Consider the following 144,179-nt stretch of genomic DNA (forward strand, 5'->3'; position numbering starts at 1 on the left):
TCGAAACTCTTGGCCTGCCATCGAAGAAAGAGGGCCGCCGCATCGCGCGCTTTCAGATGCGCTTCTGCTACCGTCTGGAACGCTCTTGCTTCCGATGTTACGAAGCCATTGGAGCTATGCACCTGGTAAGCAGGTGGTTCGTGGGTTCGATCCCGACCCTGGCGCCTGCTGTAATATTTGGAGTTTGCATGTCTCTCTCCCCCATGGTCGCGTGGATTTGTCTCCGGGTCCTCCGGTTTCCCCCCCCTCCACATTATAATCAACATCACGCGTTTTAGCGGTTTTTTGCTGCTGTAAATATCCACACGACGAGGATGATATAAGCCACTTCGTTGACCTATTATTTGTGGTGAGGTCCCTTCTGAAAAATAGCTACGTTTATCTGAGTGGGCCTTAACCTGGCAAAATAAAAAATAAAGTTTTGGTTTCGTTCCCCTCTCCCGCTCCATCGATCGAGGCAGAACACACTCACACAGAGGCGCGCGCTCCTATGAAACTCCTCTCCCACGCCTTGTTTTTTTCTGCCACAATGTCACGATGCATCAGCCGTCTCTAAAATCGTGTTGCGTCTGCCGCTTGCCTCTTGCCACGCTCTTGTTATCGGTCTGCTCTCACCACCCCAGTTCTTTGCCGTGGCAGTAAACGCCCGTTTAATGGCGTCCACGCTCTTCTAATCTGCCCCACCGCGCCGTTTGAGATGCTCTTTTGTGTAAAGATTAGGGGTGGGATCTGGGTGAACCGGGAACTGACTCATCTGGCTACGCTCGCCTCCGCACACGTTCAGCTCGTAGTCAACCTACCGCTGGATGAGGGCGTTTCCGCACGCCACGTCGCCCACGAGGGTTCGGGTTGATCACACGCCGCCACGCTGGTCAGCGCAGGCTGACTTAGGGTGGGAGGGGGCAGGTCCGGATATCGCTCGCCACTGACAACCGTGGCCAAGAATCGACCTCAGGTCGCTGGGTTCGTTCCGTAGAGTGCAGTGCGCTAACCACTGCTCCACCGATCAACTATCCGAAAAAATGTAAATACGCACACACGTGTGTGCGTGACATTGCATCGATGCTTTGTGTTGCGGGCCGAATAACAGCACAGGTGATTGCGTCCCAATGTCTGTGTATTTCGACATTAATAATAATAATACGAATCCTTGTAATACGCGCAGAAATGTTATAAGAGCGGCAATGTTCGAGACAAATCTCACGCAGCGTGACTCGACCGAGGCGCAGGGCGAGTGGAGGGGGGGGGACCCCACAGGCGTGGAGCTGAAGCCACTCCCTGGGCGGTCTCAGCCCTCTCGCCACTCGAAGACTTCGCCCAGGTTGACGATCGTACCCCGCCCGAGCACCTCAATAGCCAGTTCGCAATGCCCCCTTCCTTCTCCCCCCTCCCCTCTTCCCCCCATACCACCCCCGTGTTCTCACCTTTGTGAGAAAACTGTGTAACACAAAAAAATAATTGTTTCTGAGTTATAAGTGTTATTTTAGAATTGCTTATGCCTCAAAAGTAGAGACAATGGCTATTATTCCCCACGAACTTTTGCCTTTGTGACCAGGACAGTGACATTTTGAAATGCACCTATTTCAGATGAGAAAACGTGGTGTGCGTTTGTGTCATTCCTTCACGTAAAGTCCTGGTCACAAGAGCAAAGTTTGTGGGGAATAACAGCCATTTCGTGTTCCTATTCTCACGCGACGCATACGTTGAGCCGGGCACGCAGTGGGATGCGATTATTGATCAGCGGTCGGGAATTACCGCGACCCATGCGTTATTTAGTTAATTATTATTTGGCTGCTGTACATTTCGGCGTGACAAGCCACTTCGTTGAGCTATCGATTATGGCCAGGTCGCTTCTGAAGAAAAAAAGCGAATAGCTCAGTCGGCGTTACCTGGTCTAATAAAAAACAGTTTACTTTTAATTTAAAGCTTTCGTGACTGCAGTGATTCATATGCTTGCTTCTTTCGGTAAAGTCACATAGAAGGGAAATAATCAAATAATACAAATCAAACTTAATAAAATACAATTCACACGACGTTTCGGCCACAACGCAAGCAGCCGTCCACAGGTGAAGAACAGGTCTGTCAGACGCTGTCTTTCCGACGCTGTCTTTCCGACAGCTCTGTTCTTCACCCGAGGACGGCTACTTGCGTTGTGGCCGAAATGTCGTGAGAATGTTATTGTTTTATTTTTATTATTTTATTATTTCCCTTCTACGTGACTTTACCGAAAGAACGAAGAATATAGTTTACTTTTACTTGTACTTTTTATGATTTGCTAACCTTACCTATACTTTGCACTTCTATCGTGGCTTTGTATTTTTGTTTGTTTGTTTTTGTAACTTTCTGACCCCGTGCCCCGACTGGACAACAATGAAAAAAAAAACTTAATAAGCTTAATCGGATTTCTCCGGTATACAATACGTATTGTGATTATGTTTCTTCTGAATGAGAGGCGCCTTGTCGATTAACATCGTCATTGCATCTGGCCGTTCGCCATCATTGATTCAAGCAAGCCTGTCCTTGCTGATGAGGAACTCCATGTCGAGAGCGGTCTACAGTTTTCTTGCATTGAACCAATGCTGCTGAAATTAGATTCACTCTCAGAAGACAGCGTGGCCGATTGGATGCGTAAGAAAATACCTCCATTTGTTTACGCGGATAGACGGATCTACGGAAGAGGCGCACATTCTGATAATGATCGATGTTGTCAGGATGTATGATGGGCGCAGAGCGACAGACAAACACCTCGCCACTCTCTTGCAACTGCACATATATCTTCACCAGCCCTCACGGAGCAGCCTGGCAAAGGTGGCTAGAAGATGTTAACTACCTTGCCCGGTATACAGAAGGTCGTGGGTTCAATCCCGAGCCTGACGCCTGCTATACAATTGGAGTTTGCGTGTCTCTCTCATCATCATCATCACCGTGGCGAGGAAATGACAACATCCCTCGCCTGGTATACAGGAGGTCGTGTGTTCAATCCCGACCCTGACGCCTGCTGTACATTTGGAGTTTGCATGTCTCTCTCTCCCCGTGGTCGTGTGGATTTTTCTCTGGGTCCTCCGCATTCAGAGTCAACACGCATGTAGAGTATTTGGCGACTGCTATTAATGTCCACGTGATAAGAAGCCTCTCAATTGGGCTATTATTTGTGGCCAGGTCGCTTTCGAAAAATAACTCTCTAACTCAGTCGCCATCACCTAGGGAAATAATACTAAAAACAAAAAATTTAGTTTCAAATATGGCCGAGCGAACCACAACCCGCCACATACAAGCATTGAGATTGGGGAGGCCCTCATCCAGCAGTGGACTGTGCATGCGCGCGCACTCATAGCGCCAGGTTACGGGGCTGCGCAACGCGAAATGAGTGAGTCGGGCATGCCGAGTGGCCAAAGCGCGGCACAATTAGAGACGTATTTCAGACAACAGGTGCTCGCTAACAGCACTTGCCCCAACAGTATGTTCAGGCTACACGGGGGATCTTTGTCTTTGTTGCGTGCGGCCGTCGGTAGTTGTAGCGGTCAGCGCGCTGCGCTACGAACCCGGCGACCCGAGGTTCGATTCCCGCTCACGGCCAACACCGGTGACGATTATCTGAACCGGTCCCTTAGATTGACTCAGTCTCAAATTGGCGTGAGGGGAGGCGGGGGGTGTGTGATGAGGCTTACACTCCCTCTCCGGTGGCCTGTTGTTTCAACGAATACGAGGGATAAACAGCGGCTCATCCCAAGTCCTTCCCCTCCTCCCCTCCCACTACCGCGAGGCTCCCTCCACCCTCCCTCCCCCAGTCAAACCCTCCACTTCTCCACCCTCTAATCCAGCGCCACCACCACCACCACCGCCGCCGCCTAATGGGGCGCTAATTGCGAACGGGCAGTGGGGTGGGGATTATTACCGAGGAGCGCCCATCTCTTCCACCCCCTCCGCGCAGCCACAGGCGACGGGGATGTGTGGGACGCTAGTTGACACCAACCGTGGCACGTTGCTGGAGCATGCGGGCGCCTCTCCAAGCGCAGTTGTCGTTTGTCACTCGTGACAACATAGCAGTGGGTTAACGTGTGGGTGTGTGTGGGTGTGTGTATGTGTGTGGGGGGTGTGTGTGGGTGTGTGTGTCTGTGTGTGTGTATGTGTGGGTGTCTGTGTGTGGCCGTCGGTAGTTGTAGTGGTCAGCGCGCTGCAATACGAACCTGGCGACCAGAGTTCGATTCCCGCTCACGACCACCACCGGTGACCATTATCTGCAACGATCCTTGGCCTCCCCTCGGTCGACTCAGCCTCAAATAAGTACCTGGTCCGGTGTGTAAACATCGCCACTGAGGATACAAAGGCGGACGGGGGTGGTTTCTGGCCACCTACCCCGCGTGTGCCGTTCCGACCTTCATAGGTGCTCGCTAACCGCACTTGCTCCAACAGTCTGTGACAGGCTATACGGGGGATCTTTGCCTTTGTGGGTGTGTGACCGTCGTGGGGAGAGGTGGTGCAGTCGTCAGCGCGCGGCACCACGAACCCGGCCACCCGAGTTCGATTCCCGCTCAAGGCCACCAACAGCAGTGACGATTTTCTGAGTTAAATGGAAATGTAACCTTTTCCCACGCCTTTTCCGTCACAGTAGTTGTCGACTATTTGACCATACTTCACCACGCTGGTCAGCGAGAGTTTGACCACGAATGTTAGTCAGGGCGAGCAATCGAGTTCAGGTCGCCGGGTTCATAGCACGCGCCCGCTAACCACTGCTGTGCACCCCAAATGTATCATCAGCTGGCTGGTTTTGTGTTTGTTTTACACTGGTAAAAAAAAATAACAACCCTCGTTGAAAAAACTGTATTGTAGTGAATGCGTAAACACGGGCATTGTCAACTGCACGGGCGGTGATTGCAGCAACAATGCAATGTCCGGGGCAGGACACACGTGGATTGCAAGCAACGATCATCTCCGAATCACGTGACACAGGTGACGTCATCGATCATCTTCGAATCATGTGACGCAGGTGACAACGTCGTCGTGCCGGGTGACGCGTCACGTGACGTTGCGTCACTGTGGCTCAAGTGGCGCGTACCGCGTGGCCGCCACGATTGACAGGAGCCGCCGCTTGGTTTGGCGTAGATGTTGACTACCTCGCCTGGTATACAGGAGGTCGTGGATTCAATCCCGAGCCTGAAGCCTGCTGCTGGATATTTGGAGTTTGTGTGTCTCGCTCTCATCATCATCACCACGGTGGCTAGGATATGTCGACTACCTCGCCTGGTATACAGGAGGTCGTGGATTCAATCCCGAGCCTGAAGCCTGCTGCTGGATATTTGGAGTTTGTGTGTCTCGCTCTCATCATCATCACCACGGTGGCTAGGAGATGTTGACTACCTCGCCTGGTATACAGGAGGTCGTGGGTTCGATCCCGAGCCTGATGCCTGCTGCTGGATATTTGGAGTTTGTGTGTCTCGCTCTCATCATCATCACCACGCTGGCTAGGAGATGTTGACTACCTCGCCTGGTATACAGGAGGTCGTGGGTTCGATCCCGAGCCTGACGCCTGCTGCTGGATATTTGGAGTTTGTGTGTCTCGCTCTCATCATCATCACCACGGTGGCTAGAAGATGTTGACTACCTCGCCTGGTATACAGGAGGTCGTGGGTTCAATCCCTAGCCTGACGCCTGCTGCTGGATATTTGGAGTTTGCGTGTCTCTTTCTCTCCCCCCGGTGATCGCGTGGATTTTCATCCGAGTCCTCTGGTTCCCCCCCCCACCACCCCCTCCTCCGCGTTAAGAATCAACGTCACGCGTTCAGAGTATTTGGCTGCTATGCACTTCCACATGATCAGCCGCGTCGTTGGGTCATCACTTGTGATAGCCAGGTTCTTAGTTTATGGACAGCCAGAGGCGTAGCTAGGGGGGGGGGCAGGGGGGTACATATGTCCCCGGGCGTCAAGGTAAAGGGGCGCCAAAATGAGGCTTACAACGTTACATTATAACTTATTGCGGCGGGCGCGGCAGCCTGAAACTACTGCACAAATCTACACCTCAACCTAAAAGTTTATATATCCCGCCACACACAGCCTACATGTCATGTAATTACATTTTGGTACGCGTGCCTATTAAGAACTTACATGGAAGAACGTCCAAAACAACAGACAGGCGCAGTCTTTCAGCCTTAGTCACTGGCCTGTTTTTTGGTGGCAGAAACTACGACGGCCTGAAACACGCTGGAGTGCACGATCAGAAGCTGTTAAAGCTATCTATGAAGGACTGGATGAACTAGTAGGGCTGCTAGACAAATTATCGGATAATATAACTATGACGCCTGAAACCAGAAGTGATGCAGAACAGTTACAGGCATGCATATTAAATTTCAACTTCATAGTTTTATTACATTTCTGGAATGTCATTCTTGGAAAAATTGATCGTGTTCAGAAGCGCTTACAGGATCCTACTATGAATTTCAAGGAAGCAGCAACTGATCTTACATCTTTGGAGCATGAATTTGTCAAGCTTCGTGATGATTTGAGCCAAGTTGCTGTAGAAAACTCAAAAACAAGATGCACAGCCTGGGGGATCGATGTGGACAGAAGAATTAGGCGACGTCGGAAGATGCCAGGAGAACTGGCAAGAAATGCAGGACTTTCAGCAGAAGAAGAAATTGTGCGCGTTATGAAGAGCGTATTTTATCGACTTCAACAGGAGATGTCAACACGGTTTTTACGACTAAAAAACCTGAACACAAAATTTGGATTTTTGCTGGACGTCAAAACTCTTCTATCCGACACAGATGTCGATGTAATTCGTCGAAATTGCACAGATTTTGGAAATTTCCATGACACCGACATCAATGGCCACGAACTTTTCACAGAAATTGGTGATTGCAAAATGCTGCTCAGTAACCGGAATGAAGTTCTACCAGAAACTCCTTTGGATCTTCTTAGTTTTATTGTGTTTTATGGAGACGACATATTTCCGAATTTGCGAATTTCACTGCAAATTTTTATTAACAATAACATAATCAACGTTTTTTGGGTTTAGATCGCGTTATTTATAAATGTGTCGTAACCCTCCACCACCCGACACGGCCAATCAGTAAAAAAGTGTCACGTTGACAAAAGACAAATTAGTTCACTGCTTTAGCCCACCGGTGTGTTGAAGCGCGAAACCACAACATTTACAATTTGAGTACGACGTTTCGCTGGTAATTGCATCCAGCATCATCGGGCAATTCGCCAGAATGGTGAGGCTCTGCTGTGTCTCCCGATGATGCTGGATGCAATTACCAGCGAAACGTCGTACTCAAATTGTAAATGTTGTGGTTTCGCGCTTCAACACACTGGTGGGCTAAAGCAGTGAACTAATTTGTCTTTTGTCAACGTGACACTTTTTTACTGATTGGCCGTGTCGGGTGGTGGAGGGTTACGACACATTTATAAATAACGCGATCTAAACCCAAAAAAACGTTGATTATGAATAATATTGGTCGCGAAAGCCTACGTGTTAAACTTAACAATAACAGTTTCAATTGCAAGCTATGAGCGGTCGTTCAGCAAATTGAAACTTATTTTGTCGTATTTGCGTGCTTCAATGGGACAAGATCGTCTCAGCGATCTTGCTCTTCTTAGCGTTGAAAGATAAACATTGGAAAAAACACATTTTGAGTACGTGATTGACCAGTTTGCGACAGTGAAATCAAGAAAAATGAATCTTTTGTAGACTATGTCAACCAGTCTACGACAGTGACTGAGTGAGCCATGTAATATAATTCATATAAATTTGCTTCTTTAAATACAATGTTTCATTACAATTTAAATTGTTATTCCTTATTCGATGTAATAGGAAAATGTGATTAAAGGGGGGGGGGGGGGGGCGCCAATTTTATAGTTCGTCCCCGGGCGCAAAATATCCTAGCTACGCCTCTGTGGACAGCACGAGTTCTCGTCGTGGGGAGCGCGATGTGAAGCTGCCTTCGATCGTGCAGCAGCAGCAATCGTGGTGGCGGCAGCGAGGGTTGGTGGTTCACCCACAGATGCTGTTGTGGAACTCCCCCTTCCCCCGGTGCCGTACCCTGGCCTTGCCAGGAGAATGCGGCACGGCAACAAAAACAAATGCCGACTCCATCCTGTTACATGTGTACGGGGCAGAGTTCGCGGTGTTTCCTCTGTGCGCTCCGTGTGCCTCCCACACGTAAACACCCATTGAATGACCGAGAACACCGTTGTATATAGAGGACCGCAGAGCTTTGGGGTAGGGGGGATATGGTGCCGGCTCACACCACGTGGTCGCTGCACTGGTTCCTCCCCGCGCCTCCGAGTCGTCCTCTCTTTTCGAGAGTGATCAGATAATGTGCGCCGGATCGTTAAAAGGTGACATTATTAATGTTACTTCTACCACTTTAATAATTAAAGTAAGAATGAACTCGACTTATAACGCGCACGGCATCTGCGCAGCGAGAGTCCGAGTTCTATTGCCGGCCGCGGATAGCAACAGCGGTGCTCTCTGGGTTCCCCAACTCCTTCACGAAACCACGCGGGGAGGCCTTCGTAGCAGCGGTGGATAGACTTCGGGTTGTGCTATTCTTTTATTTCAGCAGCGCGGCTCCACGTGTGTGCGTGTGTGCGCGTAGACTCGGGCAGTGGGGAGCGGTGGTGTAGCGGTTAGCGCGCTGCGCTATGAACCCGGCGACACGGGTTCGATTCCCGCTCACTGCCAACACCCAGTGACGATTATCTGAACGGGTCCTGGGCCTCCCTTAGGTCGACTCAGCCTCAAATTAATACCCGGTGCGGTGTGTAAGCATCGCCGCTGGCCACCCACCACCTCGTGTGCCGTTCCGGTCTTCATAGGTGCTCGCTAACAGCACTTGCCCCTACAGTCTATTAAGGCTACACGGGGGATCATTGTCTTTGTCGACTCGGGCAGAAAGATGCGTGCGTGACGATGCAGGGGCGAGAGTGAACGTCACTCGCTGTCACCGGGCGCATGCACTGACACTGCCCGTGATCGCCGTGCCAGCCACGCGCAGCTTGTTAGAGCGTCTCAAGCCACGGGCGGGATACACTTGCTCCGTGTTATGCAAAAGGGCAGCTATTGACGTCAACAGGGCAGTCGTTTCTTATTTTTACTGTCTATTGTTGACTCGTTTTAACGCCGTTTCAGTCGGCCTTGGCACTGCACACTGGGTGCTTCGTTTCAGCATAAGCGATACTCTCTGTTCCTGGAATAATTTTGCCACTTCATGTCAATAAAATATATATTTGTTTATTTTGTTTAAAAAAAACTTGTGCATGTGCATGTAACTATCGAGATAGAGGGCAGTGGTTCTTAACCTTAAAAAAAATCGTATTTTTTATGTTAAAAAATATATAGGTTTTATGAAGCTAATTAGTTGAACTTAAGTGCCCCGTGCTTAATTTGTGTTTTCCATGATTTACGTTCTACAAAAATCTGCCCATGTGTCCCGCACCCCCAGAAAGGGCATCTCGCGATGATTGGGCCCAAAGAGCCACTGATGTAACGTGTGTTATTAGGACAGCCGTGCCTTGTACGCTCCTGGTATTAGTCGTTGCCTTGGGCCCAATCATCGCTAACTCAAAGCCAGCCGAGCAGAACTTCGGGAAAACATCGACAGTAAGCAATGAATCCTCTAGTATGGCAGCAGCCCGCAGATCGTTACAATGTTAGTAAGTTGCGTGTTAAACAACCCCGATCCGTGCCTGTAAGTACGGTATAGCAAACACACGAATGCACTCAGACGCATGGAATTGAATGAAGTCTACGCATTATTAATCTTGATTTGAAGCTTTCGTGACTGCAGGAACCCACACTCTTTGGTTCTTTCGGTAAAGTCACATAGGTAGATATATTTAATAGATATTATATATTTATATATATTATTTTTATTTAATTGTATTTTTCTACGTATGTGACTTTACCGAAAGAACCAAAGAATATCTACGCATTATTGTTCACTCCCCCCCCATCCCTCTATTTAAACAATGTTTACATGCAGCGCTACATTACGGTCAGGTTAACTCCACGCCTAATTATCTCGGTGGTGGAGCAGCTATAAACACCTGCGGGATACCTGAACCCACCCTGTGCCTTGCCCCCCTTAGAGTCACTAACACGCCACACGCCAGCTTGGTGAAGTATGCCCAAGCAACCCCCACTACCCCCACTACCCACAGTGGTGAAGCTTTCATGCAACAGTGGGTTGCCAATGTGCCGTAAGTTGCTTAGGGGGCCGTCCATAAATGACGGCACGCGATTTTGGATGATTTTTGACCCCCCCGCCTCGTCACACGGCGTCACAAAAAGTCAGACCCCCCCTTAAATATGTTACAAAGCTCTGCCCCCCCCAAAATAAAACACGCTTCAAATCGCTTTAAACTATTGTCATTGTAGTGCGTATTTAATGTGGAGCTGCACTCTGATGTTGTAGGAGAAACATTTATTAAAAAGTCAATTCAATTAAGCAGAACGTGTTGTCTATATTTATTTAAAGTTGCGCATTTTGATGTGACGTCACATTTCTCACCCCCCCCCCCCCCGTCACAAATGTCTGACCCCCCCACCCCTAGGTGCGTGACGTCATTTATGGACGGCCCCCTACAACATATTCCAGCAGACCTAATGCACTGTATGTGGATTTTCTATGTTGTACATGCTCGCATGCCACTGTCATTTGCCCATAAGTAGGGTTCGATCCCGAGCCTGACGCCTGCTGTATATTTGGACTTTGCGTGTCTCTCTCTCTCTCTCCCTGTGGTCGCGTGGAATTTCTTTCCCGGGTCCGCCAGTTTTTCCCTCCACATTTCGAAACATGCGTTTGGAGTATCTGCCTGCTATACATTTGCACGTGATAAGCCACTTCGTTGAGCTATCATTTGTGGCCAGGTCGCTTCTGAAAATAAGGGCTACGTAGCTCCGGCCTGTACTCTCACTAAGCATGAGAATCAAATAGAAAGAAACACACAGCGCATTGAGTTGCTAAACAAATTCTCATATCCTCACAAATGCATCTTGCCCTGCAGAAATGTAGTTGCGTAAGCTATTGTCATCATTGAGCAACACGTTCGCCGTCTAGAAAAATGAGTGCAGTTCATTGGAACAAAGGTTACCTTTTTTTCTCACATCAACAGGATGGATAAAACGGGGACAGTACTTCCTTGCAAAGACTTGCGAGCAGAGTGAAACAAATGTGCATCTCATATTGGGGGAAGGAACTGCGATTTGGACTTCGGTGAATAAGCTGCAGGTCAGTCGCACACGATAAGTGTCACCCAGTGGGTGTCAAATTATATAAAAACCTTGCCTGTACTTGGCACTCCTATCGTGTTTATTTTGTATTGTTTGTTGTTATAACGCTCTGAACCGGCCCTCGACTGTACGTCTGTAGAAAAAAAGCGCTTTAGAAATCATCGGATTCCTTCAGTATAAAGAAATATTCTGATTCTGATATAATACGAAAAAAACAACAACCACCCCAAACGATGTTAGAGAGGAACCGATCACACATTGGGGATGAGTGAAAGTTCCTCCGCTTGTTCTGGTTCATTTATTGCGTAGTTATCATTGTGAACACTCGCCCGAGTTTAACCAAATACACCTCCCTGTTAACCACCTCGTGAAAGCGAACCGAATCCTTACCGAGATTAAAAACGGTCAACTCTCATGGCATACGCACGACGTCTCAATTCCGAAACGTAGTAATCGTTTGACCAAACCCAGGGGGTCGGAAAACCAAAAAAAAAGAAGAGCTATTTTTTTATTCGATATAAAAAAAATGCACGTGGCGACTACGAGACGATGATGGGTCCTTAACAAACAACGGCCAGGAAGCAGTCCTCAAAGAGCCACACGCGGCTCAGGAGCCGCAGGCTGCCGACCCCCCCCCCACCCCCTGGTACTAAGCACACAGCGTTATCTCGCTCGCCTGACGATAAGCACATCGCCGCTATCGTCGTATCGCGCGCGCCCAATATCGCCGTGACATCGCGGCTCACCCGGTGGTGGGCGGACCCCGACGCAGGCACCTCCCCGCACGGCCTCGCTACTAAAACCCCGCGGGCGAGACGCGAACCCGGCAACCAACATGCGGGCTCTACGCGCGCGACTACTCGCCGGCCTCTCCCCGCCGCTCTCCCCCAGGGGCTAGAGGTAGCTTCGCCTCCTCAATAAGCGTCTGGCACGCCGCGTATTACAACCACCCTCCCACCCGCCGCCCCATCGCCACCGCTCCTGCTGCCGAGGCCACTTCGTTCCGTGCGCGAAGTTCCGTCGATTGCTACGCCGCGAAGTTTCTCACGCGGCCGCGGTGCTGTTCTCCTCCCTCCTGCTCCTCCTCCTCCTGCCGCCGCCTCCCGCGTGAGTCGGGGGGGCCGAGCGCTCCTCTCGGCGTTGGCGTCCGGGCGGGGTGGGGGTGGAGGAGGAGGCGGAACGCGCTGTGGCCACGCGCGTCCCGGGGAAGAGCGACGCCGGGATGGGAGCGTGGAGGAGACCCCGAGGAGGAGCCGCCGCCGCTCCATCGCTCGCGTCGCTGCCGCTCGTGGCGCTCCTCGTCATCGCCACGTGCAGGAGCGCCTCGTGTCGGGAGATGTTGTGCCAGGAGATCACGGTGCCCATGTGCCGGGGCATCGGCTACAACCACACGTACATGCCCAACGACTTCAACCACGACTCGCAGGACGAGGCGGGCCTCGAGGTGCACCAGTTCTGGCCTCTCGTCGAGATCAAGTGCTCGCCGGACCTGCGCTTCTTCCTGTGCAGCATGTACACTCCGATCTGCCTGGAGGACTACAAGCAGCCGCTGCCCCCGTGCCGCTCGGTGTGCGAGAGGGCCCGCGCCGGCTGCGCGCCGCTCATGCGCCAGTACGGATTCGCGTGGCCCGACCGCATGCGCTGCGACCGCCTGCCCGTGCTGGGCGACCAGAGCCGCCTGTGCATGGACGACAACAAGAGTGACACCACCCCGCAACCGCCCGAGGTGAAGCCCACGGCGCCGGTCAGGTCCTTCAACCCGAGCAAGAACAGGGCGACCACCAGGGTTGGTGGCGGCGGTGGGAGCGGAGAGGCCTGTGAGTCCGGCTGCGCGTGTAGGGCCCCCATGGTGGCCATCGGCAGCGACAGGCACCCGCTGTACAACCGCGTGCGCACCGGCTCCGTGCTGAACTGCGCCATGCCCTGCCACGACCCTTACTTCACGCAGGACGAACGCACCTTCGCCTCCTTCTGGATCGGCCTGTGGTCCATCCTGTGCTTCGTGTCCACCTTCACCACGGTGGTGACCTTCCTCATCGACATGGAGCGCTTCAAGTACCCGGAGCGGCCCATTATCTTCCTGTCGGCGTGCTACGCCTTCGTGTCGATGGGCTACATCGTGAGGTTGGTGGTGGGTCACGACGGGGTGGTCTGCAACCAGGAGCACCGTCACGTGCACTACGAGACCACGGGCCCCGCGCTATGCACCGTCGTCTTCCTCCTCACATACTTCTTCGGCATGGCCAGCTCCATCTGGTGGGTCATCCTTTCCCTCACCTGGTTCATGGCGGCCGGCATGAAGTGGAGCAGCGAGGCCATCGCGGGCTACTCGCAGTACTATCACCTGGCCGCGTGGCTGCTGCCCAGCGTGCAGTCGGTGGCCGTGCTGGCCACGAGCTCCGTGGACGCCGACCCGCTGGGCGGCATCTGCTCGGTGGGCGCCCAGAGCCTCGAGAATCTGCGCGGCTTCGTCCTCGTGCCGCTCACCGTCTACCTGTGCGTGGGCGCCGTCTTCCTGCTGGCCGGGTTCACATCGCTCGTGCGGATACGCAACGCCATCAAGCAGCAGGGAGGCACCAAGACGGACAAGCTGGAGAAGCTCATGGTGCGAATCGGCATCTTCAGCATGCTGTACACGGTGCCCGCGATCGCCGTGGTCGCCTGCTACTTCTACGAGGAGCGCTCGCGCGAGGGATGGGCCAGGGCCCTCATCTGCCCCTCGTGCCAAGGGGACGAGGAGTCGAGCTCGCAGCAGCAGCCGCGGCCCGACTACGGAATCTTCATGCTCAAGTATTTCATGTGCCTCGTAGTGGGCATCACCTCGGGCGTGTGGATATGGTCGGGCAAGACCGTGGACACGTGGAAGAGGCTCTGCTGCCGGTGCTGCGGCCGGGGTGGCAAATCGTCGGGAGCCGCGGTCTACAGCGAGGTGCACGGCGGCAGTGGAGGAGGAGGAGGAGGGGGAGGAGGAGGTCACCACCACCATCACCACCACCATCATCACCTGGGCACGGCGAGTGGTGGTCCCGGGACGACTGGGGCGGCGCGGGCTGCCAGCAGCGTCGCGAGCTCCGTGTCCTGCCACAAGCCGGCTCCTCTGTCGCTCGTCTGAGAACCGTCGCTTGTTGCCAGCGACACCAACTCGCTCCGGTCGCTGCTGTTGTTGTTGTTGCTGCTGCTGCTGTTGCTGCCCTGGGTCTTCCACCACGTGGGTTTTAAATTTCAAGTGCAACTCATCATCACCGCCACCGCCACGCACGGCACGCAGGCTCTGTGTGTGTGTGCGTGACGCCGACCAACCCCTGAACCACCAGCAACCAGCATCAACCACCAGCCTGTTGTTAAATTGCGATCGCAAAGCTGTACGTGTCTTGTGTCGAGTTTTTTTTAAAGGAAAACAATTTGACTTTTGTTCTTTTAGAAAGGCGACACGAAGTGTGGGAAATTGATGCGCTCCGGGATGCGTTGTGCACTCAAACGTTTACCAGCAACTAGTAACTGCTTCGTCAAGTTAACTGGTTGCTCGAGCTCGTGGTGCGCCTTCGTGAAGCGACAAACGGAGAGGGTGGCGGACGGACGGCGGGTGTCGTTGGTGCAGGAAGAGGAGGAGGGGTTCTGTGCGCAACCACGCCGCGTCGCTGCCTCGTTCCTGCTGCAGCCGGAGCTGTCAACGCCGAGTTGCCTGTAACAACCAGCACAAGCACGCCACACGTCGTCTCGCGTGTGTCTGTATGTGTGTGTAACATACATACACACACGTGTGTCTGTGTGACATACATATACACACGTGTGTGTGTGTCTTGGGGAGCGGTATTGTAGCGGTTAGCGCTGCGCTACGAACCCGGCGACACCGGGTTCGATTCCCGCTCACGGTCAACACCAGCAGTGACGATTATCTGAGCCGGTCCGGGCTTGCCCTAGGTCGACTCGGCCTCAAATGAGTACCTGGTGCGGTGTGTAAACATCGCCACTGGGGAGACAAAGGCGGCCGGGCGTGGTGCTGGATACCCACCCCCTCGTGTGCCGTGCCGGCCTTCATAGGTGCTCGCTAACTGCACTTGCCCCGACTGTCTGTTAAGGCTATACGGGGGGTGGGAATCATTGTCTTTGTCCAACTCTAGTGAAGTCCTCAAGTGCTTTTACCCCGGCCGCAAGACGTACATGGAAAGTGACAATCGCGTAACGTTATTTTGTTTGTAATTCTCAGTATTTAACAGTCCGCATACGTTCTGATAAGCTTGATACATTGACCGAATAGCCAGACTTCCAATTCACGGCGATGTTTTTTTCTCTGCAGGGCGATCTCTAACACCCCCCCGCCGCCCCACACACACTATTTGAACGCCACAACTTCCCCAAGATGTATTTATTTTATTTTAACACCGCAAATTACGGCTCCCGTGATAATCATGCTTTCCTCTGGAGCAGTCGATCTTCACCTGGGGTGCATCGAGATGGCCCTTCCTTGCCGGGGTGTGCGAGGCATGGACAGATTAATGTTTTCGAAGGTGATTAATCGCAAAGAAATTCAGCACGGGCACGTCAGTACACCGTACTTTTCGATTTAAAGCTTTCGTGACTGCAGGGATTCATATTCTTGGTTCTTTCGGTGAAGTCACGTCGAAGGGAAATAATAAAATAATAAAAATAAAACAATCAAATTCTCACTGAGAAATTTACTCACTGAGAATTTTATTGTTTTATTTTTATTATTTTATTATTTCCCTCCTACGTGACTTTACCGAAAGAACCAAGAACATGAACACCTTACTTTGTTTCATCAAACCTATGTATTTATTAACATTAATACTTTATTTACGATTACGAACCACTGCTCAAGACCCCCCCCCTCTCTCTCCTCCACCACGTGTTCGCAGAGCCACGCACACCAGCGGCAGTCGTCTTTAAGATAAGTTAATGACAGTACAGTACTGTAATGAACTACACGTACGGTATATATATAGACGTGGCATGTGTAATTATTTGTACAGGTAGTTTATATGTATATACCGTTCAACGATCAAATGACCCGCTGAGCATAATTGTACATTAAAGGGCTGTGCGTGCAACTCTATATATTTTTTTTGACGAGAGTTCGAATATTTTTAAAAAAACGAGATGCAAATAAACTTTTGGAGAAAACAAAACCGCTCCCTTTGTTTGTTGCTGCTGTTGTTGTTGTTTTACGCGTCTCGAATTTCCCAACGGCGTGAAACTCCAATTGAGAGAGGCTAACGCAAATGTTGTCCTAGGCAATGGAACGACGCTGAAGTTTCGCGAGCAGCGTTTGGGAGGGCGGGAGGTTGGGTTGTAGGAGGCATTCATTGCAAACCCAGCAGCCACGTACGCACGCCAAGTCTCTCGGAGACGTTCCAACTCTTTGTACTTCACTCACTCGCCATCGGGCCGGTTGTTGTTTGCGCGCTCCGTCGGCTGCGGCGTTTTCCGATCGGCCGGCAACGGCGAACGACGCAGCGCCTCTTCGAGCGTAACGCGAACGGACACCAATCACAACAATGATGAGGACGGGCAGGGGGAGGAGGAGGAGCAGGCCGCGTGCTCGGAAGCGGCGCCCCAGGCTAACGAGTTGTCAAACAGAACTATTTTCTAAAGCCCTGTCACATCTTATTATCGCGCGTGATGAGAGGGGGGTGGGTGGGTGGGCGCCGCGTAACGACGTTTTTTGGGTACTTTTATGATGAGCAATACACACAGACATCACTCTTACCTTACGTTAGTGCCGAGAGTTTACGGGGTCTTGCTGGTTTTTTGTTGTTGCAGAAGGTTTGCCTGTCCGCACGCGATATCTTATTTACTAAAGTGAACTTCTTTCGCGCCGTGCGTAGCCAACCGTGCTAATCGGAGATGCGGCGGCGGGGTAAGGGGACAACAAACTCAACACGAAAAGCAGTTGTGATGAAATTAGTTCTCAATTGAGATGTAAACGTGCGTAGCTCCAGTGGCTTCCTAACGACGGAAGGAAAAACGTTCCAGACGGCCGCAGAAGCGCATCTGTATGCGCGCGACGTGGTGACCGTCTTTGTTCGATGGGCGGCCAAAAGCAGCTGCTGCGAGGATGACCAGCGTTGGCGTGATGGTGGTTTATGCCCCTTGACGAGATCAGCGAGGTATCCGTGGTTCAATTGTGACATGTGGAAACATGTTTGCAGTATAGCGCGGATGGCAGCCGTGGGGCTGCATGTTGTTGATGCACTGCGCTGAACCAGGCGATCTGAGTTTGATCCACGGACACGGATACTGACATCGGGAGCGAGTGGTATCCACCCCACTCTTTTTCACCAACCTGTGTTGACCAGCGTGGTGAAGCATGGTCAACTAACCACCTCAATACCGACGCAATATGGGGAGGCCTTCGTCCAACAGTGGAATGACATTTAACTTGTCTATCAATATGATAATTACTTCACTCGTGTGTGCTTCATTTCAAAGTCATGCACGCGAGACGGAGACTGCACGCGCCTGTTGTATTGATGTCTGGCAGCAACACAGGAAATGTTTGCATTATTGAATTATAGTATAACCTAGGTAGGGTTTACATTTGGACCAGAGAACTGGCAAAACACAATAGTCAAAGCCATTCAGTTTTGAGTGCCGTAGGGATTTTTGGAAACTCTGGGAATTCCCCACGCGAATCGCTGCGTTAATGCTGAAATTGCGCTGTCATCCCATTGAAAATTGGTCCATTGATGAACGAGCCGACTGTTGGATTACCAGCTGCTTAGCTTTCAGCCACCTCGCAATGCATCCATTATTTCACGCCTCGATTAACGCGACTTGTGTAATCTCCGAATGACCTTTTGTTTACAACCTCACTGTGAATAATGGACCGCATCACACCGATCATATATTCCTCTCCAATGTCGCGGTCCGTTATTAGAAGGGTTAGTCATTGTGTATTCATTTGTCAATTGCTACGTGCGGACAAATATCTCCCCGTGTTTTTGCCCCTTTGTCTATCGTGTCCAGCAGCAATTCCATAGTCGACCATCAGCCAAAACAACCTCTTCATTGAGTGAGCCTTAGTGCGGGACCCCGGGGTCCCGAATAAACGGAAGTCTAAATCGTAATTCATTAATTTTTGGCGACTCCGTCCCACCGCGCACATGAACGCCAATACCCACGTGGCACTGATCATTCTGTTGTCATGTCGTGTCCAAGCGCAGCAGCGAGGACGAATGCGCAGAAGAGCTGAACAAGCAAATGCACTCCATGCTCGGGTATTGGCAGGATCATAAGTCTCATCCAAAGCTGCTCAAACTGCCTCCACGGCTTAAGTCCTTTATTTGTCATAACGGTATGCATCATACAGTGAAACTGCTCTCTTCATTATTATTTGTGAACGACCAATGTCTATAGCCAGGATCGATCGATGCCAATCCTATTACCTGCAGATATTTAGCAGATGAAATGCGTTGCACCTATAATTCCTCCTGTTTGATAATACTTCTCTTGTCCGTATGCATCTGTGCAGATATTTTTTTTTGCGGTTAAGCCATAGTCCCCACATACCACTCTTATCAATGCTGATAAGAGGAGCGGCGACCCACTACTCTGTAGAGTAACATTGGTATAACCGCTGGTTACAATATGAATAGCGTATTGAAAACGCATACTATTTTACGTACTGTCTACAAAGTGTGTTCACAAATCCACAATAAGAAAACGATGATTGACAGAGGGGTGTAAATTATGTTTTCGACAGTGTATTTAAATAGAGGTACTTCAGGTAAGTAGTTTTCACTTTTAAAGGCATAGTTTAACAATACAACAATTACATTTTTATTTAAAGCTTTCGTGACTGCAGGGATTGATATTCACCTGATTATGATTGCTTGTGTTGCAGTCGAAACGTCGTGAGAATGTTTATTGTTTAATATTTGTATTATTTTATTATTTCCCTTCTACGTGACTTTACCGAAAGAACCAAGAAGACAACACTTGCCACCATCCTTCAAACCCATTGGTGAAAAAGAGCAACGTTTTTTTGTTTACATTATAATATGATGTTTATGCGAGAGCCGGGGGCTTATGGGACCCCGGGGTCCCGCCATAAGGTTCAATTGTCTAATTGCTTACGGTTATGGACACGCATCGCCCGTGACATCGCATTAGCCCAGCAGCCACTGTTGATCCATCGATACGTTCATGCCTCCCTATTATTTTACCATTTGTCTGTTTGCCATTTAAGTCATTGCCATCACATCATTGGCACCTTCAAGTGCAGATGGTGACCGGTCTCTATTCCGTGAATAACGACGATACAAGTCTTCCCCTGTGCTGCGATCGCTGTTTATGCAACAATGCATCAATTAATCGACTCAAATTGATGTTCACACTCACAATACATGCACGGCAATGCACGAGCGATAATTCATGTTTTATTTATTTATGCAAATCATGTTTTTTGAGTGACGTTTAGCACCACGGAGCGATCGAAACAGTGCAAATTAAATCCAAAATACAACACTGACAAGTTAGGCAAAAACGGGTGGACATGTGGCTCAGAGTTCTGATTGCTTAGCTGACACGGCACAGACCCTGGGTTTGATATCTCGTCAAATCGCCAAGCATCAAACCGGCTTCTCAAGCCTCGAGTGAGTTGATAATCTCACCAATGACTGCACACACACACACCAAAAAAAAACCTCGTCACATTAACAATGGACGAGCACTTAATTGAGTTAAGTATCAGTTTGACGGCGACGGACATCAACACTCTTGTATGCAGGGCAGGTGGGAAGGCATCCTTCTGCTGCATGGCCCAAGAGGTTACTCGAAGGGATTTCAGAGGGATTGCTGCGTTCTCCGCTTCCCTAGGTCGCTTTTCAGCACAACAGAATGGACTGCCGTGTGAGACATCGTAATTGATATTCATCTCGTGACGATGATGCCAATAGCGCACACTCAGGATTCATTTGAAGGGAAATGACAGAGACAAAGAAATATCGATTCTTCAATCGTGACCCTCAATGGTGACGACTCTTTAGACTGCCGATCGTTCAATTACCAGTTACTGCGGCTCTCCGTCGCCTCCGATGAGCACAGTTGGCTACGTACGGTGGGAATAAGTTCAACATACACACGTGCAATAAATAACTCCCAGTTCGTCGTGCCTCCCCTATTGTACACCATCTTGAAATGAACTTGTCCGCGTGCAGTTCACTCGACGACGCAAAGCAGCAAAACTGCAGTGTATTTGTTTTTATCCACTGCCAAGCGAAGGCACCTGCAACACTGACATTGGGGAAAGGCGATACCTCAACAACTCCATCTAATCTCCCCCGTGGCCGCTCTCCGCCTTGTATGTATGCGTGTGTATGTTGAACTTCTTTCTTACCGTACGTAGCCAACCGTGCTGATCGACGGCGGCTCCTTGCCTACCATGTTCCCCATCCTCTGTTCCCTCTTCTTCAATTTCACAAACGACCCTTCGTCCTTCGACTCCTCCAGTGTTCGACCTTTCTCCACCTTCCCTTCATATTCCTTCCGATATAAGGAAGCCGCTGGTAGCTTACGCGCGTTTAAACCATTTCAAACGAAAACTCATTTCTTTAGAACTGCCTTTTTCAACGGTTGTTGTGTTTGTCGTGGTCAAATCTTGTAATCAAAAGTTAGTCTACTTCACGTTGTCCAATCAATTACACATTTTGCACACGTACTCAGATCCGGTGACAATGCATGCCTGTATCAAAATCGGCATCAATTAATCAATTAATTCGCTACTTTAAAGCAATTTACATTTTGTATGTAGTTACCCCGTTGTGGTCTAGTTAACCTGTTGTACATTTACGTTGTTACCCTGTTGGGGTGTGAGAATAAACATGTTGCCTCCAAGTTCAAGTGTGTGCCTCCGTGGAACCCACGACACCTGCACCATCGGCTGCAGCTCCGAGATCGACTTCCTCTCAGACGCGTTCCATCCAGTGCCGGATTATCCTCGTAGCAAAAGTAGCTGCACATGTAGCTACACATGTAGTAGCTACACATGTAGTAGCTACACATGTAGTAGCTACACATGTAGTAGCTACACATGTAGTAGCTACACATGTAGTAGCTACACATGTAGTAGCTACAAATGTAGTAGCTACACATGTAGTAGCTACACATGTAGCAGCTACGGGCCCTGCACTTTCAAGGGCCCTGCGCTAAATGATTTCAAGCTATCAATTCCCGTTCAGTGATTCTGCACTTTCTCTATTACTATAGTACTATACTGCCTTCAACTTTATGAACGACTGGGTGTTTAAGGTTAGCGATTTGTCGTATTACCTGGCTGTATAGCAATTTAAAACATACAATTACTTTACTATGCAAGTAAAAAATTTGTGTTTTAATATTAACGTTTTTATTTATTTAGGGCCCGTTTATAACGTACGCTACAGGCCCCGCACTTGCTTAATCTGGCACTGCTTCCATCCTTTAGCTGCCAACTCCGTTATTGCTCTTGACCTTTGTCCATCCCTTCTTGGGGACGCATCCTGCCCAAATCCGAGCTCACCGTGCCTTTCGCCCGTTCATTCTCTCAGTGTTCATTTCGAAGAAGCGCAAGGTGGTGGTGTTTATCTCTCTGGCCGGGCCACGGTCAGCGATAGGCATTCCACGCTGCTGTCGGGAGGGCTCTGTCAGTGTGTGGGGCACAACTGTTGACTTCTCACGGAACGACGATAACTCGTTAATCGACCCCTCCCCCCCATCGCCTAAGGGGGGGGGGGGGGTCACATTATTAGTCAACACCTTATCGGGATTTGAACTCGCGTGGCTTTTTTTTTAGTGGACATTGCAACTGACTTGCCATTAACTCCTATTACTGGTAGGAACCTCCTGGTTACACCAGCCCACAGGGGATTATTGTATCCATCCGTCCGTCGTGCAAAGAGGGGCTGAGTGGGGAGGGGAGGGTGGGGAGGGGCTGGGTGGGGAGGGTGGGGCTGGGTGGGGAGGGAAGGGTGGGCAGGGTGGGGAGGGGCTGGGTGGGGAGGGGCTGGGTGGCGAGGGTGGGGCTGGATGGGGGGTGGGAGGGGTGGGGCTGGGTGGGGAGGGGCTGGTCACCCCGTAGTGCCCTTATAAAACTCAACGTTTAACCTACTCACGCCGGCTTGTGCCCGCCCTCACAGTCGGGTCATATTTGCGGAATACACCACGTCGCCGTTGACCCTGGCCATTGACCGAGCAACCCAACGTTCCTACCAGTTCCCTCCGCAGGAATGTATTGTGTGCATCTAATGAAACAGCACCATTGCATGATAAAACTTTATAAAGGAATAAACCACGAACTTCGCTTACGAATCCACGAGATAATCTCATTAAACACCCATCGACCACTGCCTCGTTATTTCGACATTATTATTATTATAATAAATAAATAATGCACCTCTCATGAAAACAAATAAACTGTGACGCGTGCTCATGAGTGTGTCAGAGTTCCACACACATTAAACACAAGGTACAAAGATGTTGCCTGTCCACATTAGTAACCTGGACAACGTGCTTCGGTTTTGAAAATACAGTCCACGCGACGATGCCCATTGGGAAAGAGGCTAAATGAAGTGGGGACATTATACGACTAACATCTGATGCAATAAAAGAAGCGAGGCAATGCATGTATGAACGTGCCAGTGTCAACACGAGATATGTTTATGACACAATCCACACAGTGCATGCCTGCCAAACGAATACATTGTAAGGGTCGCATTCATTACGCACAAAGTGCTTGCCACGAACGGATCGCAATACTTTGCTGATTTCTCGTCAGCAAGGCATCAAGAAAACTCCGGTCACCATCGAACTAAACGGTCACCAGCATCGCGCGCTTTCAGATGCGCTTCTGCGGCCGTCTGGAACGCTCTTCCTTCCGATATTAGGAAGTCATTGAAACTATGCACTTTTAAATCATCAATATTGAAAACTCATTTATTCATAGCTGCTTTTTGTGTTTAGTTTGTTGTCCTTCCACCGCACCTCCGATTAGCACGCTTGGCTACGCACGGCGCGAAAGAAGTTCAACACACAATACGTACGTACCGCCTGTGCTTTTACCCTAAACTGTTGGTGTACGCCCACGGATGGGTGGATCACCACGCGCATTCACGAAGCTCCCTCTGTCTGTGGGCATTCACATTGCCATCTCCTGGTTTAGCAGGGTAAGGCAGTACAGCAAATCTTAACGTGAAACACATTGTTCGGTGATGCTGCTGCTGCTACGTTGACAGTGGCGCACAAGCATAACTAACGACACAAACTTAAATGTACGTATGTTGAACTTCTTTCGCACCGTACGTGGACAACCGTGCTAATCGGAGGTGCGCGGGGGGAAGGAGAACAAACTAAACGCAAAAAGGAGTTCTAAGTGAATTACTTTTCAATCGATATTAAAAAGTGCCTAGCTCCAGTGGCTTCCTAATACCGGAAGCAAGAGCGTTCCAGACGGCCGTAGAAGCGCATCTAAAAGCGCGCGATGCGGTGACCGTCTTTGTTTGATGGCCAGCCAAAAGCCGCTGCTACGAGGAAGATCTCTGTATTGAATGTTTTAACCGTTTATTTTTTGCTGTATAATTGTTTACCGTTTCTATAGCTTGTGTATTACTGTGTTGCTGTAATTAGTAAAGCACCTCGTTGTAATGTGTACTGCGAAGGGCGCTATACCCAACACAGAATGAGTTAAAACTCATTTCCCAGAAATGAGGCTAGTTTTCCCCCGACGTTATGCACATTGTGCTGACGGATTGCGTAGTATCAACGACGTTCACCGTGCACGCTTACAACTACAACTGCACACCGCCGTGAAAGGCATACTCCGTATCCTTCCTTACATTGAATTCCTTGTTAAGTCTGACCGACGTTAGCTACAGCCAACTGGTAAGTTGCCACATTCTGCGCTGGTCAAGCCGGTGTTTTAAACTGCACAGCCGCGAGAAACATTTCCCACGTGCCACGGGGGAGTGTGCCAGGAACTGAGTGAGTGTTTTTAGAAAAGCCTAATGTAGCTTGTGGCAGTCGCTGTCAGATCGTGAGTCCGTTAATCCCCACGGCGCTCCGCTGTGGAAAATCACGTTTGCAAAACACTTGGATTTGGCATTCACGTTTGCAGCATGAAGATGTAGATGGGTTGCAGGAGTTAATTAAAAACATGCTTATTACATGTACGGCACTGTATGTCTTTCAAAAGTAATCAGATTTAAATAGTATATATTTATTTTCTTCTGGATGTATGTCAACTGGGCAGCCATAGGGACACATTCATGAATTAATATTCGGCAGCGTCAAGCACAGGGGCTGCAAAGACGTAAATACAAAGTAACGTGTATCCACTCTGTTACGTGGGGTACATGTAACCGAGTGGCTATGCAGGTGGCCGCGGTGGCCTGATGTTAACTACCTCGCCTGGTATGCAGGAAGTCGTTGGTTCGATCCTCGACCCTGACGCCTGCTGTATATTTGGAGTTTATGGTGTCTCCGTGGTCGCGTGGATTTTTCTCCGGGTCCTCCGGTTTTTTCCCTCCACATTGAGAAACACGCCTTTCGAGTCTGAGGCTGGTCATAAATGTCCACGTGATAAGCCACTTCGTTGAACGGCCAGGTCGCTTCTGAAAAAGAGCTATATAGCTGTGGGCCTTACCTGGTGAAATCACAAATAATTTAGTTTAGTATAATATGCGACGAAAGCCAATGTGGAAAAGTGTACATTCCATCGGATTTGTGTTTATTTTGCAAGGAACTGCGTGTAGGAAGCAACAACCAACGCATTATATGCGTGGTTGATATGATATATTGCACACGTCTGTTTACAACCCATTGCTATTGCGACTCATGAAGTTGAATTATAATTCTCTAGCAAGCAGTTAACGATTTAAGCAACATTCTGCAAAGGGTTTATTTGGCATCTAATAAATACGTCTAGGGAGGGCAGTGTGACATGGAGCATGGCTTTCTCCACTCGCTCATTTCCTTGAGGCCACATTGACACTTCTGACCGGAATATACGACTGGCAACGGTGCACACGCCCAACATCTGCTGATGTCATACGCAACGAGGGCCATTGTTTCGCAGTATTTGGCAGGGCAATGCGGTTTTGTGTAGGAGGTCCCTCTATAATGAACTTAGCAGGACGTCAATTCTGCCCAGAGCCACCAGCTGCCCAGCTCCAACACTCAGCCACATGAAACCTTCGCTCTAATGATTAACCCGCAGAGAGGAACTTCAATCGGAACCGCGACACATCGTTTCAAGGGCCGCTGTGTAGGTACTCTGATTAAAAAAATATGTAAAAAAAAAAACTTTTTTTTAAGGAATCAAACAACATCACCGCTTCGCTGGTGTATAAAAAAAAACCCCTCCGCCACACACACTTTTGCAAGGCTGCGATTGAATGAATGGAACTGCCATCGCGGTTCCCACGAAAGGTGGGGGTTGAAGAGCCGTCATGCTGGTGGGCCCGGCATTTAACCTCGACCATGCTGGAGAGTCCTCGGCTCTTTCAGCGGCATTATTATCTAAAATCACAAAACGCGCCTCGCCCGCCCTAATTAGTGCGGCAAATGGGAGGAGGGAGGGAGGTGGGAGGGTGGGGGGTGGTGGTTTGGTGGTGGACGTGGGGCGCACGTTGAGAGGAGAGGCGGATTCTGGGGTTTTGTGGCCGCCAACACAATGCGCGTGCAGGCGCCGCGTAAATTGGTCGAGTTTATGGAGGAGGAAGGAGGAGGGGGGAGGGGGGAAGGGGGGGTGATGAGGTTACCTCCACTCGCCTTGTGCTCGCGGTTGAACGCACGACGGTTGGAAGCCAGCAGAACTGCCGGGATGTATTTGTGCATGGATGTTGAACTTCTTTCGCACCGTACATTGGAAAACCGTGGTGATCGAAGGAGCGGGGAAAGGACGACAAACTTAGGACAAAAAGCGGTTAAAAAGAAACGACTTTACAATCTACAGCGTGCTCCAGATGTCTTGTGACCCACAAGTATGAATATTCATTTGCTTTAAATAAACCTTCCTGAAAAATGAGGTTTAGAGCATTAAACCGGGGTCACGGGACATCTGGGCCAGCCTGTTGATTTAAAAGTTCATATTTACAGCGGGGGGAGGGGGGGCGTCCCAGACGCCTCCAGAAGCGCACGTGATAGTGCGGTTCGCCGAGGATGACCGAAGTTGTTGTTGATGGTTTATTGCTTCTTGACGAGATCAGCGAGGTATCGTGGTTCATTCGTGTCGAGCACTTTGTGCGGAATGAGTTCGACCCTTTACTCGGGCAGACAGTCACACGCGGGCAACATGTTTATTTTTGCTGTTGCACGAAACCCTGACGAGTGGACAGATTGGACGCGTTTCATATCTGCATGCAGAGAGAAGCCCCGGGTGTTGGTCGTTGCTGTGCTTATGCGTGGATAGATAACAGCACATTCAACACATTCGTCAGAAGCGACCTGGCCCCAAAGGATAGCTCATCTCAGTGGCTTAGGGGCCGTCCATAAATGACGTCACGCACCTTGGGGGGGGGGGGGGGTCAGACATTTGTGACGATGTGTGACGGGTTTGAGATGTGTGACGTCACATCAAAATGCGCAACTTTAAATATAGACAACACGTTCTACTTAATTAAATAGACTTTTTAATAAATGTTTTCTCCTACGACATCAGAGTGCAGCGCCACATTAAATACGCACTACAATGACAATAGTTTAAAGCGATTTGAAGCATGTTTTATTTTCAAAATGAAAACATGGTTTTGGGGGGTGGGGGCAGAGCTTTGTGACGTCATATTCGAGGGGGGGGGGTCTCACTTTTTGTGACGCCGTGTGACGTGGGGGGGGGGGGTCAAAAATTGTCCAAAATCGCGTGACGTCATTTATGGACGGCCCCTCATGTGGAAATTTAGAGCAGCCAACTACTCCAAACGCATGTTTCTAAATGTGGAGGGGAAAAAACCGGAGGACCCGGAGAAAAATCTAAAAGACCGCAGAAAGAGAGACATGCAGACTCCAAATATACAGCAGGCATCAGGGTCAAGATCGAACCCATAACCTCCTGCATACCAGGCGATGTCGTTAACATCTCGCGACGTTTCGAGCACTGGCCATTATTCGTAGCGCTTCGACACGTTGGACGCGCCGCTGATGCAGAAATTCCCAGTCAACACTCAATGTTGGTTCAACGTCGAGTCGAAGATGCGGAGTCACGCAAATGGGGCCCACTTACCCGCGTGTGCAAAGTAGATTCGGACAGGTGACGTCTCGAGAAGAATGTCCAGCGATACCTTGACTTTCGTCGCTTCGCTCTTTCGGCCGTTTTCAATGATTACATTTCAAATTTCGTTCGATTTCATCCCAAACCTCTTCCACGATGTCCGCGCCATTTTTTTCGTTCAGTCTTTGAATCGAAGTCGTTCGGTGAGCATCTCTGATATTTGTGTTTATTCATAGATCACTAAGACTGCACTTATTTCTGTGATTAATGGTAAATAATTCATAGTTATTTTTGTGATAACAGTTAAATACTAGTGTTCATAGTTATTTTCGTGATTAAAAAAACACGTGTACTGTATTCATACTCCATTGGAACCTCATTTGCCAGAAGAAAAAATATGATAATTGTTTTTTTACCCTTTTATCTGGCAACAAAACTCACACCTTTTTTACAAGGAGTCAAGTTTGCATAGACCACGATACCTGCAGTCGTAATGAAAAAAAAGGAAAGCTGTCTCGGGTGTGGACCAATCAACTTCGAGGACAGTGCATATATTATCAGAGTTATGTTTTTGTTTGCATTACGACTGCATGTATTGTGGTCTATACAAACATGACTCCTTGTAAAAAAGGTGTCAGTTTTGTTGCCAGATAAAAAGGGTAAAAAAACAATTATAGTATTCCTACTGTGCACATTTCTGTGATTACATTTCCTGCCGTTACTTGCGCGCACCTTTTTCGCCGGCGCCAAAATAAATGTGCAAGCCAAATAAAGTCTCTGCTTTGACATTAGTCCGTTTTTGACATTCGTCCACGCTCTGGTCCCCAACCAGACGAAAGTGCGAGGTGTTCCTGTATGTACATTGAACTTCTTTCGCACCGTACGCAGCCAGCCGTGCTAGTCGGAGGCAACCAAGGAGATGGCGCCGATTCAGTCGGTTCATGCGCTAGCGCTGTGCGGATTGTTGCATCCGAAGATCACCAGCGATGGCGACGGCTCGGCAGAGGTCGTTCAACCCACAGTGGTGCTGTTTGTAAATATCAGCACTGGGGAGACAAAGGCCACCCACCTGCATCGTGTGCCCTTCCCGCTTTCATCGGTGCTCGCTAGCAGCACTTGCCCCAAACGCGTGTTGTGGCTATTCGGGGGATCTTTGTGTATGTTGCGGTTAGCGCGCTGTGCTACGAACCCGGCCATCCCAGTTCAATACCCCCCACGACCAACACCAGTGACGATTAAATGAACCGGTTCTGGGCCTCCCCTAGGTCGACTCGGCCTTCAATAAGTACTTGGTGCCGTGTAAACATCAGTACTGGGGAGACAAAGGCGCTGCTGCTGCTGCTCGCCAACAGCACTTGCCCCAACAGTCTTGTCAAGGCTCAATGGGGGGGATCTTTGCCGTTGTTATTTTAACTGCGTGACGGGCTTCCCATTTCAATCCTGTTGCTCTACGCGCCTGTGCCGTTGCCGTTCTGCTGAAAAGTGCACGGATGCCCACTTTATTGAGGGCGATATTGGCACATACGATATTGATCGATTGGACTGCGTCATTGTACAAGGGTCCCTGTTCTACAGAGTGAATGCAACCACAGGTGGCGCCACGTCAGTGTTTCCCACTCGAAGGAGCCCCACGGCCCTTTACATGGATGGTAAACACCATCTCCCTTAGCCCGGATTCACGTTGAACTTCTTTCGCACCGTACGTAGAGCCAGCCGTGCTAATCGGAGGTACGGGGGTGGGATATCAACCGTAAGAGGCGTTCTCCTCTCCTCACCAAACCTATCACCATTCACACCCACTCATCTCTGCTCCTTTTACCTAATTTAATATTCACGTTACCCATTACGAAGTTGTAATGGTTTATTTGTTTATTTTTCCCGCTCAGAAGTTGGGTCACATTGTCGACTTCGTTACACCGGCTTGTTGCCGAGGCATATGTTAGAATAATCTTGAACTTTGCAGTGTGCATTTAAATGATGAACAACTAATGAGAATGGATGAAGTATTTTACCGAGTTCGTTTGCATGGCGATGTGGGTAGCTGACACTTAGGACATCTTAACGTTTCAATGGAGGCAGCCACGACTGGACAAGCGGCGGTAAAACAAAAAAAACCTTGGCTTGAGAACCAATCCCCCCCGTACTGGCTGGCATGGGATCGGCCTCCACATTAAAACATTCATCTGGCTGGCAGCACGACCGATGCATTCCTGCACGCCTCGCATTACGGAAATCCGCGAGTTGAAAAATTCCTGGTCAAGTGGCACGCATGGCTGAGTCAACAATTCCTCGCAACATTTCCACCCCGCAGTGTGACAACGCTGCTGCCCACTTGCCGACGATCGTCCTGGGCTGTAGTCGTAATTGTAAAAGAATTTCATAGCTCCAATGGGGCCTCATCGGCTGACCGTCATAAAGTCCGAGCGTGACAACAGGTGCCCGCTCTGTGGCAAGCCGACGGTGGTTGCTGTAGAATCAGAAATTACGATCTACAGGAATAACTCAAGACTAGGGGAAGAGGGGGCATTGCAACATTCTTATTTAATAATGCTAACAACTTGATGGAATTTCAATGACATGTCTGTTCTCTATGCTTGTTTGAAAAACCAGCCGTAAAAAAAAAAACCTGTGCTGGAACAATCGTCAAAGCAGCAGCAGACGTAAAATACACGCTTACAATCACGTAAAAATATATAATACAGAAAAACATCTAATTAAGTTAATTAAATACTCCAACAATGAGCAATTATCTGGAGATGTTCCATGCAAATGCTACGATCGATTGTACGTGCAATAGAAAGCAATAACCATGTTGAAACATTGGTTTTTATTAAACACGATAATAAAAGATTTGCTAAAAGACAGCAAGTACAACAAGCCAAATGAAAACATCGCTTTTCTTCAACACGTCATCGGTATTGAAACCGTGTAGTATATACTCGAGGGGTAGTACAAACATCATCATTGCAATGACATTCGGGTTGCTATATCTGTATATTACAATATAAAAATAGACGTTTAAAATTATCTAAAAAAAACAACAGGCTGTCTGTACATTGTAGTGTATAAAGAAGAGAACAGACACGATGGCAATTATTTCGCACCATTGCAAGGTGACCCAGATGTTTACAACCATCAATATCAAATAAAGTTAACATCAGTTTATTGCTGAAAAGCATGGAAGTAATTCGATTTATTAGTCAGTTTATTAAGCAAGGTTTCCCACTCTTGTTCACCACAACAACAATCATATGCTGACAGGTATTGCCGTATGTTCACCAGCCTAAGTATAAGTTCATCCAATACCTGCACCTACACATTTTGCGTTCATTGGCTGGGCAACATACGTTTTTGGATCAGCCGAAGTGATATCATGACTAAAAATGGTTCGGGCTTTTTGATTTTGCCATGTACTATAAGATGAACACTACACATACTATTTTTTTGCACATTATTACACCTTGTATAATAGAGAACAGATGAAATAAATTACTAAATATAATACGAGAACGGTTTGCAAAAAGAAAAGGAGTCACCACCGGCTGGTCGTGGAGGTGGTTACTGCTTCAGGCCACGTGACCACCAGCGTGGTTCGTCCCAAACCCACCATGTTGAGCCTTGTATCATTGTGACCGTTTATCATATTCGTATTATTATTATCCCTAATTAAACTAAAACACGAGTGGGACTTTTGAAAGGAGATTCAAATGAATAAAAAAATATACCCACAATCAGATGAGACAGATTTAAAAAAAAATTTCACTCGTGTGGCAATTACGTTCGCAAATTTCACATCGTTTCATCAACCTCGACGTGCACTTTAAAACATTGCAATATACGACGGCGACTCATATTTTGCTGATAAAAATAATGACGGTGGGAACGTCGTGTGACGCCATGGTAAAACATCGAATCAGCGGGCAATTTCATCACGGCAAATACTTGTCTCAATACACAAGACGACTTGCACTCCAGAAACGAAACTTTCTTTTTCTCATTTCTATGGGCACCATTGTCTACCTTATTTCAATCCTCCTATATATAACATGTGAATGTTCCATCCATTCCTAGAACCACGGGGGGGGGGGGGGGAACTGCACATTGTTGTCCAAGGCATTGTCATTAGACCACAAAGCAATGCACGGGTGCAAAGTAAGGACTCGTTACTGGCAATGCCGCAAACACACACGAGTCGGATAGTTTTAACGTAAAGGAGGGGAAACCCCAGCACCTAGTCGTGTGCACAACGTTGAACGGTGGATAACCTTCACCGAGCGATCACAATGGGAACTCATGGAAGATGTTTAAGAGGCGCAACACGTGTGTCAGGATGAAATCTAAGTTAAGCTGAGCAAATAACTCTGTGCAGATTAAAAAAAAAATGTACAACACTATCAAGTGTAATGTTATACTTGTAAAGTAAACAATGTCAGGAGCCAAACAAAATATGTAAATATGAAACGTCTTTAGAGCGTCGGTGTTATATCCCCATCAATAATGGATGGTGAATACTGTGGCAGATAATAAGGTACTCTTTCCAGGTATATTTAACATTGTAGTACGAGTCATAACTTGAAAATAAAACAATGCACCTATCACGTGACTCGGTCAGAAGGAACCATTACACAATGGGGGGAGGGGGGGGGCCTTGTAAAGTCACGGCAACGTGGACGTGACGCATCACAACCGTGACTTGTCTCAGCCAGGGGGCGGGGGTGTAAATTATTGCTAGTCAATAAAGAATAATAATTTCCACAAACTATTTCTGGAAAAAAAATCTTATACGAATGAATGGGTATATGTTGGGATGACATTTTTTTAAAAGAACTTATAAAGGATAAATAAACAGATGGTAAACCTCACCAAAGCATACACGACACAAAAATGCTTACAACTCACTAAGTTGTGCGCATTTTCTAAAGTAATTTCCCAGCAAAATAGGCACAATTTTAAATAATTCTGTCCACAGACCTCCCAATAATGTTTTGTATGCGTTATAAATTCTGAACTGGCTTGAAGACATTGCAAGAGGAGTCAAATACTGCCACGTAACTTTCAGATAAGTAAAAGTTCAAATTAATTTATGTTCGAACACCAAATACTCCTTTCCACGTCTGTAATACTGATGCAATCAACACATTGCGCAAACATCCCAAGTGTAAACAAACTAATAAACAGTTCCTAGTACTCATTGTTTATATAGTACGTAGTGTATTAAACTACGTAACTTGTTTTTTTATATTTTAATGCATGAACAATTATCAAACAAAATTTAAGCGACAACACCCATGCAACGCTATTGCGTTCAACGCTAACTTATGAGCCAACATATGAACTTTGTCACGTGGTGCATTTAAGGTCACCGCACGCAAAACTGTCTCTTATCTCGACTTATTCACATCGACCATAACCAAGTTATTGTTTTTGTTAAAAATGGTTATAGGAAACGACCTTGTTATTGTTGTTGTTTATATGACCTTCCACATGCACTCACACTGCACATTATCACAGCAACGTTACGAGAGGATTCGATACGATTTGAGTTACTCTAATTGTGCAACGCGAAGGAAGTGGACTACACGTGTGGATGAGCTTCATCAATTTAAAAAAAATGACGAGCACATCGACAGCATATAAACATCAAGGATGGTTTCACCAGGGGTATTACAGCCGAACGTTAAACGAAATATGCTTTCAGAGTAGTTGTTTTTTTGGTGCAATGACGTTTGCATATATTAAATGCTTAGTTTAAGTGCATTTGTTTAGACTAATGCCAATGCTTTTTTAAAACCCCAGCATGCTATGGAATTCAGACAATGCCAAATAAACAACATTTCGACATTTCAATACTGAATGCATTTTGTACAATGCGTACGTACCCTACTCTTAAAACTGAAAAGGGAGATTCATATATAATATGGGAAAGTCCACATGCCTTCGAATGTACTGTCTCATCGAAATTATCTGCTCACGATTTTAGACGTCTTTAATACACTGGCTTATATTGATATACTATTAATAAACAAAATGTTTAAGCCTACATTTATACTGACCTACTGGCCGGCCAAAGGCAGGGCAGATTATTAAATTCTGACGGACAGTAGACACATGATCTTTTTGCAGACGAATATTAAACATGTAATGTTCCTGTATGCATATTAAACAGTTTATATTTAAAACGGGGAGTGCTAAATCAACTTAAATGTTTGCTTAGGGAAACGATTTATTTGATGCCCAACTGACCAAAACACACACCATGATGAACATGGGTCAAAGTCACACAGCAGAGTCTGTGGTCTTCATTTAGCTTGTTTCTCAATTAGCAAAGAGAACACGAATGTTGACATATACAGATATACATCGAGAGGGAGAAATTAAAAGTAACATCAGTTGTCATCGTTTCATTCTACCACAATTGGCTAACACCCCTTAATTTCACGTCTATGAAATTGCTTCCAGTAAAGCCGGTGGATTACTGTATGGAGTTGCTTTTTTTTATTCGCATACAAACTCACTCAACGTCAGTCGTTTAAAACAAAAACTATTGGCGCGCACGCGTGCCGTATCATCAGCACCGTATTTCACGAACATATTTACATACATGGTCGGGCCAACAGTCCTGACTCAGTCGAACGCCCCTATAAGTAGAGGTGATTCAATGAAAATGTTTATCGGGGGGGGGAGGCGTGAGAGAGCATTGCCACACTGCTTACGGCTTCCCATACATTAAAATGCAGTTGCTTACTCTCATTTTAGAGGAAAAGGGGAAGGTGGGGGGGGGGAGAAAGCGGGTGCAGCAGGATGCAGCGACCCTTCCTCAGCTGGACTGTCTACCGGTATGAATGACGCTCACGACTACAATGCTTACGCGCTGCGATGAAGGGTATAATTGCAGAGCTATTCAGGTGAAGAATCAGCATAACAGCGGCTGACATGTTCGTGCTGTGTCTACACAAGACAACGAACGTCTTATCAATGATCTAATTTTGCACTTCTGAAAGGAAAATAGATTATTTCAGAACGCAACTAACAAGCACCTTGGTATATGTATAAAATACTATATACTCAGAGACGAAATGGCCTAAACCTCATCCAACGATAATATATAAACTATTGATTCATCAATGACCACATGCACACCCCGAGAGCAGGTCAAGAAACAAGATATCCCTCCAAATTGAGAAGTCACAACGATAGGAAAACAACTTCTAAATCCATTCATATTGAGTTTTCCAAACACTCATTCACCACGGCCACCAGAAAAAAAAGTTACGGTGAGAGAAGAACCAATAAAGAACCACGACTATAGTCACATGGCTCTGATGAAACTCTTATCGGAGGTGACTAAAGGCAAGGAGACTCCTACCATTATTCAGAACAAGAGCACTTCATCAGTATGAGTAAAGGGAAACTTTTAATGACATTGATATTAAAATTTGATATGATAAAAAACCATCATAAAAACCATGATACACCTTACTGTTGGAAGAAGATCTCCCCCAAGCTATCGCCATGTCTCATGTGTTTGCAATGCACCAATCCATCTGGTTCCTGTACAAGAGCAGTTTTCATTGCTCCATCTCCACAGTGGATGTAATTGGGCGCATTCCATCCTTTGGCTCCCACTCCACGGTTAGTCTCGAGAACTTGTCATAATCCCTTCGAATGAGATGTCCTGTCCAACCAAGCCCACTTACTTTTCTTAACAGTCAACGTCTGCAACTTGTGTACAAAGTTAAATTCTGCTATAATATCCCTCATATGAACATACCTTTCAGAATAGCATGTTTTGTAGAAACCCACAGCAGATTTATCGCGTGAATAACATTTAAACACGTTTCTGACAAACGTACCTACAATAAACGTGCAAAGTTGCGGCAGTTATCTCTACTCGCCACCGCGACGTAAATTCGACCTACGTAGTACCAGCATGGCGATGCAGCCAATGGAATTACGGTTGTTCAGTGATCGTCGACGGCAACGTCGTGGAAACCGACTCGGTGCTCCGTTGCAGCAGGCAACAAGGCTGCGCTACAACACAGCCGCCACCTGCTGGTAAACGGCGCGGAGTAACACGCACTGTGACGTGCGCTGTGACGTGGGGCTGTGACGCGGGCTGTGACGCGAAACTGTGACGCGGGCTGTGACGCGAAACTGACTAGGGCTGGTTTTGCCGACGCAGCTTGGACGGCGTTTTTTTCGGGAGGTCGGCCAAGGGTGGCTGATGCATTCGCATTGACATCTCAAATGAATGTGATTGCATGAAAATATGTCAAACTAAGTAATGCATGATGATTTAGCCTATCGAGAAGGCAGTGTGCTCAGATAAGTATCGAAGTCTTAGAAGTAAGGCTCTCCTCAGATCAATGACTTATACTCTACGTAGTTTATTTATTTATTGGTATTCCTTATTGGTTGGAAGGCCAGCAAGAATGGCAGGCTGCAGTAGGGATGTGCTTTGTTTGTGGGTAGCACGGTGCAGTTCAACAAAATCCATTGCTGAACTCTAGGTCGATGCGCCCACGTCTATTCTCCCTGCCGACACCAACCCACACTGACCGGCGTGGTAAAGTATGGGCAAATAACTCCCACAAGCACGGCATTGGGACGCCCTTATCCACCGTGAAATAACTGAAAAGAGGAACACGTGACAACCACCGTGAGCGACAGGCAAATTGCAACTTTTTTTTGCTGTTGTTCATTTTGCTGTTTTTTGTTGCATAATTTTCTTTTAATTTAACTTGTCATTCCAGATTACATTGCATTTGTCATTCCATATTACATTACAAAAGAGAATACAAGGTTTCCACACGTGTTTTAATCAGATGTCACTGTACTGTCTAATGTAGTTGTTCCACTCCCAAATTGAACATATCAATCCTCCTCTGACAGATGTTCAATTTGTTTATTGAACTTGTTGCACGTGACTTGTGTATCGCTCATTTATCAAGCCCCACAATTTTCCACTGAGTTATTAAATAATATTCTATTAACCATTCTCACTCATTGTTATAACGACACTGTCAGAAGAAAACCCCGAGGGTTAATGTTCTCTTCATTCATGTTTAAACCAATATTATCTCCATTAGAATTTTTGAAAAATATATTCAAATGCTGCTTTGAATAATAATGTAGATTGAAGGCAAGTCTCCTTGTCAGAGTTCCTTTCTGATATTAATTTTGTTACCCTTTTCAAGCAAACTTCATGCAGCTGGTTTATTTTAGGGAAAAAAAATCATAACTTCAAGAAAATTAGCAGAAGGGTTTACTAAATATTTATCTAAAAATAAATATCTAAATCATGGAACAATGCCTCAAATCTTCTTCTAATCATGGTCTTAAAGCTAACTCTAATTATTACAGACCCATTAGACTATAATCACGTGCATATAATTTGCTCACAAAGATCTATGGGAACAGAATAAATACATACCACGTGACAAAGTCCAGTTTAAGAAAGGTTTCTCTACGATTGACACGTGTACCATCCATTATATTCTGGTATAGACAAACTAAGATCAAGAACCATTATGGCTAGCCTTTGTAGATTATAAAAAAGCACCTAACCTAGTGGAAGCTAAAATTATTATAATATATTTAGAGATGTTTACATAACATGCTATCCATATCGACTGAAATGAAGCTAAATGATCAAATACTTAAATGAACCAATAGTTGGCTTTTAAGATTACGGGAACAAAAGGTGAAATGTAATGAGCCCATTGCTTCTCACGGTTGAGGGGATAAACAAACAACAATTTGTGTATTGAATAATTGCTGTTTAAATTGCAAAAAACTAATGATAGAGGACTGACGAGTCCTTGATGAAGAGCAAAATGTGTGGTCCTCTTTGTGTACACGTATGCATAAATGCCCGTCAGCCAGAACAAACCAAAAATGATCACCGACAGATGATTTAGTATAACATTTAAATATGCAACATGTCAAAGCAGGCATGGGACAATGCATTGCTTAACATTCTTTAATCTCACAATCCACACTTCTAATCGTGTATGTGAGCACCAATTATTTGTGACTTATGCAAGTAATATTGTTATACTTATGCTGATAAATGATTGTGGCATGGCCAAAAGTGATGTGGTAGGGATGGTGGTGGTAGAGGTGATGATGGGTGAATTGCAGGTCAGTGAAGTGATGATGAAAATTATGTATGTGGTCATGGCAGTGGCAATTGTGATGACATTGGTGGTCTGTCATCATAGTGGTGGTGATGGAACGAGTTAAATGACTGTGCGCTAATGCATGACTGTGATGGTGTGGTATTGACAGTGATGATTGTTTGTGGTGGTTAATAGTAAAGTTCATGGTGATTAAAATTATAACGTGGGTGTTATGATGCAGTGGTAAAGTCAATGGTCGTGGTGAAGATGGCAATGGTTATGACAGTAACATGATATTCAGGTGGAGATTCAGAGAATGGTCCATCTGTAAGGGCATAATATGGGTTTTAGTGGCAAAGAAATTAAGCCTTGGAAACGGAGTATAGTGTATATTGGTAGCTCATTTATAAAACACCACATTACACATCACCGCATTAGTCATTTGAGAGCCCCAAAAGCAATATCTTCCTGTACTCTAGGCTAGTGACGTAACTGCTTTGGTTTCAATAACTTTGCGATTGTGCTTTCGAAATTTGCATGCGTTTGTTTTCACCAACACGAGGCATGGTTGTGCATACACAACCATGCCTTTCATGTGTATTTCTGTGCATCTGCAAAAAAAAACGTCGGATGTTCCGTACACGTGTTTGTGCATGCACACGTGTGTCTGTACATGGCAATAATCTGGCTTCATTAGTTTATTGGTGTGTATCCATTGGCCCATGTATCCAAATGTACGTGTCTGTACGTGTACATCTGACATCCTCAATCCTCTCTTCCGTCTCTTACTAATATTGCTACCTCCACCATTTACATGTATTACACACAAAGTGCTTTCCACAAATGAACCACAATATCTTGCTGATCTCATCAAGGAGCATCACAAAACTCCGGTCATCCTCGCAGCGGCTTTTGGCTAAAACAAAGACGGCCACTGCATCGCACACCTTCAGATGAGCTTCTGTGGCCGTTTGGAACACTCTTACTTCTGATATTTGGAAGCCACTGGAGCTTTGCACTTTTAAATTTAAATTGAAAATAATTTCTTTAGAAATGCTTTTTGTATTTAATTTGTTGTCCTTCCCCCGCACCTCCGATGAGCACGGTTGGCTACGTACGGTGCAAAATAAATTCACTATACATACATTTAACTACTCCATATACACTCTATGCGAACATCTGTGGAGTTAAATTGGAACATGTTCACATATAATACCGACTACAATGTCGATACACTGGTTATGTATTTGGAAAATAATCATAATCAACTAAAATAGTAATTATACGACTTCAGCTAGCCGGACTGAAAGGGGAAAGCACTAGTCCAGACATCTGCTCCTACAACAATGGGAACATTTGTGATATAGGTATTGCTGGTTACGTACGGTGCGAAAGAAGTTTAAAATACATACAGAACTACCCGATAAATTACACCTAACATGAAAAGTGCAACAAAAATCCACACGGAATGTTGTACGCATTTATTCTACACTAAATGCCTCAAAAGGTGGCAAAAGAATGATCACAAAAAGTGTATATTTTGTTGTGATGACTGTGCACTGTGGGTGTAGTTATGTATAGTACAGGGCAGACTTCGCTTAGCGCGATCCCATAGAACGCGGATTCGTTATAGCGCTAAATTGTCCTGGAATGCTTTTGTTTTCACCAAAACAAAATGAAATCAAAACTTCTGTAAAGCGCTTACGAGCGAGAACATGCAGCAGCAGCGTCGGCCGAGGAAACCTACCCGCCCCCCCCCATCATTCGCTCAGCCAATTAGAGCGACGCATGCTCTCAGCCAACCAGATCCCCACCGATTTGATTATCACGATTCGTGGTCACGATTACATTGGCAATAAATAGGTGCGAACTCAAGAGACCAGGTGTCTCAGGATACACCTCACAGAAACCTCACCAGAGATTTAGACTGAGGGCATCACCAAGACCTCGCCTCCCACCGCTGCCGTGTAGGAGTACGGTAGAATATCACTCGTGAATATAGATCATAATACTTATTGACGTTATGTATATTTCATTCATAAAATGTTTACAATCTGTATTATTAGTGTCATTACCGATGCCCCAGATGAAGCCCACATTTGCTCATACGAACGGAATAATTATGCCGGGAACTCATCCCCATAACCAGGCACACCTCTTATAGCGCTCAGGATGCGTTCTTGGTAAATGGCGCGCTATATAAAACAGCGCTATTGGAGGCCATTATAACAATGGAGATGCGTTACCGACACTTTTTTACCTATGAGAGATATACGAGGGCTTCCTTGGGGTATCGGTGATAGCCTTAATAATTATACAGTACACAGTGTTTAACAAAAAACTTTTAATGGCATTTGTGGTCGGAGCTTATGTAATTAACCACCATCTGACGTAAACACGTCCCGTGGGAAGCTATACTAACCAATGGGATTACTCGATCCATGGATCGCCAATGAATCACTGCAGTAATTAACCCTCGATGAAACGATGCTCTTAACGTGGCTGTCGGATCGACTACGCTCAGAATCGATACAATAGACACCTCGATTCAGGTTCAACAAAATCATATATGGGCAAAGACACGCCCCTATGGCCAACGCCACGCCTACTTTATTCAGTATACGGGGGGCTGACCCGCAAAGGAATTTTTCTCCAGGACAAACACCATGATAAGAAAACAGCGTTATACGAGGCAGCGTTGTAAGAGGTATGCCTGTGTATACAATGTTATGACGACCCCATTTTAGTGCCCGTTTGAATTAGTGCTTATTTCTCCAGGAACACACGTTGAGTGCTAAGCGAGGTCTGCCTGTACTCAACAGTGCAGTGCGATTGTTGCTCTCTCAGTCACAAATCACGCGGGTTATCCTCGACAAAATATTTAATGTAAATGTGTAACAAAAACTGCAGAGCAGTTAGAGTGAAAAACAAATGAGCTTGAAATTCTACCATTAACACAGGATTCTAAACACACGCAAGCAAGCACAGGGTGGAGGGGAGGGGCATGGAGGGGTGGCGACTGCTCCCAATGGTTGAGTTATGACGATCCAACCGCATGATTTTGGACAATGTCTTAGCCATTTAAATGAGAGCATGATTCAATGATACCTCTCGGTATGTCAAGGCACACGTGCATGCATGCACACATTTAGGATTTCCTCGGTATATTGCACTCTACACATACGTATCCACACACGTACGTTCATGCACTGCACCTCCGATTAGCACGGTTGGCTACGTATGGTGCGAAATAACTTCACCATCCATACTGCATATACATCACAGTATATACTGTATACACAATCATATATAGCATATCCTTGCATGCATCCACATGCATATGCACACCGTGCATGCACACTTCTGTATACACCGATTATTGTAGCGTATGAATGCATACGCAACAATAATACGTAAACACCATGTCAAAGTGTGTACGCAACATATATATAAATTGCACATGCATTTATACTTTTGCACACATACAAGTGCAAAGGTGAATAAATATACCGGTATATGGGTCACTATACCATGAACATTTCACGTAAATTGACAGCCAAGATTAATACCAGGTGTTACCGAAAGTGGGACAATTCCTTGTGAAATGCCCGGTTAAATAAACCCCAGTGAAGCTCCAACAATAATTATCATTATTCATCTGGAGTGGCACCGATCCAACTAATTTCGGTTATTATTGTTGTTGAGCAGGGTGCCAAAGTTATCGGAGGTGCTAAAGTCGAGCTCATTGATGGGTTGCAATCTTCGTGATGAATGTATAACGGTAGTGTGGCACCTACTGCCAAGCTGCACACACATTATTTGGTAGTCTGGCCAAAGGAAAGTTATAACCTTGCTGATATCCTTAGTGGAGACCAAAAAAAGTAGAATATTCAATGTACGCTTCAACCGACAAACATTACTTTTTGTTATTGAGCTAACTCCTTGGTTTACCTATCATCGGGAAAAAAAGTGCTCAGTCAGAAAAGGAACAGCAAAGCCTCATCTATTTTCACAGCCACTATCTGCATAAAGAACAGTCATCTGGACCGAGTTCTCCAGCAACATGAGAACTGAGCAAAACGGACAATTTCCTCACTTCATACAATCTCGACATGTCCATCGTCAACGCTCCGTCTTGCTGAAACTGTGCAAAGACTTCGCAGCGCCACATTTCCTTTGAACAGAAACCAGGTAACTTCCTGGCTATGGATGCAACATCCGGGAACTTTTCTAGAATTCTACATTCATAGTCTCACTTTCAACACTAAATCAACAAGAATGTTGTTAAGCCGTAATCCAGCTCCATACTCATGTGTAATCCATGAAAATCTCTGAGTCGAACATCTCACAAATCACCATGACCCATATAACCATCACCACTGCCATCATCACTCACCTGCACCACATTATTTATTTCTATTTCAAGGCCATTTCCTAAATTTTCTTCAGCTGGACAAGCCACGCTTGTTGGCTTTTTTTTTCTAGAGCCACCACAGCTTTCTAGGCGAGAGCTTCCTGGAAATTGATGACAGCATTATTTAGGGGAACACCATCCTGGAGGCGATCCTCCATCTGCTACCACCTCGAGTCTCATCTGCCACAAGGTTCCACTGGTTACAAGCATTTGCCACAAAGGCCCTCACACTCATATCCACCCAATTCCAAGAGGCCTACCTACAGCTTACAGTCCCTCGTGAAAACCCAGCACCAAGAGCTCACACGGTGTCCATTCTTATTTTCTTTTTCATTACCCAGACTGTTAATTTAGTAATTTACGATTGAAAATATTTAGCTATGTTCTCGTACACGATGCCAGGAGTAAACGAAGGAAATATGCACCCACTAAAATCATCCTGCTCCTGATTGGCGTCTAGTTTCATCTCTGCAGTATATGAAACGTGCAGAACAATGCATATTGCGGACAAGAAAAATGACAAGAGTTGACACCGTCGATACAAAACAATGATTTACTTGAGCATGAACAATCTCAAGTCACTGAACGGAACACGTAAGACAGGCAGTCTCAAGTCTTAACGTGATTATTGATGAATAAGAATTGACACACCATTGTATGTACAATACCCTGCAGACCAGATGGTAGCAGCTACAAACCGTTCCCTTCATTAAAGCACCATGACCATGGGATTAGGTATTTTAATCCATTCCCCAAACACAGCATGCTAAAAGCACAGTTCCTCGTCCCCAATGGCTTGGGATCAACCAATGATAAGGTTGAAAAATCTAAAAACACGCGACTTGCAGGCAAAGTGGTGCAGTCGATAGTTCTGTTGATGAAAACTTTCTTGCTGACGGAACTCAGCCCAATGGGCTAAATGGGTGCATCTCGTAATACGCCAAAAGGCGTCATCTGGTCCAACACCATGTGAGACTAGACTATAAGAAAAGCTGTCTCGGGTGTGGACCAATCAATTTCAAGGACAGTGCATACATGATCAGAGTTGTGTTTTTTGTTTGTATTCCGACCGCAGGTTTTGTGGTCAATGCAAACATGACTCCTTGTAAAAAAAAGGTGTCAGTTTTGTCGCCAGATTAAAGGGTAAAAAATACAATTATCATATTTTGCTACTGGCAAAGGAGGTTCCAATGGTGGGTGCAACTCATTCAGGTGGGCAACAATACGAGAAGGTGCCTCAACGCCAACAGTGGCATAAGCACATGGAGCGCCTTCCTAGTTTGGAGTAGCTCGGGCACAGCCACCACGAGACCACACTTTTCTCGGGTAAGTTGAGTGCCCCTGAACAGGTGCCAAGTCTGCCGGACTCGATACCATCTATAGGAAGGGAAGCTGCAGGTGAAGTAACCCCATTGGCAATGATGAATGAGGTGTTAGAAGAAAAAAGAAAAAGATGTTATCTCAAAGACTCGCCGGTGAATCGGCGTCAAGCGATCAGCTTCCATGTGTAATGCGGGCGTAAACGACCTTCCGGATGTGACGTCACGGGGGGGAGGAGTTACGTCACGTGGGAGAAGGGTTCGGGTCTTTAAGGGGAGAAACCGGAAGAGGAAGGGAGGTTGTTGGAGACTGGACTAGGGTGAGGCCACGCAGGGCGAAGGCTGGGATGAGTGGCGAGATCGCCACACACACTCGGAGAGAGGATTGGCACCGTCGGCCAGCGGTGACCAACCCAGGGAGCAGCGGCGAGGCTGCAGCGAGAGCAGCCAGCGAGGCTGCACGAAGAGGCAGCAGTGGGACTGCTCGGAGAGGGAGAGCAGTGGTGGAGCTGCAGCGAGGGCAGCCGGAGAGGCTGCGTGAGGAGATCAGCAGCGAGGCTGCTAGAGGCTACGGGAGCGACGCGAGGAGATCAGCAGCGAGGCTGTTAGCGGCGACGGGAGCGACAGCAGCGTCGGCGCCGAGCGGAGGGTCTCAGAGGGAGAAAGCCGTGTGGGAAGAGTAGACGAACCCGAATAAAGGACACCAAGCCAGATACCGTGGTCGAGTCTTTTATTACACTGGTGTTGGAAGTGTAACGGCATGTCGAAGCAAGTAAGAAAAAAGAATATTCCGACGCCAGGATCTGCTTCTTCATCCGACGACGACGACCTTCCTCCAACGATGGATTCAGCTGCGGTGGTGGAGGAGAGCCCTGCTGAAGCGAGTGCGGGAACGGGAGTTGAAGATGTCGCCGCGGTGGCGGGTCCGTCAGCACCAACGGACGTGGATTTCCGATGGCAATAGATGGCGGAGCAACTTGAGACTCTCAAGGACGTCCTGGCGCAGCTATGTCACCTCGTCACGCCGAGGACGGCGATGGGGAGAGCCGAGGGTGGTCCACAGGCCGCCGCCTTGCCTTCGCTGTCGACGCCATCAGCCACGCGACACGAAGCCGCCATCTTGACCACGCCGCGGTTCGACGCCATTTTGAACCTACCACCGGATGAACTATCGCTTGAGGACGGCGTGCTGAGGAGTCGCAGTCGGCATCTTACTACGGTCAAGGAATTCTCCATCGGGGGCGATTGGAGTGCTTTCGCCTGCAGATTTTTGGCAGCGGTACGTTCTGCTAGGTGGACCGACGCTGAGGCTTTGGAAGTTTTGCCGACTCTTCTTGATGACGAGTCGGTCAGATTCTTTCGTTCCATAACGGCCGAAAGGAAGAGAACATTACGTGGAGTTTTTGACGAAATGGCGGACGCTTATGAGCCACCTGATGATGCTCATCGCCGATTTGCTCAACGACAGCGAGCGCCCGAGGAATCGCCGGTGGCATATAGGGGTGCGGTGCTGGAATTGGCTATGGCCGCATATCCGGAGACGAAGCCTGACCTGCTCAAGCCTCTCATCTTAGGTAAGATGCTCGAGCAGTCTCGGGATCTGGGGATTCCCATGTCTGTGTGTGGGCACGAGAAGCTCACTTCCCGGGCGGCAGCAAAATGTTTAGATGCACAGTTTAACCTCCGACGGTGGAAGCAAGTCGCGGCGTGGACGGGGGGGCCCATCGTCGAGGGAGGCGCCTTGGGTTGGGACCCTAAGAAGGCGGTCTACGTGCCGGATGGGGGGGGCCCTCAGGAGCTGACGGCCGCCTCTGGTCCATGGTCGGGCCGCGGTGGGCCGGCCCCGCGCGCTGCACCACCGGTACGGGCCCGGCGGGACGCAGGGCCTGCGCTACGGCGCAACGACGTTGACTGCTTCCGCTGCGGGCGTAAGGGCCACTACGCCAGGGACTGCTGGGCCCGCGTCCCGGGTCAGCCCCAGCAGGAGGCCTCGTCAACGGACGTGCCAAGGAAGGAACCTCCGAGACAGACAGACCGGCCGTGACACCGCAGGTGACGGGGGGCCCTGCTCGGGGGGTGCCTGCCAGGACTGCGGGAATTCCGAGCCCTGCAGCCCTTCCGACCCCGGTGCGGGCACAATCGCGGGACACCTCCGGGGCTGAGCCCTCGGGGACACGGGACGTTGGTGGGCCTCCAACAGCGACAGGAGGATTGTGGTCTGTCACTCTTAAAACCCCATCACGCTCCCGCTCTGCGGGTGGGCCGCCGACCGTCCGGGACGGGCCGGCGACCCGCACACGTTCTAAATCTCTTACGTTTCGTTGATTATTATGTTGTGTTGTTGTTTTACTGTTATAATTATTGCATGCTTCGTGTCCTTTAGTGTGTCAGGGTCGGTTTCGCCCGCATTACTGTTGGAGTTTTGTTCAGCCGAGGTCGGCTGGGTTTTCTCTACGGGGGAGGGTGGTGTAATGCGGGCGTAAACGACCTTCCGGATGTGACGTCACGGGGGGGAGGAGTTACGTCACGTGGGAGAAGGGTTCGGGTCTTTAAGGGGAGAAACCGGAAGAGGAAGGGAGGTTGTTGGAGACTGGACTAGGGTGAGGCCACGCAGGGCGAAGGCTGGGAGGAGTGGCGAGATCGCCACACACACTCGGAAAGAGGATTGGCACCGTCGGCCAGCGGTGACCAACCCAGGGAGCAGCGGCGAGGCTGCAGCGAGAGCAGCCAGCGAGGCTGCACGAAGAGGCAGCAGTGGGACTGCTCGGAGAGGGAGAGCAGTGGTGGAACTGCAGCGAGGGCAGCCGGAGAGGCTGCGTGAGGAGATCAGCAGCGAGGCTGCTAGAGGCTACGGGAGCGACACGAGGAGATCAGCAGCGAGGCTGTTAGCGGCTACGGGAGCGACAGCAGCGTCGGCGCCGAGCGGAGGGTCTCAGAGGGAGAGAGCCGTGTGGGAAGAGTAGACGAACCCGAATAAAGGACACCAAGCCAGATACCGTGGTCGAGTCTTTTATTACACATGTAGATCGTGCAGCATCAATCGTACTTGGGACGTTGGCAATACCTCTGGCATACTCGACTGCAGAGTACTGTGCTTCTAAAGCTCAGTCTTGCAGCTAAATCATAAGTCGCGGATAGCTATACACCTACTCTTTCTTCCGAATCCGTTCCGATGATGTACACGAAAGGGTTAATCGTGTTGATTTAAAGCACTCCATGTACACATATGTCATCAGAACAAAATCAGAAGAAAAACCGATAAAATTACTTTATCGGTACCGAGGCTCCCACACGGCCATGTGGGAGCTATTACAGAGTACGGTCGTGTCGGTACAGTTATCTGTGGTGAGTAAAATGTCTTTAAAACCCATGGCGCGGTGCCCCTCTAAATGAAATGTATGCTTGAACTGCTTGCACGTTGTGAGATTCAGCGTTGAACAGGACACTCACCCTGCAACTTGCAGTCTTCTCGGAACGGGAGAGGGTTAACAGCCTTGCCACCCTGCCCAGGACTACACCGGCCCTGTTCTAACCAATCTGCTTGAGGAATGTAGTATGCAAGGTAGAATGCATTCAAGGAGCATTGCACCTTAACAAAAGAAAACCGTGATGTCGTTTTATACTACAAGAATTGGGCCCATCATCGTTATACATAACGACTTCTACGTAAAAATAAAAAGTGAGCACAAAGGTGAACATATCATTTAGGGCCGAGAAATTCAATGGAGGCTCAACAATAAATTTGTAATTTACTCACTTAGATGCACTTTAGTAGCAGAATTCTTTACAATCATAACACAATACTATTCTGTAATCTCATTCCAAGATTCACATACAATTTTTACACTAAATGTTAAAAGCTTTTTTCCTATAATTTGCTATGGAACTGTAACCTGTGGAATTTGGGCAAAACATTTAAAGAAATAATAAAAATTGGAATGTTTGCTATCTAGGGCCTATGTGCCCAGTGCAGATAAAAAAAACAATTTCGAAGGAACGTAAAAAAAAATAACCAGAGTAACATTTGTCAAAGCAAAACTCCGACAAGGAAAAATGCCAATCAACACACACGTACAACTTTACTCAACCATTACATAATATAAGTACGTGAGAGCACATCTCAATACGTTTGACTGTCATGACAAAGACAAATACATGAAAATAGCCAGTATGGAACCGACTATTCTCAAATTAGTGTTAAAGAGAAACCTTAAATCGGGCCACCGTTACTAGGACTGTTTACCCAGGGGAAGCCACACTAAGAGTCCAATGACTCTTTTTCATGATGGTCCCTGCATTGTATGTCTTCATATTAAGCTATTTTCAGCTGTGTAATGAATGTTTTACGCACGTGGGCTGCAACCGCAGCATCAATGCCATACGGACAGGACAGACGATATTAGTCCACACTGGCTCTACCGCTTTTAAACTAAACGAAACTACAGTAAAACCTTGGATTGCGAGCATAATTCGTTCCGGAAACGTGTTTGTAATCGTATATCAAAGCACTCGTATATCAGTTGTGATCACGTGACGCTCGGCAGACAAAGCGTATACGTACTACTCGTATTGCAAGACCTCGCTTGTTTATCAAATTCATATTTATTTAAACTTTTTGCTCGTCTTGCAAAACACTCGCAGACCAAGTTACTCGCAATCCAAGGTTTTACTGTATATATTTTTTTACAGGTTAAGGCCCAGTGAGCCCAAGAGCTCTTTTTTAAGAAGCGACTTGGCCACAAAATTATAGCTCAATGAAGCGGTTTTTCACGTGGAAATGTAAAGCAGTCAAATGCCATCAACGCACGTTTCTAAATGTGCAGGGAAAAAAAACGAAGGACCCAGAGAAATCTCCACGCGACCACAGGGAGAGAGAGACACGCAAACTCCAAATATACAGGCATCGTCAGGGTTGGGATCGAACCCATGAACCTCCCGTATACCGGGCGACGTAGTAAACATCTATGCCACTGTGGCGCCAGTCAGGGTGATAGCAACCCGGCACCCTACGGGGGGGAAGAGTCGCAAAACATTTGTGTGATCCACCAATGCTCCCTGCCTCCACAGTGCTGGCTTGCCGGCATGGGACACCACTACTGCCTGGCAAAGATTCCCTTGTAGTTGTGAAGCATTACTCTCATCAGGGGACACTTGTATGTAAAGGTTTTCCCTTTTTTCCCGTCGGGTTTCTTCATAGCAATTACCAGTGTCATACTCAGAATGCAAGCACAATTATGGTAATACTTAATTTTTGATAGGTAATGGCATTTTTTGGTGTTACGTTTCATAACAGTTCTTGCCAAACATAAAATGTGTACCTATTTATTGTACTTCTACAAATTATTAATTACATATCCCTTTCACTATTCCCAGGTATAAGTGTAACCTTTTAACGTCCCCATTAAAAAAAAAACGCGAGTGCCAATGTTACACTGGTTTAAATAACTTTACAAGCTTCGCTTTCTTTCCACCCCCCCCGCCCCCGTTGGACCACCACTTCACAACGCCCACTCGAATACGGCAATACATCTTCGGCGCGCAATCCGGAACAGGGTCGCGCGCGTTACGTGCGCGGCGGCCCCCACAGATAGTTACTACAGCAAGAAATAACAGTTCATCATCATCATCATCAACACCGTAAAGGGTGCATTGTTACGTACACAATTTCAACAATACCAAGTATCGTTGAATATAAGATTATCATGTGTCAATCAAGGCAAACACAAAGGAGTATATATGGCATGCTATGAACGCATAATTTAACAATGGTAAATGGATGCTACATTTTCTATGCTTTTGTATAATCCCAAGCATCCCAATACTGCAATATGTTATTTTGTTATTTTACCAAAGTTTTGCGTTGAAGTAACGATAAGGAATCATATCCATCTTTAGCACCGCACTCTACACGAGGTGAATGAGAAAATATCCCACATCGATCACATGCTAGCATCCATTCATGTTCCGCACGGAAGATAATAAAATGATATCATATTCCTGCCAAATGAGCACGTGTATTTTCTTTTTTCGTAAAATGTACATTTTCAAAAACTATCTACAATACGCTTAAAAAAAAAAAGTATTCACTTGTTATTTGTATTCATGTGCAGAAATGCTACTTTAAAGTCGATGTATTATAAGCCACGGATGCTGCACACAGAAAACAACTCAAGTGGATCGAAAGTGCAGTCTTTTGTTCATTCACGTGAAGTTGATATTTAAATAAGTCTGCAACCAAATCATCATCTGCTGGAAATTACGACAAATTGAAACACCTGCTGCAAAAGTGGACATTGTTGACCGCGTTACACTGGCAGAAGCAGCCCATTATACGTGCAGGTGTCAAAGCTAAAATCTGAAAATTATGTGCAATTAAATCGGGTAACATAAATGTCTCACCATGAATTTCATTAGCCAGGTGCCCTCTATACAATGTGATAATGAGCATCAATTAACTCTGAGCTAATTAAAGGAAATTAGTAAAGTAAAATAAAACTTACTCGTCATTATATAAGCTGTATTAAGAAACCAAATTATTTTCTGCTAATAAAAATGTACGTTCAGGAAGAGTAATGCAGTATTACTTTTAAACATTTATATGTAAGCCGCAGACATTAAGAAAATAAACAACATCTCGGCATAAACAAATCAGACGGATATCCTCACAAAAAGAGACGGTAAACAAAGAATACCGCTGCAAATGAAAAAAATATATACGGCGGGAAAAAAATATCACAAACCGTGCAAAGTAAAAGACAAGTAAATAAGGCAAAAAAAAAAAGTGGAGAGAAAAAAAAAATTCCAACTACAATAACACGGTCTTGATTTCCATTTTCTTTGTTTGCTAGAATGTTCCCTGCCGTCATCCCACACAAGAAACCCCACAGGCCCGCTAGTTACTCCAGCCACTCCTACAGCTCCCGTTACAATGACCCCGATACAGCAACGCACAATGCCACTAAAAGGATTCTGGAATCCCGGAGCGAGGCGGTCTCTTGGGGCTTCAGGCAGCTCACTTTCTCTTTCCATCATTTCTATCCAAGCTGGATAGCCCTGCTTTAAAAAAGAAAATACAGCTTGGCCAAGCCAATTCATTAAAAGGGTCCTCTGCATTATTCACATTATTGGTTGTTGCGCTTAGTGTTGTGTGTGTGCGCGCGCACAAGCGCATGCAAGTGCACGACGCACATCTTAGGGTTCACACTGGAGTAAACATAAGGCACACGGATAGTGCACGCACGCGATATTCACACAATTCACATTCTGCAGAATTAAGAATTTAAACAATAGGCCCCTCCTGATTTTTTTTGACGGAAAAAAACCCAACGCATTTCATTCGACTCATTGGATTCTAGCTCCAGGTCCGATCTTCTGCAGACTCTGGATACGGAGTGTTGAATAACACTGTGACTGGTTTGTCCATTGTATTAAATGTTTTCTGCACCCATAAAACCATACACACAGAGGAGCTGTTTATAAAAAGTATACCCTTTTCGATAGTTCTATTTGAAAAGAGACTCCAACCACGCTTCCTATACCACCCCCATCCGCAAACGACTCAAGAGATTTGTCCAATGCTTCCTTTTCCATATGACAGACCGTCTTAAATCACTGACAATTAAAATGTATACATGAGGTCTACAGAAGTACTTGCATTACCATTTAGAAAACTTCTGAATGCTTCACCATTCATGCTAGGCTGTGCTTATTCAAAAACCAGCACGTACCATAAGTATAACATCGACTGCACAGCTACAAGTGCTGAAGATGCAAACATTATCACAATGCAGCTAAGCTCTCAGCTCTCCCCATGCCTCCTTCCCCAACTGAGCTCATAACAGTTTTGCAGTTATAGCTCCACTGCCGCTTGCCAAACTTTCCATTGCAAAATGCCTTTCGTCAGCCATTATTTTCTGTCACTTGGGATGTCTGGTGATGACTCATTCATTACCGTAATTTTCAAAAATGTTTACGCTATTGGCAAGAATTAAGGTTCTACTTTGGGAGCACATGAAACTACTTTCACTTAGAAAAAAAGCGAGTTAAAGAAATGTGTTTTAAGACATTTAAGCCCTTAATATATGGTGCAATATACTTTAGCAAAATCATAACTTTTAAGCGATCGCCTTTTTTGCGTGTGCGCGTTTCTATATTTCCAAATTTGTCATGTAAAACGGAAGGATGTCAAAAGGGCTGGCAATGCACAGAATCGCACCGCATACTTTACCTTGCAAAAAATATTTCCACAGCCTCAATGTACGTTGAATTAATTGAAGTTCTCGGATGCGCTCGTTCACAGCCACTACGGCAGAATGGCTGCGAATGTCCGTTTTTCGATTAAATTGTCAGCGCTGACGGACTTTCGCAGAGAAGTCTTCGATAAATCTCTGTATTTGTTTTCACAGAGACGGGAGATGGCCTGGAAAGGGAATTTTTTTTCTCAAGTTAACGTCAACAGATCCGAAACATTTGTAACGAGCTGCCATCCTTTTTTTTGTCAAGTTTATATGTGCATCAAAACGCCTCGTTTAAAATAGATTAATGCTGAAGTCATACTTTACGATAACAATGCCAGGCATCAATACCAAACAAGACACTACAATGACACAGGTTTAAATGTCGTGAACAAGGCAGCCGAATAAACCTATACAATTCTCCTGCTAATTTGATATTTATTTGGATCTCTTAAGCCTCAGACACCACTAAATGGCACTTCATCATCTTAAGTTAATCAAGACTGCATATGGAAACTGCATACCCATAACATCTGGGATGATAATGAGCCCGTGAGCCAAGTCCAAAGCTTAAATGGTGCAAGACAAAACAGGAATGTGTGCAGCCTGGGTTTACCTAGAACGGATCAGCAGGTGCATGCACATACCCGAGTTCATTTCACACAGTTCATTTAAAGCCCAGGGACGTACTTTTTTTAAATTACGATTTTAAAACGTTATCAATTCTAAACTTTGGCAGTTCTAACAAAAAATGCACGTGCTCATATTATCCAAGGTTATATCAGAAGGCCCCTAAGGTTGCAGAGAGTCCATGATGGTACGCACTTTGTAGATACGGATTTGCATTTACAGGGAGTTTAAATGCCTCAGCTACTCAAATCACTTGCTTGGTATCACGTCATCTTAACCATTGTAATGGCCTGCGGCAGGTCTGGCCTAGGCAGCTGCCCCTGTGCGGCACAAGGTTTACACAGCATCAGCCTTCAACTGGGCATTCATGTGTCAGTAGGGGGGGCAATATTGCTACGTGATTTTTCCAATGAAATAATTCTGCTGTAAATTTACCAAAAATATATATATACACATGTCCAAGACAAAATAACAGTAATTATCACCCTGTCAGGAAACTAAATGTGTTTAACACGTTTGGCTGTATCGTAATGCGCGCAAGAGAATGCACGCATCCTCACCTCCAGTCTCTGGGCCCTTTCCTTGCAGAGGGGCTCCAGAGGGAAGCTCAAATTGTTGCAGTCGGCCAGCGAACGGAGGTCAAAGTAATACTTGGCATAAACACTTGCTGGGACGTTGATGTTAAACTGCAGCAGCTCTAGAAACTGCCTCTCCAGTTCATTCCTGTGGGGGGGGGGGGGAAATTACCCCAATGAGCACAAATCATCACGCAGCAGCTCAAGTATGTGTTTGACGGGCACGACGCCAACCCGGTAAGGGGCCCTCCGATATGGAGGCATCTACGTTGAGGCGCCCCTCGCTCTGCGAAAGGTGAAACAAAATAAATGATTAAACTTTAGCAACTGTTACGTTGTCAATACACGAAAGGACATGGTCAAACGTATGGTTTTCTCTTGAGTATCTTATTATTGTGTATATAAATAAGCACATCCAATCGAATGCTTATAACAGGCAATTAATCTGCTTATGTGTAAATTAACCAAGTTTGGTAGCAAATCAGATAATTAAAAGACTATTCTCAGAAGCAGAATCTTCATTCAGACTGAAGGAATCCGATGAGTTATGAAACTCTTTCACAGATGTCCAGTATTCTAAGTAGGGGAGGGATGCTGCATGGGGAGGAGACGTTGACATCGCACGTAATGATGACATCATTGGCAAGGGACAGGAGGCGCATGCGTGTATGTATGTTGTTGAACTTCTTTTGCACAATACATATCCAACCGCGCAAATCGGAGGTGTGGGCAAAGGACAACAAACTAAACACAAAAAGCAGTTCCAAAGAAATTAGTTTTCAATCTAGATTTGAAAGTGCATAGCTCCGGTGGCTTCCTAATAACAGGAAGCATGAACTAACACATTAGTCAGTAACTCTGCCATGAAAGGCCCAACTTCATAGCACATAGGTGGAATAACACTGCATCTCTATTATGTTGAAAACAATTCTGAATTGTAATTTTTTCATATGCAACTGGATTGGTTACTTGGTCAATATGAAAGTGCTTTTGGACTATTCCATACATAGCGTAACTGTATCTTATTGAAACTCAAGTAGAGTTTTGTGATGTTGTTCCACTGTTAACATGCATCCTCTATTGCTTTGTGTTCCAGGTCTCCCTTGCAAAAGAGAGACGTTTAAATTCAACAGGTTATTCACCTGCTTTAAATTGTTTATTTATATATAAAAAAAAACAATTCTTAAGATAACACTTTACACATCCGTTATCAAAAATGTAAATATACCTTTTGATTAAAGCACCATTTCCTTTACTCCAACAAAGATCACTTGTATAATATTCAGTGTCAATACAATGTGTATGTACTTTAAGTTTGCATGAAAACTTGGCCACTGAGAGATCTATAAGGAAGCAAAGGGTACGATGAACGAAACAATTTTTTTTATTTTACCAGGTAAGGCCCACTGAGCTAAGTAGCTCTTTTTTAGAAGCGACCTGGCCACAAATGATAGCTCAACAAAGTGGCTTATCACGTGGAAATGTATAGCAGCAAAATGCTCTCAACGCATGTTCCTAAATGTGGAGAGAAAAATCCACACGACCACGGGGAGAGCATGCAGACTCCAAATATACAGCAGGCGTCAGGATCGTGATCGAACCCACGACCTCCTGTATACCAGGGCGAGGTCGTTAACATATCCTAGCCACCGTGGCGCCCACAATACACGAGGGCACAGCAGAGAGAGACAGCTGTGGAGGCACGCACACGTCATCGACAGCGATGTCCTTGAGGATCTGGCAGTAGTCCACATTCCACACAGCTTGGTCATCCCACACCTTGGAGGACAGCAGGATGGCTCCCAACAGTATCCGCTTCCAGTTGCTGGGGCAGATGTCGATCTCGCCGTAAGTCATCAGCCTTTCAACGTACACCTGCAGGGAGAGTGTCCACAGAAAGCACAAGTTTCAATTTAGAAATTTTGGCATTACTAGTGTCTTTTCACCGAAATCCACAGAAGGTAACAGCACAGTCTTGTTCACAGGCACTTCCGTAAAGAAGTCCTCGTCTGACAGACGGCATGAGTGGAGTAAAGCGTAATGCGATGATGTAAAGGAACAAGTTCATGACAATTAACAAATTATAGGATTAATTTGACTAATGGTAACGGGTAGGTGGTCTAGGCATGCCTTCTTACCAGAGTGATAATGGCACATTCAGCTGTGAGTTGGGCTGCGCTGAAAAGGTTCCTCAGGAAGCGGTAGATGTGCCTGTGCTCCGGGTCGTTAACACTGTAGTCCACTGGCACTTCCACTTTCTGGAACAAGGAGTGCACGTTAGGTTCTTTTTCATGTTTTTTAATTACAGCTCAACGCGAGCCCGGCACAAAATGCCGATTGCAGCACGGATGGGGTGGGGGGGGGGCAGAAACCCCCGCGAACGGCAGCTCGATTTCGGCGTGACAGGTGCCCAACGAAGGGGGGGGGGGGGATTGTGCTCGCTGTCCCACCCAGGTGGGGGACCACGTGCAGGAGGCTTGAAGGCTTACATGGGGAGGGGAAAGGGAGTAAGATAAATAACATATTGGGGGAAGGAAAGGGACAGCGGGAGGGGGGGTGGAATGGGAACGGCACATTAGGTTCTTTGTCAACATAAGAGGTGTCAATTCACGTAACCTGTACAGCTAAGAGAAGCATTGTTTACATTAGCAAGTATGCAAGTTACGTACATCCAGTCCTGTCGAAAATCTATGATTGTTATGGAATAAATACATTTCCTTTGGCTTTGCAGCGCACTACCACTGACAGGAAGTGCACAATTACTACCCAGTCATGTAGATATATGTTTATGTAGGCTGACCTCATTTCACTACACTCATGCCAACAAACACTCATGCCATGCAAAATCTCAAGCATAACTACAAAAGCTGCGAGGATGAGTGTGTTTGCCAATAGATCATCCCAAAGGACCGATCCCCTGAAAATGGATTAAATTACAATGGTGAAATAAACCTTCTTCAAGCTATGCTTCTGCACATTCTTCAATAAAATGTGCACAAGGAGCTAACATACTCGCATTTAACATGTTATAGGTTAATTAGCATCTTATAGTAATAGGTTTTTACCCTTTCAAATGGTACAAAAACGGACACCTTTATAAAAGGGATCATGTTTGCAATAACCACAACACAAGCAGTCAAAATGCAAACAAAAAGAAACAACTCTGATAATGATATGCACTGTCCTTGAAGTTGATTGGTCCACACCCGAGACAGCTTTTCTTAGAGCCTAGTCTCCATTGGTGTTGGACCAGATGTTTCATTTTGTTTGCATTTTGACTGCTTGTGTTGTGGTTATTGCAAACATGATCCCTTGTATAAAGGTGTCAGTTTTTGTACCAGTTGAAAGGGTAAAAACCTATTACTATATTTTGCCACTGGTAAAGGAGGTCTCATAGGGTAATTAGCTTCTTGTTAACAAGCCAACATTGGACCTTATGCCTCAGTGCATCTTTGTCTGTTGACTCCTAGACAAAAACCTCCTCACAACAACTCAGTTATGGCAGTTGTTTGACCATAATTCACCACGGCGGTCAGAGCGGGTTGGTGATGGGGGCGGCTAGGACTTGTTCAGACAGCATTCACCACTGATATTAATTGTGGACGGGATTCAAACTTAGGCCGCAAGACTGGTGCGTGAAGAGCAGGGTGCGAAACACCGCAGCACCGCTTTACTTCGTAATCGCCTGTGAAGTGCGGTACCCAGCACATCTGGTAGAAGGGTCTACAGTGTCTTATAATGTAACGAGGTATAAATGCCAGCTGAATAACACTGCAATGACTTATAACTGGAGATAAACCGGGATACACAAGGCAACGAGTGCATTTTTATAATTGTACAGAAGCTCATTGTGCGCTGGTTTACTGATCGTAAAACGAGTGTGTTTATTCAGGTAGAAATAAGATAACGTTAGTCCATGAGTGTATGGGCTTCTTGGAGCAATGCTTTCAATCAACACTTGATTAATAGGCAAAAAGTCTGGACTGCATTCGACTTTCCAAGTCTCAAGAGCAGTGTGAGGAAGGCAAGAGCCATCCACACAACGCAGCAGGGCCTGTTCAACACAAAACACTACAATTGTGTCACGTTTCGTGTGTATGTTTCGACACAATTAATTACCTTTAAGCCTACAAGACAGTGGTCAACGCATTTCGAGCAATTTTCCTGTTTTGAAAATCCAGTGGTCCCTCCATCAGTGTGGTGATTATGCTACCGTGTCTAATTCAAAGGATGATTTACCCTCAACTATAACTACTTTGCCTGGGGTTTAACAGCTTTCGTATCATACTCTTCAACAAAGTACACAAGACACTGAATTAGTGAACATATTATCTCTATATATATAAAATGGAAATTTGTGACTATGTGTGTCTGTTCAAAATGTTTAGCGTACTTCCCGACATGCAACAAACTTGAAATTTGCCATGTGGGTACTTTCCAGACTGTACACCATGCAAAAATTATAAAAATATACTTTTGTATTTTTTTGGGTGGGGGGGGGGCTCAATAATGCATATTTTTTTGCACAGCAAGTGAGCTGTGACGTCACATCTGTCATGTGACCCGCGCATGCGTAGTGCTTAGCGCGCTGCGCTACGAACCCGGCGACCCGAGTTCGATTCCCGCTCACGGCCACCACCGGTGACGATTATTTGAACCGGTCCTGGGCCTCCCCTAGGTCGACTCAACCTCAAACGAGTAATTAGTGTGGTGTGTGAACATCGCCACTGGGGAGACAAAGGCGGCCGGGCGTGGTGAATTCAAGTACAGGACTGAGCTGGGTAGTAAAGCTAGTATACTATATAGATTAATCATATATAACAATCTCATTATACCCCTTGCTGAATACCTAGGTTTAAACATAACAAAGTAGTACATTTTATATTTTCAGATTTTAGATGTTTTTGTTGCATTAAGCACCCTAGAAAATCTCCAAATACTTTATTTCTCAACTAATTCTAACTGTAAATATATACAATTTTAGCTTATTTAGCCCTTCTGGAACATAATCATAATTTACACCATCCGAATCAGTCGCTTATTCTCTTACGACAAAGGCGGCCGGGCGTGGTGAATCCAAGTACAGGACTGAGCCGGGTAGTATACAGGTTAGATAATTAAAATCTATTGAACAACAATGTAGTTTAAATTAAAACAAGTGTTGGCTTCAACTTAATATAATTATGAATCATAATTCAGTGAAGAATAAAATGTACTCCATCTACTTTACTCACCGTTAAAGGATGACGTTTCTCATCAAATATGTCAAGAGTTCGAATAGTAGTATCCCTGTGAATGACAAACAATTAAATTTAAAAAATATCGACAGAAATACAATTTTATGAGGACATTTTATTGAAGACAAAAAGATGCAACCATTAGATAAAGTGAAAGGGTTACAAAAAATGACCTCATCTGGGCATCGGTATTCTGCAGGATATCGAAGCTACACCAGCACAACACCACGTGGCTTTAGTGTTGCCACAAAAGCTTCATGCTCATGCTTCGCCGTTTCAGGTGCATCACTGAAACGTTTCATATTTACAGTGCCCCTAAACATTGTCCAAATATAAAATGAAAAGCTAATGTACAGCAACTACGCTATGGTAACCAGGGACAAATTTTGGGATGGTAATATGGCCCCCATCATTTGTAACATTTTCACGAATGGTTCAGGGACAAAAATGGAGATGACCACCACCCAATGGAAACTCGTTGACTTGAATTCTTAATACCAAAAAAACCCCTTCGCTCCACTTGACTTCATATTACATTGGTGTTAATTACGCAGGGTGATACAATGGGGTAAGATAATCATAATGCGATAAAACCTAAGTGTTTTCTTACATTATCAGTTACTTTTCGGTGCCGCTTAGTAGCTGGAACATTGAAATGGCAAGTGCTAACCATATATATAAAACCACTAAACCATTTTTCAGTATAACACAATTCTCACAGACATTCACCAATCCTTGTGAAAACGTACCAGCGTTACACTGGCAGCTGTAATGTACTGTGTACATGCATCAATGTCTTAATATCAACTTAAAAAAAAAATATCCACAACTAAATCATGCATACTATGAATCGATGGTTAAACAGGTGAATCTCATAAAAAAAATGAATCTCAATGGTTGTATCATATGGTTATTGTCCTGCGTTTTGAGAATAACAGAATATGCCTTGAATATATGTAAATCTGCTCTTACCTGTTTTTAATGTGGTAGTATATTGCAAGTGCCACGCTGCAATTAAAAGACAACATTATTTGAAAGTATTTTCTTACATAATTTAAATTTAAGTCAACATGCACAGAGGCATGAATATGTTTTGACATTTGAAGATACCTACGGTAAATTAATTACAACAATAATTTAAGCAGCTTCGTATAATTTGGAGAGAATGTTTTTTCATACAATAAAAGTTATATACATTCAATTGCAAAATGATTTACGTTCACAATGAACTAGTCACACGATGCCAACAGACATACATGTCTGGTTTTAAATCGGGTCATCGCCAGTACATGTACACAGCCCACCAAATGAGTACATTAGAAGCTCAGTGGGTGGGTAAGTTCAAATTACCTAAAACTTCAGGTTGAATTCCAATTACTTGTCCTAATTTCCTGCTGACTTCATTGTCTCAAGAATTACAGTGCCATATATTCCACGATGTTTTAACTTTTACAAAGTGTGCACCGACTTTTAGGTTGCGTCATTGAAAATAGAAGCCAACAAAATCTTGTGAAGTCAGTGAACAACACGAATAGCATTTCTACATCATGGCACGCGATGTTTCGCTGAACAGGCAGACAATCTTAAATGGTGACCGATATATTAATTACTTCACCAACACAATTGTACATCATCAAAATAATTATCATTGAGTAATCCAAACCTTTTTATAACCACACAGGCAAAAAAATTAAGATAAAGCGAGTCAATGCCCCTTAATAGTTTAAATTTAAAGAACCTGGGGTAAGGCAGCAAAAGTGTGTGCAGGCAGAATTGCTGAGGATGTTACAGGAAGGTGGTTAAGAGACGTGCTGGAGGAAATGCATTAAATAATCAAAGACAAATGAGCAGGGAAAGGTTGTCAAAGGACTGGGGAAACAACTCCAATATCGTACCATGATATACGAATATAAAAGAGTGTGCGAGTTCTACACGGATGCGTTTAATAAGCATTCCAGGAAAGATGTTCGTGAGAATTATTCTGCGGAGCATCTAAAATCACGTCAAACTGTGCTTAAAAAAAACACACACGATTGAGGATTCGAGCAGGGAGGCCGTTATGTAGCAATGAAAGATTTTACTGCCAGGCAAATAACAAGAGTAGAGCTGAAAAGTGAAGAGGATGTTTGGATTTGTTCTGCAGCTTGTAAGCAAGCAGTATTATTCTGTTTGGACAGAAGGTACAGGGGAACTTCTGGGATATTATGGCATTCCCATAAAGAAAAGCTGTCTACTTAAAAATGTGTAAGGGATTTAAGATGTTACATCTGAGATGTGTACACCAATAAATACACAAGAGTGTGGCTGATGATGAGGACCACTGTCTGGAAGAGGTGAATTTATCAACCAATTTGTTCAGCACTGAACAGAACGTGGCAAGACGTTTTATTGTCGGAATCAGGATTTTAAAAAAGGTTGCAATGGGTATATATGCAAGGGAGGAAGGAAGGCCGGTGACACAACCAGACTACGGAGTGGACACCCGTAGTGCAGCATTTTACGGACCTAGAAAGAAGATGGTGCATTACTGTAAGAGCCGACCCTTGCAGGATGATTGTGATATGTGGTGGCATTAACAGCTTTGGCATTGATGACCTCTTTACTTTCAAGGAAAGGGACATGCAATACAATAAAACCTTCTCTATCCGCGAGGGTTATGTTCTTGAAAACACTCGCGGATGCAGAATTCGCGAATGCAGAATTCGCGAATGCAGGAACCTTGTTCCAATGGGAAAAATGTATGTTACGTTCCCGGCACAAGTGAACATCGGGGGGGGGGGGAGGGGGTGGAATGGTAAATGTTTAAATCAAATAATAAATTATAAGGAACAATTTATTTTTGTAATTATCTTTGATGATGATTTGATGATGATGGAGGTGGTGGTGATGGTGAGGAATTCAGGAGGATGACTCCTCAGGAGATGCAGGTGTTTGATAACAACATCGCTAACCGCAACACTGTCCCTCGGTTGCATTCACATTCTTTTTACCGAACCTCACAGTCCACTCGTTTATACCAAAACGTATCAACGAGTCGAAGGTAAGGACGTATGAAGTAAAAATGCACTACAGCGAGTTCAGAGTGGGATAATAACTGCGAGGACGACACGGGCAGCCGAGGTGGCGTGGCCTAACCTTCGCAGACAGTTTCAAATGTAAAAGTCTGCACGCACCTCCCCAGTGTCGGTGGCCTGGCACGACGCACACCCGCGATTACTGGAGTCTGGCGGGTCGCGAATAGGGAATTAGTATGCATTTAGTAACTCACGAATAAGCGAAACTGGTTTACAGCATTTTAAAACCTTGCAGGAGGGTTGTTTTTTTGCATCCCCTGTTGCTTCTGTCAAAACGAGTCCTGGGACACTCGACAGAAACTCGTGTTTACCCAGGACACGGAGCCCTGCACCACAGCAACAAAGTGGCATGGAGGCGCTGTGAGGAATTCTGTGTGCAAGTGCCAAGCCATCACATGTACAACAGCGACCATGGCGACAGATGCCCAAAGGGGGAGTATTGCCTTTACTTTGATGAGATTTACATGGTGTCTGGTGGCAAGGCTACTCATCAAATTGGCAGAAGAGAACCGGGACAGGCGGTGAAGTGGTTTGAGGGCCAGGAGAGATGGCAGGGTCATAATATACGGTTACACGGAATCACATTTTATTCACTCAATTTTATTTGCTTATGTTTATGGTGCCAATTTCATCAAAGCCTGATAGAGTAAAGTCATTCTACATTTATTATAGCTGGATTGATGACCAAATCCAGTTTCATACACAGAGCCCACCGTTTTTATGCATGTCAGAAAGACGAATAATTACAAGATAAAACAGGATTTAGACAAGATACCTTCCTAGAACTAACTATTTAAAACTATTTTCATTTTACCAGTTAGGACTCACTGAGCTATACAGCTCTTTTTCAGAAACGACCTGGCCACAAATGATAACTCAAAAAAGTGGTGTATCATGCGGAAATGTATAGCAGCCATAAGGCACGTTTCTAAATGTGGAGGGAAAAACCAGAGGACCCGGAGAAAAATCCATGTGACAACGGGGAGATCATGCAAAATATACAGGCAGGGTTGTGGTTGAACCCACGACCTCCTGTATACCAGGCAAGATAGTTAACATCTCGCCACCATGGCGCACAGAAGGAATGGGCATGGACTAAACTGGTGACATGTCAAGCAAAGAAAGGTATATTAATGGACAATGACCAATTGGAATTGGAAGAAATAACTTGCATAATAGTATTTGGAGGCTAATCAAATCGTAACCTAAAAGCAATCAGGTCTCAGGCTTGGGAATTCTAATAAAACCCCCACTTTTACAATATAAAATGCCATATATGGGTTATTTGATTAATAAAACAATTCAGCTATCTTTATCAATCTTTTTAAAGTATGCGATGCAGTTAACAATCATATCCTAAATTCTAGAGTAATAGCCTGAGGGCTTTAACATTGGTGTGCTACAATGCAACAATTGGTTACGATGATGCGTTTTGATGATGTGTTTTAATGCTGTATTCTTCAGAGCCTCAGGTCTCCCTCAAAATAAACACTCAGTTCCAATGAGCGCTCACCTAGTTTTCAATAAAGATCATCTAAATCTCAACATTTTGGTGGTAATGTAGATCGTGAATGCGCGTGGTCTATAAAGAGAACTGTGTAAAGTTCATATTACGGTTACATTCTAAATTACGAACATGAACTCGAGCTGCACATTACTTTTTTTACTACCTCACAAAACTGCAGAGGACACCGTGGCCATTTATAACACTGGCTCCGTGGACACGAGCAAAGTTCCGCCAGGGCTGATACTGTTTGTCACATGATCCCCTATACCACCACACACAATCAACGTTGTGGAGTGCCACGGCCCACCGACGGGGAGAAGCGGCGGTGTCAGTGTGACCGCCGCCAGCTGACTATTGCACAGAGACAAAGCACGGGATGCAGGGCGCCCGGGCAAGCAGATATTTACGAGAGCAGGTCTGAGAGGAATACAGAGGGCATTCTGACCTTATAAATGTGAGTCTTAATACATTTGAGCCTTTACTCTTGTGCGACGTGATATTCTCGTTTAATAAAAGCTAAAGTAACCATGACTGTTATAATTTAACCTATAAAAAAGGCATTACAGTAATCACACGTGAGAACCTTCAGAACTAACTTTGCAGGAAAAAACACAACTGAATATACCAATAAAAATTTTTTTAACATATGTCAAATAAAACGTTACATTGTCTCCAAGTTATTTAGAAGAGGGACCTATGTTTGAACGAACAGACAAATCTTAAATGAAACTGAAGTTCCTGGACAAAACCGATGCGAATGCAGGGCAATACTAAAACTGTGCAGAGATGTATCAGCAAGCCACTTGTTCTACTGCTAATCACTTAGAGCAGCGATGGGCAACCCAGACGAGTTGGTGGGTTACATGAGCTGCCCTCTTTCACCTCAGTGGGCCGCAACCTTGACATCGTGGTTGTGCGCCGATCATGACCCCACGCATCAACCTAGAACAGGGGTCAAGCAACCTGCTGCTCCAGAGCCGCATGCGGCTATTTAATACCTACGTGACTTTACCGAAACAACCTAAGAGTATGAATCCTTGCAGTCACGAAAGCTTCAAATCTAGAATTATTTAATGACTGTTTCGTGACATTATTCATTGAGGGCCACCGTCTCGTATTCACATGCATTGCGCATCTTGACATAACGAGTTTTTTTTTACTTAATAAAAAAATGGCTCTTCTTGTTATTTTGGTTGCAGCCCCCTGCTCGAGACACATTTGAGACCAGGCCACCGCAAGAGGCTCCGCGGGACGCATGCAGCCTGCAGGCCGCAGGTTGCCCCACCACTTCTGTAGAAGCTCTCAGAGTCGGGAAGAACATGCAGATAATGAAATCTGAGTAATCCACCAACGACGCCCCTTCCAAATTGTTTGATTACACCACACGCATAATCAAACTAAAGCATCTAATGTTGATTTGAATAAATTCAGCATGCAGTTGCGGGATGTTCATTTTCACATGTTTAAAATGTTTACATATTGTTCGCGTGTTACAATTCGCCACTGCAAATCAAATGTGCGTGGATCTGATTTGACTACTGTTGTCATGTAAGCCGTCAGAATTCGACACGACACGTAGCCTCAAGGTGCACCTAGCTTGGCACAAGCACCACAACCCGGTACAAATTCCAGGCACCAGTGCAAGAACTGCATGCTGATATTTAGCACTCGGCACGACGTCATCAAGTTTAAATTAAAATTGCAAACAAGTCAAAAAAGTTTCACTGAACAATGTAATCTAAGTCAAGTGTTTTTGTGGGTTAGATCGCGTAAATATATAAATGTGTCGTTAAAACCCGCCACCACCCGACGCAGCCTACTAGTAAGGGTTGTCACGTAAACAGAACGTGGCAATTCGTCACTACTACAGCACACTGGTGTGTTGGAGAGCCAAGCCACAACATTTACAATCTGAGTACGACGTTTCGCCAGTAATTACAACTAGCTTCATCAGGCGACAGCCAGATTTGTGGAGAAGTCTCTTACTGTTTCGTCCCTTATATAGAGGCGTAGATGTGTTGACCACCCTTCTGCGCTCTTGCACAATGATGGGGGGGGGGCGGGATTACTGAGGCAATGTACATTATGCATGTGCATTATGCGAGCCCTTTGAACTTGTCCTTCCTGTCTATTGTGTTTATTAAAATAGCCCTTCCAACGGCAATCCCTATTGAAGTACGCTGCCCTTTGTAGGCATGCATTTAAATAATTTATTATTTGATGATTCGCTTCCACGCAGCACTAAGATGGTAGCTATCCGAACGGATAAAGTTATTTTGATTTCTTTCAATTTCGATAGATTCTCTAATTAGTGTTGGCCAGTAGTTGCTAGTTTAGCACGAAACTTCAACATTATCTAAATCAATTGAGCGTCCTTGTTGGCACGCGTGTTCTGCTACTGCTGACAGTTGCATTTGGGAGAATTAAAAATTTCTCTGACGTTCTTTTAGTCTCGTGCTGATCATTCGTCCTGTTTGCCCAACATAACATTTACCACACGTGCAGTTAATCCTGTACACACCTTCTGTTGATAACTTCGGTGATACATCTTTTGTACCAAATATTAAATTCCCTATTTTATGTACCGTGCCAAATCTGACTCGGATGGTGGTGGGTTTTAACGACACATTTATAAGTTTATATGCGATCTAACCCAAAAACCTATATTATGGATGATCAGTTTAACACGTAGGCTTTCGCGACCAATATTGTTCATAATCAACGATTTTTGGGTTTAGATCGCGTTATTTATAAATGTGTCGTAACCCTCCACCACCCGACACGGCCAATCAGTAAAAAAAAAGTGTCACGTTGACAAAAGACAAATAGTTCACTGCTTTAGCCCACCGGTGTGTTGAAGCGTGGAACCACAACATTTACAATTTGAGTACGATGTTTCGCTGGTAATTGCATCCAGCATCATCGGGCAATTCGCTAGAATGGTGAGGCTCTGCTGTGTCTCCCGTTCTTATATAGAGCAGCAGCAGGGTGACGTCATCATTAACTCATTAACTCATCAGGTGCAAAGATTTGAGGGGGGGGTTATTGTAATTATATACTTGATTAGTAATAAGGCTATTGTTACGATGCGAGTTGTAGATTAGTAATCATTTGGAATGTGTTCTATTGTGATTATGCTACATTAAACAAAGGGAGGGAGCAGCAATGGGCTCTCCTTTATCTCCTGCTATAGCAAATTTGTACATGGAAAACTTTGAAACCAGAGCACTTGCCTCGAGCACATTAAAACCATCCTTTTGGTTTAGATATGTGGATGACACTTTGGTTGTCTGGCCACATGGTAAAGATACACTTAACGATTTTCTAAATCATCTCAATGCACAAAACCCGGCCATTCAGTTCACCATGGAAATGGAGGTGAATAACACACTCCCGTTCCTGGATATTTTACTTGGGCATGGCCTAAATGGTAAAATAACACACAGCGTTTACAGAAAGCAAACGCACACTGATGCCTATCTGAATGCGAAATCGCATCATCACCCAGCTCAGAAATCCTCTCTAATCAAGACGCTCATACATCGGGCTAAAACAGTGTCAGATGATGAAAGTCTAGTGAGAGAGATTAAACATGTTAAAGAAGCACTAAGACAGAATGGCTACAATAATGCTCAAATTAACAGAGCACTAAATGCCAAATCACGATCGCAAAGCAACACTGCTGAAAGCGATCAGATTATTAAAACAATAAAAATACCATTTATCTCAGGAGTAACTGACAAATTAGCCCGTGTTTTGCAAAAGCAAAACATTACAGTAAGATTTGGTACAGTACACAAAATTCAACAACTAGTAACGTGCACTAAAGACGAATTGCCTAAATTATCAACAGAAGGTGTATATCGGATTAATTGTGTATGTGGCAGATGCTATATTGGACAGACAGGGCGTAACGTTAGTGTAAGACTAAAAGAACACCAGAGAAATATTAAACTATCGCAAACACAACTGTCGGCAGTGGCAGAACATGCTTGCCAACAGGGACACTCAATTGATTTTGACAACGTTGAAGTGTTGTGTAAAACTAGTTACTACTGGCAAAGACTAATTAGAGAATCCATTGAGATTGAGAGAAACAGAAATAACTTTAATCGCTCAGACAGCTACAGGCTTAGTGCGGCCTGGAAGCGTATTATTAAATAAGATGCATTACAATTCCTTATAAGGGAGACAAGCACTAACTGATTATTAATGTAGCATAATCACAATAGAACACATTCCAAATGATTACTAATCTACAACTCGCATCGTAACAATAGCCTTATTACTAATCAAGTATATAATTACAATAACCCCCCCCTCAAATCTTTGCACCTGATGAGTTAATGAGTTAATGATGACGTCACCCTGCTGCTGCTCTATATAAGAACGGGAGACACAGCAGAGCCTCACCATTCTGGCGAATTGCCCGATGATGCTGGATGCAATTACCAGCGAAACGTCGTACTCAAATTGTAAATGTTGTGGTTCCACGCTTCAACACACCGGTGGGCTAAAGCAGTGAACTATTTGTCTTTTGTCAACGTGACACTTTTTTTACTGATTGGCCGTGTCGGGTGGTGGAGGGTTACGACACATTTATAAATAACGCGATCTAAACCCAAAAATCGTTGATTATGATTATGGATGATATTGGTCGCGAAAGCGTACGTGTTAATCTGTTTGTGTGTTTAGTTTGCTGTCGTTCTCCTGCACATCCGATTAGCATGGTTGGCTATGTACGGTGCAAAAGAAGTTCAATAAAACATGCATAAAAGTTTGCATTTTTTTAAAGAAAGAATTTCTCTCTGTTTCGTAACGTGTCTGTGCTTCAATTGGTGGCATCATGTTCTGTCAACCGCAGATTAAGTGCGTCCACTTCCCTGACTCACCATTTAATAGTGTATTTAAGGTTGGGCTGGCTCACTGTGCTGTCATCAAGAAATATGGTTGAGCAGGAGCTGTACTTCTTCGAAATTTGGGCAGGAGATACCTACAAGGCACAATCCATAAAAGTGGTGTAAATTATCACTCACGCAGCACACAAAAGTTACAACAATAAATCATATTTTTTTCTAAAACAAATTAAATACTCCCTGATGAATCACAGTTACACACAGCTGTAAAGGTATTGGAGCTTGTTACGCAAAGGGTTTCCAAAAAGCCGAAAGGTTTAAGCAAATAAAAAAACATTTTCTTCTCTGACATTTATGCTGGCTCCGTTCTAAGAAATTATTTCTTTCCCAGTATATTCCCTTCGATTAGTGAATACCGGTGGAAACAGGTAGGCAACAACAACAACGTGGAGGCAGTGACATGGTACTCACCGTGACGCTCACATTATTTGAATAATTACTCTTTCTCTTCTCTCTCACTGTAAAAACATATTTGGAAATTGTGGGAAACACACATGTCCTTGTTCACACACGTACAAGCAAATGGGTATGTCATCATGTTGACACGGCAAATAAACAGCTATTTAAAAAGTGAGGTTTTAATGAACATTACCATGCACGGCCCTTTTGCCAATCCAACGATGGATGAAAGCCTCCACATACCAAGTGGGCTTGGGTGGTTACTTTACCATATTTCACCAGACTGGTTAGTACGGTTTGGTGAAGTATGCATCAACGTTGGAACGTAGTATGGTATAACGATGTATTTTGCTGCACTGATCTGGAGCCAATAGGGTAACCTCACAATATCAATGTCTAATAACAAAAATATATATACAATAATCGTATACATTTCATACGTTTTTATTTCCTAGAACAGTACATGAAGGCATTAGATAGATAACTTAGAGTACAGTAATTAAATACATCCTCCAGAGTCCAAATATAAGTATGACTTTGTGATAAGTCATCAGCGGTTACCCTATAGAAAGACTTGCCCCTGCCACAGAAATGTGGAAATGTTCATCACTGCCTCAAGCAACCTTCAAAACACGCCGACTTCAATTAGCGGGAAATGGGTACGAAATAACTGTCCCAACATAAAGATGAGTTGAGATGTTAAAACATTTACCCTCCAATTTTTAATCCGAGGAAATGTTGACCAGTGAAAAAGCAGCCTTTCATTGGACACAACCACCGATACCAAAAGCATGACCCTCCAAGCAGGCCCGCCTATATTGAGATATCTTTGTCAGGACAAATGAAAGGCTCAGTGAAAGCAAGCCCCACACGAGTATATTGTGCCAGCAGCCAGCTGAAGCACAAGGTCACGTCAGGGCAAGACGAACAAAACAAATTCGTTCCGCTCCAGCGGCGGTGGGGAGGGGGGGAGATTGAAAGAGCAGCAGAACTCGGCAGTGACAGCCACGTTGCTTGTGGACATCACTCCACAGCACGTAAAACCATTTTTTTTCAATGTAATAATTATTAAATGTCTTGAATATTTATCGCTGACATTGACATAATCACACACGAGAGACTGTCCTTTTCAGAGGTGCAGACAATGAAACGATTAACTCCTGATAATAGCATTAAAAAAATGTTGGCAAAAAAGGGATTACAATAAAATTGTACAACAACGAAAAGACAATGAATACTGCACGTGACAGTGTAACATTATTCTGGGCACAATCCACTCGTAAACGTTTGTTGTGCTAACACGACAGACATCACACACACACAGCTTAATCGCATTCACCTCACGAGAGTCACAAAAAAATCAGAAACTTAATTTGCTGTGCAAATTAAAAGGCACCTATTTTAGGGTCGACTTAAAGATTGTTCACGGCAGTGTGAATCAAAATCAGAGGAATCCGATGAGCTATGAAACTCTTTTGCACGGATGTCCAGTAGGGGTGGGTTAGCAAAAAGCCCGATAGGAGTGCAAAATAGAAAAGGCCGTAATATAAGTACAAATGCCATAAGTAAATAAATTCCTGCCGATGTTTCAACACTAAATGCAAGCTAGGGCAAGGCGGCAAAACAACATTAACAGTCCCAAACCACATCAGTGTCAGACTACTCTGAGCCATAAGCAGAGGGGACGAAGGTTGGGGCTAGGCTAAGACATTCAAGTGAAGATCCAAGCACTTATGCAGGTATTTGTTGGAAATGTGTGGAACATTTCAATGTAATGGGTTAATATGTAAACTGATGGCAATGTGGACTGAGTGAGACTGTTTGCATGTTCAATGGAGGTGTGTTCCTCTTGCGAGTAGCTTTCTCATTTTTTTTTTAATTTTGCCTTTTAGTACAGCAGCCAAGAAACATTGCACTTTGTAAGTTGTGGACTGAAATGAAGAAATTGTCTGGCAAAAAAATAAATCACAGCCATTTTGTCAATCCACTGCTGAATGAAGGCCTCCACACTCTGTGTCAGTTGCTATTCTCACGGTTAAATTCTAGAGATAATAGTGATTTGCCTTATCCTGTGTTGGTTTGCCACAGTGGATAATTTGAAGTTTTAAGTGGTATCGAGAGAATGTGGGAGTGTGGGTCCCTACTAATCGGACCTGTCATCTGACGGGAAGGACAACGCTAACATTTTGTCATCACATTCAGCTGGGACTAGGGTATGAAGCATATAGCCACGTGCTCTGAATCGTAAGTATGCTGAACTTCTTTCGCACTGTACATAGCCAACCGTGCTAATTGGAGGTGCGGGGGAAGAACAACAAACAAAACACAAAAAGCAGTTCGAAAGGAATGCATAGCTCCAGTGGCTTAACAATATCTTAAGGAAATTTAAGAACAAGTAAAAAGGCCAGCCTCTGCATAAATGTTGGGTATGCACATTAACACGAGCAATCGATTAAGTGGCTACACTAAAACATCGCCATGTACGAGGCCTGTACTAGTGCTTTAGCCCGAGGTGTGGTGCGTCGAGGAGGCCCATGACAGGCCACAGGCCTCAACTACAAACTTGAGCCCTGTCCAAAATGGGGAAATTAAGACTTATGGACAGCCCTGGTACTGGAAAACAGCAATGATCACCTGGCATGTGGGATGATGGAGAATACTATGACCTTGTGCTAAAGGTCAACATCTAAAAGACCACCCGGGGACGCCATGAGCACTGATCGGAGTCATGGTCTGCAAGGCTGGATAAGTTACGAAGCCTGGAATTGCCGAGCTGTAACTGCCAGTGATGTGCATGACCGATCCAGAAAGTCTGAGGCTGTGTTTACAGAATCAGTCAGGTGCTGCTGTGGTAAATTATAAAATGATAGAAAAAAATGTATGCTCCAAAGGATAACAGCTACAGGGAATTGAAAGCCCTTTTCTATTTTTCAAAAATAATACAGCATAGGATTGCCTGGCTATTCACGAACTTGCTATCCGCGATTTCGGCTATCCTCGGATCGCACCTGGAACTCTGTATCGAGAGAGAAAGCGATGAGATAAAGTGATGAAAATGTGATTCGACAAAGTGATGAGAAAAAGTGATGAGAGATAAAGTGATGCAAGGCAGAGTTATGAGATAAAGACACGAGAGAGATACACAATTTTCACGTATTTAATATCTTATTTATGTATTATCATTATCCGCGAAATTTGCTATTCACGACCATCTCTGTAACGTATCCCTCACGAAGTTACGAGGAGATTCCTTGTATGGTGCCAGGCAATATGGACAAGGTGTGGGCCACTAACAGTGGCACTGGGTGGTAGTGCAATGCCACCTAGTGGCCAATACTTTGTCTGAAATGTTTTCCGATGAAAATGCATTGAATATCACGAGGATTATTATCGGTCATGCTGAAATAGAAAATACCCGAAACAAGGAAGAGCACGCCCATTCTAACAGCACCGTTTTAACAGGAATAGCATTCACTTTAATACGTAACTGGCTGAATTAGATATGCGCTAAGTGCAGTAACTAAACACATACCAAAATCAGAACACTCCATATTTATCACGAATCGAATGCGGTTAGGCGGCACCCAGCTCGTATATCTTTGCCCACTCACCGTCAGGTTGTGATTTACTGAGGAATATGGTGTTGGCCCGAGGGTGGTCCGATGGGTTTGGCTCCAAATCGTTATCTGAAATGCATATTCAAAACAAGCATATAGATGGCATGTGGGTGTTTAAAAACAGGTGCAGTACATTAAATGTGTATTAGTTCACAGGCTGGAAAAATTACAGAAATATGGAGATGTGCTTTACAGTTTTGGCAAACTGATTAAACATGTGGTTGCTTTTAACACGTGATTAATAATTCTCAACAGTTTGCTATTCTACAGAGTGCAGCAGTGATTAAGTGGTTTGCACATTGTGCTATGAACCCAAGATACCAGAGTTTTAACGGGCACCATGGTGGCGAGATGTTAACTACCTTGCCAGGTACACAGGAGGTCGTGGGTTCGATCCCAACCCTGATGCCTATATATTTGGAGTTTGCATGTTCTCCACGTGGTCACATGGAATTTTTCTCCAGGTACTGTGGTTTTCCCTCCACATTTAGAAACATGCGTTTAAGAGTATTTGGCTGCTATAAATGTCCACATGGTAAGCTATCATTTGTGGCCAGGACACTTCTGAAAAAGAGCTATACAGCTCAGTGGGCCTTACCCAGTAAAATGAAAACTGTTTAGTATCATAGATTCACGACCACGGCTAACATCAGTGGCGAGTGATATCTGAGTGCCCTTTAATAATGCGCACTGACCAGTATGGTGAGGTTCGGTGGCTTACCCTCGGCCTCTTTATGTAGCAAGTTACTGATAAACATTTCCACAGGCCACCATTTATTTGAATGAGGGCTTGTAACCATGTGCACATACATGTACATAAGCAGATACTGTACTCGCTTTCAAATGGACAGGGGCACACAGACCCATTCATGGAAACATGAAGTCAACAAACATGAATGATATGTTCAAAATGTAGCCTTGCATGAGACGGCATACGATTAAAATGCACACAGGCATGTACAAACAGTACATTAAGTGCACAACAACTTCTGCAAAGTGGTCGCTGAAAGCCCTTCCAGCAATATATGAAAAAGTAGGGCATGGGCAAAGTTTGTCCTATTGTCTACAATTACCCGGTTTCACATGGCCATGGCTATGCTGAACTTGACACTGGCTTATCTATGGAATCAAAATTAAAATATACAGCCTTTTGAAAATCCACTGCTGGATGAAGGTCTCCCCATGCTGAATTGGACTAGTCGGTTGTGTGAACATATTGCTCAATGCTGCGAGTGAAGGGAGGTCCCCAGGATCGGATGAATTATCAGGTTAAAATATTATTTTGTTTAACCAGGTGAGAACTCAAGAGACCAGGATAGACTATATGTCCAGAGTGACTTGGATCACCAAAAGAACGAAAGCAAAAGAAATACAAGTACAGCAATGAAGTAAACAGAAATCAAAGCAAAAACACTATCACCTTTGGCTGAGAATCCAATTAAGGTAGCAGGATTCATAATGTAGTGTGCTAACTACCAATGCTACCCCCTAAAGAAAACAACATAACATGAAAACAGACAAAAAATCCCATTACAAAGGAAAACTGGGAATCCGTCACAATCGGTTTACATTATTGAGTCGATATTTATATACACATCACTTGGTATAGACAACAAATATCAGGAACGTATACAGTATAGTATTGCATAACTCATGAGCCCCCTTACATGGGGAATTAAAAAATAGAAATAATTCCAAAAATCCATGCATGTGGCATAATGTCCAGAAGCTGCTTTGCACCAGCAGGCAGCGGTCTAGCAGAGGGATTGTGGTGCAATGATGGGTTTGATTTTTGGTCTCTTCAATCTGATTTTTGCAAAGGGGTCATATGGGATGACCAAATCCATCATGCAAGCATTGAATTGTGACCCAATTAAGATCAGCTCACATCCTGATCGGCTGATTGGACCATCTCTGAAGAGCCGATTGATAGAAGCCACTTACCTTAATTTGAACCTGATAATGATTATGTATATAGAAAATACATTATCATTGGTCTCTTGAACTCAGGGCCTGTATTTTAGGTTTAACATATTAAAGTATACCACCAGTGAGCCTCATTGGAAACACAAAACCTAGCTTGGGCATAAATATCAGTCTTTGATTTGATACTTACAAAATATAACTTGGTATTGCAATTTATTTTTGACACATAATAACCACTGTTTAATAAACATGGAATATATGGCCCCGAAGCTTGCCATAACGTAAGGGACCGTGGTGATGTACAGCCAACGTCAGTTGAGCGTGGACAATTAGACCAAAGCCGAAACAGAACATATACAAAAAAATTTAATATATGTTTTTTTATGATAGAATATGGTATTGTCATCAGTATGCCATGAGTATACCAAGTTTGCAGTCGATACCACATTGGGAAGTGGGTAAAAATTTAGTTACCAGATTTGAGGATACATCCACGACGCCAACAACAACAGACAGAGTGAGTTAAATAAAAGCGTGTAAAAATAGACTAATTTCCCCAAGGCAGGTACTGAACCTGTAAATTTCACATGCCAATTGAAGGAGCTGGTGTCCTACCCCTCAGCTACAGCTTCTTGCTTGAGACGCTGCTTTTAACACACTTGTTGAAACACGGAGTTGTCACTTTTCTCAGAATTCACGGTAAATATTTGCCTTATAGTTCCGTGTAACATATTGTTACCTTTAATTCAAATCTGATCGTGATAAGCCCATTCATATTGAAATTTGCCACCAAGCTTCTTCTTCTGTATGGCTGATGTAAATGCAGAGCAACAACTCGGATTTCACATTCAGGTGGTCAAGCCAAATAACCGCATCAGGAGTCGTGGAGTGTATCGCTGTGATGTCCGCTTCGTATTTGTGGATCGGGAATTGCGGCGTTATACGTTGTACGGCCTGTTCTGGATGACCACAGTCGCACACTGGAGTTTTTTTTTTAATTTTACATTTGTGCATCAGGTATCTGTCACGAAGCTGGTATGTAATGAATCTGCTTATGCCAGGCTACATGTGACTTCCCCATACTAATCAATATATGAACGTGCAGACCTTGTCAACACACTGTTCGATGAAGCCTGTCCCATACTGCGTCAATTATGGGGCTTACCAAATTAATTCATAAATACTCTTTCTGAAGCTATATAAAATCTTGCAGAAAACTAAAGCGAATGAATAGCGGGTGGTCTCGGTAGTGTGGAGTACTGGAGGTAATCTGATGTCTTCGAAAACAATGTGTGAACCCAGGCACGGCAAATCAACCAGCTTTAAAAATTCCATTGGCTTTAAATAAAACTGCAGTTCTGAAAACTGCAGTTATGTCGTAAATTATAGGCGTAACACAGAATGGTCTGAATAACCACGCGTTATCTTGTCATCTCAGTGGTATCGCTTAGTAAAATAATATAAGGCAGGCATAAATGTGATCTCGCAAAAGATCACCATGGATACCAATGGCGAGTTTGAGGCCAAAATGTGAACTAATCTCTGTGAAAACACACTTTAGCGGCAAACAAACAATGAATAAATAAAGACAGCTTGCATATATACAATTGTAACATTAATAAATACTACGTTCACACCATTCTTAGATAAAATAACTGCTTTACCTACGTAAAAATATGACCGTCAGAAAAATTAAGAATTGTCGAAAAATGCAAGTTTTGTTAAAGCACATTCCTCAACTCTGGACAAATCACACCAAGGAAAATTATCAAAAACATGAGAAACATGCATGCATGCCAGAAGCAGAAGACACCATAACACAGGCAACATGTTACTATTCAGAATGCCATCGCGGCCAAATTCACCCATCACTCATAGTTAAAGGCATGGCTTTAAGCATTTAAAAAAATAAAACCACAGCCTCCACCAGTAATAAAGTAGAATTTAGTCAACCTCAAATCAACACATTTTAACAAATTATTTACAAAAATCATCCCTTAAAGCTGATAAACTACCTAGAAGCTTAATTTATAACATGCAAGCATGAATAATACATCTACAATCTGTCTGATCATGGAATCCACCCAGATAATGCTTGTGCCTTGCCACAATAGGTTTTATGATGCATTATCAATTAAAAGAGACATGCTTTTGGATAAACAGAGACCACATTGAAAAAAATTAACTTTAGTACTCGAAACTTCATACTGCTAAACATGAGAAAATTCAACTCAACAACGCAATAGCATGGCTCTCTCAAGCATCATTATGGATATTTTAATTACAATAATCTCATAGGATAATCATTATAAATGTATAGCCCTTTGCCAATCCACTGTTGGATGAAGGCCTCCCCACACCGTGTCAGTTAGGACTGTTATGGGGGGGGCAGGGGGAGAGGGGGGTCCATTTTATACGTAAACTTGCCACTAACGTTAGCCCTGACCAGAAATCACACAGTGTAACTCTTCTTCCCATGCTAATATTTTGAAATAACTTTTTAAAACTAAACTATTTTTTTTTACCAGGTAAGACCCACTGAGCTATTTAGCTATTTTCAGAAGCGACCTGGCTACAAATGATAGCTCAATAAAGTGGCTTATCATGTGGAAATTAATAGCAGCCAAATACTCTTAACGCATATTTCCAAATGTGGAGGGAAAAACTGGAGGACCCGGAGAAAAATCCACGCGACCACAGTGAGAACATGCAAACTCCAAATATACAATAGGCGTCAGGGTCGGGATCGAACCCAAGACCTCCTGTATACCAGGTGAGGTAGTTAATATCTTGCCACTGTGCCGCCCATGAAAAGAGCAGTGAGTGGGGCAACCACACAAACTTTATATCAGACTCAAGCATTCATTAAAATATTTAAATTAAATTACTTCGGGCAAATTCCCTCATGAAAAATACTTGTATTTGAATCAACAACTTGTGAAGGTAGAGCACAATCAACTCAGTCATGCAGGGGTATAAACAAGTACAACCATATTCGAAGCATTGCAAATGTTAAGTGGCTGCATATGCTACATAAAGACACAATTCAAACAATTATTTCAGTGGATGAGCAGAGGTGGTTATGCAACTCTCTACAATTGCTAAGGTTTGAGTAAATGTTATTCTCGTGCTCAATATATATTGCCTAAAATAAATCCATTAAATTCGACTGAGTACGTGTATGGGGGCCAACAAATGTTTAGTTTCATTAGAGCACAACACTGATTCACAGTCGAGAAGGGAAGATGGCATAAGGCACCAAATACTGATTTACGAGTTTAATTTATGCACCCACTGTTCTGCTGAAATCTCATTTATTTAAACACACAGTCTCATTCAGTGCAAAAGTGTGTGTGGCTATACAAACATACGCATCAACTAAACACACGTTTACAACTTACATGATCGGCTCTATTTATAACTGGGTATATCATTCCACTAAATTACATTACAATCATCCAATCGAGCTGACATTTTCCACACAGACTCGTTGTGCGAGACAATTAATGTTCGTGAAAAAAAATTCCCAAAATTTTACACTGTTTAGGGAAAACTAATTAAATATTTAATTACAAATTGCTTAATACTGGCAGACAATCATCTGACCCATAGGTGGCAGCCATCTCAAGCCAGAGGACGAGAAGACTCTAGCCGCCACGCATATAAAGGATTTATAGTGAAAAACTTTGTTTTTACGGGTTTACTTGTCCTTTTTGTGGACTCTATGATGGTCACTGAGGTGTATGAGCTGCTTCGTGGGGGTAATGCTTGAATCAAAAGACTGAGATACTAAGTTTGAATCTGGAATGCCACCAGTGAATAAAGCAGCACACTAAAGGGCAGCAGGTTTGATTTTTCCATCTCATTCACTAATGAGTGTACCGAAATAAAATCCATGAAAAACAAGATTTGCACTAAACATACCTTTCTTTTCCAACTATGAAAGCTTATTTGGCACAGTAACAGAATGAACACCGTCTACTTGTCTGCAGAGTAGTTGGAGTAAGACAAGATCAACTGAAGGACACGAGGTTATGGCTCTAGGGAGTTTCACAAAAAGGCGTCACTAAAAGGTCTGCACCTACCACGTGTTAAGTGTTTTGTTCATTTGTGCAGCACGCTTCAAATGCCCTGCAGGTTGCGCTGTATTCCATCTCCTCCACATCCACCTTTTGCTCTGCACCATGTACACGTGTGCACCGTGTGCGCAAATGTACTCCGTGTTGACTGTACCTCACCCAGACCGCTTCTTTGTTTTGCCCATGTTACTATATTCCGTGAAGGTTGTTAATTCTTCGTTAGATATTAAACGCCCGTGTACTTTTCCTGATAACCATGTGCAGTAAATCAGAGGGTGAAACGTGTTTGCTTTTTTACTGTGCCCATCTGTTCACTCAGCATGCTTCCATCTCACCAGCATGCTCTGTATGTTCTGTATTCTATGCATGTACTCTATGCGTTGTGTATGCCGTGTGTAATATCCTGTACGCGCTTTCAGGGGCATATGCATGCTTTCACACACTAAGTTATAGATTAACTTTTACTGACATTTTTTAAAAAAAGTGGGCTTGGACAACACATGCCACTGGAAGAGATTATGGATTGTAAATGCTGTGCAACCGTTTTTAAAGAGCTTGCTGAGCACAGCCCCAAAGGCCCAAAACTCTAAGCAGCCATCAACGACAACAGCATTCTCAAAGTTGTGAACGCGAATCTTGAACTGCGTAACGAACATGGGGAAAAGAGAGATGAGAGGGAATTCCCAAGTCGTAGAGTGTGGGGTAAGACACAGAAACGAGTGCTCTGGTCTGTAATAATGGTGCATGTTCTCCCTGTGGTAGCGTGGTCTTTTTTAAATCCTTTATATTAAGTTTACTTTCTTGCTTGCTTGCGCACTTACGACCGTGCAAATCTTTCGGTCGTTTTTTAACCCACTTCCCGTGATCCAATCGAGCTGACATTTTGCACACAGATTCGTTGTGCGTGACAATTTATTTTCGTGAAAATTTTTTCCCTAAATTTTACACTTTTTAGGATTTTTTTTTTAATATTTAATTACCAATTGCTTAATGGTGGCAGGCAATCATCTGACCCATAGGTGGCAGCCATCTCAAGCCAGAGGACGAGAGGACTCTAGCCGCCACGCATATAAAGGATTTATAGTGAAAAACTTTGTTTTTACGGGTTAATTTTTTGTCCAGGTCCTCCTGCTATAAATTTTCACACAAGCCACTTTGTTGAGCTATCATTTGCGGGCCAGGTCACTTATGAAAAATAGCCACATAGTTCAGTGCGACTTACCTGGTGAAATAAAAAAAATAGTTTCTAGTTTAGTCTCGACGACTCCACAATGGTGGAATAATTAACGAGGGAACTTTATTGGACTGCCTTAAGTTGAATTCTATCAAGTGCAGCAAGGCAGACACAGGGTGCACCAGCACCACTTCGGCCAATTTAGGGCTTTGTATAGTCATAGTAAGTATTTCGGAGCTAAAGAAGGCCTGTGCACGCAAAATAAAATCAGCTTCTTCAATGCATCCTTAGCCAGATTATTAGTAAGTAGTAACATTGCCATGCCATGACGTATCGAATGAGATTCTGGAAAACAGATTGTGTTCATGCCAATTCGTCACGAGTACAGCACAACAGTGTAATCCCCCCCCCCACACTTTGCGCAAGAGCGCAGAAGCGTGGTCACCACATCTACGCCTCTATATAAGGAACGAAACAGACTTCTCTATAAATCTGGCTGTCGCCTGATGAAGCTAGTTGTAATTACTGGCGAAACATCGTACTCAGATTGTAAATGTTGTGGCTTGGCTCTCCATCACACCGGTGTGCTGTACTAGTATACTACACTATATACTACACTATACACTACACACTAGTGCTGTACTAGTGACGAATTGGCATGTTCTGTTTACGTGACAACCCTTACTAGTTGGCTGTGTCGGGATTTAACGACATATGTATATATTTACGCGATCCAACCCAAAAAACCTCTATTATGGCCAGATTGTGATCTCTGTACAAGCAGTTACCCCGTGCGTGCCGTCTTCCACAGGTGTTCAATTATAATCAGCATTTATTGTGCTCTTGTTGGTCCGGGTTGCGTATATTCTGTATGTCTTGTGTAAATGACGTGTGTTAATCTTGCGTAGACAGTCTCCCTGACGCCAACACGCGGCGTTTATACATTATGCATGTGAAGCACATGCCCTAAGTGGTGTTTCTGTACCGCAATCTCACCCAGCGCCACCTCTGTCTAGTGCTATATTTATGTCACATACGTGTTGTGTGAATCTTACGCGTGCGTGTGTATACAGAGTACTGTATTAACAGCCGGGTGCCCACTCCCTGTCCCTGATTTGCTGCAGGGTAAATATTGAACAATACCCTTATGCCCGTCCAAGGACGGGTGTATTGCAGTTAATCTGAAACTTGCAAGTGAAAAGCAGAGCGCGACGTGATATATTCATTGCATTAATGTGTGTGCAATTTGTAAGGGCGCGTTGACACAGATCTATTTCATTTTAAGGTTATAATCTGTTGTTCATCATGACGTCCTTTTTACTTTGATGTCTCAACAGCGTTACGGAGATCACGTGACGCGAGGGTTCTGCCTTTGTCGTGAGCGTTGTGAGTTGACGCCGAGGAGGGGGGAGGAGGCGCCTCGGCCCCCCCATGTGGAGTGACGTCACCTGCTAATTATTATGAATGGGGGGGGGGGGTGTCCATTTGGAGGACGTCAGCTGTTAATGATTATTAATGAGGGGGCTGTTCATTGTGGAGTTACATCACCTGCTCACGATTATTAATGAGGGGGGGGGGTTCATGTGGTGGATGTAACCTGTTCATGATTATTAATGAGGGGGGCTGGTCGACGTGGAGTGACGTCACGAGCGATGCACACAGGCATTCTTGGCTCACTATAGTAGGTAGTAATGGGGGGGGGGCATTTGGAGGACGTCACCTGGCCATGACTATTAATGAGGGGGGCTGTTCGATGTGGAGTGACGTCACTTGCTCATTATTATTAGTGACGGGGGGGAGTGCTCCATATTGAGTGACGTCACCCGCTCGGAATGTGCCCGATCTCCTTAAATCTCGGAAGCTAAGTCGGGTCGAGCCTGGATAGTGTTTTGATGAGCGATCATCATCCATAAACGTGTTAACGGCTGCTGTGCAACTACGCTGTCAGCAGAGGCCAGTTGCAGCAAAATCTATAGTTGTACTGTACTATGCTCACATATACCCCCCATCCACATCCGGCTCGACTTCACAAACACACACACTGACCAGCGTGAAGTAGGGTCAAATAACCCCCACGACCCGCACGGTGTAGGGAAGGCCTCATTCAGCAGTGAATTGGCGTGCATGATCTCGATTTCACGCGCCCGATGGCGTTTTATGAAGGATTGAATGTACGTGTTATAATTTTAATGCGACCACCGCTGCTACCGGGGCCCCGTCTGTGCTGCAGGGAGTGCGTGGTGCTTTATGATTCTCCTGAAAGTGATTTTCTGCTAAAATCTGAGCATCGACGCAGTGCTCTCATCTCCAGGTCTCAAGTTTAAAGTCCTGAGATAGTCGTGGGAATTCCGCGTTGCTGTGGCGGGCGATTCTCTCCATTGGGAAACCACTGTCGACTTCCCCACAATGTGGTACACACGGACACCAGTGCACAACGTGATATACGATCTATATATGCACAGAACAGTAGTACTCCGATTAGCACGCTTGGCTACTAACGGTGCGAAAGAGGTTCAACATTCTTACGGTAGTAATGTACCGTAACCGCTGTTGGCCTTAATGTTCAGTATACGCTGCACCATGCATGACAGTGTTACAGGCAGTATATAACCTAAACTATTTAAACTATTTTTTTTTCACCAGGTAAGGCTCAATGAGCGTTCTAGCTCTTTTTCAGAATCGACCTGGCCATAAATGGATAAGGTCAACGAAGTGACTTATCACGTGCAAATGTACAGCAGCCAAAAACTCTAAATGCATGTTCCTTAATTGGGGAGGGAAAACCCAGAGGACCCGGAGAAAAATCATCACGACCACGGGGAAAGAGACATGCAAACTCCAAATAAACGGGTGTCGGGATCGAACCCACGACCTCCTACATACCAGGCGAGGTAGTTAACATCTCCTAGCCACCGTGGCACCATATAATACTGTAGTGTCAAATAATTCAGCAGCTGCAGCATCCAAATAAGTAGCATCTGCAGCATCCAGAAATCCACTTTTGGATGAAGGTCTCCCCCAAATCTGCATCCACCCCTGCTCCATACGACCCTGCGATGCAGCAATAAGTCCATGCAGCACCTCTTCTTGGTTCTTTCGGTAAAGTCACGTAGAAGGGAAGTAATAAAATAATACAAATAAAACACAATAAAATAATTCTCACGACGTTTCGGCCACAACGCAAGCAGCCGTCCTCAGGTGAAAACCAGGTCCGTCGAGGCGATAGAGTCTGAATCTGTCGCCTCGACGGACCTGGTTTTCACCTGAGGACGGCTGCTTGCGTTATGGCCGAAACGTCGTGAGAATTATTTCATTGTGTTTTATTTTTATTATTTTATTACTTCCCTTCTACGTGACTTTACCGAAAGAACCAAGAAGAGGAATCCCTGCAGTCACGAAAGCTTTAAATCAGGCAGCACCTGTACAGTGCAACTGACTGTGCGGTCACCAGCATCTTTATTGCGACTGCAGGAGAAAATCCGATGAGCTATGAAGCTCTTTTTTTCCACAGACGTCCAGTATGGGGTGGGTCAGCAAGTTACAACAGCAAACAAGAGAACAAAAACCGATAGGAGTGCAACATAAAAGAAAATGGTAAGAAAGTCACTAAATATGAAGAGGTAATAAATGCATTCATGATATACGTCAAATTTATCCAGATTTGGCAAGGCAGAAGCAGAAAAAACCCAACAGTTCGAGTAGATCACGCCAAGATAACAGGCCAGTAAGTGCAGGGTTTTTTCCTCGTGTTCAAGAGAGGGGTGCCACTTTGGCCGATAAGACATCGCCAGCTGTGTGTGAGGCACCGCCAGACATTTGACACCATTGGGGGTTTGACAGCAGCACGATATGACTTGATTCTCCAACACACCGGTGTGCTGTACTAGTGACGAATTGCCACGTTCCGTTTACGTGACAACCCTTACTAGTTGGCTGTGTCGGGTGGTGGCGTGTTTTAACGACACATTTATATATTTATGCAATCAAACCCAAAAAAAACTCTAATGGACGATGATCATGATGATGATGGAAGGGGGGAATGGGGTGGGGGCGTTGTTTTCGCGTTAGTTCGTGTATCACCACACTAAAGGCCACCAGGGGCCACACTAAAGGCCACAGAGGGGCCGCACTAAAGGCCACAAAGGGGCCGCACTAAAGGCCACAGAGGGGTCACACTAAAAGCCACCAGGGGCTGCACTTAAGGCCACCAGGGGTCGTACTAAAGGCCACCAAGGGTCGTACTAAAGGCCACCAAGGGTCGTACTAAAGGCCACCAGGGGTCACACTAAAGGCCACCAGGGGCCGCACTAAAGGCCACCAGGGGCCTCACTAAAGTACACCAGGGGGCATACTAAAGGCCACCAGGGGCCGCACTAAAGGCCACCAGGGGCCGCACTAAAGGCCACAGAGGGGTCACACTAAAAGCCACCAGGGGCTACACTAAAGGCCACAGAGGGGAGGCACTTAAGGCCACCAGGGGTCGTACTAAAGGCCACCAGGGGTCGTACTAAAGGCCACCAGGGGTCACACTAAAGGCCACCAGGGGCCACACTAAAGGCCACCAGGGGCCTCGCTAAAAGCCACCAGGGACCGCACTAGAGGCCACCAGGGGTCACACTAAAGGCCACAGAGGGGTCACACTAAAGGCCACCAGGGGCCGCCAGTGGCCTTCCAATGAAGAACACCGCCAGTAGCCCCCCCCCCGCCTCAACAAAACGGCACATTCACATCGAACTATCGATAACACAGGTGATGATCAAGAGTCACCCGCTCTGGCGGTCGCTTCGTCTGCGTTGTTCGTAGCAGCACCCGCGGTCAGTGTGGCATCGATCAGCTGTCGTGTAAGAATCTGAATATTGATCCTGGACGAATCCGATGAGCTTCGAAGCCAATTTTGTTTTGCGTTTCTCCCCCACACCCCATCAAACCCACAGACGTCCAAATCGACTCCGTATCTACCCCAAGACGCACTTACCGCTGCCCGCCTCGCGGTCTCTGATGTGCTGCAGGGAGGCCGCGCCACCGCCACCGCCGCCGCTGTCTTCGCTGCGCGTCTCGGCGTCGAAGATGCGAACGCGGTCCAAGCTGCGGGCACCAGGGCCCTCACGAGGGCTGTCGGGCACGCAGCACGACGCCACGTTCCCCATGCCTACGCCATGCGTCTTGCTCCCGCGCTCTGTGGCGGTAGCGGCTTGTTGTTGTTTGTTTGGTTATTGTTGTTGTTGTCGATATCTCGGCGGTGTTTGTTGAAACTGCTGCTTGTTTTGCGAGAGCCGGGCCCCGGATTCACGCTTTAGACCTGCGCGCGCATTGGCTCGGCGTCTGTCACGTGGAGGCGACGGAGACACGCCCACGCCGCGTGGACACGCCCCTTCATCTCCAGCCCCGCCCCCCCATACAGGCACTCCTCTACTTGCGAACATTCGACTTACGAACATTCAGAGATACGAACCAAACCTAAGAGTATGAATCCTTGCAGTCACGAAAGCTTCAAATCTAGAAGAAACCTGTCCCTATGTCCAGTTGCTCGTTTGGTCTGAAAGTCGTAAGTTCAACCGCCGCGCAATAGATGGCGGTGGTGCAGAACATGAAGAACCAGTAGCATCTACAACTGCAGAACGTGAAGAACCAGTGGCATCTACATCTGCAGAACATTAAGAAACAGTGGCATCTACATGTGCAGAACGTGAAAAACCAGTGGCATCTTCATCTACAGGAGATTGCATGCCTTTTGAAGCCATTCCCCATGTTTAGTGTACATGCCGTACAACGTGTTTGGAATCGACAGGAGTAAAGTTGGACTTACGAACAAATCCACTTACGAACAGACCTCTTGAACCCTTTTCGTAAGTAGAGGCTGTACATCAAAACATGGCCCGTCAATCAGAATCTTTATTTAGACTGGAGGAGGAATCCGATGAGCTGTGGAGCTCTTTTTCGTCACAGATGTCCAGTAAGGGGTGGGTCAGAAAGTTACACCAACAGACAATGCAAAAAAAACCACGATAGGAGTGCAAATTATAGGAAAGGTAAGCGAATCACAAAAAATACAAATAACCATTTTTTTCCCAGGTAATGCCCACTGAGCTATGAGCTTCTTTTTGAAGAAACGACCTGGGCACAAATGATAGCCCAACGAAGTGGCTTATCATGTGGATATTTATAGCAGCCACATATTCTGAGGACCCGGAGAAAAATCCATGCGGCCACGGGGAGAATATGCAAACTCCAAATATACAGGCGTCAGGTTCAGGATCGCACCCACGACCTCCTGTGTACCAGGCGAGGTAGTTAACATCTTGCCACCGCCGTGCCGCCCCCGTGTCCCCCACTACCAGCACACCCTCTCCTCCCTAACTCTTCAACGTGGACAGTGTGGCTTGTAACACATGCAAGGTTGAGCCAATGTTGGCATGTGGTTGGACCCGTTGGACCAACGTTGGCACAACGTTCCACGTTTTGTTCGTGTTTTAAGGCGTTTTCAGATTCAGCGGCATGTATGTACCTAATGTATGCAATTCCCGATCAACGTGCAAAGCTAAAAGTGCACACGTTTCATTGTCAGGGGAGTACTGTATAGCGGAATTTCAATAACACAAAGTAAAAGGTCCACCATATAGCAAACACTGGCTGTTGGAGCAAGCGTTCTTAGCAAGCACTTATGAAGGCTACCGTGGCACGCAAGGGGGTCGGTCAGTCGTGTGGTCAGAACCACCCCCAGCCACCTTTGTCTCCCAAGTCCCGATGTTTAAGCACCGCACCAGGTTGCGATTTAAGGCTATGTCGACCCGTAGGAGGCCCTGGATCAGTGCAATTATTCGCTACTGATGTTAGCCGTAAGTGGGAATCGACACTGATTGCCACTGCACTGCAGCTCCCCAATGCAACAACAAAGACAAAAAGACACATCCACACACAGTGTTGGAAAATTCCAAATTTAACTCGTCCACTTCTCCCTGGCAAGTCATAATTAAAATTATGGCAAGCAGAGTTGACAGCGACGCTGAGTGTTAGAAGATACATTTAAAAAAATATATCTGCTAACTCACTGGATGCTGAACTGGGTGGGTGGGTGGGGGTCAAGATAACGCACCACAATCAGCCTCTCCCCTCCAGGCAAGGCAGCATTCTGATTGCCCATGCCAACGCATGGACCGCATTCCCACCCTCGCTCACAGCGTCCACGCAATGCACGCACGCTTGCCTCTGCGTCCCAATGCATGTCCACGCACGAGACCGAGGAACCGTTCAAGCGCAGTCGCGTATCAGGAATAGCGTTTACAGGGAAGCAACAGATACGCTGAATAATCCTGACACTACGTGCAGGCAAATTAGGTTACGTGAAGGCTGCTGCTGCCGAAAGATAAAATAGAAAGTTTAAATTCATATTCTTTGGGTCTTTCGGTAAAGTCACGTAGATGGTTCAAAGAAAATAACAAAAAAACTCCGACGTTTCGATAAGAACACAAGCGATCGTCATCAACTGTTTTGCTTTAATTACACAAAAAAATACGTGTTTACTTGCATATGTTCTCTCAATGTATTTCCAAGCATTCATCTCCCCATGCTTCGTTGCACATGCTTCTGTTCCATTTAATTTATGAATGTCCCCATTTCTGATCTGTGTCATTCCAGTTGCTATGTACCGATTCATATTTTTCCGGTTAAGACTAAAGTGAGAACCGGTGTGTATTGCAGAATATATATATTCACTTAGTTTTCCATTTTGTATTACCAGGGCTCTCTTGCAGTAGAAATAATCACAATGTGCTCTTCCATGGGAAAATACAGACTACTCGAAAAGGTGAAGGTGCAGCCCTGCAATTGTTAGCTCGTGCCACTGCTGACGTAAGAACCTCCAATAGAGGGAGCTCTAGGTAGTCACTCCAGTTGAGCGTTTCTCAAACTGTATTGGCCTAATTCTAGATTTTAAGCTTTCGTTACTGCAATGATTCATACTCTTCGGTTTTTACGGTAAAGTCACGTAGGTAAAAAATTAATCATACAAATAAATAATAAAAATAATTGAAGAAATAATAGAAATAAAATAATAAATCACGACGTTTCGGAGGCAACACAAGCTTCCGTCTTCAGGTGGAACCGTCACAGCACAATTGCTGTATCAAGTAAAGAGAAATCCCAAGAGACCCGACCTTATATATACTGATTGAGGGGGGAGGAGCCAGGATGGGCCGCGGGAGAGGAGTTGTTGTGCGATGGTTAGATGGCATCTACATAACAAAGGCTCAGTCCCAGCAGCAGCAGCCGCAGCCGTACTAACCATCTCACAACTCCTATCCCGCGGCCCATCCTGGCTCCTCCCCCCTCAACCAGTATATATAAGGTCGGGTCTCTTGGGATTTCTCTTTACTGTATTGGCCTGCAAACCACTCAGCCGATGCAAACACTTCCGCGGACTACCCAGCACCCACCCCAAGTGACAAAACGCAAACAATTCTCACTAAATGCCACTCATACATGATTCATTTAACCAGAACATACAAAAAAATTGACACAGCTATACGTTTTTTTAAGGGGGACATTTAGATCTAAGGGTTAGGATGGTTTCAGCAGGATTATTTACCTAACTTAATTTTAAATTAAATATAGTGAGTAAAATATTAATTTACGTCCGTAATTATTTCCGAATCAACCTGCGTTTGCAGAACAGCCCCGCGGACGTGACCTAGAGGACCGTCGCGGATCACTGGTGGTCTGGGGATCACACTGAGAACCACTGCTCTCAAGGTATTCTGATCCACTGTTCAACACTGAAGAGGTGAAAAATATCCAGACTTGACTTGAAGCGTTCGTGCTGGCAGGAATCCATACTCTTTGGTTCTTTCGGTAAAGTCACGTGGGTATAAAATAAATCGCTTTCCCACCTGATGGACGCTTGTGTTGCGCCCGAAACGTCGTGATTTATTTTATACCTACGTGACTTTACCGAAAGAACCAAAGAGTATAATATCCAGACTGTACTCGACCAAACATGACCTGCGGATTGTTAACTCAGAGGTGTGGTAGGATTAAAACAAAAATGTGCCCATTATTTCAACTGCCACGCCAGGAGATCGAACTGGCGTCATCTAGATTGTAAGTCAAGTGTGCTCATCGTTACACCATAACAGCGTTCATTTGGAAAAGAATACTGATTAGTTATGAATTAATTAGAACAAATTGCGCACCAACCACTGCCCCACAGACCTTCAGGGCATGCTACCACCCCCATATGAAAGACGCCGTGCCACCCAATTATGTACACATTCCTGCAGAGGGAGCTGGTAGGAACGTTGGGTTGCGCGGTCAATGTCCAGGGTCAACGGCGGCGTGGTGTATTCCGCAAATATGCCCGACTGTGAGAGGCGGGCACAAGCCGGCGTGAGTAGGTTAAACGTTGAGTTTTATAAGGGCACCACGGGGTGACCAGCCCCTCCTCACCCTCCCCATCCAGCCCCTCCCCACCCTCCCATCTCCACCCAGCCCGACCCCTCCCATTTTTGGATGCACGACGGACGGACACAATAATCCCCTGTGGGCTGGTGGAACCAGGAGGTTCCTACCAGTATAAGCTCCCTTCTTCTTCACTCTGCTGGCCTGGTTTGGGAACTGTCTCCCTAAACAGATTGTCGGCGAATTCACCGATTCTGGTCTTTCAGCCTTCAAATGCCGAGCACACACATGGACATCTCCGAATTTCACCACACGCCTTGTATGACCGATTCTTTGAGCTGTAGTGAACCAATAATAATGTCCATTAGATGTAATCATGCCTGATATGGCTGTTGTTCACAATTGCATCCAATATATATAAAAAAAGGAAACAACCGATTATTTTACTTTGGTATTCTCAACGTGTGTAATGGAACACAATTACGGCAGTCACAGAATTGTAGATGCTTAACACGGCGTGAAATAAAAATGAAATCACAAAGCACAGCAGCAATTACAACGGACTGATGTAACACAAGAATAAGAAACTATGAAAGGGAAACATTAACAAGGCTAACATTGAAACCCTATATTTGTTTTAAAAAATACGTTTAACTTCCTGAGTAGTTGAAGACGCTTCTCTCTTCTCTATAAATCTGCACGCAACTTCATTTGGAAAAGTCTTGGCTGTGTATGTTTACGCAAAAGGAAATGCAAACACACATTTCTCATTTGTAAAAATAGTTTTTTCAAGCCTATATTCCCTCTTAAACACCAAATCAAAGTGTTCATTAATGCGAGTAGAAAAGCACTGTTTAGTATGCATGAATGTTCATGGACGAAATATGTCCAAACGTGAAAACATCTAAAGAAATTGCTGTACTATGCTTAGTTCGGGTCTCTAACAAGCCACTGGTGAGTTGCGTTTACTAGCAGCACCGTACGCAAACATTATGCTATCAGACAATGTTAGCTCATGTAACTTAAGGTCAATTAATAGACAGTTCTGCATATGTATATTCCTCGTAAAAATAAATGTGGAACATTCACTGTGCACTAAGTTCTAGGATAAACATTTGTTTTTAGATAATTGGTGGTATTGACAGTTTCAGTGCTATTCATCTACGCAATGAGTACTAAACACAAACTTCTACTCGGGGCCTGTGTGCACGCATAGTAACATTTACAACCAGTACCAAACGTCTCCAAAGTAATAACACACCACGTGGAAATGCTGGCTTTTCACAGAAACGTCACCAGTATCATCACAATTAAACAATTCTGTTCACAATGTCCTCCGAAATGAAAATTATTTCGTATTCTGATTGTTTAACTTTAAAACGTGTACAGATTAATGAAATGAGAGCTCGGCACAAATTGTTTCCATGGATTATTATTAAGAGTACTCGGCTACCATGTACTGTATTTAATCCAGGTATGCGCAGTTGGCAAATATTCTTGATATACTATATCGGGTAGGTTGAGGCAAAAGGTCTACAAGGGGTAATATGCCTTTCTTTTTAAATCCTTTATATTAAGTTCACTTGCTTGCTTGCTTGTGCGCTTACGACCGTGCAAATCTTTCGGTCGTTTTTTAACCCACTTCCCCTGATCCAATCGAGCTGACATTTTGCACACAGGCTCGTTGTGCGTGACAATTTATTTTAGTGAATTTTTTTCCCCAAAATTTTCAACATTTTAGGAATTTTTTTAAAATATTTAATTACCAATTGCTTAATGGTGGCAGGCAATCATCTGACCCATAGGTGGCAGCCATCTCAAGCCAGAGGACGAGAGGACTCTAGCCGCCACGCATATAAAGGATTTATAGTGAAAAACTTTGTTTTTACGGGTTAATTTTTTCCCTGGTGCAAACATAAATATCATTGGCCGTAATCAGTTTGAGGTGCAGATTGGCATCCTCTTCTCTCGGCACCTGCCGATCGTGTTTGCAGTTCAACACCCCACATGTTAGCACCAGGAAGAATAGGCCTTTCACCCTTACCCCGCCTGACTATACACTACACAATATTCACAAGACTTGTAACTTTGAGGGTTACAAGAAATTTACGTCAAATTCGAATGTTTATTTAAACAATGTGTGAATTAAATATTTGGCCAAATTGTGCAAACCTGCTCGTGTAATAAATCCTTTGACTTCCCTCCCCCGCCCCATCAAATGAAGGGCAGTGACTTCCAAAGATGTCACGATCGACTCTGCACTTTGAGACATTTGTAGTTGATACATTTGGACTGCATGCTGGCACAGTGATGTCAAAATGTACAGAGTACCAATGTGTGAGCCGAGCGAGTGAGTTAATCCAATATCAGCAGACAATTGAGTGACCTGGAGTCATTGTCCCAGCTCTTTATAAATGTGTAAAAGCCATTAATTCTATTAGGTTTTAATAACAATTAATACGAATTAAGTTCTCTAAGAAGTGATAACTAGGACTGACACTTTAAATGTGTAAATGTGAATAGATTGCTTAAAAGTCAAAATATAAGTGGCATTTGAAATGTGGGGAAATGCCGAAACATTCCTTTTAGAAATCATAAAACTACAAGAGCAAGAGGTGATTGATTTCGTAACACCTGTGCTGACAGTATAAGCATAATATTGAATGACGCCACGAAAACAGACATCTTTTGCTGCAATGTTAGATTGTACAATCAGTATAAATGTAAGAAAAATGTAAATTAAAAATACGGTAACAATTCTTTAATAAATATAAACTCTCTTGGCATAAACAGGTTTTTTAAAAACATTTAACTCTTTAAACAGTTTACTGTGTGAATGTGTACCCTTTAAGTAAGGTTACGTGAGGCACATTACCTCACTTGAACATTTTCTTAGCTTTTTCTCACTTTGACAATCAAAATTCTTCAAATAAATATCAATACAAAATACTTGACTGATGGTTTTACTATAATTGTCAGCCTACCAATGTGAAGGATTGTCAATTAATAGTTGTGTGGGTTACAGTGCGGCGGTAATAATAATCATAATTTAATTTGGAATTCGCGCAATTCTGAGGAGAGCAGGGCAATCGTGAAGACGCTAAGATTGAGACTAACACGGTCTGCCAGTAGGCAGTGGTGTTGCTATGTGTAATCCCACTAGAGTACTTCAAGCATCACCGTTGTGTGGTATGTCAAGCGGCTTAGTTGCCCCTGTACTGGGGCTGCTGTTTGGAGCAACGCGAGTGTTGGACACGCGCGGTGCCATGGGCAGCGGTGGTCGACTTTGCTGGGGCTATTCGGCCTTGTTGCAGTACATATCCTTCAGCCCCTTGAGCTCCTCAATGAGGGTCTTGTTCTGTTTCTCAAGGACGGTGACGCGATTTTCCAGGCACTTCACGTACTCCTTCTTCTTCCTCCGACACTCCCGAGCTGCCTCCCTGCGTTCAACAAACACAAAGGCAAAGGCCCCCCGTTTAGCCTTCACAGATTGTTGAGGCAAGGACAAGTAGGAACAACAAGTTCCACACTGCCCACCAGGGATTATTTGTCTGTCTGTCTGTCGTGCATAGCCACGCCATCGATTTGTATTTCATAGAGTGCTTCGGGCGGGCTCAGCACCACGTGACGCGCCGCCCCACGCAGCTTGCGCCGCGTGACACGGATCGCACGAATGCGCTGTCCAACCAAGTTCCTACCTGCCCACTCCGAAGGAATGTGTTGCTGTTAATTAGCACCTATGGAGGCTGGCACGGCACACCAGTGGATGGGTGGCCAGCACCGGGCCCGAACACCCTCGTGTAGCCTGCAGCAGACTGTTGGGGCAAGTACTGTTAAGGAGCACCTATAAGGGCTGGAATGGCACTCGAGGAGGTGGGTGGTCAACATCACACCCAGCCGACTTTGTCTCCATAGTGCCGATGTTTACACGCCACACCAGGGACTCGTTTGAGGCTGAGTCGACCTAAGGGGAGGCCTAGAACCGGCTCAGATAATCGTCCCTGGTGTCGACCCTGAGCAGGAATTGAACCCGGGTCACCGGGTTCGTAGTGCAGCACACTAAACGCTATGCCACAGCACCCCACAAACACGCACAAGCGATATCACACACACACGTGCAATGAAGTTCAAATGTGACTCTGCCAGCCACTCAGTATCGGTGCATCTTCTTGAATCTCAATCCAAACTGAAGTTTGGGAGAGTCAAGTACTGTGCTGTATGATCTCTGTCAGTTTGTGTTTATAAACTCTATGGTGCAACGAGGTGGATACGAGATGGCGGTGCAGCGAACACGTTTTCTCGTACCTGTATTCCCTCATGTGTGGAATTTGTCTGGCTACTCTAGTTTCCTCCCACATTCAAAACATTCCATGAAATAGTGTTTGGCCAAATTTCTCAATTCACAAGATCTTGATAAAAAAAATAGGCTCAGTGGTATACATGGACATAATTGAATACATGTATTTTTTGCTTAAATAATTACATAATTACATAAATAACCTTAATTGTGGGTATGAAAATATTAGCGTTTTGCAATAATAAACGTACAAGGCCTTAACGGTCCCGCAGACAAAAACATGCGATGTCATGGGCAAAGGGGAGGAAATAGACATCCCATGTATAAACTTTTAAAATAACTCCATTATCTGTACTCAGTGGGTCCCATTTCACATGGCATCGAGGACTTACAGAGGACGGGAACACTTTAACTAAATAATAGCCACAAGTGATTAAAGGCCAACATTGCAAGTGCTTTCTGTAAACTCTTCTCCTGTGATCTAGCACTGTGCAGGCGAGGATTGGTGGATCTCACAAATGTTGTAAAACTCCCATCAGCGTCGAAGTGTCATACCCGGGCTTGCCAGAAGGCGCTACAGCAAATGTGGACCCCCATCTGCTCTATTGGTATGGGATAGAGTGTTGCCCCTTCACACGAGCATATTTTCTCCGGGTACTCGGGTTTACCCCCACTGTAAGCAAACATTCGTTGGCTGATAACGGCTTAATATACAGAGGTTGACAGAGCTTGGAGAGGAATTTGGTGCCAGCTTACTGCCTGGGCTGCCTTTCCCACTTTGTCTGTGGTTCCTCACGCCACTGGGTTGTTCTCCCTCTTGAAGAGTGTTAAATTTTGACGTGAAATTAGTATAGCTTATGCCTATATTTGTAGTGCTATCATATAGATTACTGTGTTTCCTTTGTAGCGTATACAATTTTCCTTGTATCTAACACCAGGGGGCAGTCAGCCTCCAGTGTTCCCCAAGACCAGCTAGAAGAGATGTCTTTTCACCCAGGATACAAAGTACGGTTGTTAAAAGTTCCTCTTTCGCATTAACCGGTAACCACCAAATGAAAAAATAAACTGGTAATAAAAAAAACAGTGACCGGTTTGGGAATGTCTGAGCAATAAAAAAAAGCACATCTTCCCCTTTTAACTGAAAATCGAAGGATGTTGCCATGTATTTTTTCTACGCTGACATTCTAAAAGCCAGAGCTTCTCCAAGCTCAAGCGAGTGTTAGGTGGTGCTCATCTCTATATTGGTGGCCATTACCAACCACTGTCATGCAAAATTAAACACCCTAATGTGGTTTAGTACAGACTGCAGATGGTGTGCAACTACAGTAGAGTATTTTTGGTTCTTTCGGTAAAGTCACGTAGAAGGGAAATAATAATATAATAAAAATAAAACAATAAAATTATCACGACGTTTCGATTGCAACACAAGCAATCATCATCAGGTGTGAAACCACCTCTACATTTACAGTCGTGTAAAGTCACGTAGGTAAAAAGTAAAATTAAAATTAATAAAAAATAAAATAAAAATCACGACGTTTCGGAGGCAACACAAGCTTCCGTCTTCAGGTGGAACCGTCACAGCACAAATGATTTTAATTTTATTTTTTATTAATTTTAATTTTACTTTTTACCTACGTGACTTTACCGAAAAAACCTAAGAGTATGAATCCTTGCAGTCACGAAAGCTTCAAATCTAGAATTACAGTCGTGTATTTGTTGTCTGTAATAGTATTTTGATATTGGAGGAGTTTGTCTCCGAAGGATACTGCACCTGTGAGATGATGGAAGCGGTCAAACTTCATGTTTACATTACAATGAAAATCGACGACGTGGTTAAAACAGAGGGAGCCAGTTAAAGTATTTTGTCTTTGAAAACACGGTTAAATAGAAGTGTAAATGAACAGATTGTGCTCATTAGTGTCCGCCTCACTGAATTAATGCTAATGGCATTTGATAGTCTCCAGAGGCTGAGAATTCTAGTTGCAAAGAACAAAGGCGTCAAGACAATAAGACTATGGAGTGAAATGTAAAGTTTCCCTGCTTTCAAATACACAGCGCTGTGGCAATGTCTACATCTGGTGAGGCGCAGTTAAAGGGGCTATATTGCCTGGAGTAGCAAGCCGAGTTACACGCGAACAGAGGATGTGATGCTGCAAATAGAGCTGGGATCTGAGTAACACACTAAACGATGACTCTACCAATTATAGATGCAATTTCATTGAATATAAGGAAAATACTGCGGCCGGGAAAAAAGGCCTCATGTTTAAAGCACTGTGAGCTGCTGCATGTGAAATGCGTGAGAATGAGTCGTGCCACAACCTGAGAATGAGATGCAAATTGAATGTGCGAGACCCGAGACGTCTTCATTTCCTTTGTCATTAACACTGGCTGATAAAAAATATATGAAGCCGGTTGCATGTGTTTTGTAAGCTCTTCCAGGCCACTTGCTCCACTTGTGGCAGGCTGTCAACAACTCACGATTATTTCCGTTCTGCTAAATTCCTGGAGTGCATAACCTCTCCTTGATGTGCATTATCTCCGGGATAAATAAAGATTCTGATTCTATCAAAGTCTCTAAATCTCATGACCGTTTTTCGAGAGGATCTTGCATTCATATGTTTGGCCAACTCTTTATGGGATATCATGGGACCTCCTTTGCCAGTACCAAAATATGATAATAGGGTTTTCCCATTTTTTCTGGCAACAAAACAGGTGTTAAGATGTTAAAACACCAAATTGAAACCTTTACAAGGAATCATGTCTGCATTAACCACAATGTTTGTGGTTAGAATGCAAAAAAAACATACTCTGATAAGAAATGCATTGTCTTTGAAACTGATTGGTCCACATCAGACAGCTTTCTTTTGAGCCTCGTCTCGTTTTGTTGCCAGAAAAAAAATGGGAAAAACGTATTATCATATATTGGTACTGGCAAAGGAGGCCCCATGATGTAGTAGATGCTCACCCCGAGCTCTCATTACTCTGATAGTGCATTGTCTTTGGGCAGTACGCCTTTTGGCGTCATCTGGTCTAACACCGTTTGAGACGAGGCTTAAAAGAAAGCTGTCTCTGGTGTGGACCAATCAGTTTCAAGGACAATACATATATTATCAGTCACTACAGAGTGAAGACACAGTGTCACACTGCATCAACTACGTGCATCTCAACTGCGCGTGTGACATCAATGGCACGGTAACGGACTTATGAAGCGGAAAAAACATTCTGGCGCCTCCTAAGCATTGCCGAGTTGGCCTAACAGAGCCCCAACGCGGCCCGGCTGTGCAACCAAAACGAGGGATCAGGGCCACCTCGTAGACCTGCCGGCACCTGCCTCACGGCAATGCCTGCACGGCCCACCAGTCAGCGGTGCGTTACAAGCGTGCGACAAAGTCCACTACGTACCTGTTCTTGAGGAGCCGGATCTCTCGCTTGCGGGTCACCTCCTCCCCGATGTACATGCCGCCCTGTAGGCCCGAGGGGGAGGCCACGGTGGCCATGATCACCCCCTGCTGTCCACTCGAGCCGACCGTGCAGATCTGGTAGGTCTGCATGTCGCTGGGAGCCGCTGCAAAACAAAGATCCCCCGTATAGCCTTAACGGACTGTAGGAGCAAGTGCTGTTAGCGAGCACCTAAGGCCGGCACGGTACACGAGGGGGTGGGTGGCCAGCACCACACCCGGCCGCTTTTGTCTCCCGAGTGGCGACGTTTATGCACCAAACCAGGTACTCATTGAGGCCGAGTCGACCGAATAATCATCACTGGCATTGGCCCTGAGCGGGAATCGAACAAGGGTTTCCAGGTTCATAGCATAATGCGCTAACCGCGACGCCACCGCTCCTCACGTACACACACGGGAAACGTTTCTCTCAAATCACAAGCGCCCAAACGTGGCAATGTTGGGCTAACGTTGGCATGTGGTTGGAACCGCTGGGCCAACGTTGGGCCTGCGATCCATGTTTACTCGTAAAAACAGGGGATCCTAGTGACCATATTTTGGGTGTCATAAGCAGCCATGTAGTGTGGGGACACAAAGTCAGGGGAGGTCCAACTCAATGTAAAAACAAACTTTAAACAAACTCGAAACTGAATGAGTGTGTATGAGGACTGGAAGATACCTACGTGACTTTACCGAAAGAACCAAAGAGTATGGAAGATAACATTTTAGCAGCGGGGACTGAGCTATCAGCTGGGGGCTTATCCCCCACCATCCCAACCTACCCCCGATGTGTGAGCAGCAGGACATTAAGTGGAATTCGATGGAAACCCCTTGATAGCGTTACGATCAAAATGACGAGTGCAGTACATAGGTTGTTGTCTTTGAGAGCATTTCCAACCTTCATATGTGGACGAAAAACATAGGAAACCTCCTTCCATCATCTTGTCTCGCGGGTGACCGCGAGGGGGCACCGGCGGGGTGGTGTTTGGCTGTATCGGGCTACAGACGTCACGCAATTCTGACAATCGACGGCACGAACGTTATCTTAATTTCAGAGGTCGAATACATGCCCCCCACCACCCTTTCCTCCTTCCCCTCTTTGGTGTGTTATTGTCTGGCCGGAGGAAAATATGACCTCGCTTTGGGCCCTTGACCCCGGTGTGAGCGACGCCGACGTGGTTAATAACACTGGTCAACAAAAAATTGTTTTTCTGGCCTGGACTTTTGCAGCTGTTTTAGACTAATTTCAGGGTGCTGATTCCAAATCTGATCTCAGATTTGCTCTATCACATCTCATTTTATGCTATCGGCATACCCCATTTTCATTGATTTTACCCAAAATTAACTCTGTCACTTATGATTGCAAGTTGTTGCGAGTCAGTGACTGCTTTAGTGTTTAAATATGGTGCTGTATTTTTAGGATAGTGTGTTTATATCATTTTATGTAGATATCCACATTTATTTAATGTTTCTTCTGCAGTTTTTATTGAAATGCAATATTTGATATCTCAAAAACCTGATGTGATTGACAAAAACTGATGCTAGATTTGGAATCAGCACCCCAAAATTACCTTAAAACCGTTGAAATACCTTGTGCCAGCAAAAGTGTGTTGACCAGTGTAATGCCTGTATGTACTGTACTTGTATTTTTAGCTCTGATTCTACTTGGCGTGTCTCGTGCCTTTGTGTTTTGTCCTTGTGGGTGCCTGCATCTGTTCATATTATCAGCAAGTACAAAATCCCACGAATTCAATCACAGTACTGTGCAGGGTGGTTAAAATGGCTTGTGGCCCCCCATTTAATTCTCGAAAACTTTACATTTTATAAAAGGTTTATTTAAAACAAAATGAATCTGCAACTTAACCAACAAATTGGGGATCCATTATTCGGAGGCCACAAGACATCTGGACCACACATATCTATTGTAAATGCTATCGTTATTGTCCGTGATGAATAGCGACTATTGTAGAGGCCTTAATTCAGCAGTGGATGGATTATATAGTTTTGTATATGTGTCGTATTGACGGGGACTTAATTTCTCAAGTCGACATTCTTTCAAAACGCATTTGCCGAGCCTGCTTTTCGAACACGTGGGACGCCAGTGAACATGGACTTGCAGGGTGACCGGTTTCACATTGGGCCACTGCACAAGTTTCAAATTAATTCGTTAATTGTTTTACCATTACACAGCCGAATGCTAATGTTGTTGTTGTGCAGTATTCGTAAAATCGCACGTGCTTTAACCAACGTTTGAACTATGTGCACTCATGCATCAAACATTAAAGTTGCGGACCAATTTTAGTGAGCCACGTACAGTACTGTATACATTTAAGGCATTATTGATGTGAAACACACTGTACCGATAATACTGTACGCGCTCAACAAATGTGGAGTTAACGCAAATGAATGTGCGGCCAAATCTGCTGCGATACGTGCACTGTACAACACGTGTGCACAACACGTGGACGTTCGTACAGTGTACGCTTTATTTTAACACAACGGCACAGGTCAAACGTCGTCACATATTCAAGTCCTGCATTGAGCAAATGTTGCGAAAAGGCAACGGGAGGGAGGGAATGGCAAAGTCCTGACAGTGCGGCGAGTGAAGAAACGAGAAGTGCTTGTGACCTTGTGGTGTTGAAATAAAATCGAAGGGTCCAAAGTTAAGTTTCCCGTTACGCGTCCTCTACGCTACGTGAGGAAATTTAGTCATTTTAATTGTTGCCCATGTGCCGTGTGAGATGAAACCGGCGAATCCCAAAAGACACACACACACGAGGGGACAACTTGAAAGCACCACACAAGACAGATTTCAACCCGCTTTTGCTACAGACTGGCTCAGCCGAATTATTGAGATTCAAATCATTTCACCAGCAGTCACTATCCCTCTCCTCTCGCCTCCCAAACACGCAGCGTTTAAGTCGCGTGGGTGGGTAGTGGTGGATATTACATCAGAGAGCAGAAAGCCACGCAGTTGGGGGTGGAGATCCCCAAATACAACGCGGTCGAGTTCCGTGACGCATGGCCACGCCGAATTTTCCGTCACCCCACCTCCCTTCTCTCTCGCCGGTGTCTGTGGCTGCGAGGGATTTGCAACTCCCCCCACAAACACCACCAATACACGACATTCAGTGACATCACCGCGACGCCTGTGCCAGGCCAGGTGCACTTTGAGGCCACGTGAAGCGTCGAAGGCTTGCAGGGTTTCGGGGGAGCCAGACCCAGCGATGTGCCATGGGGTTGTCTGACTGGGATGGCCGCTATTATTATATAGGAGCGGTCACCCAGCCGCCCCCAAACCCAACCCCACAGAATCTCTTCCTCCCCGCCACGAACGCACGTGGCAGCCCGCGTCTGGCACTGACGTCACCCGCAAATGACGCACGCGGTGGGTGCGTGCTGACGTCACGAGGCACGCGGTGGTGCGTGCTGACGTCACGACGCACGCCGTGAGTGCGTGCTGACGTCACGACGCGCGCGGTGGCGCGTGCTGACGTCACGACGCACGCGTTGGCGCGTGCTGACGTCACCACGCACGCACAATCGATGATCTTATCTCATGTACATGACTGCATAACATTTTTCGATTTAAAGCTTTCGTGACTGCAGGGATTCATCTTCTTGGTTCTTTCGGTAAAGTCACGTAGAAGGGAAGTAATAAAATAATAAAAATAAAACATAATAAGTAATAAAATAATAAAAATAAAACATAATAATTTATTATGTTTTATTTTTATTATTTTATTACTTCCCTTCTACGTGACTTTACCGAAAGAACCAAGAAGATGACTGCATAACATTACGTTTTTAGGTGTTGTGTACACGTTTTTTGCGTTTTAAATGTGTTTACTACGTTGAAATTGGCATTTAATAAAACACGCACATACCCCGTAAAATAAATACCCTGTCGATAACAGTTGCTGTATTTACCGTGCCGCGCTTACCACTCCGATCTCGAGGTGACCGATGCCTGAGGTGAAGTCCACACGACGCTTCTCGTTTAAACATCCCGATGTGTTTGACGATACGAACGCGGAATAACAACACGCACTTTTGCGCCGGATCGCAGTGTACTTGTCCTGCTTTTTATCACCGCGGTTATTCGTCGTGACAAATGTATACACGCGCAGTGTTTTCATTGTTTTAAGTTGTTTGTATGTAGTGTATAATGTACCGTATTTCATATATTTTGACACTGAAATCAATCATAGTTACTGTTTTGATATTGTCACGGACGTGGTGCCGATTCGCCGGATTGGCCCGGATAATATTGGAAGCAGCCGGATAATCGATGATCAATTATATTTCATACGGGAGGAATCAGATGAGCTATAAAGTTAATTTTTTTCTCTCCCCACACATGTCCAGTAGGGGCTGGTCAGAAGGTTGCAACAGCAAACAATTAAAACACGCGACAGGATCGCGAAGTATCTAACCTATAATGGAATCACTTAAAACAAATAAAAACAATTAATCTTACCTGGCCACCACAAATGATTGCGCAACGAAGTGTGACGTCATCACGCACGTCTTGCGTGTGGGGTGATAAGCAGGTGCGCGTGCCGACGTCACCACGCACTCTTTACGTGTGCGGCGATAAGCGGGTGCGCGTGTTGACGTCACCACGCACCCACGCTTCACGCGCCGGGCTGATAAGCGAGTGTGCATGCTGACGTCACCACGCACCCACTCTTCAGGCGCCGGGGTAATTCGCGGGTGTGCGTGCTGACGTCACCACGCACCCACTCTTCACGCGCCGGGGTGATAAGCGGGTGTGCGTGCTGACGTCATCACGCTTCACGCTCTGGGCTGAAAATCGAGCGTGCGTGCTGACGTCACCACGCAGGTTCGTGGTTGTTGGTGGTGGGGAGAAAGTTGGCAGAGAATGGAGCACATGGTGGTGGTGCATCTTGCCAGTCATGTCACTCAGTCAACCTATGGCGCCTGGGTCTGTTCCGTGACCTCATCCTGGCCAGCGAGCCTTTGTTGAGCTATCATTTGTAGCCAGCTCGCTTCTGAAAAATAATCTAATAGCTCAGTGGGCTTTAGCTGGCAATATAAAGAAACTAGTTTTTTGTTTGTATACAAGTTATTCGTTTACCTTTCCTATACTTTGCACTCTAATCGTGTTTTTGTATTGTTTGTTGTAACGTGCTGACCCCGTGGCCCTGCGTGTCATCTGTGAAAAAGCGCTTCATAGCCCATCAGATTCCTCCAGTGTCAATACATAGTCTGATTCCGACACTTCACGTGGCCTTAGTGCACCTAGCCTGGCACAAGCGCCGTGGTGACATCGTCACCGCCGCGGTTGTTGTTGTGGCAGCAGATCGGTTATCTCGCTGCGCTATAAACGCGGCAAACCCCGAGTTCGATCCTGGGCATCCCTTAGGTCGACTCAGCCTCAAATGGATACCTGCTGCGATGTGCAAACATCAACATTGGTGGGGAGATGAATGTGGCGGCCGGCCGTGGTGTTGGCCACCCGCCCGTCAACCTCGTGTGCCCTGCCAGCCTTCATAGGTGCTCGCTAACGCCGCTTGACCCCAACAACCTGTGCAACGTCTCAATGGGTGGTGACCTTTGTCTCTGCGCTGACGTGATCGTGACGCCGTCACTTCCCAGAGCAATGGTTCCACTACGCTGCTGATCGGAGGAGCAATAGTGAGAGATTATTGCCCACCAATGCCTGAGGAGTGAGTGAGTGGTGTTGGAGTCATTAACCGACGTGGAAAACCCTTCCAGCAAGTGTATAGACAGTCAGGATCTGCACCATGTACTCTACACGCACATGGCACTTTATGCACAGGCAACGAGAGACCATTACGAATCCCAAGCCCTAATCACGGCACGCTTTTGTCAAACGAGTTGAAGAGGTTGCGTGTTGCCATATTAAACCCGGTACCTGGGTGAGAATTCGCAGCCACGGCTAAAGCGAGATCTGAAACCCGTTCTGCATCCCCATCTCTCCCATCCCCTCGTTTCTGGACATCTGTGAAAATACTGGACATCTGTTTAAAAAAATAGCTTTATAGCTCATCGGATTCCTCCAGTATAAATGCAGTTTCTGATCATGTTCCCACCCAAATATGGCCAAACAACTCGCATAAACTAAACGTTAACATTGCCTTAAGAAATCCGTACACTGGTGAAACTGGTTGTCACAAGCTTACGGCAATCGACTGCTTCGATAAAGGCCCCCAACCCACGCTGTATCGGTCATAGGGGTTGCTTGACCATACTTCACCACACTGCTCAGTGTTCCGGAATTGAAAGGCAAGGGGAGGCATAGACGTTGGCGCATAGTACAGTACAATTGAGGTGTGTAGTGCCCTCTGCTGATAGCGTAGCCCCGCAGTTGTGTCCAGCACAAGAACCTCAACATCGGCCAGCCAACTTTCGCCATTCTTTCCAGGCAAGGTGAACGACTTTCACATGAACTAGAACAGAGAGTGTGCTCTTAACGCTATATAGCTGCCAAACTTGCAGGTGTTTGAGCAAGCCTGACAGATAATCTCCAAAGCAGTGGAGTTTGCTTGTTTAGATTTGAAAGAAATGCTGCTTCTGGATAACATACAGCAGCGAGTAAATCTCAAATACCAATATGGCCATGGTGGTTATACAGCCGCACGATTTTCCACAACACCGGGTTATTGTTTTTGTTAAAAACTAAATTCGATCTCTACACAAAGCGCTCACGAAACTGATAACTTCCCCAAACACTGCAACTTCCTCTTATTTCTGAAAACACAGATCACTTAACACCAACCCCGGGCACTTGCATCAATGGCAATGGGGATACCAGCAAGGTTGATACATGTCACCAGATAAGCCTGGCTTCTAAAAATCGTGAAACATGTCTCGAGACAATGTTCCAAGTTTTGTATTCGCAGTGAAACTGATGCGGAAACCCTTAAATTACCAAAATGGAACGTATTAGTTGGTGATTGTGGTTTCAGGGCGTTGACAGTGGTGGACAAGCACAGTTAATATAAGTACTCTTAACAATTTCAACACACTCGTCAATAACACTGGACTTTAAAGGGGAAAAAAGTACATAACAGAAGACGTTTCAGGCAACGACCCTTCTTCAACAACATCGCTATATTCGCTCCTAAATCTCGAAGGTGGTTTATTTTTTTTCTTCTGCAGTCAGAACCGCGTAGAAAGATTAAAAAAACCATGTTGTAGCTATGGAGACCCATCAATTCGCTACATCGCTGGCGACACAATCGGTGAAGTTGGCATCACTGTTGGTACTGAGTGACACAGACGGGAGATAGGGGGAGGGGTTGTTCACCCCCCATTGCCCCCCCCCCCATTGCCCCCACCCCCCATTGCTGAGCCAAGTGAATGAGTCGCGCGTCATCGGCGGCGCAGACGTCAGCGGACGTCATTGGCGTCATCTCCCTTAATCCGAACAGGAAGTGTAGTTGGTGTGTGTGTGTAGTGCGTGTGTGTTGTGTGTGTATGTAGCGTGTGTGTATGTTGTGTGTGTATGTAGCGTGTGTGTGTTGTGTGTATGTAGCGTGTGTTGTGTGTGTCGTGTGTGTATATGGTGTGTGTGTTGTGTGTGTATGTAGTGTTTATGTAGTGTGTGTGTTGTGTGTGTATGTTGTGAGTGTGTAGTGTGTATGTAGTGTGTGTAGTGTGTTTGTTGTGGGTATGTAGCGTGTGTGTAGTGTGTATGTAGTATGTGGTGTGTACAGTGGGAGTGTGTGTATGTAGTGTGTGTGTGTTGTGTACAGTGGGAGTGTGTGTATGTAGTGTGTGTGTAGTGTGTATGTAGTGTGTGTGTTGTGTGTACGGAGTGTGTGGTGTGTGTGCGGAGTGTGTGTGTGGTGTGTATGTAGTGTGTGGTGTGTATGTAGTGTGTGTGTAGTGTGTACGGAGTGTGTGTAGTGTGTGTGTTGTTTGTACGGAGTGTGTGTGTGTATGTATTGGTTGTGCACGACACTTTCACAACGATGTGATAATTGTGGACTGTACAGCAGTTAATTCCTATAATCAACACCAACAACTCGCTTTGTGAAACTTCGTACGGCCATATAATTGTATTTCACACTCCAGAATTAACCCTTGCCCGTCCGTACGTGCAGCAACTTGCCACGTGATTGACACGTTGCGTGACAAAGGCGTTAACGCACTCAAAAGACGCACGACGAAACGGCGTTTTCAACAACTACCTGAAAGTTAGTGTTGGACAGCCAAATAGGCAGGAGGCGATAGGCGTGAGAGAGAGAGAGAAAGAGTGAAAGAGCGAGAGAGTGAGAGAGAGAGATCTCGCTACGGGTCTTACCTTTTTCGTTCTCAAACATGACACCCATCGGAGAAGCCTGTGTTGGTTGTTTGGCGTTACGGGTCCCCCTCTTGTGAGTTTATATGGGCACAGCAAACAACACCTCCCCCTCTCTCCCCCCACCCTGCGATCGCCTACATCACTGCGTTGACGTCATATCGAGCCGGGTATGATTCACGGCAGGAGCGACCGCTTCCAACCCACCCACCCACACTCGACCGACCCCGCATTCAGCCTCAACCAATGAGACCCACGTCGCCTCGCTCGTAGGTCACGAAAGATGTCAACAAATGCACGGCTCAACCCACGGAGAGACTTTGACTTTTAAACAACTTTTATTTCCGCCAGCAGCAAAAGCATTGGAGGCGATTTCGATATGAAATACACAGTCACCAGCAAACAAATGAAAACAAACGCTACAAATCTAAGATGCGCTAAAAGTACCGCGCACAACACGAAAGAAAAGCCACGTAGTGGTGGTGGTGGTCATCGCGCACGCCACGGTGACGAGCGAGCGCTTCAGAAGGTGAACACGAGGGTGCCGTCCACGCTGGTACAGAGGGAGGGCGAGAATTCAAAAGTGTAGTCGCTGTGTGAGCGAGCGGGGTGGGTGGACACACACCTGCCAGGGACACCCACGGCTAAGTTGCGGTCTGTTCTGTTGTTGTTTTCACAGAGTTCACGCCGCCCGTTGTGCAAAAGATGCAATCTGAGGTCGCTCTTGCGAATAAGATTAAGCCTGGTCCATTGAGTGAGTTCCCTCTACCTACGTGACTTTACAGAAAGAACCAAAGCGTATGGATTCCTGCAGTCACGAAAGCTTCAAACAAACAAACATCCTTGACTTGTCACTTCGAGTGAAAATATCAGAGGTCCTTTCTTTTGCCTCTCCTAAAGTTGTCGGGCTGGAGCGATGAAATGGACTCGCGAGCAGATGCTAGGCGGACTATATATTATAACGCAGGATCGTGAGAGATTGCGGTGGCGAGGGTAGGCCTTCATCCAGCAGTGGATTAACCGTGGCTGATGAGGGTGAAGTCAAGTTATCAACATTAGATGCACTAAGTAACGTAGCTTGAAAACTTTTCACCATCTTAAAATGTTTTTCAGTAAAAAGTGTTATTCGCGAATTTATTAATGTTGTCAGATCAGGCATTGACAAATTCATGAATTCTACATGCACATAAAGTATTTACAGTGCTGACATGAAGGGAATCGGTTATGATAAGTGTTCATAACATTTTATGATAATATGTAAGCACTAGTTCTATGTTCCTCAGAGGCAACTCAACATTGAGTGGACATTTGTGCAGACAGATAATCCTACAGAGAAACGTACAGAGAAACTTACAGAGAGACATACAGACAGAGAAACGTACAGACAGATAATCCTACAGACATAGAAACTTACAGACAGATACACATACAGACAGAGAGAACATGAAGACCTGTTGGGTGCTGACACCGAATGGACCGGGGAGCTCGCTTTCATAACGGAGTCAAGCGCTGTCACCCAGGCCACCCTCAGAACCAGTTGTGATGTCACGGGTCCGTGACATGCGATCACTGATATCCCTCTGTTCGTCTTCAGAAACGTATTTTGTAAAACAAAAACACCGCAATTTTTTCCTTCTTAGAATTCTATCCTAAATCAATAACTTAATGGAACTTCATCCGAAACGCGGATTTCCGACAGGACTGGCTTGCCTGACACTGGAAGCATCAATGGCCTACCTATAGGCACACGTGACTGCTTGGTCTCGTCGCCAGAATGGATGAAGACAACCGGCAAACCACGCATTTCGGCTCCGCATCCGGGCCAGGTGCCATCTCCATCCATCCCCGTCATCGCATCGTCCTTCGTTCGGAGGGCTCGGGCGATTCTGGGTAGGAAGGACCAAGCTCACGGAGCCGAGTGGCTCACGGAGTGTGATAGACACAGAGCCACACCTTGCTCCTGACACTGGTGACAGCCCAGGGCCATGACAGAGCTTGCCAAGCACGCCTTTCAGTGGTCATGTAACGTAGCCAGAGACAACCTCCCCCTGACCTGCCTCTCCAATTACAGCCTCTCTTACCTCCTCGTTGCGCCCCTCTCTCCCATCCTGGCACTAGCCAAGGACAAATCCGGGGTCTACATGCGGCCCTTGAATCCGTTTCTGTTGCGTTTTTCACGAAACTCTGGCTGCGTGTGTGTGTGTGTTGAACTTCTTTCGCACCGTAGATAGCCAACCGTGCTAATCGGAGTTGACACTCGCCCCGGGGGTCGGGAAACTGCGGCTCTTTAAGAACTGCTGCTATGTGACGTTGTTTATAAAGGGCCCACCATCTTGTATTCACCACGGAATTGTGGCTCTTGAAATATTGAGTTTTTTTTACCGAATTCGACAAAAAATGTCTCTTCTTGTTATTTTGGCTGCCGGCCACTGCACTCACCTATACCTTAAGTCCTGCGCGGATTCTTCTCACGATATTTTGGATGTGTTCTGACGCACAGACGAACATTGGTTCCAACTGTCAAAAGCAACGTGGGTAAACTTAACAGAATCTAAAGTTTCCAGGTATGGCTCGAGTTAAAAACAGAATCAAAATGTGAATATATTAACAACAACAAAAACACCTCCATGTTTATTAATACCACCTTATGCATTAAAATATTGACAGTGCCATTGCCAATTGTTTTAGGCAACGGAACTTATGCAAAGTAGGCAGAATCGGAATATTTATACTGGAGGGGCAGGTCACAACATTTCAACAAACAATACAAAAAACACTATCGGAGTGCAAAACATAGAAAATATAAGCAAATCAATTTAAAAATATACAAATCAAACTAAACAATGTTTCTTTAATCTTACCAGGTTAAGCCCACGGAGCTATTAGCTTCAATTTTCAGAAGTGACCTGGCTACCACAAATGATACCTCAACGAAGTGGCTTATCATGAGGCGCAAGGCAGAGGCCAAAGACACGTGCTGATGGAGTGGAGATGTCTCTTTCGCACTGTGCTGCCTGTAAAAAAAACGCAGCGAAGAGAGTCGGTCGATTGACATGTGGACCGTATTCCATTGTCGGTCGTGCAATAGCAAGCCCGCGCGGACTCAGACTCGGACGTTTATACAAATTCTATTGAACAATGTCTTAAATTTAGACGGGCAGAACTGCGTCATGGGAAATGGCTGTTTACATGAACCGGATCGGCGTAGTAACGCCCATTGTTGGCCTCACACGCGAGTGAGCGAAGGGGATTCGACACCGTGGCCTCTGGTGGAATAAATGAATGAGAATCGGAATCTGTATTTATCCTGGAGAAATCTGATGAGCCGTGAAGCTCTTTTTCCAGAGAGCGTACACTAGGGGCGGGTCACAAACAATAGAAACACATTATTGGAACGCAAAGTATAGCAAATATAAGCAAATCACTGCAAATAAATACGTAAATCAGGGAAGTATATACGTTCAAACTGCTTAAGTACAGCAAAATTCCAAAGCTTTGGAAAGGCAGCAGAACAGCAAAAAACAGTCCCAGACCACACCGAGACAAAGATGCCCCGTTTAGCCTTAACAGACTGTTGGGGCAAGTGCCGTTAGCGAGCACCTATGAAGGTTGGAACAGCACACGAGGGGGTGAGTGGCCAGCACCACGCCCGGCTGCCTTTGTCTCCCTAGTGGCCATGTTTACACACCACACCAGGACCTCATTTGAGGCTGAGTCGACCTAGAGATGGTCCAGGACCAATTCAAATAATTGTCACTGGTGTTGGCCGTGAAGGGGAAGCGAACTCAGGTGGCCAAGACAAAAAAAGGACAAAGATCCCCCGTATAGCCTTAACAGAATGTAGGAACAAGTGCTGTTAGCGAGCACCTATGAAGGTCCGCACGGCACACGAGGGGGTGAGTGGCCAGCACCACGCCCGGCCGCGTTTTTCTCCCCAGCGGCGATGTTTACACATTGCACCAGGTACCCATTTGAGGCTGAGTCGACCTAGGGGAGGCCCAGGACCGGTTCAGATAATCGCTGTCACTGGTGTTGGCCGTGAGTGGGAATCGACCCGGGTCGTCAGGTTCGTAGCGCAGAGCGCTAACCGCTGCACCACCGCTCCCCACCAAGACAACACAGTCCCTCACACAGAAAGAGGCTCACACCAGTCACGATATTTCCAAACTCAGAACTTTTCACCCGACAGAGTTAAAAGTAATCTTTATTTTTTTTAAAACACACACACAAAGACTGAACTTGCTTGTCTATACCACAGCCAAAGCTCTCAGCCTTGATTATTTTAATTGGCCTTACGTTTGAATGCAATAATGTTTCACAATAACTAAATGCTACAGTGAAATTGTGAATTCACCGGTGGCGCTCAGACGGTTTGTGTGTGCGCGGCGACCCGAGTTCGATTCCCGCTCACGGCCAACACCAATTACGATTATCTGAACCGGTCCTGGGCCTTCCCTAGGTCGACTCAGCCTCAAATGAGTACTTGGTGCGGTGTGTAAAATCATCGCCACTAGGGAGACAAAGGCGGCCGGAGCGTGGTGCTGGCCACCCACCCCCTCGTGTACAGTGCCAGTCTTCATAGGTGCTGATCGCTAACAGCACTTGGCCCAACAGTCTGTTAAAGGCTATACGGGGGGTCTTTGTCTTTGCGGTGGCGAATGCGCGGCTGAATTGCGTTCGCCCTGTGGCAGATGGCGCCGACACTGACAAACAACAAACAAGACGCGTGGCGGTTGTTGGATATTCGATTGCGAACCCGAGTGGAAATGTCACTGAAGACGTTCCGTGTCCCTGGCCACCAGCTACAAGTGCCGGTGAAAGTGTGTGTTTTTGGGTGGTAGTAGTAGTAGCAATAATCTAAAACATAAAAGAACGTCGTCGCGAAAGTAAATTAAAATGTCAGGAACCAAAAAATTATCGTGAGAAAATAATGTGGATGCTTCCAGGGTTGTCTTTTTCATTCTTCTTTGTAAACCCATTTCAGAGAGTGACATCAAACTACCAGAATACACCAACATCAATTATAGAAATGGTTACGTAAGAAAAGATTGCACCTTCATAATAATAGTTCATGGACAACAAATTATTACATATTTACAAAGCAACAAAAACAAACACCTACCCTCAGTAATTGTTTTACCTGCGATGATACACCTACAACAACTGTATTCAGCTGAATAACTTACAGCCGTGGTTACTGGGGTTGATTGGTCAAACTTCAAACTTGACTTGCTAAACGGGATGTGGGTGACCGGATAACAAATCCAGGTATCACTTTCCACCGATTTCAGCCACTGCCAATAATAATGGAGTGCGGGCCGAACAGGATTCAGAATGCAGTGCCCCCTCCCCCCTCCTCCTCTGAACGAGTAAACAACTGGATGTTAAAATACATTCATCGCTGAGAATAGGTTTTGGGGCCGTCCATAAATGACGTCACGCGAATTTGGACGATTTTTTACCCTCCCCCCTCGTGACACGGCGTCACAAAAAGTCAGACCACCCCTCAAATATGACGTCACAAAGCTCTGCCCCCCCAAAAAAATAATATATAAAACATGCTTCAAATCGTTTTAAACTATTGTCATTGTAGTGCGTATTTAATGTGGCGCTGCACTCTGATGTTGTAGGAGAAAAATAATTAAGTAGAACGTGTTGTCTATATTTATTTAAAGTTGCGCATTTTTATGTGACGTCACTCCCCCCCCCCCCTCGTCACACATCGTCATAAATGTCTGACCCCCCCCCCCCCTAGGTGCGTGACGTCATTTATGGACGGCCCCTTTCCCAATTTTTTTGGCAACAAAACAGGTGTAATCTCTCTCTCCATAATCTTCCCCATTAACACAACTGACGTGCTTGCGTGCGGGGATGGAATTCCTTTCCAGCTCAGACCCCGCCTGCTTGCCCTCCGCCACATATATAACCTCTTGTTGTAACTGCTCTCTCGCTGTGTTTCTTTCTGGTTCAGCAGTTCCACTGCCGGATTCAATTTTCCGCCTGAGGACGGCCGCTTGTGTCGCGATCTAAACGTCGTGAGAAATTATTTTTATTTTATTTTTCTGCCTACATGACTTTACCGAAAAAACCAAAGAGTATAGGTGTTAAGATGTTAAAACACCAAACTGAAACCTTTTGCAAGGAATCATGTCTGCATTAACCACAATACTTGTGGTCAAAATGCAAAACAAAAAACAGTGTTAGAACACTGTTTGAGACTAGGCTCAAAAGAAAGCTGTCTCTGGTGTGGACCAATCAGTTTCAAAGACAATGCGTATACTCTCAGACTATGTTTTCTGTTTGCATTTTGACCACAAGCATTGTGGTTAATGCAGGCATGATTCCTCGCAAAAGCTTTCAGTTTGGTGTTTGAACATCTTAACATAGCTGTTTTGTTGCCAGAAAAAAGGGGAAAACCTATTCTCATATTTGATACTGGCAAAGAAGATCCCGTGATGACACATTGATAGCTATTCGGCGATCCACAGTCGCGCTTTGGAATAAGCCGTCACGTGCTGTCACGGTACGCCTGTCATCCTAATGCCCTCCTCCACCCCCTCCCCCCAACCATGGCACGTCGCTGTCACTGTGAAGGACACGTCTTGATGTCTAACCAGCCACGGACATCATTTGTCATCGATTTGAAGGTGTGAAAGCACACCCTCACGGTTGTTTGCCGTCTGCGTCAGTCATCTTGACTCGTTGATGCACCACGTTGGTTCCGGCGATGCACGGTCAAGATGCGTCCCCGTGTTTGTCTTGATTCGTCTCAGGGTGTTCGAACGCCGTCTATGCGCCGGTTCTTGGCCGGATCTCAACTCCGTGATTTTTGGCAGACAACAGAAATGACGTCGATCACTTACGCCACATTTGAATACACAATTATGATTGTTGTGATTTGAAAACTGTGTTTTTTTTACACGCGAGCTTTTATTTTTTTCCACGTAATATTGGCATAGCCACAAATTACAATCGTGGTGTTGTGCAATAACATTACGAGTGGCGTTAATACATATCGGCTGCTCTAATTTCTCTCCGCGTACAACGCATTTGCGAGTGCTGCTTCCGTGACCTCACGAATGGACCGCGTAACCCAGGGGTCGACAACCAAAATAACAAGAAGAGGCATCTTTTTTTTGTCAAATTCGGTAAACAACAAAATCCACCACCCCCCTCGACCCGCTCAATCTTCCAAGAGCCGCAGTGCACTGTGGTAAATACGATGTCTCCTTAATAACTAACGTTACGAAGCGCTCCTGAAAGAGCCGCATGCGACTTCGGAGCCGCAGGTTGCCGACCCCCCGTGGTGTAACCGGATCGGCTGCTGCTGCTGTTGCTGCGGTTAATCACACAGAGTGAGGAGCGTTGTGGTGCTCGCATGGGGGCGTCACAACCCTTACCAACGCACCATGACACTCCCACCTCCCACCTCACCATCTCCTCCAACTCCCCACTGCTCCACCTCCCCCCCTCCTCCCAACTACCCCCACCTCCCCCCACCTCCCACCTCACCCCCTCCTCCCACTCCCTACTGCTCCACCTCCCCCCCTCCTTCAACCTCCTCCAACCTCCTCCCCACCCCTCCTCCCAACTCCCCCTCCTCCTCTCACCCCCCCCCTCCTCCCACCTACTCCCTCCTCCCACTCCCTCTTTCCCCCACCTCCCCCCCTCCTTCCACCTCCCCCCCTTCTCCTACCTCCCCCCTCCTCCCCCCATCCTCCCACCTCCCCCCTTCTCCCACCTCCCCCTCCTCCCACCTGGCCCTCTCGCCCTTCTCCCACCTCCCCCACTCCTCGCATCTCCCCCAACGTTCCCCCCTCCACCCACCGTACATCGTCCCCCGCTCCACCCATCGTACATCGTCCCCCGCTCCACCCACCGGTCATCTCTCTCTAGCTTCAGAACTTAGCTGCCACTCACCGTGAAAAAGCGGCTCTCTAACCCCCTCCGAGCACGGCATTATAAAGACGATCAATAGGTCGGGGGTCACTAAAGGTTGGGACTTTCAATTTATTAGAGTTCACTGTGTTTAAAGCGTTTTATTCCTTCCAATGAGGTTGCAGATTTGTTGATGCCAGAAGCTCTATACACGATTAAATGTTTGATCCATCTCTTAGGTTATAATCTGCCGTTTACACAAGATTAATGGTATGCTATTGTTTATTTTACTGGTTTGATTTATGTCCATTAGTGTCATTAAGCTGTATTGATTGTGATTGATTATGGTAGGATTTATAATGATGTTACGTACATCCTGATTGTTTATCATAGTTGTTATATGATTAAACTAATTTAATTCAATGTACTACGTGTGAGCCAATACTTTTTGGATAATATGTACGTCAAAATGTTTTGTTATCCATAATATAGATTCAAGGTGGCCCAACATAACCAATAATATATTTCAGAAGTTCAGAGGTTTATTTCCCGAGTAAAGTCCATCAAGCTCAGAAGCTCTTATTGAAGAGAGACTGTCGGCAGATAACATCTAAGCATTCCACAATTACAGATTTAAAAAAACGTAATTATAGCATTGTAAAATTATATTCACGCTTAAACTTTGGTGAGTTTAATTGAGTCAGTTTAAATGAGGACAGAGTGGAGATGCCAAGAGACAAAACTTAGGTGATTCCAAAACTTTAAATGCTTTTGATCCCAAATTGTGTGCGAAAACTCGGTACTATTAATGGCCAATCAGACGCGCGTGTGGTACGCAATATAACGTGTACGTTGCGATGATCGTTGTTGCGAATCCACAATAAACATCGAGTGATAGTTGTAAATGGTTGTCCTGTGGAATTACTGGGGGGGGGGGACACCGTAGTTGTGTGATGTTAACTCCCTCGCCTGGTATACAGGATGTCGTAGGGTTCGAACCCAACCATGATGCCTGTATATTTGGAGTTTGCGTGTTCTCCCCGTGGTCGCGTGGATATTTCTCCGGCTGCTCCGTTTTTTTAATCCACATTTATAAGCGGGCTTTTAGAGTATTTGGCCGCTATAAATGTCCACATGGTACGCCGCTTCGTTGAGCTATCATTTGTGACCAGGTAAGATAAAATGAGCTATATAACTTAGTGGACCTTACCTGGTACAATAAGAGTGGTTTAGTTTTTTAGTTTCAGACTGGTCTCCACCATAGAAATGTGGAACTTTCACCACTGGCACAGCGCCATCAACAGAGATGAGCAACGTTCATTCTTGGTTGTACAAATTGAATCGTCATCATCACCGATGACATTTATGCCACGTCTCAGTCCACAGGCCTCAAAATACCGACATTTCTTACGCCAAGATTAGAAAGTGAAGGTAATGCTCGCAAATTATAATTGCTATACATTATTAAAAGGGTTCTAACTTAAATATTTACCAATAATACATATGATTACAGAATCTGAATAGATCGTGTATGACTCTTATTAGATTCCCATCTGCCAGCGCAACAGTGACTGGGGCCAAATGAAGTCTTCTTTTGCCATTTTCTATCATGCACCAGCTTCAAAGTCTCATCATCCTTCAACCTTTTTGTTCACGCCATTCTCAATAATGTCTCTCTAGTGCACCCTTGGTCTTTCTCTATTTATTTAACAATTTTGTACGTTGTCGCGCCCTACATGGCATCCTTTCCAGGTCCATTCTTGACCCGTGTCCAAACAAATTGCATCTTAATATGCAACAGGCACGGTTGGCTACGCATGATGCAAAATAAGTTCAACATACATACATACATAACAAGGTGGGAAGTAAAATCAAGGGACAGCATGTCCTATTCAGAAAATAAAGATGCAGTAATTTAAAGGCCCTTGCCAATCCACTGCTGGATGAATCCCTCCCCACGTCGTGTCAATCGTGGAGGTTATTTGACCATACTTCACCGCACTGGACTGAGCATTGTTGTTGGTGAACGAGGAATGGGTCGGTCAACATCACTCGCCATTAAATTCAGCCAATGTGGGGAATAAAACCCAGATGGCCAGGTCAACAGCACAACACATACTGTACCTGATTAAAATAAAATCATAAATTATACTCTTTGGTTCTTTCGGTAAAGTCACGTCGAAAGAAATAAAATAATAATAGAATACGACGTTTCGATTGCAACACAAGCAACCATCATCAGGTACAAATTATGAGAAAACAAACATAGTAAACTTGGAAATACAATGCAATACAACACAGAGAGTCGGCTAACACAACAGTCAACACCCCACCTGGTTGATTGCGTTCTTCCAAAGATTGTTAAATTTGAGAGAGAGATAAAACATAGACACGGAGACACACAGACAGACACACAAACAGAGAGAGACACACACATGGGCACACAGAAAGTTAATTAATAAATGAATAAACAAACTTGAAACGGGGGTTTATTTAAATGCAGATATGAAGAGTTTTTTTTATATTCTGTATTTTTTTTAATTTTCAAAGGCTTCGGATTTTCTGGGTGTCATACACCGGGTGGTGGTGGGGGGTGTGGTGTGGGAATTCCCGGGGGTGACCCGCGGGGGAGTCGCTCCCCGCTCATCGCTGCTTCTGTTCGTGCGCGTTTGCAGGGCGAGCCGAGGATTGTTTTACCTGCGCGGCGCGTGGGGTCGCAACGCCGCGAAAGCGTCTCGTCAGACTCCCGGCGGCGGCGAAAGGCAACCGCGCAAGTGCCGACGGGCAATTGCTAATGCGAAGGCGCGGCTCCGATTGTCAGCAGTGCCCTTGCGTGCGATCTTGTGTCGGACTTCTTTTTGCGCACCGTGCGCGGATTACGTTCACTTGCGCCGGTTTTGATTCGTGGCGTTTCGTTTAGGGCCACGAAAATGCCTCGTGCAATGCCAATTTTGTCACCTGCCGACACGTCACACCTGTGAAGAAGAGCTTCACAGCTCATCGGATTTCCCTCAGGATCAACGCAGATCCTGATTCTGACGTGGAACGCGTGTGAATGCGATGTTTGTGTTTCAGTGGTGCGTGATGTTAACTATGAATTAGCTACACATGAGTTGGAGCTTTCGTGACTGCAGGAATTACTCTTTGGTTCTTTCGGTAAAGTCACGTAGATTTTTGTTTTACCTTTGCCATAACTATATTCGCAGCCGTAAAAAAATGTATAATAGTTTAAACATCTGCAACACATATCCTGCCCCGCAATATATGAACGCGACGGGACGCTGCAAATAAAATATATATTTAACATTTTTGAACGAGGGAAAGGGACAAGGTGATATTTATATGTATGTAGGTACTGTATATGTATGTAGGTATATGTATGTAGAGTGGGGAGTGGTAGTGTAGCGGTTAGCTGCGCTATAAACTCGGCGACTTAAGTTCGATTCCCGCTCACGGTCAACACCGGTGACGTTCATCTGAATCGGTCCTGGGCCTCCCCTAGGCCGACTCAGCCTCAAATGAGTACCTGGCGCGGTGTGTAAACATCGCTACTAGGGAGACAAAGGCGGTCGGGCGTGGTGCTGGAAACTCACCCCCTCGTGTGTCGTGAAGGCCTTCATAGGTGCTCGCTAACAGCACTTGCCCCAACAGTCTTTTAAGGTTATACGAGGAATCTTTATCTTTGCGGAGTATGTTGAACTTCTTTCGCACCGTACGTAACTAACCGTGCTAATCGGAGGTGCGGATGGTATTGCGACAACAACACACAAAAAACCAACCGCATTTAATGTTACAGAAACAAAACAAAAAACGGACTTAAACTTTCAAATATCTAAATATCATCAACAGTTGCCGTATCCGAATGTTTTAGTTTCCCTGCTGACCGCAGGGAGGAGGTGGAGGAGGTGGCCCAATTGTGTGGTCAAACTGTCGCCAGTGACCGCGGCACAGTGCGTAGGCTTGTTTTCATCCCTGGGGGGAATTCCCTGGCCCGTGACATTTACGCACGCGTTTGATTACGGACCCAGGTTGTGACCCCCCATCCCCCGCACACATTGTTTGCTGGCAGCCGTCTGGGGCTGATACGCACTGCAGGGTGTCAGTGACCTCACAAGCCGTCACCAAATCATGTTTTGGCAGCACCACGCGACGTAGCTCCTCGGCACCGCCCTCTAACCAATCAGTTAACTCGCGTGATGAGTCATGCATGTACGTATGTTGAACTTTTTTTGCACCGTACGTAGCCAACCGTGCTAATCGGAGGCTTCGGGTTGTTTTCGTATGATCAGACTTAACGTAAGATGCCATCCATGATAGGGGTTTTTGGGGTTAGATCGCGTAAATATATAAATGTGTCGTTAAAACCCGCCACCGTCCGACACAACCAACTAGTAAAGGTTGTCATGTAAACAGAACGTGGCCAAGGCACAACATTTACAATCTGAATACGACGTTTCGCCAGTAATTACAACTAGCTTTGTGGAGAAGTATCTTACTGTTTCGTTCCTTATATAGAGGCGTAGACGTGTTGACCACCCTTCTGCGCTCTTGCGCATTGCTGATTCACGGCGTATCGATGTCCCTGTGAAGATAATAAGATCCTGTCTTCACAGGCGGAGCGCTGCGTTAGGGAGCCGGCGGTTCGGTTTGTGGCCAGGACTAACATCGGTGGCGAGTGATGTCCACACCTGTTCTGGGCTGGAGGTCGCCGAGTGTACACATGTAGTAAGGTAGCACTCGCTGCTCACAAAGTGCTCGCCACAAATGAATCACGATGCCTTGCTGATCTCGTCAAGAAGCATAAACCACCATCACGCGAACTCTGGTAATCCTCGCAGCAGCGGCTTTCGGCTGCCCATCGAACAAAGGCGGTGGTCACCGCATCGCGCGCTTTCAGATGCGCTTTTGCGGCCGTCTGGAACGCTCTTCATCCCGATATTCGGAAGCCACTGGAGCTATGCACTTTTAAATCTAGATGGAAAACTCTTGTCTTTAGAACAGCTTTTTGTGTTTAGTTTATTGTCCTTCCCCCGCACCTCCGATTAGCACGGTTGGCTACGTACGGGGCGCGATAAGTTCAACATACCATACTTACATACAAACAAAATCGCACTCACCAAACAACATCCTTACGAGCGACAAAGCGTGGGGAGGCCTTCAGAGAGCAGTGGATTAATGAAAGGGCTGTCAATCATCGCTTTCGTGGCGTTCGCCTTGTTTAGATCCAGCATGTAGAATACTAACAATAAATTTCAACACGATGCTAATAATTCACAGAGACGTACGCAGATATTCAACTGGAGCCACCATAGGGGCCGTCCATAAATGACGTCACGCACCTAGGGGGGGACGGGGGGTCAGACATTTGTGACGATGTGTGACGAGAGGGGGGGTTGAGAAATGTGACGTCACATCAAAATGCGCAACTTGAAATAAATATAGACAACACGTTCCACTTAATTAAATACTTTTTAATAAATGTTTTCTCCTTCCACATCAGAGTGCAGCGCCACATTAAATACGCACTGCAATGACAATAGTTTAAAGCGATTTGAAGCATGTTTTATTTTTTGTGGGGGGGGGGGGGCAGAGCTTTGTGACGTCATTTGAGGGGGGGGGGGTCTGACTTTTTATGACGCCGTGTGACGACAACGACGGGGGGGTCAAAAATCGTCCAAAATCGCGTGACGTCATTTATGGACGACCCCATAGCTCACGTTTTTACTCATGAATCCATTGCGACGCAAGTGGCACAGCGTGGTGTGAACTAGATACGTGATGGCACATTGCCATGTTTCAGCTTGCATTACAATGTCACATTTCTAGAAATAGCGTCACTTTCTTGACACGTTTCTTCTTCGCTTAATGTCAAACATTTCCAACTTTTGTCTACATGCCTTCGTTGTGGATGATGCGTAGAATAATTTCACTGTACCAGCTCATCAGAGTACCACCGTGCCACGCAAGATGTAGCATGCATCATACTTTCCCAAGCCTACCAAACCTTTACCATTGTGGATTCGTGTCGCACTGCTTTACACTACACCACCGTGGATTGCATTGTCATCCTGTACCACCTGAGAACGTCCGATTCGCGTGGTTGGCTACGTTCGGTGCGACCTAAGTTCAACATGCGGTGCACACATGCAAATGACTGATGTGCAAAACTGTTCATCGAAAGCCATCCAGGGTATGGGCATACCTGAGGAAATCATAAAACATTTAATCTGGAGTATACAAACCTCATTCATCCTATTGTATGATTGAGACAAAAGTTAGAGCTAGGGCCCTGTTATTGGTTAGTATGGACTACCAAAGACATAGGTCTTCAATGACAACTGTTCAAGGACACACATCATGAGATCTGTATCGCCTCAGTGTGGAGCACCTGCTGATTGCCTTACATATAATTGGGATTGGCGAATCTTATCCTACATATCCGGTGCTGGGAATCAGTACGTAATCATTCGTATAATTGTGAAGTGGCTGTTTTACGTGGGCAGAGTGTTTCAAGCAAATCAGTACTTTAATTTAAGTATCCATTATTTATTCACCTTCCTTGACGAGGGAAGCAAGAAATCCCATTGCGTCGCTCGGATGGCCATGGTGTATTCAGTTTCACGTGCGCATCAAGGCGTTGACTTCATCCGTGGAAGAGTAGACCAAGTACCCTCCCGTGGGGTTCTCTGGAGCTCCCTCGAGCGGAAACCCTTCCTGCTTGCGATGAGGCAAGCGAGCAGTTAAACAATCACGATGGTGACGTCGCCTCACTTGTGATGCTGCCTTATGAGTGTGAGCGTTGCTGCCCCAGGGCCCTCATTATGTATTTGTATTGTTACCAGGTAAGGCCCCCACTGAGCTGTTTAGTAGCTCTTGTTCAGAAGCGACCCGGCCATCAGAAATGATAGCTCAACCAAGTAGCGGCCGAATGCTCTAAACGCATGTGGCTTTTGATGCCTGTGGACTGAGATGTGGAATTTCTCTATAATGAGCAATGATGATGATGATGACGAAATTTGTACAAGCAAGAATGAGCAGTGCTCATCTCTGCTGATGGCCCTTTGCCAGGAGTGGAAGTTCCATATTTTTATGGTAGGGACCAGGCTAAAACTAAAAAAACAAAACTTCTTATTTTACCAGGTAAGGCCCCACAGAGCTCTTAGCTTCTTTTTCAGAAGCGACCTGGCGATCACAAACGATAGCTCAACGAATTGGCGGCTTATCGCCACGGTGACATTTAGAGCAGCAGCCAAATACGAAAACAATCAGAGGACCCGGAACAAAATCCACGCCACCACAGGAAGGGACATGCAAACTCCAAATACACAGGCGTCATCATGGCCGGGATCGAACCCATGCCCTCCTGTATACCCGGCGATGTAGTTAAGATCTCGTCACCGTGGCGCCCATATAGAGATGAGCACCACCCCAATGCTTACTTGAGAAAGGACCCACTCTAAGTTGTAATAAATGCATTTACCTGCGGCACATGCATGCCAGGCTCACTTATACAGTATGTGGCCACCATGCTATCCAAAGCTAGGGCTGCGTGAGAATAAAATAACAAAGATAGAGATTCCCCAACTAGCCTCAACAGACTGTTGGGGCAGCTGCTGGTAGCGAGCACCTGTGAAGGCCGCCACTGTGGCACAGGAGGGAGTGCCACATCACGCCAGGCCGCCTTTGTCTTCCTAGTGGCGATGTTTTACACACCGCATCGGGTACTCAGTTGAGACTGAGTCGACCGAATAAAATAACAGCACCAACTCTGTCACGCGTAATCGCAGACACAGGAAAAAATTGCGTTCCTGAATAGGTGACAGTGGTGAGGAATGCCCTCCACTGAGCCAGCTGCCATGCAGTTGGTTCAATAGCCGCAGGCACCGGGTTATTTCTGCGGGGGGAATTACCAACAATCCCTCCGCCCAAACTCTGAAGGGTGCGATAGAGATTTCCTGCCACGTTGTCACGTGCAGGCACAGGCCGTGGTTTCTGAGGTTCGTGACCCGACATCCGAACTTTGAAGCAAAAACAAATGATTCGCACGCGGGAGGTGGACCACAAGGCTGGCGCGATGCAAGATGCACTTCAAAACAGTCGAGGAGAGTGCATCGATAACTGGCGGGAAAACCCAATTTGATGAACATTAAGCAGGGCGGCAGCAGCAGCAGCGATCTTATTTTATATTAACTCTAAGCAACAGATTGACTTTAAGATTTTAGATGAACAAATGCCTAGATCTTCTTGGTTCTTTCGGTAAAGTCACGTAAAAGGGAAAAAAAACCATAATAAAATAATTCTCACGACGTTTCGGCCACAACGCAAGCAGCCGTCCTCAGGTGAAGAACAGGTCTGTCGGGAAGACAGCGCTGTCTGAAACGTCGTGAGAATTATTTTATTATGTTTTAGTTATATCATTTTATTATTTCCCTTCTACGTGACTTTACCGAAAGAACCAAGAAGATGAATCCATGCAGTCACGAAAGCTTTAAATCGAAATTTAAATGCCTAGATGATCACATTTTTCAAAAAGATGACACCGCATTTTATTTTATACTTACGTGACTTTACCGAAAGAACCAACGAGTAAAAGATGTCACCACTTTAATTCACGAATTGACTCACGTGGTGCGGGATTAGCGTAATGGTTAACTCGACGTTGCTCCTGAGAGTCGCGGTGAAGCGTATATACATAACAATTAGCAGAAAGTTTGACTCCTTCGTAGATCCGTCTCTCCAGCATGAATTCGAGCAAGTCTGATGCTGCTGACGAGACACTGTGTGTCAAAACCGGCCTCGAATTTTGCATCAATGCTGCTGAAATGACGCACTGCCAGAAGGCCATCGGGCTGATGGGCTGTGTAATAAATACTTTCATTTAATTTACGGGGAGAGACATATTATAAGGAGACACATTGTCTTGTTGTTTTGGTTATAATAAGGAATGGTGATTTTTAATTTGGGAGAAAGCTTCGAGAGGAAATCGGAGAGCAATTTGTCCGCCTACAGAAAAGACTTCGTCGTGGAAAGCAGAAATGTAAAAAATATAGACGCCGAGATGCTCGAATGCAAAAATAAGTACAGAGAACACAACCCCATGATTGAAGACACACCACAGCAGACAACGCGAGGCAGCAAGAATGAGGTTAATAAATTGGCAATTCACAATGGGTCACCTCTTATGCAGAAAGATGGAAACGTAACTCGAGAACAACAAAAACGTGCACGTAGCTCGGGACTTTGTCCGACTCTCAGATGAAGAGGGAGGGAGTTTCTTTTGAAGAGGAAACAAGCAGGAACAATGCTCTTAGGTTTTTTCGGTAAAGTCACGTAGGTAAAAAATAAAATGAAAATTAATAGAAGTAATAATAGAAATAATATAATTATTTTAAAAATTATTTTAAAATAAAATAATTATTTTAATTTCATTTTTTACCTACGTGACTTTACCGAAAAAACCTAAGAGTATGAATCCTTGCATTCACGAAAGCTTCAAACCTAGAAGCAGGAACAACTGCTGACTTGTTCATTGCACTATTCAATCAACTCGTTTTGTATTCTTGGTCTGCTTGCGTGCTGCGATTCAAAACCAACAATCGATCGCAGTTCTAAGGTGAGCTGAGATAGCCAGTTGATGGCTTCCGAGGTTGCAAGATTTGGAGGATTGTGGCTGTCGCTGCTGCTGTTGTTCCTCCGAGGGATGAGTACATCGGGCAGTCATCGGCCACGTGGCTCATGGACAACCTCGCCACATTCGCAGGACGACGGGTCCTCGCCTCCGCACTTGTGCGGTGGTTGAGCACCTCCGATTAGAGCGGTTGGCTACGTACGGTGCGAAAGAAGTTCAACGTACACACACATACCTCCCGTGAGATGTACTGTGTGGACACGATTGAGCGCGGTGCAGCATCTCTGCTAGATACGGAAAGCGAAGTTCTGTGGTTGGACCATCGACCAGATTTGGACATCTGTGATAAAGAGCTTTATAGCTCATCGGATTCCTCCCGGCTGAGTTGGCCCAATCAATGTTCGTGCCGACGACTATCGGCGTTCATCCATTCCCTTCTTGTCCTTCCCCCGCATCGCCGATTAGCGCGGTTGGCTACGTACGGTGCGAAAGAAGTTCAACACACATACGCCTGAGTCTATTCTGATTACGTTGGGGATGGGGGGGGGGTGTTTGACGACACCGGCAGCCACGGGAGCAAGGCGGTAGATTTCAGGGCACTACCGATCACTCTCATGGCAGCGTTAATCTAAAACTACTCCTAACTACAAACGATTTTGTTGTTGTTGTTGTTTTACCAGGTAAGGGTATACCACTGCACTTTAGCACCAGTTCTCTGCTGCCACTTCTACTCTTGGTCAGTCCGAACAACAGAAACAATGACCCCGATTAAATTGGTCATTGCCTAAACATCAATATTTACAGTCACTGCTTGCGTAGGTTTTATCCGAAAAAAATCGTTGCAGGTATACTGTATGTACAGTATGTTGAACTTCTTTCACACCGTACGTAGCCAACCGTGTTAAAGCAAAAGCAGTTGTAAAGACATAAGTTTTCAATCCGGATTTAAAAGTGCATAGTGGCTACAATACAATAGCATAGGTATCTGTAGACTGCAGTATTTGTGGTGATAATCGATTCGGCCGCGCAGAAATACAACTACAATAGTTAAACCCTAGCACGTGCACTATTCTACATTTTGATTTAAAACGGCACGTTTTGCAGGCACAGTGTACAATTAGGGGCCCGTCCATAAATGACGTCACGCACCTGGGAGGTGGGGGGGGGGTCAGAGATTTGTGACGATGTGTGACGAGGGGGGGGGGGGGTTTGAGAAATGTGACGTCACATCAAAATGCGCAACTTTAAATAATTATTAGCAACACGTTCTACTTAATTAAATATACTTTTAATGCATGTTTTTTCCTACAACATCAGAGTGCAGCGCCACATTAAATACGCACTACAATGACAATAGTTTAAAGCGATTTGAAGCATGTTTTATTTTTTTAGGGGGGGGGGGGCAGAGCTTTGTGACGTCATATTTGAAGGGGGGTCTGACTTTTTGTGACGCCGTGTGACGAAGGGGTGGGGGGGGGGTCAAAAACCGTCCAAAATCGAGTGACGTCATTTATGGACGGCCCCTTATAGCATTGTGGGCCCGCTTTATTTCCTCCGTTCAATGGTTTAATAGCTACGTTTAAATTCAATAACACACTACTTCACGCGCGACTATTTCTCAAGCAATTTCTCCCTGGAATAACACAACCAGAGGGCGGTGCTTTAACGTCATTGTTAAAGCGAGTTGTCCCTTTGTGGGTGTCAATAAATACACGTGTGCGTGTGTGTTCTTGCGCGGGGAGCGGTAGTGTAGCAGTTAGCGCGCTGGGCTACGAACCCGGCGACCCGAGTTCAATTCCCGCTCACGGCCAACATCAGTGGCGATTATCTGAACCGGTCCTGGGCCCTCCCCTAGGTCGACTCAGCCTCAAATTTGTACCTGGTGCGCTCTGTAAACATCGCCACTTGGGGAGACAAAAGCGGGTCGGGCGTGGTGCTGGCCACCCCCACCCCCCCCCCCTTGTGTGCCGTGCCGGCCTTCATAGGTGCTGCTCGCTAACAGCACTTGCCCCTACAGTCTGTTAAGGCTATACGGGGGGTCTTTGTTCTTGCGCGGAATAAGTCCCGCTACCTTTGTGCCCTGCCTCGTTGTTTTGAAGCGGCAATCTTCTGCATCTGAACTCTCACAACGGCCAGCAAAAAAGTGTAAGCAACCCGCCCGCGTGCGTGCGTGGGTTGTAGGCGCAATGTGTGTGTTTTTGTTTTGTTATCGTCATCCTTCTGCACTGCACTGCTCTCTGCGGTCCCAGGCTTGGGGCTTGCCCTTCACGCACACGCGACGTCTGACTCGCTCCCCGCGCGTGACCTTTTCGCATCCCACTCTGACCGCATGCAGGGCACCCCCGGAGACGACCTTTTAAAACGCAGCGACCGTAACCCACGCGCCGCCGCGTGGCCTTGCGGTGTTGTTGACTCCGGCAGGGGCGCGAGGTGCAGGCCACACTTGTTAGGCCGACTTCGTTTGCGGAGAGGACACCAACAAAAAGAAAAGACGAAAGCGAGAGGATTAGGTTTAACATCGTGGCAATCCTGTAAAGTCGATTTTTTTTTTTGAGTCGATGTCAGCCGACCGGACAATAAGTTTACATACAATGGCATTTTATCTCGTTTGAACTTTGCTCCATTAAAGACATTTCGCGAGCGCGGTTGGCTACGTACGGCGCGAAAGAAGTTCAACATACACACACACATCCCAGGTGGAATGTGTGTGTGTGGAGTAAATGTTCGGCTGCGTCTCTCTGGACAAGGGAGGGTCGGTAGCCGCATGCGGTGGCTCTTTAATGAACTGCCCTGTGGCTCTTGAAATATTGAGAGGGGGTTTGTTTGGGATTGAAATCGAATTCGAACAACAAAAATGGCTCTCCTCGTTATGTTGCTTGCCGAGCCTTGCTCGAGGTAATGTGGTCCAATTCCTTTCCGCGAAGCGGTGTTGAGGCTAAATAAAGGGGCGATGGCTTCATTCATCACGTACAGCCCTTGGATAATCCACTGCTGGGTGAATAATACTAAGAATAATTCACATTTATGAGGCGCTTTTCATCCGTAAAATCCCAACGCAGAGAAATAAACAGAAGCTGCAGGGGTAACGGCCAGAACTAGGCGGAGCGTAAAGGCCAATTTAAAGAGGTGATCTTTCTAAACAGACCGAAACATTTTGATTCAAATTTTGATTTAAAGCTTTCGAGACTGCAGGGATTCATATTCTTTGTTCTTTCGGTAAAGTCACGTAGAAGGAAATCTTTCTGATTGAGAGAGGGTCAAATACTTATTTCCCTCATTAAAATGCAAATCAATTTACAGTATAACATTTTTGACATGCGTTTTTCTGGATTTTGTTGTTGTTATTCTGTCTCTCACTGTTAAAATAAACCTACCATTAAAATTATAGACTGATCATTTCTTTGTCAGTGGACAAACGTACAAAATCAGCAGGGGATCAAATACTTTTTTTCCCTCACTGTATAACGATTCTGATTATATTTCCAGCAAAAGGCAACGCGTTCCAAAACTTGGGAGGTGTACTCGCAAAAGCCCGAACACCGCAGGAGAGGACAGCTTGACCTCGGAGTACTTAATCATCCATTATAATGCATTAGTAACACAATACGTTATATTTTTTTACGTGAATGCATCAAACCCCCCTGTGTCCTTCGCACTCGTAGGTGCACAGTCAGTCATAACATCACCTTCACGCTATGTACGACTCGGAAACAGGAAGACTTCTTCACAATTCTGGCGATCGTCCGACGAGGCCGGATGTAGTCACCAGCGAAACGTCGGACTCAGATTGTGAGTGTCGTGGGGTTTACTCTCCAACACATGAGCGTTGTGTTCAAGTAGTAACGAATTGGCTCGTTTTCTTCACTTGACGAACCTCACTAATTGGCTTGGCGGGCAGAGGTGGGTTTATGTCACATTGGCATGAACGCGATCAACCCCCAATTAAACGTTGTTATGGGATTTCCCTTGTTTATGCCATGGGGTAACAATGATAACTACAATAAACCACTGTTTCATGGATGAACAGTGTTTATACTGTAATGTGAATGGGCCCTCTGATTATATTATTCTCTTCTCTGAGCCACCTCCCGTTTGTGTTGCATTCCAATGTTTTACTCTTTCTTCATACCTCTACCAAGAAATCAGGGCCTTCATATTTTACGATAACACTTCCTCCCCCACGAATTCTCTTCACACCTCCCTCTCGTATATTCTACAGCAGCAACTTAAAATACTGGAGACACCACTTCCGTTTAATCCCCGCATGCATTGAATTGTAATGTGCTACATTGGTTGAGCAGTGGAACGGTGGTTTGCCCGCCATGCAGTGAACCCGGTAACCCTGGTCAAAGCTAAAATCATTATCTCCGCCCGCCGCCCCAATTCCATAACTCACACTGACCAGCGTGGTCACGTATTTTTGGTCAAACAATCCCCGTGACCAAATGCAGCGTGGGAAGGCCTTCATCCGGCAATGGATTGACTAACAGCTATACATTCTGATTACTATTATTATGTTGTGGGAATTTGGATTGGTCCATTCACAAGCTGCCAAAGCCTCTGATTTCAAAGCAACGCAACCTAATTCACGTCTGTGGTGGTGCCATGGTGACATACACACAGCAGCGATCATCGCCCCCTACTGCCAGACTAATGCCCCGTGCAGATCGGATGCTGACTGACTCACTTTGTTACCTCTTATAGAGACTAAAACTATAAACTAAGCTCTGTTTTATTACTGGTAGGAACCTCCTGGTTACACCAGCCCACAGGGGATTATTGTGTCCGTCCGTCGTGCAGGGAGGGGCTGGGTGGTTTGCGAGGGGCTGGGTGGGGAAGGTTGGGAAGGGGCTGGGTGGGGAGGGTGGGGCTGGGTGGGGAGGGCTGGGTAGGGAGGGTAGGGAGGGGCTGGGTGGGGAGGGTGGGGCTGGGTGGGGGGTGGAAGGGGTGGGGCTGGGTGGGGAGGGGCTGGTCACCCCGTGGTGCCCTTATAAAACTCAACGTTTAACCTACTCACGCCGGCTTGTGCCCGCCCTCACAGTCGGGCATATTTGCGGGATACACCACGCCGCCGTTGACCCTGGCCATTGACCGAGCAACCCAACGTTCCTACCAGCCCCCTCCGCAGAAGGAATGTGTTTTACCAGTTAAGGCCCACTGAGCTCAGTGTGGTATCATCTGGGCTGCCTGGTTACTTTCACAAAAACATTGCAAGATATATTTTTGTGAATAATATTGACGAAGAGTAGACCTCCTTGTCCGACTCCTCCTGTGCTTCGTATGTTGCTGCTACCTTTGTGCAACCTCAATGCGGTAATTGCTTTCTTTGTAAATGATACTAAAAAAAATATTACATGTGCCTTATTAAGTACCTGGTGGGTTAACCCTAAAACAACTGAAACATTTTTTTATTTTACCAGATAAAGCCGACTGAGCTATACAGCTCTTTTTCAGAAACGGCCTGGCCACCACAAATGATAGCTCAACGAAGTGGCTCATCGTGCAGACATTTATGGCAGCCACATAGTTTAAATGCATGTTTCTAAATGTGGAGGGCAAACCCGAGGGCTTGGAGAAAAATCCACGCGGCCACGGGACGAGAGAACATGCAAACTCCAAATATACAGCAGCAGGCGTCAGCGTCGGGGTCGAACCAGGCGAGGTAGTTAACATCTCGCCAACGCAACGCCCAAAGCTGCCACTGTGCCCTTTACAATGTTTAAAGTGAGAAGTTATGCAAGTCACGTATCACGTGTAAGCCGCTCTGCTATGCCTTGACGTGAAGTGCGTTCGATTAAATGCATATCATTATCTGCATCACGTGGGTATGGTGGCGGCTACCTGTAATATAGTACTTTGGAAGCTGGGACTCATGGAGCTGACGCATTGCACCATTGTGATGTGACACCCCCAACTTCCTTGGCTACAAATTGGGCATAAGGTGGCAAGAAAGTCAAACGGCTTCCTCATCATTTTGTGAATATTCCTGAGTGTTTTGCCCATGTATGCTGGGTACAAAATTATTTAACGCAGGACCCACACCGATCATTATTTTGAAACTCGGTGGGACATTCCTCGATAGATAAATAAGTGACTGAATTATATGTGATCTGCCAAGATGCAATCATTGCAGGAGTGAACTTGATTCATGAGTTGGCAAAACAAGTCCAAAATGCTGAGACTGCATTCGTGTCTCCTGAGCTGATAATTATCTGGTCCTGCGTCTGAACTCATTATTGCCTCTCATACGGGGGCATCACCGTCACCCAGTCAACATTGGTCAGTGAGAGGAGCTGGAGTCAAAGCGAAGGCCTCTCCCTGCTCAAGACAAACATTCCGGTGGCACCAATTGCTGTTTGCAGCGGTGAGACAGCGATGTAAATTCCACGGTGCAATTGCGAGGACTGGTCAACCCATCGGGCAACCACAGCTGACGTCCAGAGATGTAGTCCTCAATTTATCGATCCCAGAGGGTTGATGTGCTGAGTCAACCCCCAACCATGATATGACTTTTCCGAACTGAGTCAGCACTGAGACCCACAATGCCACCCGGATTAATCAGTAGCTGAGGAGGAAGTAGAGCTGAGCCATAAGAATGAGGATTTTCGCGATAAGGGAATATTAAAATGTATTCTACGATATAATAGCAACCTCCTGGTTGTAAAATATCGTTATATCATGATTATCTTTCGATTTAAAGCTTTCGTGACTGCAGGGATTCATCTTCTTGGTTCTTTCAGTAAAGTCACGTAGAATGGAAATAATAAAATATGATGTTTTATTTTTATTATTTTATTATTACCATTCTATGTGACTTTACCGAAAGAACCAAGAAGATCATGATTATCGTTGCTCATTTTACTTTTCTGAAATGTTTTAATGGCTGTGGGCTCTGGAAGGCATTTTGGATGCACCTCCCCAATACAAAAAGCCGAGGGTAGCCACGTTTCCCTCGCAAAACCTCACTCCGTGGATCTCACCTTTGAGGGAACCCATCAATCATAATAGATGGGGAACAAAAATTAATGCACCCCGATGGAAGAGGCAAAGGAATTGAGAAAGCGTTGGGGATTCTGATGCTAGGCCCGATGACGTTGCCCCCCTTGTAAAACTTTAAAGGAGAAATGTGAAAGACCCAACGCAGAAGATCCCTGGTTTTGGTCTTAAACGAAGCTCATGGTGTCACCATAAACCCCATCCGTACAGACCGTGGCAAATGCGGCCACCTGATGCATCAATGGCAAATTTAAAACTCTCCAATGCGCGACTGTGGTCATCCAGAACAGACCGTGCAACATCTAACGATGCAATGCCCGAGCCACAATGCAGAGGGGACATCATCAAAGCGATATGCTCCGCTTGCTCCTGACGTGATTATCTAGCTGGACCACCTGGATGTCTAATTGTAGTTGTTGCTTTGTTGATCTGCATCTACCTCAACCACATGAAAGAAGAAGTGTCAGATTTTACCTCTTAATTCTTCACATATTTACAGAATCAGAATTGGCCGATCGGCAGCACACAAACATTTGTAAGCATCCTCAGGCTGCTTAGCGATGGTCACGACTTCCCTGTCACACCCCCCCCCCCTCCCCACGATATCCGCCATGTACTGAACTCGATTTTGATCACTGGCAAAGCGATGTCGAGAGAACAGACGATCGTCTTGTGAACTGTGTGGGTATTAAACTTAACTAACGAAACAAGACATGTGGGTTTTATTTTATTTTACAGGTTAAGGCCCACATAGAGCTTTTTTTCAGAAGCGACCTGGCCGCAAATGACAGCTCAACCAAGTGGCTTATCGCGTGGAAATGAATAGCAGCCAAATACTCTGAACGCCGTGATGTTGATTCTAAATGTGGAGGGAAAAACCGGAGGGCCCGGATAAAAATCCACACGACCACGGGGAGAGAGAGAGAGAGACGCCGCAAAATCCAAATACACAGCAGCAGGCGTCAGGGTTAGGATCGAATACCCTGGAACAAGGCGGACTGATCGAAGATCTGGAACTCCACAGTCAAGGGTATCAAGTAGTATCCAGCAAGCACTCAACGTTCAGCTCACCGTTTGAACCAACGTTGGCTCAACGTTCCACGTTTCATCGGCACGCATCGCCTCTGTGAAAGAATGATAGCGACGCCCCCTTGAGGCAATATTTAGCATTAACTGCAGCAAGGTTTTCATTCTTTATCCAACTCCATTCGTCAGTAAATGTCTCAAGTGTCAACGTCGTCGTCGTCACCACCACCATTACCATCATTGCATTGTTATCGGCATCATCATCATCATCGTCGTCGTTCTTAATTCGTGCAAAGCACTCTTCGACTGAGCTCAACTCTGCCACACCGATATGGAGGGTGGAGCAAAGGCGCCGTCCATAAATGACGTCACGCACCTAGGGGGGGAGGTCAGACATTTTTGACGATGTGTGACGAGGGGGGGGAGGGGGGTTTGAGAAATGTGACGTCACATCAAAATGCGCAGCTTTAAATAAATATAGACAACACGTTCTACTTAATTAAATATACTTTTTAATAAATGTTTTCTCCTATAACATCAGAGTGCAGCGGCACATTAAATACGCACTACAATGACAATAGTTTAAAGCGATTTGAAGCATGTTTATTTTTTGGGGGGGGGGAGTGGGTGGCCAACACCACGCCCCACCGCCTTTGTCTCCCCAGTCGCGATGTTTTACACCCCGCACCGGGTACTCATTTGAGGTTGAGTCGACCTAGGGGAGGCCCAGGACCGTTTTCAGATAGCTTGTCACCGGTGTTTACCGTGAGTGGGGGAATGTAACTTCTGGGTCACCGGGCTGGTAGCGATGCTGCGCTCTAACCACTGCACCACCGTCTCCCCGCACGACACAATCAGCGTGAGGTGGACAACGTGGTGGTGGGATCAAGTTGTGAGCGCGGGTGGTGCATCTGTCAATCATCGTCAGTCAACCCGCATGGACACCTGGGTCTGTCCCGTGACCTGCTGGCAGAATGTCACACCCACGTGGCACAATGTCGGAAAGCTGTAGATATCAGTGTACGTGGAATCGGGCTCATTTACCACCGCCCGAGCTATTGATGGTACGACACGGGGCAACAGCAGGTTGTGGAATGCCACTCACTCATTTGCACGGTTGACTGGGCTATTAGGTGTGGCGTGTGTCGCTGCATTACTCATGTAGATGCAAGCCAAACACGATTCACCATATCAGCTGCTCGCCATTCCGAACTGGACCATGCAACGGGTTCATTTCGTATTGTTTTCGTGTTCAGTTGTTGTTGATGCAAACTGGTCCCCATCGAAAAATTAGCATTTTATGCCCAACGGGGGTTGTAGCCTGTGCCGAAAACACAACCCGGTAAACCTATTGCTGCGAACGGCGAGCTCATACGAGGTTCGCAACAAAAACCCGTCCGCGACGCAGTCACGATGCAACTTTCTTCACGCGCCTCGCCGCGCACTGCGACTTGGCCGCCTCCTAACGGTCAAGAAGCAGTCGCATCAATCTGCATGCATCGGTGCGTGGCGAGGAAAGGATTCTTCATTCGCTCGCCCAACCAGCACGCTGGAAGAAGCATTAGGAGCGCAGGCCAAGCAGGGCCGGCCCGAGGCATAAGCGAACTAAGCGGCTGCTTGGGGCCCCCTGGCCACCAGGGGGCCCCCGAATCGTTTTTTTTTTCCTGAACTTCCCCAAACTATGATGACTGCCTTTGAGCTTCTCACATACCTCTCACAAAATGAGATGTGTGAGCTTTACCCAAATCTTTGGGTAGCTCTCAGGATAGCCTGCACTCTGCCTGTGTCAGTTGCCTCAGCAGAGAGGAGCTTTTCCAAGCTCAAATTGATAAAAACATATTTGAGATCATCAATGGCCCAGGAAAGACTAAGTGGACTTGCAGTCATTAGTATTAATAACAAAGTTGGCCAAGCAATACCATACAATGATGTCATTAGTGACTTTGCCTCCAGAAAAGCTAGGAAGGAACGATTTTGAGGTCATTGTTGTACAGTTGACATTGTTGAACCCTTGCTGTTCTTATGTTTGCTTTCATTATTTAAGTATCTTTTTTTTTGTAACATTCTATTTTTGATTAGATTAATGTTTGTCTATTTTGGTTTTATTTAAAAGATTGCACATTTAATGCACATTTGCAAATAATTTATTTAATATGTTTTTTGTGACCGTTTGTATTCAGAAGTTTTAATAAAAGAGTGAAGTATTTTAAGTGTTGTTTTTATTTTTTATTAATACATAACCTCACTGTATTCGTTTATAATATTCGCTATAACATTATAGTGTGACATTTGTGTCAATAATCTTCTAGCACAGATGAGTCTGCGTGGTGGGAGGGGGGCCCCCAAATCAAATTCTGCTTAGGGCCCCCAAGAGGCTCGGGCCGGCACTGAGGCCAAGGTTGTAGACATGCCACAACACATCAGCAAACGATGGCCACGCGAAATCAGGACGCGTGCTTGAGACCGCGTGCGGATTTGGGCGTCGCGGTGTGCGAGTTTGTTAAGGGGCCGTCCATAAATGACGTCACGCGATTTTGGACGATTTTTGACCCCCCCGCCCCTCGTCACACGGCGTCACAAAAAGTCAGACCCCCCCCTTCAAATATGACGTCACAAAGCTCTGCCCCCCCCCCTTCCCAAAAAACATATTTCCATTTTGAAAATAAAACATGCTTCAAATCGCTTTAAACTATTGTAGTGGTGATACGCGCTGGGTGTATTGTCGTGTGCCAGCGCGTATGTACGGGTGTGTGTGTGGTGACGCGCGCTGACGGGGAGGAGCAGGCGTCAGTGCGCGGGTGGGGGTAGTGCTGCTGATTGGCTGTGTGCCGGTGACGCGCCCAGAGGGAGTGATCGGGTAGCAGCACGGTGTGATTGGTCGGGGAGTGGAAACACGAGCTGAGTAATGTATAGTGTGTAGCCAGAGAGAGAGAACGGTCTACACGAGCTGAGTGATGTATAGTGTGTAGCCAGCGAGAGAGAACGGTCTACACGAGCCGAGTATGCATACGGTGTAGCCAGAGAGAGAGGAAGGTCTACACGAGCCGAGTATGCATACGGTGTAGCCAGAGAGAGAGATGCAAAGTCTACACGAGGCGAGTGGAGAGTGTAGCAGAGGCGCAGAGTCTACACGAGGCGAGAGAGGAGTGTAGCCGAGGCGCGGAGTCTACACGAGGCACAGAGAGCCAGCAGCACAGAATCCAGAGAGTCAAGAGAAGCGTAGGGTGAAGAAGAAGAGGTCACGAGTTGTACCGTTGTATGGTGACCGCATTGTGAAGAAGAGAGGCCACGCGTTGTATTGTTACAAGTCAAGATTTAATAAAAGAAGTGTGTTCCCGTCAAGGAGTTTCCTGCCGTCATTTTCCAATACTTCATCTGGCGTCAGAAGTGAAACGGGCTTCCAAGTATGGAGACAAGGAAGACCCGTAGGACCCACGGGATTGACCGCGAGGAAGACCTGGACGACTCGGGGCCGCTGGTGGCGGGGGGTGAGGAAGAGGACTTGCCCACGCTGCAGGGTCCGTCGACGGCGCCGGCCGAGCGACCGGGGACCGACGCCGGGCTTCGTGAGGCGCACTCCCGACTGGCGGAGCTGCTGCTCGCCGCCGCGTCCATCTTGGCGGAGATCAGCTCGTCGGGAGGAGCGGGGACGGTGGGGGACATTTTACAAGGTCGCCCCGCAGATTCCCGCCAAAACGAATGGGGGATTCCCGCCATTGCGCCTGGGCCTACTTTTGGCGGGAACGGCGAGCGCCACGTGGTGGTGGGTTCCCAAGCGCGCGCATCGACGTCATCAGCGCGCGAGGGGGTCCGCCATCTTACGTCTGCTGCTGGAGCCGCCATCTTAGACACCGACGGACAGGCGGAGAGGAACCACGAGGCGGATGACTTCATTTTTCAGCAGCGCCTGCCCACGTTGTCAGCCTTCAAGGCGGAAGGCGGAGACTGGGGCCAATTTCAGCGAAGGTTTTTGGCGCATCAAGAGATGTCAGCGTGGTCCGATGCTACGGCGCTGCGGGCATTGCCCGCCATGCTGGACGACGATGCGCTCGCGGCCTTCAGGGCTGCACGGAAGTCGGACCGCTCCACGCTGAAGGATGCGCTGGGTTTGTTGGCCAGGGTCTACGGACCTCCCTCTACGTGCCGCCATCAGTTCTACGCAAGACGGAAAGCGGCCACGGAGACCGCGCTGGCCTATCGCACGGCGTTGCTGGCTCTTGCTGATGCTGCGTTCCCTCGGATGGACGAGGAGGGCCAAGACGCGATGGTTTTGGAGCAGCTGCTCAAGTTGGCGCAGGACCTGGGGGTCCCTATCAACACAGCTGACGAGATTGATATTTCTTCTTTGAGAGTCGCCACGAGTATTCAAGCGCACGAGGCCCTACAACGGAAGCAAGGCGTTGGTTGCAACGCTGCTGTCGTCGCAGCCCCGGGTTTGGTGGTCGCCGAACCCCAAGTCGTCAGCCCACGAGAGGAGGCGTTCGCCACGGGACGACCAGGGGACTGGAGGCCGGGGGCCCGGTCGCCTCTGCGATCGGGCCGAAAGTCGGAGCAACCAAGATCTACTCCGACCCTCGTCACGTGCTATAACTGCGGCCTCCGGGGCCACGTGGCGTCCGGGTGCCGCGCTCCGCGGCAGCGCGCCATGGGAGCTCGGCTGGACGACGACCGAGAGCCCAAGTCATCTCTACAATCCCCGGCAAGTCGCGGCACCTCACACGCTCGGCCTGTTTATTCGGCACACATGGGACGCCGCGTTGTGGCGGAGGAGGGCCGGTTAAGGTTCGGGGATTCGGTTCGGCGAGGGGGGTTCGGCCGGGACCAGGGAGACATTGAATGGGCGGAATTGGGGCATAGAATTGTGGCTGCTTCGGCGGGTTCGTCCGTTGTTACGGGATCTATTGATGGGGTTGAGATTAGGGTGTTAGTGGACACGGGGGCATCGGCAACTATTATATCGGACCTCATTTATAATATTCTTCCAGTCCAATGTCGTCCGCTGCTTCCAGTGGATGTGCCATTTTACGCCGCTAATGGGGGATCGTTGGGCATTATCGGTCAGGTTAGGGCGTCCATTTGCATTGGAGATATCAAATTGTCGGGACCCGTTTTCGTTTCGTCTTCTTTGGCAGTTCCGTGTCTTTTGGGCACTGATTTTTTGGCTAAAATGCCTATTAAAATTCTTATCGATCAACGATGCATTGAACTGCCATCGGGTCGCCGGATTTCATTTTTGACGGGCCCTACTGACATTCGGACGGCGTGCGCTACGATACAAGCGGTGGCGACGCAGACAGTGCAAGTGCCCCCGGGTTCACAGATGTTGATTCCCCTCCGGTTGCGGAAACCATGGGTGAGGGAGGCTTCGGGACAGAGTATGCTTTTGGGTCCTTCTAACAAGGCTGTCGGGGGTCTTGATTTATCGGTGGCTCACACTTTGGTGCGGGCTGACAGGGATCCGTTTGTGATGGTTTTGAACGCGGGGTCGCGACCAGCTGTCATTCCGCAGGGCACCGTGCTGGCTCACGCGGCGCAGGTCCCTGGGGATGATGGGTTGGTTGCGCAGGTGGGCTCGAGCCCCGCGCGGAACGTTGAGCCAAAGGAAGACCTTGAGTGGGTCCATTCGTTATGTGCCGCCTCGGACGATTTGTCGGCGGCGCAGTTGGGTGCGCTGCGCGAGTTGCTCATTGAATTCTCTGATGTATTCAGTAAACATAAGTATGACATTGGGTGCACGGATTTGTTGCACCATCACATTGAAACGGGCGATGCGGCGCCGGTCAGGCTAAATCCCTTCCGACTGAGTCCCGTGGAGAAGGAACATGTTCAGTCGGCTGTTAACGATATGCTAGAAGCCGATATTATTTCGCCCTCCTCTAGCCCGTGGGGAGCGCCTATTGTGCTGGTTAAGAAGCAGGACGGGTCCCTGCGATTCTGCGTTGATTTCCGTCGCCTGAATAAGATCTCTGTGGCTGACGCGTATCCGCTCCCCAGGATGGATGAGTCCCTCGATGCATTGTCTGGTGCGCGATATTTTTCGACTCTTGATTTGTTATCGGGGTTTTGGCAGTTGCCGCTCGACGAAGAGTCGAAACCTAAGACAGCATTTCGGACTCCAGGGGGGCTGTTCCAGTTTAACCGGTTACCCATGGGACTTCACTCCTCTCCAGCGACGTTTCAGCGACTTATGGAGCTGGTTTTGTCGGGCTTGCAGTGGGATACATGCTTGATTTATATGGACGATGTCATTGTTTTCAGTAAAACGTTTGAAGAACACCTCCGGCGATTGAGAGGGGTGTTCTTGCGAATGCGATCGGCTAAGTTGAAATTTAAACCGGCCAAATGTCACCTCCTTCGTAGGTCCGTTAGATACTTGGGTCACATTGTCGATTCTTCGGGGATCTCCACCGATCCCGCGAAGACGGATTGTGTCGGTTCGTGGCCGACACCTACGTCCGTTTCCGACGTGCGTAGTTTCATCGGGTTTGCTTCTTATTATCGGCGGTTCGTTGAGCACTTCGCCACTATTGCAAAACCCTTGCACGCTCTAACGGCGAAGGGAGTGAAGTTCAAATGGGGACCGGAGGAGGAGGCCGCGTTTCGCTCCCTCCGGGACGCCTTGGTGGGTGCCCCACCCTTGTGTTATCCCGATTTTGCCAGTCCCTTTTTGCTGGACACGGATGCTAGCAACACGGGCATTGGGGGGGTGCTATCCCAAGTCGTTGGGGGTGTCGAAAGAGTTGTCGCCTACGGTAGTAGGGTGTTGTCTCCGGCGGAGCAGCGCTACTGTGTCACCCGTCGCGAGCTGCTTGCCATTGTTTTTTTTGTGCAGCAGTTTAGGCCATATCTTTATGGTCGTCACTTTACAGTCCGAACGGACCACGCGGCGCTACAGTATTCATTGAGGGTCGCCCAGCCCTCGGGCCAGTTGTCGCGTTGGTTGGAAGTCCTCCAGGACTATCAGTTTACGACTACGTACCGTAAGGGGTTGCGACACACGAATGCCGATTGCTTGTCGCGGTTGTTGCCTTGTGATGAATGCGCGTGTTTGTCGGGATCGGCGCGCTGTAAACCGACGCTTGCGGGGGAGATGGGGGCACTGGCTGCGACAGCGGGCGCACCGATCGGGGATGATTCCACTGCCTCTCAGGGTCGGGACTCGCTGCTCTCGCTGTCGCTCAGCGAATGGGGCCGCCTCCAGATGGCGGACAGCTCGCTGCTAGCATTGCGCCGCAAGGTTGGGGGTCCCGAGGGGGACCAGGAGCGTACCGGCTCCTATGTACTTGAGCAGGGAGTGTTATTGAAATGGGACAGTTTGTCCCGGCGGAACGCACTCGTGGTGCCTTCCGCTGTGAGGGGGAGGGTTGTCTTGGCGGCACACGAACGCCTCTTGCACTTGGGAGTTAACAAGACGCTTGCCCTGCTTCAGCGTGACTATTACTGGCCGGGAATGGGAAGTGATGTGGTGCATATTCTGAAGGGGTGCGTTGAGTGCGCCAGGCGTAAACCACCGGCCGTGGCAGCTAATCCACCGCTGCAATCTATTCAGGTCTCGCGTACCAACGAGCTCGTTGCACTCGATATTTTGGGGCCCTTCCCAGTCACGCCGAGAGGGAATAAATATTTGTTAGTGGGGGTCGAATACTTTACCCGATGGCCTATGGCGTGGCCTCTCGCTAACCAGTCGGCAGCGGCTGTGACGGATGCCTTCGTCCAGGGCTATGTCCTGGACAAGGGGGCTCCCGAACGCCTGCTGACCGACCAAGGTAAAAATTTTTCGAGTAAATTGTTGCAAGAGGTGTGCGATCTGTTGGGTACCAAGAAGGTGCGTACCTCCCCGTACCACCCGCAGACTGACGGGATGGTGGAGAGACTCCACAAAACCTTGACTTCCATGCTGTGCCAGCAGGTGTGTGAGGCACATGTAGATTGGGACCTGCAGGTCCCGGGAGTCCTTGCCGCGTATAGAATGGCCCCCCATGCAGCTACGGGGTTTTCCCCATTCTATTTGATGTACGGTCGGGAAGCTGACCCGCCAATGGAAACGCAACTTGGCCTGTCCGCTCCACGAACTAATTCTAATTTGGCAGAACACATTAAGTTTAATATTCACAAGCTGACAGAGGCGAGGGAGGCCGCACGGCTTAATTCGCGGGCTCGCCAAATTGCTAATGAACGGTTGCGGGCACGGAAGGTGTCCATGCACGAATGGAAACCAGGTGACAGGGCCTGGCTGCATTGCCCTCCGGCACCCTTGGCTACGTCGCCTAAATTGTTGAGACCGTGGAGGGGACCCGTGGAGGTCGTGCGCGTTGCACGGCCCCAGTGCGTTCAGATAAAGTGGGGAAAGCGCCGTTGGTACGTTCACCCCTCCCGACTGAAACCGTTCTCGCCTCCATATGGCCTCCCCTTGTGTCGTGATGGCCGGGCGTGTGACGTGACCGGCGACCCAGAGGGGGAAATGTCTCTGCCTGATCCACACGTATTTTCGCCTGATCTGCTCCCAGGTGTCTCGGAACTGACAGCTGCCGATCACCGGCGGCCGGATCTCCGCGGCGGGGCCGGCCCTTTCAGGCCCGTTCCGCGCCGTCTGGAGCAGCCGGAACCGCCGGACGGTTGTCAGTGTCCCGCCCCATACGATGGACCAGCCAGACGGACTCGCGCCAGGTCGTGCTACTTTGCATGACCTGCCTCGTGAGGAGTCGGGGCAGTTGGAGCGCCTCGTCACTGCGTGTAGTCGCAGAGACGTGGGGCGCGTTCGTTTCGAATTTGCTCGTATCGTGTTCTTGTTGACTTTTCGTGTTCATTGTCAATCTGTACATAGTTATTCTTGTTGTTGTTGTTGTTGTTGTTGTGTTATGTTACGGGGCACACTCGGGGGGTTACGGGGTTTTTTTTTTGTTGGTTGTCGTTTTATCGTCGCGGGTGGGTTGTTGTTAGCAGCCGGGCCGGCTGCGAGCTATGTGGGAGGGGGTGATGTAGTGGTGATACGCGCTGGGTGTATTGTCGTGTGCCAGCGCGTATGTACGGGTGTGTGTGTGGTGACGCGCGCTGACGGGGAGGAGCAGGCGTCAGTGCGCGGGTGGGGGTAGTGCTGCTGATTGGCTGTGTGCCGGTGACGCGCCCAGAGGGAGTGATCGGGTAGCAGCGCGGTGTGATTGGTCGGGGAGTGGAAACACGAGCTGAGTAATGTATAGTGTGTAGCCAGAGAGAGAGAACGGTCTACACGAGCTGAGTGATGTATAGTGTGTAGCCAGCGAGAGAGAACGGTCTACACGAGCCGAGTATGCATACGGTGTAGCCAGAGAGAGAGGAAGGTCTACACGAGCCGAGTATGCATACGGTGTAGCCAGAGAGAGAGATGCAAAGTCTACACGAGGCGAGTGGAGAGTGTAGCAGAGGCGCAGAGTCTACACGAGGCGAGAGAGGAGTGTAGCCGAGGCGCGGAGTCTACACGAGGCACAGAGAGCCAGCAGCACAGAATCCAGAGAGTCAAGAGAAGCGTAGGGTGAAGAAGAAGAGGTCACGAGTTGTACCGTTGTATGGTGACCGCATTGTGAAGAAGAGAGGCCACGCGTTGTATTGTTACAAGTCAAGATTTAATAAAAGAAGTGTGTTCCCGTCAAGGAGTTTCCTGCCGTCATTTTCCAATACTTCACTATTGTCATTGTAGTGCGTATTTGATGTGGGTCTGTACTCTGATGTTGTAGGAGTGTTGTTATAACAATTAGTGTTGTTATAACAATTCTATATTTATTTAAAGTTGCGCATTTGCTATGACGTCACATTTCTCACCGCCCCCCCCTCGTCACACACCCCCCCAGGTGCGTGACGTCATTTAACTAACTACCTCGCCTGGTGTACAAGGGGTCGTGGGTTCAATTCCGACCCTGACGACGCCTGCTCTATGTTTGGAGTTTACGTGTTCTCTCAATCTTTCTCTCTCCCCGTTGTCGCGTGGATTTTTAATCGGGGTCCTCCGGTTTTTTCTCTACCACATTTAGAAGCACGCGTTTTAGAGTATTTGGCTGCTATACATGCCCACGTATTGAGCTATCATTTGTGGCCAGGTAGCCACTGAAAAAGAGCTCAATCGCTCAATGCGCTTTACACGATTAAGTTAAAAATAATATGAGTAAATAGTTTTATATTTACCACGTGACATCCATCGCACTTTGTAACAATACTTTAACATGCCCAACCATTATGTGTTGCTGTCATGCACATTACCCGGTTCCGTAACATTAGATCAACATATTGCATTCAGCCGCGGTCTAGATGACTGCAATTTCACAACAAAGCCTCATTATACAGGGTGCTTCTAAAGCAATGATGTGACGCATCAGCAGACAAGAGTTTGTCTCCCGACGTAAAAACACGAAATAAACTGACCGACAAATTCTTATTTTCGTAAAAAAATAACAAGACGGCGTTTGGTGTATTCGTGAACTTGGACTGCTACCCATAATCCATCGCGGCAGCACGTAATGCGATTCTCGGAATAGTTGCAGTGTGTGCATTGGGTGCATACTCGAGTTGCGTGCTCGTGTCATGCCGCCGCCACGAAGCCGTTCAGCAGGCGCCCCATCTAAGACCTCGCCACCACCAAGCGACGGAGCCGACCCCGCGTCCCCCTCACCTCACCTCATACGAACACACCCGCACGCATTCCCCCCCCCCCCCCATAGAGCTCCGTGGGGAGGTCACCTGGCCGACCGGTTTTTATCCGAGAAGCCCTTATCGGGATTAAACTTTCACGGTTTCCGGCGACCAGGGAATTGGACGACCTCCCCCGACGCTACTTTGCACCGCGGCGCTGCGACCGGCCTTAAGGTTGCAAGGTCGCAGCGAGGGGCCACTCGGCCACCGCGGGGGAAACGCATCTCACACACCCCACACACGCAAGTATCGACGGGGCAGGCAGAGGGAATAAGCATTGTGATGGAGGAGCATCATTAGAAAACACGCAGGCACCATTGTTAGGGGAGTTAAAGGATAAGGCTGTTAGTATGAGTAATCGGGAGAGCGGGGTCACGCGGGGAGCCGTGCACAAATTCCCACGGCGCACCTTTGTGACGGACGCCGCCGCATAAACTGCGATAATGGGGGGGGGCCTGCGTGAGAAAGGGATTGATTGGAATTTGCGCCGCGCAGGTTGAGCATTAAGTAGCATATCAAAAGCGCCCGGAACCGCGGTGCGCATGCGAGAGGGTCGCGAGCCTATTGTCCAGAGTCGCATTCCCTTTGAGGTAGGGAGGATAAATGGGGAGCGCAAAGGGGAAATCGCTCTCTTGCTCCGAGAAGCCAACGTCCAGGACTGCCCCAGCTCTGCCCTCCGGACGTCCGTGCGACGTGTCGAGGCAAGCAGCGAGGAAAACCCACGGAACGTCGAGTGCCTCAAACCGTGAGTAAGGAGGTAAAAGTGTTTCGTGAACGATAAATAGGGAATAGGTTCCGGGCTAGTAGAGTAGGCAGCCTCGTCGATTCATACTGACTCAACAACCAGTCCCACGTAGCAGACAATAAATCATTAATAGCTGATCGTGGCCTCGTGTGATCTCGTGTTATAAGTGTGAACGCGTGTGGTACTGTGTATGCGTAAGCTCGCGGCGTGCGTAATCAGCGTACCCCAGGTGCGCGATCATAACGTGAGCGGCGAGCGCGGCGCAGAGCGGCGCAAGAGTGGGTATCGCGTGTGGAGCTGTATGTGTGTGTGCGCGCACGTTCACGACGGGTTTAATACAGGTGCGCGATCCTAGCGTGAGTGGTCAGGGTTGAGTGAGTGCCGCGCAGAGCTGTGTGTGGGTGTGCGCGTACGTAATTAACCATGCCTACTACGCGGACCCGCGGGGGAGGGGAATCCTGGAGCGACGGCTCTCACCCCATGGGTGAAGAACGCAGCAGCGGTTCGCCTAGCAGCGAGGGGGCGAGTAATGAGGTTAACCCGGCCGTTAGGGGTACCGAGGGAGGGATCTCGGGGGCTAGCGACCCTCACACTCGACAGAATTGCGAACCCGCAACAGTTTATTGTCCAGAGGAGTTGGGTTTGTTATGAGTATAGTTGGAATAAGCCGAGTTAGTGAATTATTACTTTCAAAGTGGCGGCCGTCTGTGGAGCGATCATACAATTAGTGCAAGTGGAAGTTGAGCGTCATTGGTTGGGTTTTCTGAATTTGTTTTATTATCTAAATGCTGGTTGTCACGTTTTGCCAGGACACCTCTCCATTGGTTTTGAACACAGCTGGAGTGTGGATGAAAGCCTACAACAATGATTTCAGTGCAGCCTGCGAGAACCTTACCATTGTCTGCCAGCAGTCTTGTTATTTGTGAGGATCACAAAATCCCATCGCCCGCTGTTACCACGGGAGAAGCATTCCCCCCAAAAGCATCAGGAATTCCGTGCATTAAAAATGACCGCCACTCCCAATCACGTTCGCAACGCCGACTCACGCAATATCAAAACAACTGTGGACATTTTAAGCTGCAGGGTGATATTCCAAAGTCTACAATAGTGGTAGAAGAGGTGAGAAAGTATATTCTTGGTTCTTTCGGTAAAGTAACGTAGAAGGGAAATAATAAAATAAGAAAAATATAAAACAATTAAATTCTCACGACGTTTCTATTACAACATAAGCAATCATCATCAGGTGTGAAATCCACAGCAAATTTTATTGCTGTGGATTTCACACCTGATGATGATTGCTTGTGTTGCAGTCGAAACGTCGTGAGAATTGTATTGTTTTATATTATTATTATTTTATTATTTCCCTTCTACGTGACTTTACCGAAAGAACCAAGGATATGAATCCCTGCAGTCACGAAAGCTTTAAATAAAAAATTGAGGGGAGAAAGGTTTAGGTGACAGTAGAGAATGGGTGCAGTTTAACTCGCAAAGGGGGGCAGTGAAAAAACACGGCATGGTATTCAAGACATCGTCATTAATTTGTTCTCCGTCTTCAGGGAATGTACATTGGATGCCCTCGAGCTGTTACGACTGCTCTCAGCTCTGAAGGACAAAGCTAGTCCCCATATTTAAGTTTAGCGGAGAGCGGTGGGCATTTCCATTGGCAGGCGCGGCATGATTTCATTTTTTTGGAGATTATCGCATGCGTGGACATGCGTCTGAGTTGGACCAATGTGTTCCTTATACTTCCATATATATTAAACATAACTGCAGGCTTTGGAGATTAATTTAGTGAAGAAAATAAGGAGTGATCAACGAGAACTGACACGGTCAAAACAAGTATAGCATGAACGTATAAAGTGCAACCACTTAGATCACAATGAATACTACATGAAGATATCATCCATTATTAAAGAATTATAATTACCCAGCTGTTTGAGCTAGGTCGATGCAACTGTGCACTTGATTCTATCACGAATTTCATCTCTTTGAACGTCCCACGTGGCCGCCACGGCATTGGTGACAACGACGTTGCATTTAGTGGAGAGCGTTCCAGGTATGAGAATGTATTTTACCCTTTCTGGCAATAAAACATTTGTGTTAAGATGTTGAAACACCAAACAGAAACCTTTTGCAAGGGATCATGTCTGCATTAACCACATATACTTGTGGTGAACATGCACCATCATAACAACTGTCTGATTGCCAGAAAAGGTAAAACCTATGCTTATGTTTCGATATTGGTGTAGTGACATAAGACGTCACTACTGTGTCGGCCCGTACGAGGGCTGGGGGCCCCAAGAGGGTGCCTGGGGGGTCACGTGGTGGAGGGACCCATACCTCCCGTGAGGGAGGGGAAGGGAGGCGTGGCCTGGGAAGGGAGGCGTGGCCTGGGCAGAGCCGGCCACGCCAGAGCAGATATAAGCGTGGTGTGAACGGAGAGCGAGGCTGTTAAACTCCGAAGTGAAGACGATATCATCGGTCCTCTAGTCCCGGGTCGTCGTCCTGGACCAGGCAGCCCGCAGCCTGCCTGGTCCACTCTGTGTCGTGTCCCAGAGTGTTAGTGAGTTGTGGAAGGTGGTCACCACCTCATGTACAGTGTTATATTACTTACCGTTTAATAAATAGTGTTGCCTCCAAGCTGTGTGTGTGTGCACCTAATTCGAACCCACTACATTGGCAAGGGAGGTGCCATGATGTAGTGTTCCACGTGTTCGCCAACATCACGGGAGTGGTTGTTCTACTGACACTGACGTTTGTGCTTCTGAAGATCACTCAAGCTTCTTGGTTTAAACATGACAGGAACGAAATGTAACCGCGTCTAAGGAATTTGTTGTGCCAACATTTCAAGCGTGCAGTTCGAACGACTGTTTAATCCTTTAATACTGACGATACCTCGATGGACACTGCCCATTTTCTTTTTTTTTTTTAAAGCATTCGGTTCAAGATCTCACTCACGTGTCCTTGACCCATTGCTTTATTGCATGTGTAGTGACAGGGTGCCATCTACTGATCATGGGGGCTAACTACGGGCATGCGTGCGTTACAGAACGACACTCACATAAGCAGCCACAAAGGGGGCGTAACTGGGCCAAGAGTCAAGGAGGGGATCGATCTGGAAGCTCCTGGAACCAGCGAGAGAGTTCCAGAAGAGGGGCGTGGCCAAGGGCGG

The 144,179-nt window shown here is 46.3% G+C and overlaps 3 protein-coding genes across 5 annotated transcripts; 1 reads left to right on the forward strand and 2 right to left on the reverse strand.

Annotated features, from left to right (window-relative positions):
• The first annotated feature begins 12,065 nt into the window (after positions 1 to 12,065).
• Positions 12,066 to 16,382, forward strand: LOC144729471 (frizzled-5-like). The gene has a single exon (XM_078609795.1). The coding sequence runs from the start codon at positions 12,458 to 12,460 to the stop codon at positions 14,345 to 14,347; it is 1,890 nt and encodes a 629-aa protein (XP_078465921.1). The 5' UTR covers positions 12,066 to 12,457; the 3' UTR covers positions 14,348 to 16,382.
• A 13,863-nt stretch (positions 16,383 to 30,245) lies between these two features.
• On the reverse strand, positions 30,246 to 83,974 carry LOC144729478 (cyclin-Y-like protein 1). Of its 2 annotated transcripts, XR_013587710.1 has the most exons (11): positions 83,631 to 83,974; positions 71,471 to 71,545; positions 67,872 to 67,918; positions 67,437 to 67,537; positions 58,936 to 58,971; positions 57,961 to 58,015; positions 54,865 to 54,984; positions 54,435 to 54,601; positions 52,712 to 52,874; positions 51,515 to 51,706; positions 30,246 to 37,879 (listed from the first exon to the last, which is right to left on the reverse strand). XR_013587710.1 is itself a non-coding variant. In XM_078609808.1 (10 exons), exons 1-10 carry the CDS (start codon positions 83,800 to 83,802, stop codon positions 51,590 to 51,592), a joined length of 1,053 nt encoding a protein of 350 aa, XP_078465934.1. In that variant the 5' UTR covers positions 83,803 to 83,974; the 3' UTR covers positions 30,246 to 51,589. The 2 variants fall into 2 exon arrangements, 1 of the variants encoding a protein (XP_078465934.1); XM_078609808.1 differs by having other exon boundaries at positions 30,246 to 51,706.
• Positions 83,975 to 88,489: 4,515 nt separating this feature from the next.
• Positions 88,490 to 104,198, reverse strand: LOC144729488 (cAMP-responsive element modulator-like). Of its 2 annotated transcripts, XM_078609823.1 has the most exons (4): positions 104,079 to 104,172; positions 96,681 to 96,800; positions 95,748 to 95,910; positions 88,490 to 91,488 (listed from the first exon to the last, which is right to left on the reverse strand). In XM_078609823.1, exons 1-4 carry the CDS (start codon positions 104,104 to 104,106, stop codon positions 91,344 to 91,346), a joined length of 456 nt encoding a protein of 151 aa, XP_078465949.1. In that variant the 5' UTR covers positions 104,107 to 104,172; the 3' UTR covers positions 88,490 to 91,343. The 2 variants fall into 2 exon arrangements, with proteins under 2 accessions (XP_078465949.1, XP_078465957.1); XM_078609831.1 differs by lacking the exon at positions 96,681 to 96,800 and having other exon boundaries at positions 104,079 to 104,198.
• Positions 104,199 to 144,179: the final 39,981 nt, after the last annotated feature.

Source organism: Lampetra planeri, chromosome 2 (genome assembly GCF_965212315.1).
Source record: "Lampetra planeri chromosome 2, kcLamPlan1.2.h2, whole genome shotgun sequence".
Classification (NCBI taxonomy): domain Eukaryota; kingdom Metazoa; phylum Chordata; class Hyperoartia; order Petromyzontiformes; family Petromyzontidae; genus Lampetra; species Lampetra planeri.

Bases quoted from the DNA above. Each gene is read 5' to 3' on its own strand.
- LOC144729471 (XM_078609795.1), top strand. From the start codon at position 12,458: ATGGGAGCGTGGAGGAGACCCCGAGGAGGAGCCGCCGCCGCTCCATCG.
- LOC144729478 (XM_078609808.1), bottom strand. From the start codon at position 83,802: ATGGGGAACGTGGCGTCGTGCTGCGTGCCCGACAGCCCTCGTGAGGGC. The intron at 54,985-57,960 runs GTGAGTAAAGTA...TCCTTGTTCCAG, and splicing joins AGAAACGTCATCCTTTAACG to AAAGTGGAAGTGCCAGTGGA. The intron at 51,707-52,711 runs GTGAGGATGCGT...TTCCCTTTCCAG, and splicing joins AAAGGGCCCAGAGACTGGAG to GCCATCTCCCGTCTCTGTGA.
- LOC144729488 (XM_078609823.1), bottom strand. From the start codon at position 104,106: ATGGGTGTCATGTTTGAGAACGAAAAAG. The intron at 95,911-96,680 runs GTTGGAAATGCT...TTTGTTTTGCAG, and splicing joins TTTTTCGTCCACATATGAAG to CGGCTCCCAGCGACATGCAG. The intron at 91,489-95,747 runs GTACGTAGTGGA...TGTTGAACGCAG, and splicing joins ATCCGGCTCCTCAAGAACAG to GGAGGCAGCTCGGGAGTGTC.